Source organism: Mirounga leonina, unplaced genomic scaffold, assembly GCF_011800145.1.
Source record: "Mirounga leonina isolate KUSES-001 unplaced genomic scaffold, KU_Mleo_1.0 Mir_173, whole genome shotgun sequence".
NCBI lineage: Eukaryota > Metazoa > Chordata > Mammalia > Carnivora > Phocidae > Mirounga > Mirounga leonina.
Genome location: NW_023270447.1, coordinates 29,674,842 through 29,819,020, shown reverse-complemented (window position 1 = coordinate 29,819,020; position 144,179 = coordinate 29,674,842). Strand labels below are relative to the sequence as shown.

General features: G+C 38.2%; 2 protein-coding genes and 1 long non-coding RNA gene across 3 annotated transcripts in view; 2 read left to right on the top strand and 1 right to left on the bottom strand.

Moving 5' to 3' along the window:
* Nucleotides 1–34,527: 34,527 nt before the first annotated feature.
* On the bottom strand, nucleotides 34,528–48,445 carry LOC118019247. The gene is made up of 3 exons (XR_004681636.1): nucleotides 48,404–48,445; nucleotides 34,816–34,891; nucleotides 34,528–34,619 (listed from the first exon to the last, which is right to left on the bottom strand). It is a non-coding gene; the product is annotated as an uncharacterized LOC118019247 (long non-coding RNA).
* Nucleotides 48,446–50,083: 1,638 nt separating this feature from the next.
* PTGFR (prostaglandin F receptor) lies at nucleotides 50,084–95,253 on the top strand. The gene is made up of 3 exons (XM_035018223.1): nucleotides 50,084–50,411; nucleotides 51,844–52,723; nucleotides 91,351–95,253. The coding sequence occupies exons 2-3, from the start codon at nucleotides 51,926–51,928 to the stop codon at nucleotides 91,651–91,653; spliced, it is 1,101 nt and encodes a 366-aa protein (XP_034874114.1). The 5' UTR covers nucleotides 50,084–50,411; nucleotides 51,844–51,925; the 3' UTR covers nucleotides 91,654–95,253.
* Nucleotides 95,254–136,870: 41,617 nt separating this feature from the next.
* The window catches only part of IFI44L (interferon induced protein 44 like), a 27,898-nt gene continuing 20,589 nt past the window's right edge, over nucleotides 136,871–144,179 (top strand). The window contains exons 1-2 of the mRNA XM_035018181.1: nucleotides 136,871–137,099; nucleotides 143,949–144,058. The gene's annotated coding sequence lies outside the window, so the exon portion shown is untranslated. The remainder of the gene's footprint in view (nucleotides 137,100–143,948; nucleotides 144,059–144,179) is intronic.

Genomic DNA, 144,179 nt, shown 5'->3' with positions numbered 1-144,179 from the left:
AAAACCTGCAGAGAGAGGGAAAGCATGAGATGGTGCCCATGGATCGTGGAGCTCAGAAGGAAACCAGTACCCAGGACCTAAACTTTAGAGCAATGAGCAAGATAAGAGAAGAGAGTTGTTGCCTGGCTGTTTGTCCTAACATTCTGATTCTTTAGGGTTCTCCCTGGGCACATTTGTTTATGTTGTGAATCACTGACTAACAAATCAGTGACTAACAGTAAGAACAGCAACAATTAAATAACCCAAGGGATTTCCATTAGTGCTCTCTCAGCTCCTTTCAGAAAAGCTCCAGTCTGTTGGCCTGTATTGTCCTCTCCCTGGGGACTTTTTTTCTTTCAGATCCTAACCAATCAAACTATTGTATGTGTTTTCCTTCCCCTTAAAAAAAATGTAGTCACCCATCCTCTTTAATGCTTTCAACAAAATGAATAATAAAAGAATTCTTGGAGGGGGAGAAGAAAAGGAGAATTTATGAGAGACAAGCCCACCCACCTTTCTTTAAGAGAGATGACACTTTTTAGAATTGGCTCTTCTTTTTCTCTGAAGAGACCAAAAGAAAGAAAGGAATCTATGGGAATGTGAGAACTAAGCTCATCTGTCATTAGTCTTTACAATAAGCTTTGCTGGTTTGACTTGTGAAGGATAGAAAAAGTTTGTTTGAAGCAGATTAGAGACCTAGACTTCACAACCATTTCTTGGTGAAGCCAGAAATGATTGTAAACAGAATGAATGGAGTTTATTAAGACCAAGACAAGTATCAAATAACTAAACAGCTGTGTATACATTTTACTCTCCTTATGCATACAAGGGACTTTACGTACTCCACATAGTAGTGGAAGGGAACTAACTTACAGGTGTTTTTTATGTTCCACATACTGTGGTAGACATTTTATTTAAATTATTTCTTCAACTCTAAAATACCTATTAAATTATTATGGCACGTTACTTACTGAATTAGTATGGATTGTTGTAAGGATTAAATGAGATAAAATAAGTCATATCTGGTACATTAAATTCTCACAACAACCCTATAAATCTCAACAAGGTTAAAGTGACCCAGCCAAGGTCACATAGTTAGAATGCGGCTGAGATGGTGTTCTCATCCTCACTCCTACTAAGTAGTATATGACTACACAATAATGCATTTGCTGGATAATTGTCTACCATGCAGGTGATAGGAGAGATCTTGGGCCAGAAATTCCAAGCAAAAGTGTGTTATTGTTAAACAAAATCTATTCTGAGTAATAATTTGTAGTTACTGGGAAAAGCATTATTTTTATGCCTCTTCTACTCTTGAAGTACAAAGTTTTGCAAATTGCTTAATTTCCTCTTTGTAAACTGAGTGCTGCAGGCAAGCTATGTTTTCCTCCTGGCAAGCTATTTCTAAATCCATATGTGGAGAGTAAGTTTGAGGAAATTTGATATCCCAAACTTCGTGTAATGAAATGAATGTGATACTTATTTGGGAATTTTGTGTTCTCATGATGATTATTTAATGTTTCTAAGCCTTCATAGGTGGAATATTTTAAACCACTTATTTGTCTGATAGAATGGTATGCTATGCAGGCAGAAATGTGAGTAGAATTTAATTTTCATAGAGATGTTAGGGCTGTGGTTTTTAGTCCTAATATTATTTGTGTTATTTTTGATGCAAACATTAGGGAAGGTGCAGGAATATCAGGTGAAATTGTAAAGAGCTTAGGAATAAAATACTTATGATGACAAAAGTGATAGTTAGCCCATAGTTAATCCAGTATAATACAATTTTAAATGATCTAAATACTACGTATCCTTTCTGTCTAGTTAATTTATGATAACAACATATTCTGGAATATAAGCTTCAAAAGGACAAAGATTTTCATCAGTTTTGGTCACATCCGTATCTCTAGAACCTAGAAGAATACCTGGTATATAGTGAGTGTCCAGTAAACATTTTCAAAAAAATGAAATACTTAGGCAAAGGGATAGAAGGTTGAGGAATTGAACTCTAGGAATTTAGGAATAGAAAAAATATTTATCAGAAGAACAGAATATTAAAGGGATGATAAACTATTAATGTAGGGATGGAAATCATTATATAGAATTGAATCTTCAAATGAAATAGAAACATTTCATCATTGTTGAGAGTGCCTCCAAATGATCAAATATAGTTTGCATAATTCTTTCAGATTATTCAGCTTTGTAATATAATTTGAAGTCTGGCATTGTGTTGCCTCCAGCTTTGCTTTTCTTTTTCAAGGTTGCTTTGGCTATTTGGGGTCTTTTTGGGTTCCATACAAATTGTCAAATTGTTTGTTCTAGCTCTGTGAAAAATGCTGGTGGTATTTTGATAGGGATTGCATTAAATGTGTAGATTGCTTTGGGTAGTATAGAGCTCCCAGACTATTCACCAGATGAAAAGGATAGTACTAGGATGTGAAATGTTAAATTTTAAAGTGTGATTTTAAAAAATATGTGTGTATATTTGTGTTTGTGTGGTATGAGTGAGTGAGATGGGCTGATGAAAGAAAGAATGGAGTGGTAAAGAATGAATAAAAATGTTAATTAGCTCCTAGATTACATCTTATTTTACAGAACTAGCCATTGGCAACGACTTTTCATCAATTTTGCCTAGTGTCATTTTGGCTGTAGCATTATCTGTGATAATATGGTGTTACACAGTGATTTCTTCATTTAATTATTGTTTATTGCCTATGCCACTTAGACCTTAACCAAGTCGCCACTTTTTCTAGGAGCTTAAATTCTCTGCACTAAATTCTTCCATTAAATATACATAATATTTTTTTCACTAATGATGTGCAGAAAAAAATGAAATAAAAGGAAGCAAAGAGAGAGAGTTAGGAATTGGCAAGAAAATCTCAGTTTTCTACGTTCATTGTACTAGGAAAAGCATGGCACTTCCTTAATTTGTACTTGAAAACAAAAAATTGCTATCTTTTATATTTTAATTAGTTTGGGGACCTAAGGATGGGAGAATAAAAAATTTTAAGTAAATTCAAGGAAAAAAATTGCCCATTTCTAGGAAAAAACGTGTTAAAAGATTATTAAAATACTTTAGACAGTTGATAAGATGCCTCTGTGAACATTAAATAGTTCTTACAAAACAAAATTTTGGTTATTTATATATAAATAAATGAGAAACATATGAATTAAATTTCACACAAAATACACATGACTTAAAAAATTAAATGTAAAAAAATACTTGGCAAAACTTATTTGGAGTTTGGTAAAACATGAAACGTATTTTGGGTTTGGTAAAGCCACAGACATTTGAAAAATATCTTGAAATAATCACCAAACCCAAAGTGTTCCTAAGTTAACCCACTCTTTAGAAACTTTTTATTGTGATGATGTCTCTGATGATTGATCATTTATTTCTTTTACTGAAGAAAAAAATCCAATTATGAGAAATTCAGGGGAGATCAAATTTTCTTTTTCCAGTGAATTGCTAGAATTTGAAAACCCAATAATTTAACAGGCATGTTGTTGGCTTGTTTTTAAAAACCCTCTGTAGCACTATTATTACAGTTGGGCTATAATAGTCAAAAATTGGCTTCTCTCCATTCACAGCTCATGTTTCCTCTTGAAGTTTGAGGAGAACTTGAGTATATCTCATCCATCTCTTGATCTTTCTCCTTCTCCTCTTCCTTCTTTTTCTCCTCTTCTTGCTCTTTCTTCTTTTGTATTTCATTGTTTTCTTTGAGTGCATTTCAATAATAGTACCCCTGGTTGCATGTTGGAAATTGCAAAGTAGGCAAATGTCAACCCTAGTTCTCTACCAGTCTAGCAAAACTATTCCTTCTTTATATTCCTTAGCTTCTCTCTAGGTGCCAGTGTTCTGAGCTGGGCCTACTCTTTACAGTTTCAGCCACACAGACCTCCTTAAATATCAACCACTTGGGGAGTACCCAAACTATCTTCTCATCAAAGTTTACCTTATGGATAACCTGCAACACACTGGGAGAGAGGTGTTGGAAATATATTATCTAATTATAGTTGCTCACATTACTTTGTAGGAGAAGAAAAATGGCATTAGACTTTAGTTGGAAAATTTCTAATAAATGTCCCTATGACTCTTTTGGTGCTAGAAATAGAGTTTCATTTGAGCTAGGTTAAAGCAGAAATAGGATTCATGGCTATCTTCTAGCACATAAAGCTAGATCTAGAACCAGGTGCTGCAACACTATCAGGCTCTTTCTGTGTCTCATTAACTACCCTGGATGAGTCTGTAGCTTTTTTCTCTCCTGCAGACAGGCTTCTTCTACTTCTTTGGTTTACAGGGAAGAACATGGCTCATATAATTTCTGAGTTTACTTGTAACAAGTTCAGCACCAGAAGAAAGACTAAATTTTTCTTTTGTTCCAAATTCTCAATTTTAGAGGTAGAACTCTTACTGGCTGTAGGGAGCAAAATGGAGTCCCTCATGTCAAGCAGGGGCCTGGGTCAAGCAATGACACAAGCAGTTAAAGGTACTGCAGCTAGGAGATATCACAGGGACCAGCATCAGCAGACACCCCGGAACTGATAAAGAGCAGAACCAGAGGAGGTCTGTGGGAGCCCTAAACTGATTAAGTCCCTTTAAAAAGGGGAGGATTTTGGAAGCAAACTGTCAGACTCTTCAGACATGACCCCTGTAGGTCTGACCCCTTAAAAAAGGCAACTGCCCCCGAAGGCTCTGCCCGATGGATCTCTGAACAGAACCGAGATCCTTCACTGCTTGAACATAAGAAGCAGTAAGTGCCAAGAGCTGACCCTGACCAGATGGAGGTCTTCTCTCAACTGTGCACACACAGACTGACTTTGTGTTTGGTTGGTTAACTTCCTGCACCCTTCAGTTATCTTGTTTGTTGTGAGGTTTGTCTTATGCCCTGCTCTGTGTGACATGTAAGAAGTCAAGTTTAATCACTTGGTGAAATGTCACTGAATCCTGAACCTGCTTTATAATTATGATTTAACTTTGCTTTATGATTGAATAAAGTTGACATTGTGGAGAGACACAACTCATGTGTGCACCTTCATGGCGTGCTCATGACACTGGCCCAGCTTGTTAGTTACTTTCTTTTTTTTTTTATTTATTTGAGAGAGAGAGCAAGCACATGAGAGGGGGGAGGGTCAGAGGGAGAAGCAGACTCCCCACCGAGCAGGGAGCCCGATGCGAGACTCGATCCAGGGACTCCAGGATCATGACCTGAGCCGAAGGCAGTCGCTTAACCAACTGAGCCACCCAGGCGCCCGGTAGTTACTTTCATACTAGTCAGTTGTGGCCAGGAGATGGGAGTTATAGGTATAACCATGACTATTGGGAGCCATTCTTTTCACCATGTGAGTAGGGCCAGGTGGATGTAAGGAAGTATGGTACTCAGATAAAGAGGGGCTGGGAGACAATCCAAAAGATATACATGACAAATGTTGCTCACATTTAAGTGCTAATTTTCTTGTTAAAAAATTAAGATATTCCTATTTGTATTTTATTTACTTTGAAGAATGAAGCTCTAATTCAGATTTTATGAGGCATTACAACATGCTGGTAGAGATGCATAAAGAGAAAGGAAATCTATAACACTGCTTTTCTTTTTTAAAGATTTTATTTATTTATTTGAGAGAGAGAGAGAAAGAGAGCATGGGAAGGAGAGGGACAGAGAATCTGAAGCAGACACCACCCTGAGTGTAGAGCCTGATGTAGGGCTCTATTTGATGACCAGGAGATCATGACTGTGAGATCATGACCTGAGCCAAAACCAAGAGTCGGATGCTTAATTGACTGAGCCACCCAGGTGCCCCAAATACTACTTCTCATATCACACTTGTAGACAATTACACAGTCCACATAAAACATCTTTTGTTAAAATTTCATTCAATTTTTAATTTTCTGTGTTGGAAAAAAAGATTCAGGAATGTTTGATACTCTCATTAAAGGTAGGACATTGTCCATTCTGGTTCCTTGTAGTAACAGTTACTGAATACCTAGACAGTGTGTTAGGCAAGAACACAGAGATGTTTAAAGATAGTCTTTTCCCTGAAGAAGCCCATAGTTCATTAGGAAGACTAACATTAAAAATACTACACTACATTTTGCTAAGTAGGATGATAGAAGTACATACTAGGGACAATGGTGGTACAAAAGATGGAAAAGTGCAATGATTTTTTGTGGATCGGGGAAGCTACAGAGAAGAGAGAAGAAAGGGCACTTTAAGCAAAAGAAATATGATTATAGGCATGGATTTATGAGACAACGGTCTGTGAAGAGATCCCAAACAAGATCCTGATTATAAGGAGGTAGAAGTAGTTTATAAATAAATATATCCCTCCCTTTCTTTCTCCCTTCCCTTTCTCCCACCCTCTTACCTTAGCTGGAGGAGTATTACTTCCTTTATACCCTGCAGGCTGACTTTATTTGGAATCCTCAGTGCTGCTCAGCAATCACACCCTATTTCTCTAGTCTACTCTCTTTTGCTCTCCTAAACAATTATTTCATTACTTTTCCTTTTTCTTCAAACTTTGAACATTTTACTCCATCCTGAGCCTTAGGTAATGACCTTGATGTGGGAAACAAAGGCAGAAGGAAATGTAGATAAAATTAAATGTCCTTATAACCTGCAGCCCATTGACAAATATTTGAGGCAAGCAGAGTATACTGTTCCTCCAGGAAGCTCCCAGTTGCCTTCATGTTAATGCCTTGCTAGAGGGTAAAACAACCTTAGTTTGACAATAGGAAGGCCTTCAGTATCCTGTGAGTCTTCTTTAGCATATGAACATCCTTTTGGAACTTCCCTTCCCTTTACTTTTCCCAACCCCAAGGTATATAATCAGTTGTTCCTCATAATCCTTGGGCAGCTGGGAACAGCCTGCAGCAGCAGCTTTTTCTGTCCAGGGTCCTGTCCCCGTGCTTTAATAAAATAACCTTTTTTGCACCAAAGACATCTCAAGAATTCTTCCTTGGCGGTCAGCTTCGGACCTCACCAACATTCCAAAATGGACAACAGCCTTACTTTCTATACTATTAAGAAGATAGAAGAATTCTGCAGAGAACATCTCTGAGCTCCCACGTCACCCACCCACTGTGCATGTTTGCACACATAGATTCTGTGTCCCCTGTGTTACTACAGATAAAGTGTTCATGCTCCTATCTAAGGCTAATCTCCCCCCTCTTACATGAGTTTGCATCTCTTTCCACTGACTTAAGACATCACTGGTGCAATTTTCCCTTCTCTCTTTATTGGATTGTTCCCAAGAACACAGAAGTGGCCTGTTCTTAAAGAACAAAACAAAGCAAGAAATGTCAGGTCTCTTGATCCCACTTCCTCTTTGGCCATTGCCTCACTTCCTCATTCTCCTGTAGAATAAGAGTGCTTGAAATAGTTGTCTATACTTGTAGTCTCTGATGCCTATTGTCCTTTTCTTCTTTGAACCTACTCCAATCATACCATTACTCCCATCAGTCTACCCCTGCTGCTCTTGTCAAGGTTACCAGTGATCAGTGGTGTTGCTAACTCCAACAGACATTTCTTTTTTTTTTTTTTTAAGATTTTATTTATTTATTTGTCAGAGAGAGAGATTGAGAGAGAGAGGACACACAGGCAAGGGGAGTGGCAGGCAGAGGGAGAAGCAGACTCCATGCTGAGCAAGGAGCCCAATGCGGGACTCGATCCCAAGCCCTTGGGATTATGACCTGAGCCAAAGGCAGACACTTAACCAACTGGGCCACCCAGGTGTCCCTCAATAGACATTTCTTTTTCTTTCTTTCTTTCTTTCTTTTTTTTTTTTTAAAGATTTTATTTATGTATTTGGCAGAGAGAGAGAGCACAAGCAGGGGGAGCAGCAGGCAAAGAGAGAGGGAGAAGCAGGCTCCCTGCTGGGCAGGGAGCCGGATATGGGACTCGATCCCAGGACCCTGGGATCATGACCTGAGCCAATGCAGACACTTAACTGACTGAGCCACCCAGGCATCCCTCAATAGACATTTCTTAATGCTCATCTTTCTTGATTTATTAGGACTATTTGACATAGTTAATGACTCTCTCATCCTTGAAATACCTACTTGACTTAAATTCTAGGACATCACCCTCACCTGGTTTTCTTCCTTCCCTGGACTCTGTCAGTCTCCTTTGGCTTCTTCCTCCTCATCATCTCAATATCTTTGGAGTCATCCATGGCTCAGACCTTAGACCTCCTCTCTAACTGGACTTACTGTCTTGCTGATGTCATTTGGTTTCCTGGATTTAAACATCAGTTATACATCCTTACTTAAGGTGTGTCTCCTGTAGCCATCTTTTTTTTTTTTTTAATCTGGTTTGATAATCTTATTTGGAGTATTTTGGTACACTTAATGTAAAAATATATATAAAATCTTTAGTTCAGTCAACTTTTAATATGTTTTCTCTTGGTCCTACTTGTTTTATATTCTTTTCTCTCTCTTTTTTCTACTTTTTTGTATTAATTAAGCATTTTAAAAATTATTTCACTCCTCTCCAAATTACCTTGCTAGTCATCCATTGGTAATTCTAAACCATACATCCTTAATTTATTAAAGTGTAACGTTATTACTTATATCACTTTCTGGATCTTAGAACACTTTTACTTATATCACTTTCTGAATCTTAGAACACTTTAACACTTTAACTTACTCACTTCTTTCCTTTTGTACTACTATTATGATGCATTTTAATTCAATGTATTTTAACCCCATAAGAAATTATTGTTGTTTTATTTGTCCAAGGTTCTTTTAGATTTACCCACAGATGTACTCTTTTCACTTTTCATTATGGAAATACAAGGCTTCCAATTAGGATAATTTTTCTTTGTCCAAAGAATTTTTAGTATTTTCTTTAATGTGGGTAATGAAATATTTAGTGTGTTGGTGATGAACTCTCTTAGCTTTTTGCTTTTCTGAAAATATCTTTCATATTTATTTTCAAAGAACATTATTGCCAAGTACAGTCTTCTAGGTTGGCAGTTATTTTTTATTTTTGTATATATTATCCCATTGTTTGTTGAAGAGTCAGTGCTAAGCTCTGGTAGCTTTTTATGATTTTCTGTTTGTCTTTGATTTTCACAATTTTACAATACCTAGGTGCCTATGTGTGTTTCCCATTGTCTTTATTCTGCTTGTGGTTTGTAGAGATTCTTAAACCTATGGCTTGATGTATTTCATCAGTTTTGGAAATTATCGTCCATTGTCTTTCCAAATATAACCTCTGTTTTGTTCTTTCTCCTCTTCTCCTTCTTGAGCTTCAATTATATGTATGTTAGACATTTGTGCCCTGCCCATATGTCTTTCTTTGCATCAGTGTGGATATTTTCTTCTTCTTCTTCTTTTTTTTCTTTTTAAGATTTCATTTATTTGACAGAGAGAGACACAGTGAGAGAGGAACACAAGCAGGGGGAGTGGGAGAGGGAGAAGCAGGCTTCCCGCAGAGCAGGGAGCCCGATGCGGGGCTCGATCCCAGGACCCTGAGATCATGACCTGAGCCGAAGGCAGACGCTTAACGACTGAGCCACCCAGGCGCCCCTGGATATTTTCTTCTGATTAATCTTCCAGTCCACGAATATTCTCTTTGGCTGTGTCTCACGTACTTCTAAATTCATCTTAATTTCAATTATTGTATTTAAAACATTTTCAGAATGTCTATTCTTTATTTTTCATTCTTTTCATTTTCCTTAGGAGATTTCACATCTTTTCACTTAATTTCTGAACATGTTAGTAATAACAATCTCAGAATATGGTTTCTAATTCCAATATTTGGATCCCCATTGGTCTCTCCTGTGTTGTTTATTTCCATTTAATTTGTGGTAAGGTCCTTTTTCTTTTTTATTCTTTAAAAAAATTAACTTCTGGGCACTTGATTGAGTTTGCTAGAGTTATCATAACAAAATGCCGCAGACTGGGTGGCTTAAACAAAAGAAATTTATTTTCTCACAGTTCTGGAGGCCAGAAGTCTGAGATGAAGGTGTCAGCAGATTTGGGTTCTCCTGAGACCTCTTTCCTTGGCATGAAGATAGCTGCCTTCTCATTGTGTCCTCACATGGTCTTTCCTCCATGCATCCCTGGGTGTTTCTTGGTGTCTCAATCTCATCTTCTTATAAGGACACCAGTCAGGTTGGGTTAGGGCCTGCCCTAATGGCCTTATTTTAACTTGCTACTTTTTTAAAGGCCCTTTCTATAAATATGGTCACATTCTGAGGTACTGGGAGTGAGGCTTTAAATATATGAGTTTTGGAGGATACAATGCAGCCATAACAGCACTGTTTATAATTTGAGGCTCTGGATAATGTTGTTTTTCTTCTGAGAGAATTTACTTTTATCTCTGGGAAGTGGTTAGAAAGGAGGTAGATCTCTTTAGTTCAGTTAAGGATTGAGCTGAGTATCAGTTGGCCTTCAGTCTTGGTAAGGACTGATCAGTTCCACTTCACATCTACTTCTTAGATATATGCTTTCATGGGGCACCCCTGAAAGCTTTAACTGTTTTTTCAGGACCTCTCCTCATTGGTGAGCTTTGAATTTCAATTTTTGTCCCTCCAGACCCTCAGCTACAGGTTTTGAATCAACATAATAGACAGTGGAGACAGAACTCAAATCTAGGGACTCTGTTCTCAGGGCACCTGCTCTTAGTTCCCCACTATTCAGCCCTATTTCATGAACTCTGATTTTTTTTTGCATTTTGGGTGTTTAGACACTCTTTGTTCAGCCCTTTTCTAGGATACTAAACTTGCTTCTACAAAGGAAGAATATCTTCTTGTGTATTTAACATTGTTTTCTTAAGGATAAGCTAACTTCAAGGGCACCTGACTGGACTCAGTTGGTAGGGTGTTTGACTTTTGAGCTCAGGGTTGTGAGTTCAAGTCCCATGTTGGGTGTGGAGATTACTTAAAAATAAAATCTTAAAAAAAAAGATAAGTTAAATGTTCTGAACTCTTACATCGGTAAACTTTCTTTACATTCAACTCTTTCTATGCTATCCTTTTTTTTTTTTGAAATTGATCTTCTTGAAATTCTTTTTTTCCTTATTTCAATGATTTGTACTGACCTTTTCTTCACCATAAATTTACTATTGTACTAAAGTTCCCTTGCACCTTCAGTCTTTTGTAAACTCCTTTCTAATCTGTTGAAGGTAGAAAACAAATCCTCATAGTATATAGAGATTCCATTATCTTATATGCAATATTCTGAGTTCATAAGTGTGTTCCCCTTAGGCTATGAGTGCCTTGAGACAGTAGTTGTGTGTTATACAGCTGTCACTCCAATGTGGATCTTCCATCTAAAAACTTACTTAGGGCACCCGACTGGCTCAGTTGGTAGAGCATGTGACTTGATCTTAGGGTCATGAGTTTAAGCCCCACATTGGGGGTAGGGATTACTTTAAAAAAATAATTTGCTTGGGGCGCCTGGGTGGCTCAGCTGGTTAGGCGACTGCCTTCGGCTCAGGTCATGATCCTGGAGTCCCAGGATCGAGTCCCATATTGGGCTCCGTGCTCAGTAGGGGGTCTGCTTCTCCCTCTGACCCTCCCCCCTCTCATGTGTTCTCTCTCTCTCATTCTCTCTCTCAAATAAATAAATAAAAAATCTTAAAAAAAAAGAATTTGCTTGATATCTGATATGATAATGAATAGGAATGAACTGCTAAAGTAGGTTATGAATGCTTTTATTTTATGAACACTCATAGGTGATATTCTTGATTTTCTTACATGGAGCCAACATCATTCTAAACAATAGTTTATTCTCCTGATGTTTGGAATATATGACATTAAACCCTTGTTTAGACATATTATTGGTTGAGTATTATTATTTAGGCTCAGCATCACAATAAATTTGGTTAATTGAGTTTTTCATAACTCACAGAAAGATACAAATCCCAAACTGCAGGGATCACATTATCTTCTTCATAAAGGTCAGACACTATCATGAGCAACCCTGTTTATGGTAACTATATTTGTTTTTAAGACTGAAGAGTTAATTTTACCTGGCAGACAGGAGTTCATGATTATTTCATTGATCTTACATGACCATTGCTCAGCCCACATGTTCTACAGGTCAGTAATTTGATTTCAGTATTTCATCTGGCTTAGTTGGCTCATTCAGCTCTAGTAGTAGGCTCAATTTTCAAATAAGAAACCCATGAAATTCCCTTACTATTTTTGTTTCTCAAAACAACATGTAACTCAAGGTATGAGCTAACTTCTAAAGCTAATAAGGAGATAATGGCTGGATAGCTACTCTTTGGCTTTTGACAAAGAAATGCAGTTGGAATAAAAGTTGTATGTAAAAGCTGATTAGGAAAAGGACCATGGTATTTTATGTGCTGCCCTAGCTTGATGCTGCGAGGCTCAGTTTGGGTCCCATAGACCTTTATAACCCCTGAATGTCCCACAGAACCATTCAAATAGCTGCAAAAAGAGCCTTTTGTTAGGCCTGGAGGGCTGACCCATAGTCACAAATTAATCTACTGCTGTCTCCATGCTGCTTTTATCCTTTCAGAAAAACCATTCAAACCTTAAATTAATAAAACATTATTTTCTTTGATTTCTTCAAAGTACTTGGGGAAGTCTCTGACTATAATCTCTCTCTAGGTTATCTCATATTCATGGCTTTAAATACCATCTCTTACTGATGACTCATATATCATAACTGTTCCTTGATCTTCAAACTTGCATATCCAACTACCTTCAAGGTGATTCACTTGGATGTTTGTTGGAGTGAATGGATAGTTGGAGGTAAAGATCAATTCAAAATTGAACATGAGAAATGTGAAGTTTCTATTAGATATCAGGTTAAGATTGCAGAGGTAGAAAAGTGAAAAGGGCATAGGATGGAGCCCCAAGACTTCTAACATTTAGGGGTCAGTAGAGGAGGGGCCAACAAAGGAGACCACAAAGACACCCAGTGAAGAACACAAGGAATCGAGGCATCAAAAAACCAAGTGAGGATTGTGCTTTAAGAAGTTAGGAATAGTTTCTTCTCACTCTGCTGGGGGCCAGAGTAAGATGAAAACTATGGAAGTGATCATTGTACTTGACAGAGGGATAATATAATAATATTGACAAGCAGTTTCAGGGCCATGGTAGGACAGAAGCCAGATTGAAGTACATTCTGTCACAGATTGTCAAATTGGTAAATAAATAGCAAATACTTTATGGCATATAGTTTCCCTTTGTAAGAACAAACAACAACAATAACAACAAAATCCCTCTATACATGCATATATATTTATATACTTGGAAGAGGATGTGGATAAATACAGACCACATTATTAACATTGGTTACCTTCCATGAAACATCCTTATACCATTGCACTCCTTATCTAGGCACAATGAATAGTATTATTTACTCAATTAAAAATTAAAAATGTCAAAAAAAAGGGAATGGTGAGTAGAGCAGTGGCAACAGGGTATAGTAGGACTTTTTGTTAAGCTTTGCTGTGAAGTGGGGCAGGGATATGGGATGAGAGCTATGGGAAGTGTGGAGTCCAGGAAGGAAGATTTTAGAGCATGTCTGAATGCTTCAGGATGATTACGAGAAGGGGAGAGATTGACCATGAAGGACAGGGGGATTACTGCAGAAATAGTCTGGGGAAGATCCTGCGTTCGTAATCTCTCAGCTGGTAAATTGTCACAGGGAACTGAAGAAAACTTGGGTCATTGCTTTGTGAAGTCAGCTTCCCTTATACACCAACATAAAAGTCAAGGGATTCAGGTAGAGAGAGGACTATTACACTTTCTTCATTTTTCCTCCAATGGCTCTCACCCAACACTTCATGCAGAGATGTAACTGTGGTCATGTGTTTTCGCCTTTATCATATTTGAATGTTACCACATTTTCCTCAATCCTGTATTTCGATTTCCTACTTCTGTTTTCTTCTATCTACTTAATTTTATACTTTAAATCTCCTTATGAGTAAGTAGGTTTTATAAATCTGTGTGGATGATTTATCTACTTCTGTTTGCCCTTACTGGAGCTTTTTTTCTTTTTTTAAAAGATATCCAGTTACTAAGAATCTCTAAAATCTTGGACCCAGGAAAGATACCTTGTCAAAGGTCACACAGCTAATTATGAGCAGACTTATGTCTAATTGTATTATCCCCTATTCACATAGACTGATACAATTCTCCATGAATACAAAATTCAGAAGCAAGAAAAATGTGCTTTTCCTCCAAACATGATGTTATCCTTGAGATAAGATGAGGGAATTATTAACTGATTTGTGTATGTTCAATAATTTTTTTCTTCTCTTACCCTTATTTTTCACCTCTTCCTGACTACACATAAATCTGCCTGGACAAGTTGTGAGCTCATTGAGAGTAGAGACTAATTGATATGCATACTTATTTTGTATTTAATGACCTAAGTTATTGTCTCTTTAAGGTTTTAATTGACTTCCTTGATCTTGGATTTTCTATGTAGGCAATCATATCATTTATAAATAATATTTTTTCTTTCTTTCCAATATTTACCTCTTATTCTTTTCCTCTTATTGCATTGGCTAAGACATCTAGAATAATCAGTGAGTAGCTGCTGTCAGAGTGGGGCTCCTTATTTTGCTACTAATTTTAGTGCCATTGCCTTTAGTGCTATAGAGTAACCTCATCTAAGTGTGTAACTGTAGGCACTGGTTCCCAGAGGGGAGAACAAAGAGTTCAGGAGTCAAAAAATCTTGGGAAACAGCACATTAAATCCGGTCAGCCCCACACCCCTTGCAGGGGCATCACAGAACAAACACGTTAGCATATTTAGGCCCCTGAGAAGTCACCCAGGATAAAAGAAACCTGTTTAATTTGCTTAATAGCTAAACAAATGAACTTATTTGTTCTGGAGAAGACTTTTTCTCTAAACATACCTGTGGACATCTCCTCCCTTAATACCAGTTTGAGGATCTCTGCTTTCCTGTTTCATCCTTGAGTATGGTGTTTGCTGTTGGCTTCTGAGAAATACTTTTTTATCCTGTAAAGGAAGTTGAGTTTTCTCTTTTAACTCAGGAATTGGTATTGCATTTTACCAAAGACTTTTCTACTCTTATTGAAATGATCATACAATTTTTCTTCTTTATCTCTTAAAAATAATGTCCTGTTTTATTTATTTATTATTTTTTAAAAAAGATATATTTATTTATTTTAGAGAGAGGGAGTGTGTGTGAGTGTGCACAAGTGTGGAGGGGCCAGGGACAGAGGGAGAGGGAGAGAAGCAGACTCCCTGCTGAACATGGAGCCTGGACCGAGGCTATATCCCAGGACCCTGAGACCATGAGACCATGACCTGAGCCAAAACTGAGTCAGAGACTTAACTAACTGAGCCACCCAGGTGCCCCAATAATGCTCTCTTTTACTGTGAAATCAGTCTTGCATATAATATAGAGGTTAAGAAGTTAGACTTTGTGGTCTCTACAGTCTGTATTCCAATAGCAGGCCTGCCACTTGCCAGCTGTGTGAAAAGTTACAAGTAAGTTTCCTGTTTCTGGTTTATAAAAGAGAGTAAGGCAGTATTTAACTAAGTAATGTAAGTGCTCAGGACAGTGCCTGGCAAGTAGCAGTCACCCAATAAATGCTAGCTGCTAGCAATGCCTCTTGCTTATTACCGAATATTAATAGCTCTTAAATAATAGCTGTTAAAAGCCTGGTGACTTTTAGGATGGCACAAATTTGACAACTTTTTAATTTTACTTTTTAGGATTAGTCCTTTTAGGTCATTTACCTCTTCTTGTGCCAATTTTGATAATTTGTTTTTTTCTAGAATATCACATACTTTATCTAGATTTTCAATTTCATCTGTATCTGTGATTATATTGGCGTTCTTCTTCATAATTTTGCATATTATTTTTTCTTTCTCTCTCTCTTTTTTTTTAGGCTGGGGGGTGGGGAGGGGTGAAGGGAGAGGGAGACAGAGAATCTTAAGCAGGCTCCATGCCCAGTGTGGAGCTCTGCGTGGGATTCCATCTCATGACCCTGAGATCATGGCCTGAGCTGAAATCAAGAGTTGGACGCTTAACCGACTGAGCCACCCAGGTGCCTCTCTTTTTTGTTTTTGTTCAGACTTGGCTAGATATTTGTCTATCTTATTTGTACTAGAAAAGATTTCAATGCCATTTTGCAATTTCTATAAATGTTGCATTTCTACTTTATTAATTTCTGCTTCTATGTCTATGAACTCCTTCTTTTGACTTCTTTTTGGCTTCCTGCCTTATTTATTTAATAGTTCCTTTAGAGGAATGTTGAATTAACTTGAATTTGATATATCTTATTTTCTAATAAATACATTTGGGGTAATACTATTTTTACTGTACACCCCTTGACTTCATCTTACAGTTGGAATGTGTTATCATTGCCTTTCATTTTAAAATTCTATGACTTCAGCATAAATTTCCATTCAATCTAAATTACTTGGAGAAAGATTTTTAAAGTTTCAAGTGGTTAACTGGGTGGTGGGGATATGGAGGATGCTTGTTAATAATAACTGCCTTATGGCTATATAGTTGGTGAACCACACTGTATTATTTCTAGTTTTTGGCATTTATTATGATTGGTTTTATGGTTTACAATATCATTCCTGGTGTCTGAAAAAAAATGAGGATTTATGAGGTGCAAAATTCTACATATTAATAAATCAAGTTATTCTAATCCTCTGTTACCTTATTTAATTTTTCTCTGCTTAATCTGATAAATACTCCTGTGGTCACAGTTCTGTTTCTCAGAACTCTGTTTTTTTTAGTAACTGCTAAGGGATCTACTCTTTTTATTCTTATATTTAATAATATAGGGTAGAAGTCTAACACCTGTGTGATTCTCTTTCATTTGATGATAACCTTTTAAAAATTACTTTTGTTAAGTATGTAGTATTTTCTTTTAACTATGGAATTTTTTTTTTAAGATTTTATTTATTTATTTGAGAGAGAGAGAGAATGAGAGACAGAGAGCACGAGAGGGAAGAGGGCAGAGGGGGAAGCAGACCCCCTGGTGAGCAGGGAGCCCGATGTGGGACTCGATCCTGGGACTCCAGGATCATGACCTGAGCCGAAGGCAGTCGCTTAACCAACTGAGCCACCCAGGCGCCCCTTTTAACTATGGAATTTAAACATTTCACCAGAAAATATCTAGCTATCCTTCCTGACATTGAAGAATCAAACCCTTTTCAGGAAAAAGGTTTTCTCTTATGATTTTGAACCAGTAAAGGAAAGAGTATGTGTGCATGTCTTGAAGATTTTTTTTTAAAGATTTTATTTATTCATTTGAGACACAGAGATACAGAGAGAGAGAGAGCATGAGCAAGGGGAGAGGCAGAGGGAGAGGGAGAAGCAGACTCCCCGCTGAGTGAGGAGCCCAATGTGGGGCTCAATCCCAGGACCCTGGGATCATGACCTGAGCAGAAGGCAGATGCTTAACCATCTGAGCCACCCAGGTACCCCTGTCTTGAAGATTTTTGTGTATCTGGAAAAGCACAGTTGGGCTTATGTGCTTGGACATGACTGGGCTCAGGCAAGATTGGCAGAAGGTGAGGTTAGGGAGATAGGGCCTACATCATGCAGAATTTTGGGAGGAAACAGTTGCCTTTCCCGTGAAGCATATTGTGAAGTCATTGATGCATGTTAGGCAAGTCAGTGGCATTAATCAAATTTATATTATAAAAAACCATCTGGAAGTTGCATGGACCATTGGAGATAGATGAAAGTGGAAGCAGGGAGACTAATAGGAAGACTACTGTGGTGTTTCAGGTGAGAGTTATGGTATGACTTGGGCTGTGTTGTGGGGCAGAGAAGAAGAGAAGAATGGATGGGATTCAGGATTTATACCAAAAATGGAACCAAATAAATGTACCAATGGATTAGATAAAGGGGATGGGGGAAATAGAAAAACTAAGGAAACTGAGTGGCTATCAAAGTATTCAGGTGGTAGAAAGGAGACACAGAATTATAATGGAGTATTAGAGATACTGCTAACCATGTCTTACTCATTATTCTCATTCATTCCCAAACATTTGTGTGATAGTTTGTGTGTTAGGAACTAGGGAGGCAAAGATAATTAAGATCCCTTGCCAACTGTCAGTGGGGTCACAAATTATCCTTTACTTGGTGAGCATAATCTCAGGGGCATGGTGTTCACCAAATGATGTGACCATGACAGTGGAGCTATCTTAGAGACCTTGGTATGGGTGGACTCTCCAGCCTCAGTAGAAGCTCAGTTGCTATTCAACTGATTGATGAAGTCTGACAGCATCCCCCAGTCAAGGAAGATACCAAGGGCTGGCTGCTCAACAGGTACCATGTTCTCTGACACTTATTTGGAAATAACAAACATTCTTGGAAAATAATCCAAATATGGAATTGACAAGAGGTAAAATGTAAGTCAAAGTAGAATACAATTACTATATTCCACTAACAATATCTATTTCTTTTTTTTTTTTTAAAGATTTTATTTATTTATTTGACAGAGGAAGACAGCAAGAGAGGGAACACAACCAGGGGGAGTGGGAGAGGGAGAAGCAGGCTTCCCACCAAGCAGGAAGCCCGATGCGGGGCTCGATCCCAGGACCCTGGGATCATGACCTAAGCCGAAGGCAGACGCTTAATGACTGAGCCACCCAGGTGCCCCACAATATCTATTTCTATTAAAAACATAATCATATTTATTTAAAAAATTAATATATTTATTACTTATAATACCTAATTATATATAATACATATTGCTCATGGAGAATTTGAGAAGCAATGCAGTATAAAAACCAAGCATGAATCTTAGGAATTTGGCTGAAGTTAACTCATGGAAAAATCCTATGATAAATTAAAAGGCCTGAAAAACACTAGAGCAATGCAAGGAAGAATGTAAAAGTTTACAGATTTATTTAATAGAAGGAAATTTTATGATTTTGATTGATATAGAAAAAGGACAAATTATAGTGTGATAATCATTAGAACAATCCACTCCTGAAGGAAATTCTCAAGAATATAGGAAATAAAACACTCAGTTGTACCCCTCTTGAAGTCCAAATTGTACTGTCATGATGTAAGAATCATTGTACTCTTTTTTTTTTTAAAGATATTTATTTATTTGACAGAGAGAGACACAGCGAGAGAGGGAACACAAGCAGGGGGAGTGGGAGAGGGAGAAGCAGGCTTCCTGCTGAGCAGAGAGCTCAATGCGGGGCTCGATCCCAGAACCCTGGGATCATGACCTGAGCCGAAGGCAGATGCTTAACGACTGAGCCACCCAGGCATCCAGAATCATCGTACTCTTAATGATCTGGTACTACATAGTATTTCATATCCATATCTCATGTAAAGTTTGTGTATATAACCTAAGATATATGATTTTTGAAGCAATCTGATAATAAAAGAAAAATGGGTGAAGAGTGTTATAATATTAAACTTCCATAGTTTTAAAATTGCCTGGAAAATAAACTAGACTTGAGTATTTAAAATGAACTTAGAAAAGCCTTAAAATCTCTCTTTCCACCGTCCCACATAGAAAAATCAGCAAATACTATCTAGATTGTACACAAGCATCAATGGTTTGGTTCATCATTTTATCAATGTAGTAGCTAAATGGGCTCAGCAAATAGAAAACAGAGACAAGTCTTTTTTTAAAAAATTTTATTTATTTGATAGAGAGAGACACAACGAGAGAGGGACCACAAGCAAGGGGAGTGGGAGAGGGAGAAGCCGGCGTCCCACGGAGCAGGGACCCCCATGCGGGGCTCGATCCCAGGACCCTGGGATCATGACCTGAGTTGAAGACAGATGCTTAAAGACTGAGCCACCCAGATGCCCCGAGACAAGTCTTTTTTTTTTTTTTTAAGATTTTATTTATATTATTGAGAGAGAGAGACAGTGAGAGAGAAAGTATGAACAAAGAGGAACGGGGAGAGGGAGAAGCAGGCTTCCCGCAGAGCAGGGAGCCCGATGCAGGCTCGATCCCAGGACTCTGGGATCATGACCTGAGCCGAAGGCAGACGCTTAACAACTGAGCCACCCAGGTGTCCCTAAAATCAGAGACAAGCGGTATACGTGGTGCTATTTCACCACTGTGTTAAGTGCATAGGAAGTGACGAGTGCATTTTTGATGAATTAATTAACGTTTCAGTCCCCAATTACAAACACCTGTTTCGAACACCAAATAGTTTTTCAGGTTTTAAAATTGCTTCTGTTTTAGATAAACATCTCTGAATTTATTATCTAATTTAACTCCTGTACATTAAACAAATCAGTGAATACCAAAATCTGTACAGACAGTCCCCAACGTACGATGTTTGGCTTATGAGTATTTTTTTTTTAAGATTTTATTTATTTATTTGACAGAGAGAGAGAGAGATAGCAACAGCAGGAACACAAGCGGTGGGAGTGAAAGAGGGAGAAGCAGGCTTCCTGCTGAGCAGGGAGCCTGATGCGGGGCTCAATCCCAGGACCCTGGGATCATGACCTGAGCTGAAGGCAGACACTTAATGACTGAGCCACCCAGGCGCCCCTGGCTTATGAGTTTTTGACTTTGCAATTATGTGATAGCAATATGCATTCAGTAGAAACCATACTTTAAATTTTGAATTTTGATATTTCCCTGGGCTAGCAATATGCAATATACTCCTCTCTTGTGATGCTGGGCAGAAGCAGCAAGCTGGAGCTCCCAGCCAGCCAAGCAATCACCAGGGTAAACAGCTGATACACTTTCAACCATTCTGGTTTTCACTTTCAGTACAGTATTCAATAAATTACATGAGCTATTCAACACTTTATTATAAAATAGGCTTTGTGTTAGACAATTTTGCCCACTGTGGGGGCTAATGTAAGTGTTCTGAGAACATTTAAGCTAGACTGGACTAAGCTATGATGTTCAGTTGGTTAGGTTTATTAAAAGTATTTTTGATTTATGATATTTTCAACTCATGATGGGTTTATTGACACACAACCCCACTGTAAGTCAAAGAAGATCTGTACTTTATCTTGTGCTACATAGCTTGCTGTATTGAATAGTAGTCAAGAACATGGGCTTAGGAATTAGAGTGACCTGGGTTCAAATCCCAACTCTGGCACTTAATAGCTGTGTGACCTTGGGCAAATTACTTACCCTCTTTAAGCCTGAGTTTCTTCTATCTGTAAAATGAGGCTAATAAGCCTACCTGTTTCACAGGGCTGGTGAGAGAACAAAATGAATTAATGCATGTGAAACAACACTCTTTGAAAGACATTTTTACACATGTTGTTTCCTCTTCCTTATTCCATTCCCTCTTAAACCAACTCCCATATGGCTTCTAGACACATCACCTCCACTGAAGCTTCTCTTGTTGATTTCACCAACGACCTCTGTGTTATATTTGTGGTGATTTTTCTTTGTTTCTATCATGCTCAACATCTTAGTGGCCTTCCTTTCTTATTTACATTAATTTCTCCCAAGGTTATTTCTCTCTGACATATGTTTTTTTTCTTTTCTTTTTTTAATTTAAATTAAATTAGCCAACATATAATACATCATTAATTTCAGATGTAGAGTTCAGTTATTCATCAGTTGCATATAACACTCAGTGCTCATCACTCTCTGACATATGGTTTTAAATACTGTCTATATGTCAACAATATTCAAATGTGTGTCTCCGTATCAGGCTTCTCTTTTGACCTTCAGACTCAGATATCCAGCTGCCTATCTGGTATTTGAGTGTCTTCTCATAGACGTCTCAAACTTACCAAGCCCAGGACAGAGTTCTTTGATATTCTTGCGCCCAAGTCCATAACCTATGTTACCTATCCTAATGAATGGTACCATGCTATCTGCCCCATTATGAAATTTAGAAAGCTGCAAATTATTTTTTTCCTCTTCCTTTACCCATCTCCCATCCAATCCTGTCACTATCATATCCAAAATTTATTTTATATCTATCCATTCTTTTCTATCACATCTGCCATCACTTTAGTCAATCATCTCTCATCTGGAATTCTGCAGAGCTTGAATATCAGTAGATCTATGGGCCTTAGACAGAAATTAACAATGTGGCAGATTTCTTTCAATTTAGGAACAAACACTGTTTGCAATATAAGGATGTTATTGGAATGCAACAAGATATTTTAAAAGAATTTGTGGATTACCAGTGCTTTGGCAGGCCAGACCCTGAATGTCTGGTTTGTGTCCATAAGACCCAGCATGACATCTAGCTGGTCCCATAAAATCAAGGCTTTTTTGACATTATTTCTGGGACAGCCTGAGGCAACAAGATACCTATCTTGACCATGCTGCTTCTTTTGCACCTGCTAAGACTCTCTGAATCAATTGTTAGTCTTCCCTTGACCACATGAAGAAAGAATTTTTTGGGGAAACTCTAGGTTTATCCATTCTCCAACTCTGTGGGCTGCCCCATGCCCTCCTCTAGCCCCTCTCCTTCCTTGCTTACTGGTTCTAAGTGTACAGGAGGAAACATTAAGGCTGGCTTTTCATTTACTGCTCTCAGGAGTCTGAAATATGTATGTAAACTCTGGAGCAACTAGAGGAATAAACCTGTTCTTTGTTCCATCTTGAGAACTAGAAAATTATCCGTAATCAAATGAGCACATCATTTAGCTAGTTTCTCTGATTCCAGTGTTGCTCCTGCTCATTCATTTTTCACACAGCAGCCAGAAGCTGAGTTTTAATATATTTTAAAAATCGACATATACATCCTGAAGAACATAAATTCTAAGTATAGATTTTGATAAATTATGACAAAGTAATCGCTACCCAGTTCAAGAAACAGAATATTCTCTTGAGAGATGGTGTGATGAAGACTTGTAGACAAGCCAAATTTCAAAGACATGTAGTACATAGGAAGACAGCAAAAAGTTGGAGTCCAAAGACCTAGGTTTAAGACCTGACTCCATAACTACTTTCCAACTTTTCTCATAACATAGCTCAAGGAAAAAAACTATAGTATTTACTATATTTTTATTTAGCATTTAGTATATGGTATATAATATTTAATATAGTATTTAGTATGGTATCATCCAAGTCACCAGACATTTCCACTTTTTAAAACATCAATTCTCTCTCTTTTTTTTAATGTGGGGCTTGAACTCATGACCCCGAGATCAAGATCTGAGCTGAAATCAAGAGTCAGACGTTTAACCCACTGAGCCACCCAGATGCCCCTAAAACATCAATTCCTAGAACTATATTTGACCTATCAGTGACATTTGTCACAGTTGATCACTTTTTTGTCCTTTATACTTTCTTTACTTTTCCCCCCCAGAATATCACACTTGTCTGGTTTGCCTTCTACCTATCTGCTGCTTCTTAGTCTTTTTTTTGCTGTTCCCTCTTTATCAACCCAAACTCTTAATGTAAGAGCTCCTCCTCTTTTTTCCTACTTGCTCTCATAGGTTAAAATATCATCCATAGATGGACAATTCCCAAATTTACATCTCCAGTCTGATCTCCAGGCTTATCTATACAACTGCCTGATCAACATTCTGCATGCATTTCTGACAGGCATCTAAAACTTACCCTATGCCCCGCTGAATTCCTCTCTCCCTCACCAAACCTTCTTGTCTTACCCTTCTCAGCTAATAGAAACTCCATTCTTTGGTTGCTTTGGCCAGCATCTTTGGAGGCATCTTTTACTCTTCTCTTTTCACCTCATGGCCAATCCATCAGTAAATCTTCCTGGCTCCACTGCCCAAATGTGTTCAATCGCTTTTCACATTTCCACAATCTGGTCCAAGCCACCATCATATCCTTCCTTGACTCTGTGATTACCTCCTAATAGGAGGCCTGAAGTGTGAGAGGGAATCAACAGAGAACACGCTAAGAGCTGTTGTGATGGGGGGAATAGCTAGTGGAAGGGCCTGGGTCTCCTCGCATTAGAACACATGCTCGATGAGGGATTTTGGTCTGTTTTGTTCACTGCTATAGTCTGAGTGTTGTCCAGTGCCGTAGCAAGGTCTTAAAAATTATTTGTTAAGTAAATGATTTTTCACTTTTAATGATATTTCGTGACAGGAAACCTATGGGTTTATGGTATACTATTTTTTTATAAAATTATAAAATTTTGCAAATAATAATTTTTGCCACTCTTCTTTATGCCCTATCTTGTTCTTTTTTATTCCACCATTTAGTTATGCTTTATATTTCTAAGATCTTTCCACAAACTATTTTTCACTCCAAAAAAGGAAGGAGAGGGGAGGAGGAGAGTGGTATTTGTGATTTTTTTTTTTGAGAGAGAGAGTGTGTGTGTATAATTGTGCACGTGAGAAGGGCAGTGGGAGAGAGAGAGAGTCTTAAGCACACTCTCCCTCTAGCGCAGAGCCTCAAGGTGGGGCTTGATCTCATGACTCTGAGATCATGACCTGAGCCAAAATTAAGAGTCGCATGCTTAGCAGACTGAGCCACCCAGACACCCCATTTTGTGATCTATCTTTTTTTTTTTTTGGCAACTTGGTATTTTATTCTCTCTCTTTTTGGTATTTTATTCTTAAATGTGCATATTAAGATCTAAAATATTCATTTAAACATAACAGGGAAAATTATAAAAATTTATCTCCAGGAACATATATTTTCTCTGTGAACATTTATCTTGTCATTTCTTGGGAAATATTTTCAGTCTAATCATAATGTATTTCTTTATTTTGAAATTTTTTGAATTTCTACTCAAAAATAATTAAAAATATTGCTGTTAGTTTCAACTCCTACGTTTCCCTTAGCCATTGATAAACTGTTCTTTAAACAGCAAAAAGAAAGTTTAATTGGAATTATACATATTATCAGGTTTTCCTTTCATAAAGCAATGAAGAATGACTGTTTTTCAAATGGAAACTTGTTATCTCTTCCCTTTTTTTAATAAGGAAAAGGATAGTAAGACCCAAGCAAGCATTTATGTGGAATCTTCTGTCCAGCCAGTTCAAAGTAGTTTAATACTCACTTCTTCCCAAAGGCAGTGTGTGGGGAGAACAGGACTGCTCAATGCCAGACTTCTGCCCTGCCTGGCTGGCTGCCTGTGGCTGCTGGGAACAGCCTGAATTAGGGGTCCTCCCAAATACGGTGTTTGGACCTCTCCTGTCTATCCCTCTGAATCACTTGGTCTCCCTTCCTGGGTTTGACAGTGATGCTGGTGGATGACTAACATTATTTTTCATGTTACTCCTAACCCTCTCTATTCTGGCAGATGTTCAGAATCTAGGTTTCAGTTTTTATAAAATTATCTTGAATCTCATAAAAAATCCCAAAGATGAACTTTGAGTGCTATGAGTCACAAACCCTGTCTTCAGTGCTTGTACAGAGAAAATGCGGGTGGGTGAAGTACTAACACATTCACAGTTAAAATTGTGAATGCTTCAGTAATAAAAAATTTTTTTCTTAATTATTATTTGATTTAAAAGAAAGTGAACTCTTTTGAGCCATTGGTTGTGGCTTCTAATTCGCAGTTGGTTAATTTAGTTTGGGCCTCCCTCTTCCCCTCATTACACACATACACACACACACATATATTCAAAGTCTATTTTTGAACTTAGATCCCTGGGAATCACTAGGAAAAAGAAAAAGCTATCAGCTTAAAATGCAATTTTTCATGAGATTTTTTTAGAATAAAATATTTTTAAGGATTGATCTGTAGAATTCAAGTTTTTTGCTCAAATATTCAATCTAGTAATAATAATGAAAAGCCCAAACCCTTCTGGACTATTATTTTGAAACTTTGCTTTTATTTTCTAATGTTTTTAAAGACCTCCTACCATTTAATTAAGTTCACATTGGACTCCAGAAAACAAACATTTTAAAAAGGCCTTTGTTGTATTAGAAAAACCCATGTTTTACATCGGGAAAATATTGTAACTATATCCACATATAGCAGAATCACTTGTTATTGGATGTACTTAACCCCTTCACATTTGTCATTAAGAAAAGCAATTTGTTCTGTTTTTATTAATAAGCACACATATTTACAATTGAACTTTTTTCAGAGGGATTCTTTTTTTTTTTTTTTGGTTTTATTTATTTATTCATAAGAGACAGAGAGAGAGAGAGAGAGAGAGAGAGAGAGAGAGAGAGAGAGAGGCAGGCTCCCCGCTGAGCAGGGAGTCCGATGCGGGACTCGATCCCAGGACCCTGGGATCATGACCTGAGCCGAAGGCAGACGCTTAACCATCTGAGCCACCCAGGCACCCAAGAGGGATTCTTTTCACTGCTTGATGTTCACTAGTCTGAGAAGCACTTGCTTTGTCTTTCAAATAGCCTTAAGAATTGATGCTACATGATAACCAGGGAAATATGTAGGGGTAATGTTTTCAAGTGGTGCATGGGGTTGTTGCTGCATATTTCAATCAGAGTAATAATAAACATTCATTAATCATTTCCTATAATAAGTGTGAAATTTATTTGCTCAACAGCCCTATAGCTAGGCAAACTTTATATTCAAAGCATTTAGCAATGTGTAAGGCATGGGTTCTGGCCCATTGGAATGGATTTAGGACGTGGAACTAGAGCAGGGTGGCCAGCTTCTGCTATTCTAGGTGTTAGTTTTCAGTTTTTAAATTCAGTGTTAAGGGTATAGAGAAGGCAAACAAGGGGTGGGGCCTGGGTGGAGGCTGTGTGTGTATGGGCATTGGGGTGCTTGATTTGCCAGCTAGTTAGCTACTGACATGAAAGTATTTTAGTATTTTAAGAACAAAATCTCCCATATTGGTGCATGCTAGAATATTAGCACTAGTGGTGGTGGTGTTATTATCTCAATTTGCAGTTGAGAAAAATCAACATACAGAGAGATCAAGTAACTTGCTTAAGGTCACAACTAATATGTGATGAAGCTGGAGTTGAACCTGGAGTGTTGGTGCAAGGACCTGTGCTCTTAATCATTGTGTAATATAGCTTCATAGAGGTGTGCCTGCTTATTGCTACAATGAATGGTCTAGGGATTGAGCGGGAGACCAGTAGGCTCTGAAGTGAACATCTGGGCTGCTCGTTTCTTCATCCCTGATGACACATCTTAAAAAATTCAGTTGTGAAATGACCTTCAGAAACCATGAAGAAGAAAATTGCAATAGAATGTGTCTGGAATATAATTTCTTTAATTTGCAAAAGTATGGATAACTGTTTATATATATAATTACATGTTTTGTATGGAAGCAGGTTGATTTAAAAAGAAATGAGAAAAGATTAGAAAAGTGTTTAATGAGGGCACCTGGGTGGTTCAGTAGGTTAAGCATCTGCCTTTGCCTCAGGTCATGATCTCAGAGTCCTGGGATCGAGTCCCACATCAGGCTCCCTATTCAGTGGGGAGTCTGCTTCTCCCTCTCCCTCTGCCCCTCTGCCTGCTTGTCTTCTCTCTGTTGCTCTCTTTCTCTCAAATAAATAAATAGTATCTTTAAAAAAAGCATTTAATGAAATTGTAATGTGAGAAATGTTATGAATATGAAAGTATATAAAATGTAAATATGAATATGTATAAGTACATACTTTTATGTAAGAAATGCATAAAAATTATAATGTGAGAAGATGTTACAAATTCATAAAGTGTTGTATAGCATAGAATGGTTAACAACATGCAGTAATTGTGTCCTAAGTTTTGCCAGATCCTTTGATTCTTACTATTCCTACTATATATTACATCAACCTTGATCTCCTGTTGGTTTTATTAGAGAGAATAAGAGAATGGCTGCTATATGTGGGGTTAAGAACTGAGTGAGGGCCCAGCAGTGTCCTCAGTTGTGAGAGAACAAGACCATCTAGCTGATGGTTGCTCTATAAATATTTGTTCCAAGTACAAATGTTTGAAGATTTGAGATGAAGAGAGAGGAACATGAGCTAACCGTTTGGGGCACAGGGAATGTACAAATTCTCTAGTGAGAAGAGTTCCACACTTAAATATTGCGTTTCTCTTTTGAGCATTTCAGTTTTGTTAGAACAGAATGACAGTAATAATACATTCTATTTTCTTTTGACATCTTTGCTGTGGGGTCAGTCAATAGAATTTGATTAAGAATATGGGATCTGGATCATTACTGCCTGAGTTTGACTCTCAACCCACCACTTACTAACTTTGAAACCATGGACATGTTACTTACCCTTTCTGTGCCTCAGTTTTCTCATCTGCAAACTTGGGATAATATGAGTACCTGTCTATAATATGGTCCTGAGAATAAAATGTGTTAGTGAATTAATATATGTAAAGTATTTAAGAAAGTTCTTGGGTCCATTGAATGTGCTCAAAAATGTTGATTACTTTGGAAAGTCCAAGTATGCTGGTGATGAACTAATGTTTATTTATGAAAATAGGAAATGTCAAGAATTTTCAAAGTGTGCAATATTCCACAAGAACCATCATTAGATGTCTGGGAATGGTTGAGAGAAAGAAATAGGCTGCTCTCATTTAATGAGATCTTGTCATCTTGTTAATTACAAAATAGGAAATCAAGACAAAGTAGCAAAACAGAGGCCCATCTTACTGTGCTTCTGGTGATCAAGGGCTGTGCTTCATTACTGAGTTCCTGGGGAGAATAAGACATTGGCTCTGCATGAGGTGATCAAATGAGCTACTACAACAGAACTGTCAGATTCAGTCAAACATTAGTTTTAATGAATTCTTCTCATGGAATTGTTCTGAATGCAAGTGTATGCTCTAGCAGAGCAGTATTGGAACCATTCTAATCATAAATGTAAGTGTACCCATCAGCCATAGCTCTTTCAGCCATGGAGAGTTATTGGTGTCATCTTACCACTCTCCCCCTCAGAGAGGAGAGCTTTCCATCTTAGTTTTGCCATAATAACCTGAGGACCATGGCAAATCCCAGCCTCTTCTGAGCCTTGTTTCCCTATCTTTAAAATGAGGAGTTCCATTAGATGTTCTCAACTTGAACTTTCCCAAGCTGTAATTATTATGAGCTTGGGACATTAGTTCAATCAAATTTGGAGGGAACTAAAGTTATCAGGGACTTACTTGCTGGGCTTAGTTAGGCAAGCTACTTAGACTCTAGAAACTTCAGTGTTTTAATCTACATGTTGAAGAACAGAATACTATTTACCTTCTAGGGTTGTAGTGAGGAGAGTTACAGGGAACAATGGCTCAATGGTAGGCATTCAATAAATATTAGATATTATTGTGATTTATGATAAAGTTGGTAGTGTATTTTGGAAATCATCACATTAATTCCATCCCATTGTTATTTATACAAAACAGTACACTAGAGCTATGCATTTAACTTCAAGCTTCCAGTTAGGTTCCCATGTATAACATTTATTTTAGACATGAAATGCTAGTGAACATTAATAATAGTCAACACAGCTTGACTCTCTTGATGCCATGCCTGTTGCTGGGCCTGACAACGGTGCATTGCTTTGCATCCCATGCAGCACTTACTCTGTACAGCAACTCTTTAAGGTAGATGTTGCTATCCATGTTCAATTGCTTTATATATACCACATAATTTACTCTTTATAATAATATTAGGTAGGTATTTTTTATCCCTATTAACAGATGAGAAAATGGAGGCTTTCAGAGGTTTAGTAGTGGGGCTGGTTTTCAAACCCAGATGTTTATGACTCCAATGTTCTTAGTCACCATTGCATATTACATGTCATGTCATGTTATGCATATTCCAATATGGTATCTCTCACTCATGCTAGGAACAGTACCCCACCCCCACTGTTGCCCCCACAAAGAATTGGTATTTTCCCCTCCCTTCTTTGTCTACAACAATTATAGCACTGTTTCTTCCTTCATATGTTGTTTTACAAGGAAGATTAGGTCCAAATTGGTGGCTCAAATATAGTGATTTTATAACGCGGATAATTATGATAATGATATCTTGCTCTCTTATTTATATTTTGCCCAGTCTTCATTGTTATTTTTAAACTTGAATTTTTATTCAACCATCTGTTTATTAAAATAGCTCCCTTTAAGCCATAGTCAGGTCTTTTGTAGAACAAAACAAGTGAATGAATAAATAAAAAAAGCCTATTTTCATAGCTTGATAAATTGCTCGATAAGATGGATTAAGGACCTAACAGGTATTATTTGAGAGCAGCCATTGCTTCTGGTTGTTTCCTCAAGTTTTATAAGTCCCAAATAATTCAAGTGATAAAATATATATTTTTGAGAGTCAATATTGTGGATTACCTCTGTGAGGTAATAAACATCTTTAAGAATGGCCAAGTCTAGTATGCCATTCAATAACTGTTGACTGGCTAGCTAAATATTCTGAATTAATAACTTTCAATGTATGTATCCGGTGAAGCAGTCCTTCACAGGTATCTTATAGCATATAGATAAAACAGAAAGGTGGAAGGGCACCTGGGTGACTCAGTCGGTTAAGTGACTGGCTCTTGACTTTGGCTCAGGTCATGATCTCAGAGTCCTGAGATCTCTGCACTCAGTGAGGATTCTGCTTGAGATTCTCTCTCTCCCTCTTCCCCTGCCCTTACCCCCACTGTGTGCGCACACATGCTCTCTCTCTCTTTCTCAAATAAATAAATATAAAAACACCCCCAGGCTCCCCCAAAGCCCCAGAAAGGTGGATAATAACTTAGAAAATGGTAAACAAGGGGGAGGAGTCATATTTCAGTCTAATCATTCAGAGGAAATTCACTTTAATAGCAAATTCATTTCTTCCAGAGAAAGAAATATGCTAAGATGTGGCAGAGGTAATTATGTGAATAACACTAGGCAGTATGGGTTCTTTGAATGCCTTTACCAGATTGTAAAATTCCCTGTGAATGGTTCTTAAGATCAGATATGATACATTCAAACAGATTTTATTTATTTTTTAGAGAGTGGGAGAGAGAGAGTGTGCGGGGAGGGGCAGAAGGAGACGGGGAAAGAGAATCTTAAACAGGCTCTCCACCCAGTGCGGAGCCTGATGGGGGTCTCAATCTCACCACCCTGACATCATGACCTGAGCTGAAATCAAGAGTCAGACCCTTAACTGACTGAGCCACCCAGGCATCCCCAGATATGATGCATTCACATTCTGAACTATGTTTTAAACTACTTGTATGGTTCTAACTTATACAGCAGTTTAACTTTACTAATCCCACAGATATTTATTGATTCCCTACTGTGTTCCAGATTTGGGCTTGAGATACCTGGGGGAACAAAATGGACAAATATCCTATTCTTACTGATAGGCTGAACAGTGCCCACCAGAGATGTCTACATCTGAATCCCCGGAAACTGTGAATATGTTACTTTATGTGGCTAAAGGGACTTCGCTGGTATAATTAAGAATCTTGGGATGAGAGATTATCCAGGATTATCTCAGTGAGCCTGAATTGGAATTACAAATGTCTTCACGAGAAGGAGGCATGAGGGATTTCCTTCATAAGAGGAAAAGGCAATGTGATTATGTAAACAAAGACTGGGGTAATGTGATTTGAAGATGTAGGAAGGGCCACAAGCCAAGAAGAGTGGGTGAATGCTAGAAGTTGAAAAAGGGAAGGAAACAGATTCTCCCCTCAGGGCCTTCTGCTGACACCTTGACTTTGACCCAGTGAAACTGATTTTGGGCTTCTGACTTCCAGAACTCTAAGAGAACAGTTTTTTTTTTTAAAGGTTTTATTTATTTATTTGACCGAGAGAGAGAGAGACACAGTGAGAGAGGGAACACAAGCAGGGGGAGTGGAGAGGGAGAAGCAGGCTTCCCGCTGAGCAGGGAGCCTGATGCAGGGCTCGATCCCAGGACCCTGGGATCATGACCTGAGCTGAAGGCAGACGCTTAACGAGTGAGCCACCCAGGTGCCCTAAGAGAACAAATTTATGTTGTTTTAGCCACCAAGTCTGTCGTAATTTCTTATAGCAGCCATGGGAAACTAATGCATTCGTGGAAGTTTCATTCTAGAGGAGGAGATGGTAAATAATAATGACAGTAAACAAATCATATAGTATGTTAGAAGGTAATAAGTAATATGGAAAGGAGGGATGGTGGGGCAAGGTAAGAGGGATGGAGAGGGCCTGATCCATGCAGGGGTGCTGGTGAGCCATGGGGCGAGATTTACAGTATAAGAGGAGTCGGGAGAACAGACCTCATTGAGAAGGTGAAATGTGAGAAAAGACATGAGCTGGTAAAGGAGTTAGCTAAGTGGACATGTGTGAGAAATATTCCAGGTAGAGAGAGCAACAGTACAAGTACCCTAAGACAGGAGTCTGCCTGGTGTGTTTAAGGAAACAGGTGGGGTGATGAAAGTGGGAGGAAGAGGAGCAGGGAGAGCAGAGATGCATAGGTGCGGGCTGATGAGCTGAGCTCTGGTTGCCCCTGTAGAGCATAATGTTAGGAAGAGGAAGCCGTTCTACAGATTTATTAGAATTCTTTTCTAGAAGATAACACATAGCTGGTCAATTCAGTGAAATCGTTTTTGATTGAAAAGCAATTATTGATAGGATAAGCTAGACGAAGACCACAGACACAGGCATCTCCTCCATTAGTCTCAAAACACCGAACTGGATCGGAAGAATGAAATCAATCAACTGATTATGTGTGCGAGACAGAAGTTTTCCATTGCTTTTGAGTGTAAATATACAAGGACTCTCCTTGAAGCCAACTGCGTTTTAGCTGGTGTCACTGTCTGCTTTTTAGAAATTTTTGATTATTCTAAGGTCCAACTTTCATAATTTTGATGAAATATTTCTTAGTAAAAGAAATGGTTTTGGAATGACAGCATCCACTTTTGGTACAATCTGTATCTGGATTCAATATATTTGAAACCGTGGCAGATTCTATGTGTGAAGCAGGGGTGTCAAAGACTAGTGGCTAACGTTTAGTTGCATGGGTCAGTTGCATGGCAGAACGCCTGGACTGATTGCTTTGAGCAGATATCTTGGCAAGTTGAAGGCACCATGACATGATGATTGCCAGCCTAGTCCTGGCCCAGTGGTTCATTTACTATTCCAGGCACCTTTGGCCTTTCAGTGGCAGCAAGGTTCACCCAATGTGTTTTCCATTCCACACCCTGATGTGGTTAAATTCTAAAATCACCTTCAGATGTGGTGTGGTTATGAGCTCAATTTCTTTTCCTTCTTCACATATTATATTTGGATTATGTCTACCATGCCAGTTCTATCAAAGGCCTCTTGCCCACTTAAATCTTGGCTATATAACTTCATGGCAAACGCACTCCTGAAACAATCTAGAATCATTGCATCAGAATTTTGTTCAAGCTAAACAAATAAGTATTTATAGAAAAAAATGAATAAACCAATGTTTGAATTAGCAGGGAGTGTCTGTCCTTGCTTTCCCTGGCTACTTTTAACTTCTAAGTTTTTGCAGATTCCTGGGCCTGTTCTGATATTAGATGGAGTTGCATCATCAGACTCAGACCATCAGCCAAGGGGAACTGGAGCAGATCCTGCTCATGGGGTACCTGGGATGAGTCCCAGGCACTCGTATGCCCAGTGAGGTGAATCTTCCACTAATCCCACTACATTTAATCTTTATAAACAGGCTTCTCTCTTGGTTTCTTATTTTATGCTCTAGTTCCTTGTGTGATTGGTTCTCTGTGTAGAATGCTACTCCAACTGGCTGTTGACCAGACCACCTGCAGGTATATGGAGGGCCAGTTTCATTTAATGGGCCAAAGTATGATCAGGGGTTTGTATCCAGGTTCTCCAGAGAAACAGAGCTATTAGGATATATATAGGAACACCTGAATAGAACAAAAACACAGCCTTCTCCAAGGATATGATGTATATAATGTATGTATAATGTATGTATATATGTAATCCCTTTCTCTGTATGTATCTCTCTCTTTATATATATTTATGTACACACACACATACACACCTTAATGGTTTTTCTGAAGAACTTTGACCAATACAGAATCCTAAAGACCATTCTAACCTAGCATTTTCTCCTTTTTTTCTTTCCTTTACCTGTTGCTCTCCAGAGTGTAGATGGGGCATCCGAAACTTAGAGGGATCCAGTGACTTGTCTGAGATGATCAGCTGATTGGTGACTGAGCTGGCATGTTGAACTACTGTTGGAGTGGGGAGAGGGGTGGCCTCAGTGATGACTAAGACATTGACCCTCTGGATACTTGGGATTGTTTGAAGGAATAGAGATGCCAGGAGACTGTATGTATTTTGAGACAAAGTTTTACCCTCATTCAGTTGTGTTTAAACTGCCAGCTCTGGCAGAGACATGCAGAAGTGTTCAGTGTGCAGAAGAGGTGCTCTGGAAAGGGAGACATTTCTGTCCAATGATTATCCTATTAAGGATAAAGACTCAATTATGTGAAAGAACAAACTTCTAACATGTGTGAAAACAGCAAAGTTTCTATTTGTCAAGGACACAGTGTTCTGACAGCAGTTTTGTTCCTTCTGCTTAGTGAGGACTGGCTCTGACTGACACTCACGAGTGAGCTCCTCTTACAGTCAGACAAGTCAAACTCTGAAAGCCAGCACTTTTTTGAACTTTAAAAAAGAAATTCATGACCATGCAGGGATTTCAATTTGATATTTAAAAATTTTACAATAGATGAAACAATGTCAACCATGTGAGAGTACGTTATAATGGGCTCTTAGAAAACGAGATGTGAATCTTCAGCTCTGCCCGGACATGGAACATACTGGGGAAAATATGGGTAATTAGTTGCATGATTCAGCTGAGAATGACTTTTCCTCTTCATTTCTTTTTCTGCCTTGTGTGTTGGATAATTCGAGAGTATTTTTTAATTTACTCAGCCTATAATTTTTGTCCTCTTCATATTGTCTAGAGACAAGGGAAAAACACAAATGTATATATAATTATTCAATACACTTCAATGGACACCACCAAAGGAATTGTGCTAAGTTTTATGGAAGATACAAGAATACAGAGAACCCAGCCTCTTTTGTCAGTTTAGCAGGTAGAAAGATCTTAGTTCCATAAGGGAGAAATTGTTATAGGAATTTATTCACTCACTTACCAAATATTTACTCTTTGCATTAGGCACTATGACAGGGGCTGTATAGACGATTAAGATCCAGTGTTCAGTGTGGAAGCTGAGAAAGAAATGCCAAAAACAGGGAAAAAGTACGAGAATATAAAGCTTTTTCATTTCTTTCGTGTCTCTCTCAACTTCTCATGGTGGTGTTTATTTGCTAATTGATGTTCTAAGTAAATAAAACTCAAAATGTTAAATTATTAGCATGAATTTTATTGTTCATCTCTATATTGTGCAATGCCAACTCAAAAACAAATATCAGAACATTTCTTTTGTGTGGAGTCACCAAAATTACACAATTTGTATTTTGTGGCTTGTCCTTGGAAGGTGCCTCTAGCTGATCAGAGATAAACTTAAGACAGAATGAAGAAGGTAGGAAGGAAGAAGAGAAGATTCCTCAGGCATGGAGCTAACTGTGGGGGCGCTCAGGGCACAAGGATACTCATGGGGCTGGACAGACCATCACAGGCACTCAAGGGTCCTGCTCCATGATTTGGGGTGTGTGTGCATTTGCTTGGGCCTCATGGCTACTACTGAGTTCCTCTTCCCATCAGCCAAAAAACCTATAAGCAGCATCCCAGCAGGGGGCTGAGGCCATGGGAGTCAAGCCAGGGGTCCCTTATTTCCATAGGCCTACGACCCCAACCCCTGGTAGATGGACAGCCCCTAAAGATCTTAAACCTCTGTGCCAGGATATGGTTCAGTGCCTGGATGAGGTACAGAGGCTTGCCCCTATCCTGGCCAAGACAGATCTCACCTGGAATGGGAATGGCAGCAGCTAGGCCTAAGATGCCACAGGGTGTGTGCCTGACCCCAACCCTACCGAAGCTCATGGCAAGGCCCCTTTGTAGGTGAAGAGTGACAGCAGTTACAGATAGTGATAGAGTGGGGGAGGCTGGCTGGGGTGTGGGACAGGGGACTAGGTCATGGTGGACTGGTTCTAGGGAGGCCCATCCCAGGAAGATGTGATTGTGCAGGAGCCAGAGGTTCTAAGCCCCTTGTGCATGCTCCTTTGTACCATTGAACTTCACTTAAAAACACAAATTCAAACAAAAATGATTCAGAATTTCAAGGTGGCACTGGCTACATACCCAAGAAGCTAGTCCCTACTCTGGAGTTCGGCTTTTTGATACTGTTTCCACAGCTATGATGGCTCCATCTTTTATGGAAAGCGGTTCCCTCTTTGTGCTGACTTAGAGGAATAGCAAGCTATCAATATTCTCCCCTTCAAGCTCTCTTTACTTAAATTGCAGTTCAAGAGATGAGTTTTCAATTTTTTAAGGTATGATTTTCTTTATTTTTCCAAGGATGGTCTCATCATCCTTCATGGTAGTTGTAGATTTGCTTTGGATTTGGATACTGGTGTTTTGAAGCTTCATTAAAGTGAGGTTTCATGTAAAAGTGGTGGGCAAGTATTGAATGCAGTCAAGAAATCAAGATGACCCTGATAACCACTTGACCACAAAAGGAAGTTTCATGACAACTGCCAATACGTGGACAACCCTGTGTGTCCAACTGCAGTGTGCAGGGGGGTTATGGCTGCTGTTTATCATTTTCAGTGAGGCAGTATGGCCATCGATTAAGGTCAAGGGAGGCACTGAACAGATCTGACACTGAGTTTCTCCTCTACCGTTACATGATTTCACCCCTTAATTTTTCTGTGCCTCTGTTGCCTCATGTGCAAAATGAAGATCGCATAGAGTTCTTGTGAAAATTAGTTGAATCTACAAGTAAAGCATTTAGCATGGTACTTGAGACATAGTCAGTTCTCAATAGATGTAAATTCTATATCTTTTCATATACAAGCATGAACAAAAAACGTGAACAACACCGTGCTCCTTTTTGGTGCTTTGTGCTGGGGTCCCCATTGCCTTCAGGCGTTTCCATGATGCTGCATCTGGTCCACTCCCTTCCATGCAACAAACTCTTGCTTGTTACCTTTACTCTTGTCATACACTATATGTCTTGTGTCTCCCCTGCTCAGGTCCATTTTTTTTTTTTTTTAAAGATTTATTTATTTGAGAGAGAGGGGGGAGAGACAGTCCCAAGCAGACTGCACTGAGCACAGAGCCTGGCAGGGGCTTGATCTCAATACTCAGATCATGACCTGAGCCGAAACCAAGAGTTGGATGCTTTACTGACTGCACCACCCAGTAGCCACGTACTCAGGGGCATTAAAAAAAAAAGTTTACTAGGTAGATTAAATTTGTTTCTTAGTTGGATCCTAGATACCTATATCAAATATTGAAGTCAGATAAGTCAGGAGGAAAAGTTCCAAAGAGCAAATAGGAGCCTGGAAAATGATGAAGGTGAAATGGAAAGAAAAGTTAAAAAAAAAAAAAAAAAAAGAAAAAGAGAAGAGGTGTTAACAAGAACTAGCATGCCACTCTAGATTTTAAGTTTCTTGAGGGCAGAAACTGGAGCTACCTTAAATGTCCTTAGCACAAATGCCTTGCTCACTTTAAGATCCACCTAATTCTTAGAATAAATAGCAAATAGTGATAAGCACCCAGGGCTCTGAGGGGAGGAGCCGGGAGGAGAGTCCAGGCTGAAGGGACGTGTGGGAACAGACAGGAAGTTTAAGAGGGTCTGCACTGCCCCCTCTCCCTGAATGAAGCAGAGGGAATTGGGCACTTCAGGGTTTGGATTGTATCTCACTTTCAGCATAGCTGTGTGATCTTGGGCAAATAATTTATGCTCTCTGGGCTTTGGTTTCTCCATCTCTTCTCTGAATAATAAAGGTAAAAATAACTACCTGCTGGTGTTAATGTGTACATGGGAAGAGCCTGTCAGTGCTGGGTGGGAAATAAAATATTATTGTTTTATTTTGCCTCCTTCCAATCATTCCCTCCTTTTTACCTCACAGACTTTCTATTCTGACATATGAAGAACTCTTGTTAACATAAAGAGTTAACACAAACATTAGTGCTAAAAATGTGCCACCGTTGGGTCTTGGATATTGTGAAAGAATGTAGATGGATTATTGAAAAACTTTTTGCACTGAAAGAAAAGCAATACAGGCATCTGTCCTTCGGGTGGTAGGATTAGTGGAAACAAACCTTGTACATAAAGGACAGCACTTTATGTTTTATTAAACCTAGAGGCAATATGAAGAGTTGGTAAGAGTATGGGTTTTGTGGTCAGATAGCCTTGGTTTTGTCACATGCGCTTGCCATTCTAATCAGGCAAGTTATTTTTTTATGCTGAACCCTGAAGCCTGAATAGGAGACAGGCAACGCATGAGGGGTTGAAGGAAGATTCTTAAATATAGGGGGGAATGAAGGCCAAGAGACAGGGTTCGGGACCTGAGAATGTCAGTGGTGCTGAGGCATTGAGTTCTAGGGCTGAAGAATGAGAGTTAAGCATTGGGGAGAAGTAGCTGAATAGATTAGGAAGGGCCTTGAAAACCATGTTAAAGCATTCAGAGATCTTAAGAGTGACAATAGCACTTCCCAAACAGTACTTCCCACTGGGACCAGAGTCCAGAGGAACTGCTGAGCATTGTCCCTTCCAGAAGATTCACAATGCACATTAGTATCTGTTAATGTTCTTCAATAAACAATTCCATTTCACATTTGTTTAATAGCTTTCCCAAACCTAATTAATGTTTTTAAGAAATTAACCTCTTACGAACTGAGGCCCCAGAGAACCTGCTTGAGGGGAAATGATGATAAATGGAAAGCCATTTCAAGGTTGTAAGTTGGGGCCCAACATAACCATATTTGCAGTTTATAAATGTATGGTAATACCTACCACATATGGAGCACCAGCTACTCTTCAAAGCACTTACCTAATTTAACTTAATTTAATTCTTATAACAAGTCCATGAGGTAGGTATTGTTATTTTTTACATTGTTAAGATGAGAAAATCAAGGCATAAAAGAATTAGGTAATTTCCTAAGGTTATGGAGCTAGTTATAAACAGAGGGCCTTGAACATGAACTTGGCCAGTCTGGTCTTGGAACCCCTACTCAACAGATGAATCTGACTGCACAGGGTAATGGATTAGAGTCAAACAAGCCTGGAGACAATTAGGAGGAGGTTGCTGCCATAATGCAGATGAGAAATGATGGCTACTTGGACTTCCTACATTTGCTTAGAAGATTAAGTATTATAACATAATTAAAGTATCTACACTAGTTTTTACTATATGGTAGGCAGTCAACAAATAATAGTTTTCCCATGAATATATGGAAACTTGATATATGACAGATATAAATTCCAGAATAGTGATGAAGGGGGGCATACAAGTTTGCCCAGGTTGCCACAACAAAATACCACAAACTGGGTGGATTAAATACAAAAATTTATTGTCTTACAGTTCTGGAGGCTAGAAGTCTAAAATCAAGGTGTTAGCAAGGTTGGTTCTTTCTGAGGGTTGTGAGGAAAGATTCTGTTCTCTTTCCTTGGCTTGTAGTTGACCACCTTCATGTTCACCTTGTGTTCTCCCTGTATGTGTGTCTATCTCCAAATTTCCTTTTTTTATTAGGACATCAGTCATATTGGATTAGGGCCCACCCCAATGTCCTCATTTTAACTTTACTACCTCTGACCTTATCTCCAAAGAAGGTCACATTCTGAAGTACTGGGGTTTAGGACTTCACAATTCAATCCATAATAGAGGGATTATTTAGTAATAACATCATGAAAACCAGGTATCTATATGGAGAAACCCCCTGGATTCCTACGTCACATAATACTCAAAAATCATTATCTGAAAGATCGAAGACTTAAATATGAAAGGCAAGAATGTTAAAATGTTTAGAAAATATATAGTAGAATATCTTTATAATCTGGAAAAGCTTTTAAAATGTGATACAAGGGGTGAATTGCTGGGAAGATGGCAGAATTGGAGGACCCTAAGCTCACCTTGTCCCATGGATACAACTAGATAACACCCATATCACTGTAAATAACCCAGAAAACAACATGAAGACTGGCAGAACAAACCTTACAACTAAATGTGGAGAAAAGGCCACATCAGAGATGGTAGGAAGGGGAAGGTGAGGTGGGAAGGGACTTGTGGGCACAGAGAGGGGAGAGAAAGAGACTATCATACTGGGAAGCTTGCATAGGGCAGATGAATCCCTGTAACATTTGGTATTGAAAACCAGAGGGGCTGAATTTCATGAACTCTTACAACCAGCAGGACTTAAAACCTGGAATTTTAAAAGTCAGTGGACTTGGCTTTGGAAGAGGGGGGATGGCAAGAGAGAACTGAGGCCCTGCCCTTAAAGAGACAGTACAATAGTCCCTGGAGATAAAACATAGAAGCAGCAGTTTGAAAAATGCCTAGAGCATATGGGAAGCAGAGTTATTTACTAATCTCAGAGCATGTCCTAGAAGGACAGAGATCATTGGAAGGCTCCTTCAGGATCAAAGGAGCTGGCAGGTAACATTTCCCTCCCCTTGCCCAGCATAAACCTATAGCCACATAAGGGAACCACTGTGGCACTGACATTCCCTACCTAACTTGCTGACACCATGCCCCCCACCCCCTGCTGTGCTTCAACGGCTCTGTCCCCTCCAGCCAGGCCTGCCTTGGTCCCAGTGCTGTGGATCCCTTCTCTCAGAAGACCAGTGCAGACCTTTCTAACACATCTTCTGACATGTTCACTTTATGGATCTGCTTCTTCCAACCTGGCTGATTTCAGTCTTGGCAGTGGCAGTGGCAGGTCCCCTCTTACAGAGAACTGGCATGCAAACCTTTCTAAAACTGTGTGCCCTGTCCCCATGCATCTTTTGGATCCACCCCCTTTAACATGCTCTCGGCTGGAGCCCATCCAAACCAGGGCCACAAGCCTGGTAGTGTGCAAGCAGCCCTGACAGAGGTCAGTGCCACTCCAAAGTGACTCCTGCCCCAGGGAGAAGAAAGGATAACCACACACACCAGTCAGACTGAGGCCCCAGCAGTGGACTGGGGGAAGACAGCTGGTCTGATGGCAGGTCCCACCCACCAATGAATACTTCTTAGGGGACAACACAGGGAAAGCACTCTGCTGTTTGGTGTGACTACGTCTCTAGCAAATACCTGGTCTGACTCAACTTAAGCCCAAGGCAGCCCAGACTGGTCCATTAACACCACAAGGACAAAACACTGCCCACAAGAGGCAAAGAGAGCCACTGAGATGAATGGACTTGAAGGAAAAATTAGCTCAGCCACAACAGCAGGGCACATGCAACACACACAGAAGATACCTCTAAAGTGCCATGTTCTGGTCAACAGGGGACTTTGTACTGCAGGGCACTACAGGACATCTTTTTCATAAGGTCATTACTTTCAAGAGCAGGAGTCATAGCTGACTTTCCTAACACACAGAAACACAGAGAGTTATACAAAATGAGGACACAGAGGAATACGTCCCAAATGAAAGAACAGGATAAAATCACAACAAGAGACCTAAGCAAAATAGAGATATATAATATGCCTGATAGAAAATTTAAAGTAATGATCATAAAGATACTCACTGGACTTGAAAAGAGAGTGGAGGACATCAGTGAGACCCTTAACAAAGGGATGAAAAAGGACCAATCAGAGATAAAGAACACAATAAATGAAATTAAACATACAGATGAAATATATATGGAGTAAATAGCAGAGTAGAGGAAGCAGAAGAACAAATCAGTGACCTGGAGGACAGAGTAGTGGATAGCAATCACACTGAGCAGGTTAGAGAAAAAAAAAATTATGCAAAATGAGAATAGACATCATCAAGTGTAATAACATTCACATTATAGGAATCCCCAGAAGGAGAAGAGAGAGAAAAGAGGGCAGAAAATTTATTTGAAGAAATAATAGCTGAAAACTTCCCCGATCTAGGGAAGGAAACAAATATTCAGATCCAGGAGGCACAGAGAGCCCCCAACAAGATCAACCCAAGGAGGTCCACACCAAGATATGTAGTAATAAAAATGGCACAAAATCATGACAAAGAGAGAATTTTAAAAGCAGCAAGAGAAAAGAAAACAGTTACATACAAAAGAAACCCCATCAGGCTATCAGCAGACTTTGCAGCAGAAACTTTGCAGGCCAGAGGGAGTACCATGATATATTCAGTGCTGGAAGGAAAAAGAATCTGCAGTGAAGAATACTCTGTCCAGCAAGACTATCATTCAGGATAAAAGGACAGATAAAGAGTTTCCCAGACAAACAAAAGTTAAAGGAATTCATGACCACTAAGTCAGGCCTACAAGAAATGTTAAAGGAAATTCTTTGAGTGGAAAAAAAGATGATAGTAAGAGTAAGAAAAGTAGGAAGTACAAAAGTAGTTAAAATAAAGATATCTATAAAAATCAGTCAAGGGTCTCACAAAAGGTTGTAAAGTATGACATCATATGCTTAAAACATGGGGAAGGGGGTGGGAGGAGAGGAGTAAAGAATGGGTTCAGACTTATGTGATCATCTACTTCTTATAGACTGCTATATGCATAAGATGTTACATACAAACCTAATGGTAACCACAAATCAAAAACCAGTAATAGATATGCAAAAAATAGATAAATGAATCCAAGTACATCACTAAAGAAAGCCAGCTTATCATAAGAGAAGAGATAAAGAGAAGAAAGGAACAGAGAAGAACTACAAAAACAAGTAAGAAAATGCCAATAAGTACATACCTATCAATAATTACTTTGAATGTAAATGGACTAAATACTCTAATCAAAAGCCTTAGGGTGATGAAATGGATAAGAAAACAAGGCCCATCTATATACTGCCTACAAGAGACTCCCTTCAGACCTAAAGACACATGTAGATTGAAAGTGATGGGATGGAGAAACATTTATCATGCAAATGGATGTGGAAAGAAAGCTGGGATAGCAATACTTGTGCTGGGAAAAATAGACTTTAAAACAAAGATGGACACCATAAAATCATACAGGAGACAATCTAACAAGAAGATATAACAATTGCAAATATTTATGCACCCATACTTAAACAGTTAATAATAAATATAAAAGAAGTAATTGAGAATAGTAGAATAATAGTAGGGGACTTTAACCCCCCAGTTACATCAATGAGTAGATCATTCAAACAGAAAATCAATAAGGAAACAGAGGCTTTGAATGACACATTGGACCACATGGACTTAATAGATATATTCAGAACACTCCATCCTAAAACAGCAGAATACACATTCTTTTGAAGTGCACATGGAACGTTTTCCAGAATAGATCACATATTAGGCCACAAACAAATCTCAACAAATTTAAAAGATTGAAATCATACCATGCATCTTTTCTGACTATAATACTATAAAACTAGAAATCAACCACAAGGAAAAATCTGGAAAGAGCACAAATAAATGGAGGTTAAATAACATGCTATAAAACAATGAGTAGGTCAACCAAGAAATCAAGAGGAAATAAAAAAATACAAATGAAAATCAAAACAGAATGGTCCAAAATCTTTGGATGCAGTAAAAGTGGTTCCAAGAAGTTTATAGCATTACAGGCCTACCTCAAAAAGCAAGAAAAACCTCAAATAAACAACTTAACCTTACACCTAAAGGAGCTAGAAAAATAACATAAACCCCCCCCCAAATCCAAAAAAAAGGAAGGAAATAATAAAGATTAGAGCAGAAATAAATGAAATAGTAACTAAAAAAACAATAAAACAGATTGATGAGACCAGGAGCTGATTCTTTGAAAAGACCAACAAAATTGATAAATCTTTAGCCAGACTCATCAAGGAAAAAAAAAGAAGAGAAGACTCAAACAAAATCATAAATCAAAGAGGAGAAATAACAACTGATACCACAGAAATACAAAGGGTTATAAGAGAATGTTAGGAAAAATTACATGCCAACAAATTGGATGACCTAGAAGAAATGGGTAAATTCCTAGAAACATATAACCTCCCAAAACTGCATTAGGAAGAAATAGAAAATTTGAACAGACCAATTACCGGCAATGAAATTGAATCAGTAATCAAAAAAACTCCGAACGAACAAAAGTCCGGGGCCAGATGGCTTCACAGGTGAATTCAACCAAACATTTAAAGAAGAGTTAATACCTATTCTTCTCAAACTATTCCAAAAAATAAAAAAGGAATAAAAACTTCCATATTCATTCTATGAGGCCTATATTACCCTGATACCAAAACCAGATAAAGACACCACAAAAAAGAGAAAACTACAGGCTAATATCTCTGATGAACATAGATACAAAAATCCTCAACAAAATACTGGCAAATTGAATCCAACAATACATTAAAAAAATCATTCACCACCATCAAGTGGAATTTATTCCTAGGATGCATGGGTGGTTCAGTATTCACAAATCAATCAATGGGATACATCATATCAATAAGAGAAAGGATAAAAACCATAAGATCATTTCAATATATGTAGACAAAGCATTTGACAAAGTACAATATCCATTCATGATAAAAACCCTCAACAAAGTAGGTTTAGAGGGAACATACCTTGACATAATAAAGGTCTTTACATGAAAAACCACAGCTAGCATCATACTCAATGGGGAAAAACTGAGAGCTTTTCCCTTGAGGTCAGGAACAAGACAAATGTGTCCACTCTCACTACTGTTATTCAGCATAGTACTGGAAATCCTAGCTGTAGCAATCAGACATGAAAAAGGAATAAATAGCATCCAAATTTGTAAGGAAGAAGTAAAAGTTTCACTGTTTGCTGATGACATGAGACTACAGAGAGAAAACCCTAAAGACTCCACCAAAAAACTACTAGAACTAATAAATGAATTAGTGTTGGTGAGGACATGGAGAAAAAGGAACCCTCTTGTGCTTTTGGTCGGAATGCAAACTGGTGCAGCCTGTGGAAACAGGATGGAGATTTCTCAAAAAAAAAAAAAAAAAAATAGAAATACTCTGTGATCCAGTAATCATGGTACTGGGTATTTTCCCAAAGAATACGAAAACACTAATTTGAAAGGATATATGTACCCCTATGTTTGCTGCAGCATTATTTACAATGGAAGCAGCCCAAGTGTCCATCAATAGATGAATGGATAAAGAAGAGGTGGTACATTATTCAGCCATAAAAAAGAATGAAATCTTGCCATTTGTAACAACATAGATGGAGCTAGAGAGCATAGTGTTAAGAGAAATCAGTCAGAGGAAGAAAAATACTATATGATTTCAATTGTATGTGGAATTTAAGAAAAAAACAAAGGCAAAAAAAGAGACAACCCAAAAATCAGACTCTTAACTATAAACAAACAGAAGGTTATCAGTGGGGAGGTGAGTGGGGGGATGGATGAAAGAGGTGATGAGGATTAAGAGTAAACTCATCTTGAGCACTGAATCATGTATAGAATTATTGAATCACTATATTGTACACCTGACAATAATATGACACCATATGTTAACTATACTGGGATTAAAATTTTTAAAAAATTGACACAAAAATGCTAAAATACAACACAAGAGATAAAACTTAAAATATTTAAATTTGGTAACATGAAAATTAAAAACAGATTTGACAGTTATATAGTTTACAAAATGCTCACCAGGATAAGTATAGTTACCATCTGTCATTATATAACATTATTACAGTATTATTGATGATATTCCCTATGCTGTACTTCTCATCCCCATGACTTAATCTATTTTATAACTGGAAGTTTGTAGCTCCTAATCCCCTTCACCTATTTTGCCCCTCCCCTCTGGCAACCACTTGATTGTTATCTGTATTTCAGTCTGTTTCTCTTTTTTGTTGTTGCTGGTTTTTGTTTTATTTCTTAGAGTCCATGTATAAATAAAATCATATGTTTTTGTCTTTCTTTGTCTGACTTATTTCACTTAGCATAATATCCTCTAGGTCCATCCATGTTGTCGTGAATGGCAGATTTTATTCTTTGTTTATGGTGGAGTAATATTCCATTGTGTATATATACCACATCTTTTTTATCCATTCATCTAGTGATGGACATTTAGGTTGCTTTCATATCTTAGCTATTGTAAATAATGCTGCAATAAATGTAGTAGTGCATATATCTTTGAATTAGTGTTTTTATTTTCTTTAGGTAAATACACAGAGGTAAAATTCCTGAATTGTATGGTAATTCTATATTGTATGCCTGAAACTACTGTAATATTATATGTCACCTATACTTCAATTAAAAGTATGAAATACAAAATAAAAAATATGCAAAAACTGATCAGCTCATAAAAAATGATAGCATAAGAAAATGAAAAGGCAAGATGTGATTTGGAGAAAAAAAGATGTTTTCAAAACATTAACTGATAGGGGTTAGTATCTAGAACACAAAAGTATTAATGAGAAGAAGACAAACAACCCAATAAAAGAGACAAACAGGTATTTCACAGCAGAATAAATTAAATGAAAAGGGAAACGTAATTTAGGTCCACAATGTAATATCATTTTACCATCATCTGCTGGTAATAATTAAAAAGCTAGGCAATTCCAAGCCATTATCATGAATGTGGCTGATGAGGAATTCTTATGCACCATTTAAGGAGTGTGAATTGATACAAGATTTCAGCATTATCTTGTAAAGTCGAGTTGAACATTCTCATACCCTATGACCCAGTAATTTTATTCAAGGTACATATTCTAGAGAAACTCCTATATAAGGTGAAGGGCATGAGACCATACTCATAGCAGAATATTTCCTGAGAATAAAACATTGGAAATAACCCCGAGGTTATTGACAGAATAATTTAAAAATTTGGAGAGCCAAACACTGAGGTATTATAGAAGTTTGTTAAAGAATGAACGACTACTGCATACAATGATACGCACAAATCTTATAAATCTTGTATGAAAAAAGTTAAGGAATGTTAAATCATAAGATAAGGAAATTTAAATAATATGTTGGTTCATCTGCATATTTATGTGATAAAACAATGAAATTCAAGAGAATGATGACAACACACAATTCAGGATAGTGGTTATCTCTCTTATTTCTGACAGAGGGATACAGAGGATTGGAATGGAGGCAGAAATATGCAGATAGATGTAGCAATATTATTAATGTTCTAGCATAGTTCTTGTTATGGATTGAATTGCTCCCCCCCCCCAGAAAAAGATATATTGATGTCCTAACCCCCAGTATCTCAGACTGTGATTTTATTTGGAAATAGGGTTGTTGCAGATGTAATTAGTTAAGACCATGTCATACTGGAGTAGGGTGGACCCCTAACTCAATATGACTGGGGTCCTTAAAAGACCTCATATGAGATCAGAGACACAGGGATGATGGAATATGATGATGAAGGCAGAAATTGAAGTGATGCATCCACAAGCCAAGAAGCGCTAAAGAATACCAGCAAATCCCCAGAAGCAAGGCACGGGACATGGAGTAGATTCTCCCTTACAGCCCTTAGAAGGAACCAAAACTGCCAACACCTTGATTTTGGACTTCTAGCCTCCAGACTGTAAAAGACGATACATTTCTGTTGTTTAAGCCACTCACCTTGTGGTACTTTGTTACAGCGGCCCTAGGAAACTAATGTAGTCCTTATATTAGGTAGTAGGTGCACGGGTGTTTATTTTTTTATAATTCACAATTTTCAAATGTGTGACATATGCTACTTTTCATGTATCAAATAGTTATATAATAAAAATAAAAAGACAAAAGATGTTATTATTTTCATCACTACCAAATCAGGGCATGTTTCTACTATTAATCTCAATGGCAAATTCCAGAAAAGCTTTTCTAGACAGTTTTATTAAAACCATAAAATTCAACTTCCAACACTCCCTTTAACTTTTATGGAATTTTTATTGCAACCTCAGTGTCACTGAGTCCCTGTTTCTCTGACTTTAATTACAGTGTGCACGAGCAAAGTGTCCTGCATCTAATTCTGAGTGTAGGTGATTGCCAAGCACACACCTGTCATGGTATGTTAGCTCTGTGCAGACTGGCTGACGTCAGCTTTGCCTCCATTGAACACAAAGGGAATCCTGAACATCTAAAATCACTGCAAGGTCTCCAGCACATGTTCCCCCAAAGTAAGTGCCTTCCCTTAACGTAGAAGTCACACCAGAGGAGGGGCTTTGTAAGCTTTGTTCACACAGCTGTATCGCTGCCACTGAGAAACCGTGCCTGACACGAAGTAGGTGCTCAAAAAATTCGTTGAATGACTTTATCAATGAATAGTTTTGTGAGAGTGTCCACTTCTCAGGAGAAGTACCAATAGCAACTACCACATTTCAGAAGAGTTTATGAGCCATCACCCAGGCCCCACTAATTTTTTTTTTTGATCTGTTTATTTCTCTTATCTGTAGAATCACCAGCTCTTCTTCCTTATATAAGCAGCCAAAGGCCGCCTTTGGGAACTTTGAATAGAGGATCAGATTTGGGTCCCATAAGGCCAGAACCCCCCCAACACACACGTGTATAAATTTTTTTTTTTACCAATAGGTGTCTAATCTTCCATACCAATTAGTACTTGCTCTGCTACTAGTAACATATTCTATCTTGAGGAGAAGCGATGTCAGTGCTTTGGAATCTTTTATTGATCTTCAAGTGAAATGCGTCTGGATTAAGGAGTGGATTCTAAAAAAGAAACTCCAAGAATACATGCAAAGTAGATAATTTGTTTTAAAAAATGGAATTTATGGGGTACCTGGGTGGCTCAGTTGGTTAAGCCTCTGCCTTCAGTTCAGGTAATGATCTCGGATTCTGGGATCGAGCCCTGCATTGGGATCCCTGCTCAGCAGGGATTCTGCTTGTTCCTCTCCCTCTGCCCCCTCCCCTGCTTGTGCTCTCACTCTCTCTCTAAAAAAAAGAAAAAAGAAAGGATTTATGTAGTATTTTGAAAAACAAATTTCTATTGTTTTAAATATATTACATAATGCATGTTATGATTTGACATTATATTAATGAGATTTCTTTCTTTACTTTTTTTTTCCCCAGTAGACAGAGCAGCTGATGTTAGTGAGGTGCTCCAGTGAGAGATGAAGAGTTTTCAAGATCTCAAACTATAATACTGAAATACTGATTGTACCATTGATGAATTCAAACAGCATTTGGTAAGTGTCCAGGCACAGTCCTAGGTGAGGGTGGAGAGATGAATAAGACCTCTGCAGGAATTCATTTCAGTGAGAGAGACATAATCGCAGTGTAATGTGATTAAGTGTTCTTAATCATTGAGGGAAAGACTAGTGCTTTATGGCATTCACGTTTTCTGTGTAGTTTATCACAGAGTTGTTCTTTGGATACTGGCCATCTAGATATAATATTCCTTTACTAACCTTTGATTAGTCAAATTGTTCAATTCCCTGACCACCTGAGTAACAGTTTATTTTACAAGTTATGATCATATTATTAACAAAACCCTCAATATCTACCACAGGGGAAAACTGTGCAATCGTTCTTTTCTATAGTTAATGGCTAATTTATTTTATCTCACTTTAGCATTTTATGATCCTTTTCAATTTCCAGGAATTTAGAGGCCCCTTCTGACTTTAGAACAGAGTAAAGAGGGTTTATTTCCATGTGGCACTAATTTTTCACATAGGTGGTGGAACACTTTACTAAAATAAAAAGAACAGAGGTCACTAATAGATTCCTGTAAGTATTTAGCTGGAAAAATGAGACACAGTAGGTATGGATCAGAACAATATTGGCAAAAAGCAGTTCCAGTATTAAAATGACCCAAATCATAATTCCTAGTGAAGTAGTGGGTATTTCTTCACTTGATAATAAAATGATCTCCACAAAATTTAGATTCACAACTCTCTGGGTAAACATACCATTAGAAATACTGTCAACATTGGGCTTTAAAAAAATCATTAAAATGTTACTAATACCTTATCTGCAGGTGTCCTTCAAGAATACTTCTCATCCCTTTCCCTTCTCACATTCCTTAGAAAGTTAGAAACATAGTCCAGTCCTCCGACAGTGAACCCCAAGGCAGTGACTGTTTTCCTTTACAACACGTGGCTTAAATACTTGTTTTTAACTCCCTGGGGATATCGGCCACTAAGCCCTTTCCTCAAATACACCGTCTCTTTCTTTCTGCCTGATTTCTTGATCTTTTTCGAGCTGGATTTGGGATGGATTCACTCAGCAAACTACAATGTGACAGTCCAACACGCTGCCACGACAGCTGGCTTTCCTCGACTCTCCCGATTCCTATTTTGCAGCTTTAGAGATGGCGCCTTTAGATTGAACAGGAGTTTGAAACAAAACTTTTCCTTAAGTGGTGGGGCTGGGGCTCTGATGCTGGTGCATATGCCGTAGCATCTGAGCGCGGAGCCCTGGTCTCTCCGGGTCGGGCTCCCGGCTCCTGGCACAGGGGGCGGAGAGGAGAGAGGAGAGGAGGGGTGGGGGCGGCGGAGGTCACCCGCGCTCTCCATCCCGCCCAGGCTGCGAGCGCCGCTGGGTGCTGAGCGACCGGAGGAGCCCTGTGCGCCCGCAGGTTCCGCGCTGGGGGAGCGCGCGGAGGGACGCGCGACGCGGCCGAGCGGAGCCGGAGCCGGAGCCGGAGCCGAAGCCGGAGCCGGAGCGGGAGCGCGGGGCTGCGCGGGGGGAGCCCTCCTTGGCGGCGGAGCGGAGCCCGGCGCGCCATGGCACTCGGAGCGGGGCGCCCTTCTCCGCCGAGAGCCCTACCGGCGGCCCGGGATGCCAAGGTAACCACCCCTCCAGCGGCTGCATTCCCACGGGTCGACCTCCGGATGCTCCACCCCACCGAGGTGGAACCCTCACCCGGCGGTACTGGAGGGCACCTTAGTCTGAGCTTGGCAACAAGTTTGGACCAGATGCCCTGAGCTGGGGAGACCTTCAGAGAGAGGGGTATTCCGGCTGACCCGAACTGATTCTGAACTGCGGGTGCAAAGGGTCTCAGGGGAGGGAATAGGAGCAACGGAGAGATCTCCTTCCCGTCCGGTGGTTCCTGGCCGGCGACCCTTGGAGTCCCGCACCCGGGCCCGCGCAGGCCTTTGGCGCCCCCCAGGGAGGGAGGGAAACCGGCCCTGTGGCGTTTGAGCAATAGCAGAAAGTTTCAGCAAGTTAGGTTTGGGAAGGATGTTGCAAGCAGAGGCTTAGGGGCGCTGGGGTAGTCACGGCGAAAGTTGAGCTATAAGACCCGGAGCAGGCGGCAGTCCTCGGGCAGCCCGGGCGGCTCCACTCCCGTCCGGCCCAGGAAGGCTGGCTCGGTAATTCCCAGCCTCCCGGAAAGCTGCTCGGGGGAAACCTCAATCGAATTAGCTCGAGGCGTATGGTTGTGGTCATGGGTATGGAGGGTCTATGACTCAGGCCTCAACACACTACGGAAAGAACGATAAATGAATACAAATGAATACTTAGTATGAGACGTTGCTACCCTGAAGCTTGTAACTTGATCAACAGCATGTAGGCAGACGTTCTCACGGGGAGCACGACGAACTGCCTCCTTTCCTGTCGCGAGCCAGGATTTCTGCACAGGTGCTAGCTGGACCAGAAGAGCTTCTTAGAGATTCACCACTCGACCTTCCATGGGTCCCACATGTGTGTGGTTTGCTGTAATTTGATCTAAAGCTAACAATTTTAGAACGTATTGAGAGAAGCCCCATTTAACATCAGTGAGTTTGCAGGTCCACTCTGTCCCCTGCCAAAGTTTGAAGAAGACTGTTTTGTCTGCCTGACAAACACTTAAAGAATAATCTGCAGTTTGGGGACAAAGCCCATCCAAGAAAAAAGCAGAAACTTTAAATGTCACCTCGTTATTTAAATAGACGAGCATGCTTTAAAAAACTTTGTTGGGTTTAAATCTAATCTTGTTGGTGATGTTGTAAACTTCACAAGTTTTAGGGTGCCTATGAAGGTCAGGAGGAGATTTAGGAGGTACCCATTTGCAGAGGGGCCACAGAGTGCACCGAACGGAGTCTCAATCTTGGCAGCTTGATTACCTTGAAGATGCAATGTGGAAGGGGGGGCAGATATGTGCTGCTGTGGTATGATGCAGCCTTGCTTATGATAGGCCAGATACATCCGAGTCCCACCGCGGGGTGCTGGGCCGGTCAGTCTTAAATGTCAGATGAGCAGTTATCCAGTGCTCACCATTCCTCTGTCTTTATGCTACAGATGTCCGGACTGCAAGCCTGCACTGTGCTGAGAGGGAGATGACTTGAGTGGCCAGCTTTTTTTTTTTTTTATCTCCACAACAATGTCTATGAACAATTCCAAACAGCCAGTGTCTCCTGCAGCTGGGCTCCTTTCAAATACAACTTGCCAGACGGAAAACCGGTTTTCGGTATTTTTTTCAATCATCTTCATGACAGTGGGGATCTTATCAAACAGCCTTGCCATTGCTATTCTCATGAAGGCCTATCAGAGATTTAGACAGAAGTCCAAGGCATCGTTTCTGCTTTTGGCCAGTGCCCTGGTCATCACAGACTTCTTTGGCCACCTCATCAATGGAGCTATAGCGGTCTTTGTATATGCTTCTGATAAAGACTGGATCCGCTTTGACCAGTCGAACATCCTTTGCAGTATTTTTGGTATCTGCATGGTATTCTCTGGTCTGTGCCCACTTTTTCTAGGCAGTGTGATGGCCATTGAGCGATGTATTGGAGTCACCAAGCCAATATTTCATTCTACGAAAATTACATCCAAACATGTGAAAATGATGTTGAGTGGAGTGTGCTTGTTTGCTGTTTTCATAGCTTTGCTACCCATCCTTGGGCATCGAAACTATAAAATTCAAGCATCGAGGACCTGGTGTTTCTACAAAACAGAGCACATCAAAGACTGGGAAGATAGGTTTTATCTTCTTCTCTTTTCTTTTCTGGGGCTCTTAGCCCTTGGCGTTTCGTTCTTGTGCAATGCCATCACAGGAATTACACTTTTAAGAGTTAAATTTAAAAGTCAGCAGCACAGACAAGGCAGGTCTCATCATTTTGAAATGGTCATCCAGCTCCTGGCTATAATGTGTGTCTCCTGCATTTGCTGGAGTCCATTTCTGGTAAGAGCCTAACATTTTGACAATTTCTGCTTTCTTCCATTTTTCCCTGTTTAATACAAGGTTTGTTGTCTTTTTCCAGAGTTGTTGGTCTTGATGGGCATCAGTCTTTTAAATGCTGGAGTTTACTCCTATTCAAAACTTATTTCAGCACCCAGCTCTGGCTCAGTGGTCTGTGGGTGGCAAGTCTGGCTCAGGATTAAGCTATTTATGGTACACATGGTTATTTTCCCACAAGTCCTGAGTTGAAAGAAATGTCTTGCTAAACAATTCTAACTATACTGTAAACTGCTTGCAGAAGAGGATAAAATAATTTTAACAGAGCAACATAGTTTTAATATACTTAATAGGATTAGTTTCTAAAATGTGAAAAAAAATGACCAACTATATTGGTCATTTAAATTTTTTTTCATGATGTTCTGGGTTGGTCCTAGGAACCCAAGCCCAGGGAGGCTGGGTTGGGTCTGTGGGTGGCAAGTCAACATTTTGAGGCTTGCCTGTTGTCGTTTCAGGAGGCCTGAGGTGAAACCAAGCAGGGATTTGATCTGTGCTCATAGTCTAGTTATTTGAATCTGAATAGCAGAGAACAGTTCTATCAGTACTTGGAATCACTTCAGCGTTCATTCTTGAAATTTAATTTATGCCACTTGACAAGGGGAATTCCCTTAGGAGGATACTTCTTTTTTTCCCCTAAACTTTGAAATAGAGTAGCTTTTCAAAATAAAAAGTGAGTGTGAGTAGCACTGAAATGAATTGGGGATTGGAAAGAGAATGTGAAGAAGGTGAGAAAAGAGGTACCTTAAAATATTTAAAAAACATTTTAAATGAAGGTCATCGCCCCAGAGAGAACCAGCAAACAATGGAAGAGGGAGCTCAGGGAGAGACAGGTGGTCTGGACAACCGAGGTAATCACTTGTGCTTTGGTTTTTGTTTGTTCTCAGTCCCCTTAGTTCTGGCTTTTGACTGAGAAATAGGAGTGATTGATAGTTTGACTGCTATGAGACTGTGGGAGGTCGCAAGATTTCATGCTCATCATGGGTATTTTGAATTTATGTTTTTCTCTAATTTCTCTTCCTGAATTTTTGGTTTCCTTCACTGTTTATGAACTGTTTAGTTCATATTTTGAACATATTTCTACTGGGAACATAATTTTATTTTTGTGAAACATTTTCCGAGGTCTATGTTCTATTTACGAATTATCAACATACCTATGACACCAGTGGATCAATACTTCTAAAATGCTTTTTAGTGTGAGAATTATTTCTGTGTTAGACGCATAGTGGATATACCACAGATGTGTCTTGATGGATTGATATTTTATTTGAAGCATTCTTTGCATTCCAGGTTTCCCTTGTGGAGACTTGGGTTTTCATAGCAAATTCTGACTAAAAAATGTATAACTTCTGCGGTCTGGACACTTGTGCCTTTGGCATTAGGTTAAGGCCATCAGACCGCTCTAAATGGAACCCGAGTCAAAAATCTCAGGTTTGGGAATGCCAAGTAACACCCAGCACTTGAGTCTCCTTTGAAACATTTCCCTTTTTTTCCTTCAATGCTTAGGAAAAATTGCATAGGTGTTAATGACTGAGCCATCACTCTCTACCCTATATTATAAAAACTAAGAAGTTTTAAAAATGCCTTTGAAATCAAACTTCTGGATTCCCATAGTTGTCCTATAATGCTGACAGCTTCCCCCAGTGCCCTACTTTACATCATGTGCCTTCTTTCTACGATTGATGAGTATGATGTGTTGGATTTATAATCTGGATGAACATCTGCACCCACTTTTTGACCTGTTATCACTGTCATTTTAAGCCTCAAACTGGACCAAAGGTACAGGTGTACACGCTAAATGGAGCCGATGAGTAATACAGGTAATAGTGGTTGTGCTTGATAAGATTCGTTGTATCGGACCTTGTCAATAATGGCATAATTTCTAAAACTATTTAAATTTGTAGCTGATGACAAAGAGAATACTTGATTAATCTCGATGGTGGTGTTCAACCAATACAAAGGTAAGATGATCATGTTGTTTGAGTTTTCTCTTCCTCCTTCTATTTAATAGACTTTATTTTTTCTTGAGTAGTTTCAAGTTTACAGGGAAAGGAGTGGCAAGCACAGAGTTCACATTATACCCTCTCATGTTCCCACTGACCCCTTTGTTATCCTTATTATTAAGTATTGCTTTGGTGTGGTACATTTGTCACAATTCATGACCCATTCTTACTGACTAAAGTCTGTAATGTTTTGCCATAGTGTTGTACATTGTGTGAGCTTTGATAAATGAAGATTGACGTGTGTCCACCATTGTAGTATCCTACAGAATGATTTCATTGCCCTAAAAATCCCCTGTGGTTGTTTTTTTTAATTTTTAAAATTTAATGTGTTATTTTTCCGAAAGAGAAAATGTTTTCAGGAATTAAGATTTAGAAATGTAGCACAAAGATAATATTAGTTTAAGCTATAGCTCATTAAAATTTTAAAATTGAAACTTTTACAATATCTGGGTTTTATTGTTTTAAACATGGTGAACTCATATAAATTCATTTAATTATAATCCCAACTGAAAAATGCAGGAAACTACAAGGGGCACTTATTAGTTTACCATTTCATTTAACAACAAATTAATACAAAATTCTTTTTTTTTTTTTAAAGATTTATTTATTTATTTATTTGAGAGAGAGAGAGCAGGAGAGGGGGGAGGGTCAGAGGGAGAAACAGACTCCCTGCCGAGCAGGGAGCCCGATGCGGGACTCGATCCTGGGACTCCAGGATCATGATCTGAGCCGAAGGCAGTCGCTTAACCAACTGAGCCACACAGGCACCCAATACAAAAATTCTTTAAGAGTCATTGTCTTTTGTGTATCCTAGGTGAATCATGGTTCCTTAATAAATAAATCTTGAAGACATTCTTTTGATGTTTCTAGGGTGAGGGGGAAAAAAAAAAACATTTACCAGCCTTTCAAGTAACATTTTCTTAATATTATTTTTGTCTTTATACAAGTAATGATTCTTTTTAATGTTTCGTTCTAGAATACATGACCCTAAAAGGAACTTATTATTATTGCTATGCTTATTTCATCAGTTTGGCAGAGCAATAAATACTTGTTGACTGGTTGACTGTAACTTAAGTAATATGAATGTCCAAAGATTGCAAATGATTGACCAGAATGTGGATTCTCAATTTTGTAGGTAAGAGTTAATTAGGCAAATACTGAAACCAAATGGTAATTTTTAATCTGTTCCCTAAGTCAGCAACTCTAGACACTATTAAACTTCAGCAATCTTTTACTAGAAGGACATACATTTGTTCACTTTCTCTTCAGGGATAGAGGATAATTTTGATTTGGGAAAAGAAGAGTAAAACATATGAAAAGTAAATAGATTTCTTATATAGATGAGTTTACCCAAGAAATATGTTCTCTTGCATATATAAAGTTTGAACTTGATTTTTTAAAAGATTATTTACTCTTAATGCTAGTGTTTCTAGCCAGTGTAGTTAAACATTTAGTCACTAAGACGTTTGTCAGCAATAAATTAAAAAGTTGGGTAGCTGATTGAAGTTTGACTGAAATTACTATAGGTATTGGCATCATAATGAACAGATCTTAGAGGGCTTATAGCAAATGATGGGTGAGCCTTGCTCTCACAGGGAAATTACCCTCAGCCAAAGGAAGCTGCCTTGACCGTGGTGCCCCCCCTTCTTTTGTCACTCTGTGCACAGTGACGGGTGGATGCGGAGATATAAAACCCTGGCCCCCTTGCCTCATTTAGGACATTTCTGAAGGGTCATCCATGCTTCACAGCTTGCTGAGGTTTTCTTGCAACTGCACTGAGCTCTGCTTCTCCCTTTGCCAAATCCTGCTTCCCTGACGACCTCACACTCCCCCAGAACACTCCCTGCAGGCAGATCTCTGTCTCAAAGTCTCTTTCCTGCAGAGTCTGGCTTAGCACAGTCTCTCAGAAGTCCAGTTGTTCATACATTATCAAAACATAAAGTATATTACAGATAGGTTTACAGTGTGATTTGATTAACATATTGGGCTATGTAAAGACCTTTGGAGTTGAATTCCTTCAAGCTTATTATCTCACTCCATGAAAGTGTATGATGTAAGATTGGTCCAGCAAAGGTCAATCAATTAAAGAAGATATTGCTAAGTTGAGAATTTTCATAAAAGTCCGTTGCTTTAGATGTGTACAGTGGTGTGGAATACTTTTGGTATTTTAAGTTAATTTACTCTTGGCAAAACATGATTTCCTGTTTTTAAGGAGGAAGAGTTATAAAAATGCCCAAAGATACCATAGACATTGAGAGGGCACTTGAAAACATTGCTTGAATGATTCAAGAGTAAATGAATCAGAAACATGTGGATTAGATTTACACCCTCTTGGATATAAAAATCTTCTGGCTTAATGTGTCTTGGGGTTTTTATTAAGCTCCAAAACATTTAAAGAACAATTCAAGATGTTAATGTGCCCAGAATCTCTCTAGGTTGCCAGGTTTAACTTTGTTTAGTCTTTCTTATTTATTTATTTATTTATTTATTATTTATTTATTTATTTATTTATTTATTTATTTATTTATTTGACAGAGAGAGAGAGCACAAGCAGGGGGAGTGGCAGGCAGAGGGAGAAGCAGGCTTCCCACTGAGCAGGGAGCCCAATGTGGGGCTTGATCCCAGGACACCGGGATCATGACCGGAGCCAAAGGCAGACACTTAACCAACTGAGCCACCCAGGTGCCCCAACTTTGTTTAGTCTTATCCTTTCAGGAGGTGTATAAAATACCTTCCATTTATATCTGCTTGGGAAGGCATTTCTAGCCACACCAAATTTTACTTGGTGCATCAATGCCATTGTTCTATATTTAGAGAAGACTTCACCCAATAGGAGAAACCTATCTTTTGACATTTACAAGTATTACTTTTCAAAGCTTGTGTAACTGTCATTCTGTCCACCCTCTGTCCTGGGTGTAAGGATGGTAATGCCATAGAAGAGTGGATACAATTGTGGCTTCGTGCAGACAGGGAGGTGGTTTTTCTCACTCCTGCTGATGGCGGAACGCCAAAATGGAGTGGTTGTGGTGTGATGATGCAGGAGACAGAGACAACTGGATGACAGAAAAGGATTCATTTTAGCTTTTCGTGCACAGTTCCAAATCAAGCCTTCTTTTTAAGGTGCTGTTGTTATTCAAGTACAGGCAGGGAGGATAGGGTCCCATCCCTACCACCTCTCGGCTGTGACAGGGAGTCACTCTAAGCTGATTTTGTACATCTGTGAACGGATTATAATACTACGACTTACTTAAAAGTACTATCAGAAAAAATGATTTGACCTCCCTACATCTCATAAGACAGTGGGTGGCCTGTAGTAAATCGAAAATCCAAAAATCCTTGAAAAGTCTATTGCTTTTACCTCCACCCACCATCTCAATTAGAAAATTAATCATCTGTGTTTCGTTCAGGTGTTTTCCATGTTCTCTATTAAGAAGGTTTGGTAGCAGCGGAAAGGAGCGGAGGGGGCTCACAGCTTCTGAAAACTTTCCTTAGACCTTTCCACCTAAGTTTCGGGTTACCCTTCCTTATTTCACTGTCTCACCAGAAATAAAAACGTTGCCTGCTAATCTTTTGTATATTATTCGAATTCAAATACTCTAATATTTTATAATGATAATCATTTATAAGGTATTAATTTATAAATTACTGGGATCAAGTTAAAATTAGCCCCAAATTACTGAGACTGTTACGTATAAGGCACTATGCTCGGGTTGTGAGTAGTTCCAGGGAGTAAGAGATAAAGCTCTTTCCTCAAAGAGCTTGTAACTTAGTGGAAGTAAAAGACATACCCTGAGAGCTAAGAAGAGTCTTCTTTCTTCCACTTTCTGACTATGTGACCATAACCACTCTGTGCCTGTTTCCTCATATGTAAGATAGGTATTGTAATGCTTCATTGGGTTGTTGTGAGGACTAAATAAATTCATATGTGTAAGTTAAAATAGTGCCTGACATAGTATCGTATGCTGCAGTTATTATACTATTATCATTATTGTTGCTGTTACTATTAAATATTACTGCTGCCAGACAATGCCTTTGTCAATGAGACAATTGAAGGCACTTTTTAGTTATTAAATGAATAATGGATGCTCTAGTCGGTTGCTGTGCCTTCTGATTTGGTGGCCCACAAGTAATTATTTGTTTATAGGTTTGACAAATATTTATTGAGCATCCTACCATTGTGCAACGCAGTGTTTTAGATAACACAGTAACAATCTCAGTGATTGAATTGTCACAATATCTATGCTGTAAGCAACAATACTTGTAGAAGATGAGAAGAGAGGGCATGTGTAGGAAATTGAAGTATGAAGATATTTGATTATATTTTCTGTTATAAGAGAATAACAGGTATCCTTTTGTGAATATATATGGATGAGATGATTTTTGATAACATAAGAGTGAAAAATTTCTATAGTACATCATTTAGGAGGAAAAATTACTGGAAATAAATGTGATCCTAGGTGAAATCATGTAAATTATAAAAACCAAGGAGTGAAGAGTTAATAACATATATAATTCCTTGAGACATAAAAAATGTACAAATAAACAGTGTTTGGGACAGACTTTTACCATATCAGAACACAGCAGGTCGTGATAAATTAATATTAAAAGCTAGGAGAATTTTCAAGTAATGACACATGAGTAACAGAAAAAATAAATCAGATAATAACAATTTAATAATTCAAATCAGTATTTTATACTGTCTTTTGGTAAGAAAAGTGACTCAGAATATAGAAGAGAAATAAATGTGGGTGAAATGAAGCATTACAAAAACCACCAAGTTTTTCTAAGAATTTACGTTAAGAAAGTGTTGGAAAGGACTGAAAATAGAGAAAAACAGATTGCTGTGAACATTAGTAATAGAAATGAAGAAAATAAAAAATCATTTATGCTTTAATGTACTTCTTAATTTACTCATTGATTTGCTCATTTGGCAGACTTCTGCTTAGCGGAATGTTGGTTGTCTCTCTAGGTGAACAGTGAAGCAGAGACAGAGACTTGATCTGAGAAAATATTACTGAGGCACCCTCTAGGAATTATCTCTTTTAGCTTCTTCATTTTATTCATGGTCTTTGCACCCCTCTCCAACCTCTAATTCATACTTTTCCTTCTCTTTCCACTTTTATTTTTTAAATTTTAATTTTTTTAAATGTTTAATTTTTTTAGAGAGGGAGAGAGGGAGAGGAGGGGCAGAGGGAGAGGCAGAGAGAGAATCTTAAGTGGGCTCGACCTCACAACCCTGAGATCATAACCTGAGCCGAAATCAAGAGGGGACGATTAACTGACTGCGCCACCCAGGCGCCCCTCTCTTTCCACTTTTAATGTGGGATAAATATAACTGTTTGTATTTTTCTGGCCTTGTGTGGGAGCAGGGCAAAGGGTCAACTGCTGTATTAATTGCTTTAGTAAATAGTGGAGGAACGTCTGGGCCCAAAGGTGCATTAATAAGCATTCAATAAGAACACTGCTGTAGCCGCAGCGACAACAGTAGTTGATATTGTTATTATGATTACACATTCCTTTATTTTACTGCTTGCATTTATGTTCACGGCAGAGGACCAGAAAACAAGGAAAACAAAACCCACAGGAATGCCCAGGAAGGACTGGGAGACAGATGCAGGAGTGGGGGTGGGGTGGGGGGTACGAGCAGGGACAAGGCAAGGAAGGAGGCAGAAAGCCAGAAAGCCAGGTGTAGGAGTTACAAGTGAGTAGAGAGGCACTCCAGTGTCTTAGGAACTCCACTGGAAAGGAAAGGCCTCTCTTGATTTCCACAGGTATCTTTTCCTTATTAAGGAACATTAAATTTTGTGTATCATATCCTCTCAAGCTACTTTAAAAAATGCAATGTTTTCTCTAAGTAGAAAATTTTACTGTAAAAAAGATACAGTAAACTACACATTCAAATTAAGAAAAAAATTTTCCAATTCCCAATCTCTAGAGATTACCACTATTAGCATTCTGAGTGCATACTTTTACTCATCTGATAGGGAAAAGATATTGGTTTAATTTCTTTGATTAATAGAATGAACTTTCTTTTTCTTATGTAATTGGTCATTATCTTCTTTTTTGTGAATATGTAAGTTTCTGTAAATGATTTTCAAGAACTCTTTGGATAACAAAGAACAGATAATGCTAATATATAAAAATAATGATAAAATCAGTTTTTGTAAAAGCAATTGTTTTTCCATGTTCATTGTTAGCCTTTTAATTTAGTATTTTAATTTATAAAAGTAGAGAATGAATCAGTAAGTATTTTTGTGGTTACTGCTTTCATGTTCAGAAATACTTTTCTCAGGCTGAAATGATGTTGGTATTCATTTCTTTTTTTCCTAGCACTTTTGCTTTTTCATTTTTTGTATTTATGTTTTTAATACATTTATACTTTATTTTGTTTAGTTTGCAAATTAATAATATAAATTTTCTTTTGAATGGTTAACTAGCTAGCCCAAAATAGTTTATTGAATGATCTTTCTGTAACTCTTTAAAATTCTACCCTTATTATAATTATGAAATTGTTAAATGTGTTTGGCTCTTTCTGGACCTTTTATTTCACCCTACTGATCTGTCTTTAAGTACAACTACCATCTTCTTCACATTTTATTTAGACATGCATTCAGTTTAGCTGTTACAATGTAGAGTGTTCCCTTTCATGACCATGATCTCCCATAATTGAAATCATTTTCTGAGTAATAATTTATTTTTATTGTGACAAAGTTCACACAACATAAAATTCACGATTTTAACCATTTTAAAGGGTACAATTCCATGACGCTTTTTACATTCAAAATGTTGTGTAACCATCACCACTGTCTTGTCTAGAACATTTTCATCATCCTAAAAGGAAGCCCCACACCCATTAAGCCACATTCCCCATTCTCTGTTTCCCACTCCCTGAGGCCCCTGGCAACCACTAGTCTCTCTGTCTTTATGGATTTGCCTATGTTGGATATTCATGTAAATGGAATCTTAAAATATGTGACTTTTTGTGTTTGGCTTCTTTTACTTAACATAATGTTTTCAAGGTTCATGCATGTAGTGGCATGTATCCGTACATCATTCTTTTTTTTGTGGCCAAATAATGTTCATTTGTATGGATACACCACATTTTGTTTATCCATTCTTTAGCTGATGGACATTTGGGTTGTTTCCACCTTTGGCTATTGTGAATAGTGCTGCTGTGAACATTTGTATACAAGGTTTTGTTTGAACATTTGTTTTCAATTCTTGTGGGTATATTACTAGGGTGTTTGCTAGGTCATATGGTAATATTATGTTTAGCTTTTTGTGGTAACACCAAACTGATTTCCACAACGGCTGCACCATTATACCTTCCAATCAGCAATGTATGAGGGTTCCAATATCTCTACATTTTTGCCAACACTTGTTATTTTCTTTTGGAACATTTTTTTTATTATGGCTGTTTCAGTGGATATCCAGTGGTAGTTCATTATAGTTTTGGTTTGCATTTCCTTTCTGACTAATGATGTTGAGCATTTGTGTATTTTGGGGGAAAGTCTTCTGTGCATATTTTTGTGTTTAAAAAAGTTATATGGGTCTATAATTTCCTTCTTTTACTGTATTCTGCTTTTAATACTAGAATTATACTAGTTTAAAAAACAATAGGGAAATTCTATCTCTATGTACTGCAATAATTTAACTAACTTGGATGTTAGCTGTTTTGTGATGACTTGGCATCATTTCAATGTTTTTTGATAGAGTTTCAGAGTTTTTCTTTTTTTCTTTCTTTCAAGCTTTTATTTAAATTCAAGTTAGTTCACATATAGTGTAGCATTAGCTCCAGGGGTAAAATTTTATGATTCATCAGTTGCATATAACACCCAGTGTTCGTTCCATCAAGTGCCCTCCTTAATACCCATCACCCAATTACCCCATCCCCCCACCCACCTCCCCTCCAGCAACCCCCAGTTTGTTCCCTATATTTAAGAGTCTCTTATGGTTTGCCTCCCTCCCTGTCTTTATTTTTTCCTTCCCCTATTTTATTTTTTTAATTATTTTTTTATTTTTCCTTTCCCTATGTTCATCTGTTTTGTTTCTTAAATTCCACAAATGAGTGAAATCATATAGTGTTTGTCTTTCTCTGACTTATTTTGCTTAACATAATATATACTTTAGTTCCATTCATGTCATTGCAAATGGCAAGATTTCATTCTTTTAGATGGCTGAATAATATCCCACTATATATTCCATTATATATATGCACACCACATCTTCTTTATCCATTCATAAGTTGATGGGCATTTGGGCTCTTTCCATGTTTTGGCTATTGTGGATAGTGCTGCTATAAACAGTGTATGTGCCTCAGGGTTTTTTTCTGATTTTTGGTTTGAGTTTTCTATTTTGTCTTGAGCCAACATTGGTATTTTAGTATAATTTAACCAATTTTATTGAGAGTGTGAATTTACTAGTACATTTTTGTACTGAGAATTTTGTTATAATTGAAGATATTCTTATCTATTAATTTATGTTTATCATACATATAAAATTATGTATACATTTATATGTGTTTATTTTACCAATATTTTGTATAATATTTGTATTTTTTCTTTTTAAATTAGGCTTTTCAGATGGTTGTCTGGTTTAATAGTTTAAAAATTTCTTATACCAACTTGTAAATCCTATTGTTTTCAAATTAGTTAACTTCTTACTATAAGATTTTGTAAATGCTTCTTGGGCATTTGAAAAGAATCTATGTTCTTTTTTTTAAGTGATAAAGTTCAATATATAGGTACTAAATCAATATTATTTATAGAATCCTATTTTCTTATTTTTCTTAAGCAATTATTATTGCAATAATAGCAATAGACTTTTTGAATATTCTGGATTTCATTGTGCATTTACTATTATTGATACAGTCTAAGGAACTTTTAGTGCCATTCTTATGAATAGAATACAGCATCATCATAACATTCAAACAAAATGAGTAAAAATTTTTCCCCCTCTCTGTCATGCCCCTATATCTCTTGGTTGGACTCCAGAATACTGACATTGAAAAAAAAATAATGTGGAGAGTACATTTTCTTCTTTTATTCGGCTACCTGTATTCTGATAGCAGCTTTAGTTTTGCTGATTTAGGAAGTACAAAGTTAAATCAAAAGGAAGTCAATGAATGGAAGACCATGGTTAAATTTGCAGTTTAGAAAGCACACTGATTCTGATTAGTCCTAGGAATTTGCTCCTGACAACCCTGAATATCAGCACTTGTAATTGGCTTATCCTTCATCCAGTTCTGCTTGAGGGTTTTGTTTAGAATTTCCCAAGACCTATGCACTAGGAAGAAACTTCTGAGGCTATTCCTCCAGCCTAGCACGTTCTTTGGGCCTGTTGATATTACAAATGTGCTTTCTGGAGAAAAGCTGGAATAGAACTGCATATAGAAAGAACTGCGTGAATGCCTTCTTACTCCTCATTTCCTAATATAAAAGCTTATTTCCAAATTGCAACACAAAAGTAGCAACCGATATCTTTATCATTATGCTTGTGTTCCTTGCAGTGCATGGAGAATCAGTTTCTGATATAGTTTAATCTTCATGTGCTTCTATAACTACATATTTTTATGACTGACAGTTTCAATATTTCTCTTGTACATTATTTCTGAATCGAAAAACTATCTGACATACCAAAGAATTTTTTTAAAATTCCAGAGTCTTAATAAACTTTGATAGCATGAGGGGGTTTTGAAATGATTATAGGATGTGTGGTGATTCTTTTCTCTACTGAAAGTCCAAAGACAACTAAGGCAGACTGTTTCTTATTTTGAAGGAATATAAAGAATTGCTGAAAAAAAAAAAAGAAAAGAAAAAAAAAAAACATACCAAGCAGTTCTAAATGCATGGCAGTTAGAAGAGATCTTTGTTTTTTTAGTTCATCCCTTGAAGCTTATAGCAGGTTGATCTATGGATATGGATGCCGAAGCCAGTTTGCTAAATGCTCTCCTGGATGGTGGCAAATCCAGCAATCTGTCTAGGAACAGTTTCTGCTGTGTGCTATTGACCTTCTCCTAATTGCATGCTTTAGGTTTATCTGTATAAGCTAAATGGTAGTAATACAAAGTCATTCTGCTTATTTAGATAGTTTTAGACTGATGTGGATTTCCACATAGTCGATTTAGCTCACCATTTATATTTGGCCATGAAGATGAATGGATACCCTGTTTTACCTATATTGGCGCCCTTGCCTCTAATACCCCCCTTGTGTATGAATTGACATTAAGATGTAAGCCACAGTGTTGGTGCTATCCTTCCTTTGAATTTCTCGGTTTGTTTTATATGGTTGCCGAAATCTCAAGTTCAGATCAATTCAACTCACCCAGATATTATTTGTCTGCTAAACAGTATAAAGAGACAACCAAGTAATCAATTAAAAATCATGCATCACAGTGATTTCTGAGTGATGCCCTGTATATTCAAGTACTGAGCAAAATAACAGGACCCAAAGAGTCCTGAGGAATTTCTGTTACCCTTCCCTACCCTCTTCCCTAGTGAGGCCAAAACACTAAAAAATGTTTTAGCTTGAAAGATGGAGATCTCTATTTTGGAAATAACTTCATTTTCCCTGTCTACCGAAGGCCACTCTTAGTGGTGGGTAGAGGCAGAAACACAGCCTTAGGCCTTCCTTTCCAGTGACAGACCTACTATCCTGCCCAGCCTGAAGGGGGCAGGGAGGGATGAATATGCTGTGGCTTTAATAATATGTACATACTGTTCATTAAATAATGTTTTATAATTAAAGTCAGAATGCTCATATATAGGGGCACCTGGGTGGCTCAGTTGTTAAGCGTCTGCCTTCGGCTCAGGTCATGATCCCAGGGTCCTGGGATCAAGCCCCGCATCAGGCTCGCTGCTTGGCGGGGAGCCTGCTTCTCCCTCTCGCACTCCCCCTGCTTGTGTTCCCTCTCTCGCTGTGTCTGTCTCTGTCAAATAAATAAATAAAATCTTTTAAAAAAAAGAATGTTCATATATAAATGCTGATTGAGTAACTGAGCATTTGTCCTTTCAAACTGGCTTGAAGAAAGGCTGTTTCATAAATAAGATGCCAAAGTTACATAGTTTAGCATGAAGTGTAGTCAAGTGTGTATATGCCTGGTGGCTAAAAATCATCTCTGTAGGAATATGTTACTATAGCACATTACGCTGATTCGAGTCTGATTTTCCTTTTTTTTTTTTTTTAAAGATTTTATTTATTTATTTGAGAGAGAGACTGAGAGAGAGAGAGCATGAGGGTCGGGAGGGTCAGAGGGAGAAGCAGACTCCCTGCTGAGCAGGAAGCCTGATGCAGGACTCGATCCAGGGACTCCAGGATCATGACCTGAGCCGAAGGCAGTCGCCCAACCAACTGAGCCACCCAGGCACCCTGATTTTCCTTTTATTAGAAGAATTATAATTCTGAAATTCAGTGTTTTGTTTACATTTGTAATAATTTTCTCCATGAAACCTGTTCTGATTATTTTAGTCCACATTTATCTCTCTATGGATAAAATATAGCATCTAATTCTATATAATCTTAAAATTCACATTGTTTGGGGCGCCTGGGTGGCTCAGTTGGTTAAGCGACTGCCTTCGGCTCAGGTCATGATCCTGGAGTCCCTGGATGGAGTCCCGCATCGGGCTCCTTGCTTGGCAGGGAGTCTGCTTCTCCCTCTGACCCTCCCCCCTCTCATGTGCTCTCTCTCTCATTCTCTCTCTCGCAAATAAATAAATAAAAAAAAAAAATCTAAAAAAAAAAAAATTCACACTGTTTGTTTTGTGATTGTCTAATCTCTTAACTGGAAAGGGAGCTCTTTAGTGACAGAGTCAATGTCATGTTTCTGCTTTGTTTCCTGTGATGTCTGGTATATGTCTTGGAAAGGCTCAAGGAAAATGCAGCTCATCTTTAGAATTCTTTCATCACAAATGAAATTAGTGATGAAACATCTTTATAGCTATGTTTATTAAATACATATCAATGTCACATAGGATTTTATTTTTTAAATGTTATTTTTTGAAAAAAGAATACAGTTTTGGAAATATAACTATAAAGCTCTAATTGTGACAATCATTTTAAATATAAAGTTCATTCTTGTTTAGAAATTTTGTTTTGTATTGTAAGGATTAATTAATTTAAAAACTTCATCTATAACTCCAGACACAATGGAGACACAATGCTCTCAGCATTCTACTAATATTAACCCGTGCAATCCTTATTATATTTTCGCTTGTATATTTTCTCAGACATGACTCTGTGTGTGCAGTGGGTTCACCCAAAGGGTGTAGTCATAGAAGGCTTGATGTTACTTGCATTTAACATCAAGAGCAGTTACACAGCTACCTTGGTCATGCATTATAACTGAAATTTTAGTTAAAATCAAAATGTCTTCAGATTTAAGTCAGGATTCATGAGAAAGAGCTCTGATAGGAAGACAGTTCAAAGACATTGAGTTGATTATAATTTGTGGAGAAAGAGAAACATGATTAAAATGAGGATTATTTTTGTACTCTTATTGTTGTACTGACATAGGACTCATTTTAAAATAAATCTTTGAACAAATTTGCTAAAACAGCTGCCTTCAATAAATTAAAAAAAATATATTTTTTGCTTCTTTTCTCTCTTCTAGAGCATTGACAATGTCCTTAGTCTCCTACTTTCCCCTGTCCCCAACCTAAAGGGGTCCTAATTTATCTGTGTAAATTAAAAATTCCAATTAAAACAAATATGGCAGCTTTGTTAGTTGATATTGAGTATTAAAAATAACCCAGATTTTGGCAGAATTTTTTTACCCTTTGAGAAGTGTTCTTTTTCTTCTCTTCTGTCATTGAAAGGGTAAAGCCCCTTCCGGGAGAGAGAAGTCTTTGCTGAATGTTTGAGGGACCAGTGAGGCTTTGATTAAAACCAGAGGGTGCCATGAGGATTACAACAAAACAAACTTTTATGTTGAAAATATGTTCGTCTTTCACTGAACAGCCTGTTTATTCCAAATGTCTTGCAAAATCTGATGGTTTTGGTATCAGGACACTACTGTTTGCAATCATACCCAGGCGTGTTTGTAGCTGGAGGATGCCATAGTCCTTGATTTTTAGAGAGCCCAAGATATGGCCTTAGTGAGAATTTGCTATAAAAAAGCAATTAAAACACATCTATAAATATAATATGTTTAGAAATGCTCAGTCATTTATTCAATAAATATTTTTCTTAGTGCCTTCCAAGTGTCAGACACTGTTCTGGGTGTTAGGCTACGGTGCTGGACGAGACAGGCAATATCCCCTCTCTCATGAAGGTTACATTCTTTTGCAGTGGTGGTTGCCAAGGGCTAGGGGCTGTTTGGAGAGAGAGAGAGAGAGAGAGCGAGAGAGAGAGATAATAAGTAAATAAATTAATGGGATGATTTCAAATAGTGGTAAGTGCTGTCACTGAAGGTGGGGCTAGGACTCTTAGATTGGATGGTCAAGGAAGGCTTCACTATGAGGTTAGCCCTGGGTGACAAAAAGGAGCCAACTATGGGGAGATATGTGGGCACGGTGGTCAGGCAGAGGAAACAGCCAGCACAAAAACCCAATAGTGGGGTTGAACTGTTGTAATGAGGGGCAAAACAAAGGCCATTACCTGGAGCAAGGGAGTGCTGGTGAAGGTGGTAGGACTTGAGGATGGAGAGGAAGGCAGGGGTCAGATTGTCTTATGGGCCATGGTGGCTTTGGATTGAAATTCAGTGGGAAACCTTTGGAGAGTTTCTTAACAAGGGAAAGGTATGATCTGATCCATGGTTTAAAAAGATCACTTTGGCTGCCATATAAACGAATGGATTGCAAGAGAGAAGAACTATAGCAGAAAGTTGTTTGTTTGAAATTTCATTTGACACATGAGTAATGAATAAATTACTTTTCTAGAATTTATATCGGGAAGTAAAGAAAATAATAAACTACTATTAAATAAAGATTAGCTTGTGAATAACAAAGGAAATACTTTCAGAGTAATTCTCCTTAAGGCTTGAAGTATAGTTATAAAGGAAACATTTAATTATACCTTATCTATTATGCTTGATTAATAACTTCAATATATCTTCTCTGCTGGTTTAGCAAAGGGCACTTTGATGGGCATTAATTTGGCTGAGAATATGCAGTTATCCATCTGCATTTTGCTCTTGAGATGAAGTTATTTGGCCCACTTTTAATTCTTTTTATTATTATTAATTTTTTGGTTCTTGTTTTGCATAGCATTACACACACATGCACACAAAAATAGGTAACTTCATGTTTAGTTACAAATGGTTTTCTGTTTCTTAACTCTAGAGAAATCAGCTTTGAAATGCCCTAATAATTATTTTAATACCAAAGAGAAATGTTCAGTCATCACTGCATATGTTATTATAATATGAAGGACACACATGTACATGTATTTATAAGAAAATGTGTATTACATGCCAGATGGACCAGGAGTTTATATATCCCTTGTTTAGGGTTTATTTAGGGTTTGACTTTGGAATAAAAGTCATTTTTTTTTTTGCTATTGATTTTAATACCACAGTTCCCACCATTTAAACTGTATCAAATATGAACAAGCATATAATTTTATTTTGCAGAGCTTTTCTGTAGGGTCCTAAAATATTTTAAACCTTGAGTACCCTGCAAGTGAATCTTTCTGGGAAGAGAAAGACAGCTGGCCCCAAAATAACAAACTTTAGCAAATTCTGACTTGAGAAGAGGCTGTGCTTTCTGAGTCAAGGTGCTTAACTATTCTCTACCTTCTGTTATTGGGAAGGAAAGATCAGTATTCATTCCCCGTTGAATGGCATAATTAGGACCTCAGTAGGATTCACTAACTTGGAAAACCAGTTTCCAACTTCAGTGCAACATTCACCCATCAGATATTTAGCAGGTACCTATTATATGCAGAGGTATCTCAATTTGTGTTGTTTATACCAATGAGCATCTTCGTCAGCACTGACCCCACAACATATGACTCTACTGAATCTCTTTAGCCTACCCTTGAATCTCTACTTCTATTAGGTGAGCTCCTGTAGCCTATTGTAGTATGCACACATTTCTCACTACCTGAGTTTGGACAGACTAACCACATGTCCTTTGGAAATTACTAAGAATCATTGTGTGCCTCAGTTTTAACTTCTGTAAAATATGAATAATAATACTGGCTACATCACTGATTTAATCAAGTAACATGATTTTCTACATGATACCTGGTAAGCATCCAGTAAAAAGTTCTGTGTGATAGTTATTATTACTGTTATGACCATAATTCCACTTGGTTGCATAGTAAAACCCAGTGGCAATTTGAAAAACATTTACTGAGTGCCTAGCATGGGCATTTGCACATGTGCTACATGGGTGTATAAACATGACCAAAATGGGATCCTAACTTCCAAGGATTTTGTAGTTTATTTGGGGAGGCATGAGCAGAACCAGCTCTCTTACAAAAGAACTAGTGTGAGCAAGTGCCCATGGCCTCCCAAGGGGCAGCTTTGCTGAGAAGCTTTGTCTGTGTTCAGTCTCCACCAAGAGACGAAGAGTAGTGAGTTCTTGTCCAAAGCCCCCTTGAATTCAGGTTCATTGTGGTCTCTGGTAGTCTTTGGGTTTAGTGAAGTAGGCTCTTAACCACTAGTCGTGAGACTGAGTTCTCTCCCAGGAATGCATTTCTTGTCTTTGATTTAATTGTTGATTTATAAACTTTCTGTTTTCTTTTCTTCCTTGGGTTAAATGATGTCACCCTTTTCCTCACTGATTTCTTTTCCATAGACTTGTAGTAAATGCCATTTTAGGTTTATACCTCTACCTGATGTGCTTCTTAATATGAATGTGTTTAATAAGGTCAATTCTTCTCTAAGATGGGATCCGCTTTTGGGATTTTGGACCGTTATGCTCAGAGCTAGAGCAGTCTTGGCTCTTCTGTCTTTCACTGGTTAATCAAACCAGGGAAATCTGAAGGCTAGTTAAGCCCATTTTCTTTATCAAATCACTTACCTGAATGCAAAGCCCAATTTCTTGTTGATTCCATATTTTGTTACTTCTCATTTATTTCTGGGAAAAGTCATGTTCTTTTAAGTGAGGTCATTTTCATGGTATTATGTGGAAAACCTTATAAGAATACAATGTCTTCTATACAACCATGGAGGAAGGACTTGGCTTTCTGGTATTGCAAATAACGCACAGAACTTGGTAGTTTGATGGAAAAAATAATTTATACTGGAAAGAAGGGAGTGGAATTGGAGCGACAGTTTTATAGTATGCAAGGGAGAAGTTTTCTGAGCTTTTGCTGATGGTCTCCTAAGGGAAGGAGAACAGTGTTGGTGCTTTTGGTGGTCATTTTCAGACCAACTCCTAGGATTACTTAGATGTTTCTTAGTGATGTGTGTGAATCATTTGTACAGTTTGTGATGATTTGCCTTCAATGTGGGATTGATCATGGTTAAAGTATACAGAGGGTGTCTCCATTGCTTCCCTTGATTATGTTTATAAAGTGAAATTAATTTGACCTCTTAAGCTGTTTTTTTATATTAAATTTGCATAGTGCTCTGGTGGATTTTGTAAAGGTAGTTATTAAGTATGTTGTGCATTAATCATTATCTTTGGATTACCCCTGGGGTCTGAGAATCAAACTCCATGAGGGATTTTTAACCTTGTCATGTCATAACTTTGACATTTAATCTCCTCATTTCATAATTTGAAGGCAGGTGATGGCAAGGTCCCCAGCATTCTCATTCTTGAAACAACTGAGTTCATGCAGAGAGATAAAATCTGAGCTACACTCACTTTTTTGTTCTGTCTCCTCAGGCAGGATAGAATGGTCAGGCGCAGACCACAAGGGCTAATTCCCTTTTCTTTTCCATCCTCCAGCCTTAGAGACAAGTCCTTCTCCTTTCCATGCCAGCTCTGTTTTTTGCTGCCTGCAATCTTTTCAGTAAACCATCTTGCCTTCTTGATCTAATTGTGTTCTCTTCCCTTTCTTCTACTATAGGGAATATAATTAATTAAGAGAAAAACCTCAGAGAAGGTAGAAACCTAAAGTCTGTCTTCCCAGCCAATTCAGAGTGAGAAATATAATAATCACTTAACAATTATAGGGCACAAGGCTGAACTGCTTATTTATTGCCTGTGTCATTCTGATTGATTGGTGCCAATGTTCTACATATTTTGACTATCACCATTGATATGGTATATTTTTATTAGCAAAGTAGTAGATGTTTATTATATTAAATTGGAAAAATACAGAAAGAGACAAATTAAAAATGTAAGCCCCTTTAAAGGTCTTGTTTCTTTCTTTCTTTTTTTTTTTAAGGTTTTATTTATTTATTTGACACAGAGAGAGAGAGATCACAAGCGGGGTGGGAGGTGGGGGCAGAGGCAGAGGGAGAAGTAGGCTCCAGCTGAGCAGGGAGCCCGATGTGGGGCTCGATCTCAGGACCCTGGGATCATGACCTGAGCTGAAGGCAGACGCTTAACTGACTGAGCCACCCAGGCGCCCCAAGGTCTTGTTTATTTCTTAAGTAAATTCCTAGACCCTTTATAATTTCTATGCTATTTAGAATGGTATTTTTTATTACATTCTACTGTTGGTAATGTTAGTTAGAGAAGTGTCTGATTTATCTAAGTTGGTCATATATTCAGCAACTTGCTGAACTCTTTTATCAGTTTTTTTTTTTTTTAAGATTTTATTTATTTATTTGACAGAGAGAGACACAGCGAGAGAGGGAACACAAACAGGGGGAGTGGGAGAGGGAGAAACAGGCGTCCCACTGAGCAGGGAGCCGGATGTGGGACTCGATCTTAGGACCCCGGGATCATGACCTGAGCCAAAGACAGACGTTTAACCGACTGAGCCACCCAGGCACCCCTCTTTTATCAGTTTTAATCATTTATTGATTCTAATCATTTCTAGATAAAAAAAAGTTTATTTCTTTTCTTCTAATTCTTATATACCTCATTTCCTCCTCAAAGCATTAGCCGGGAATTGCTATACTGTGTTCAGCAGTGTTGGTAATAATGGGTATCCGTGTCTTGTTCCGGATCTTAAAATGTATCTATATTTTCTCCACTAAATGTAATGGCTGTTGTAGATTCCTGGATACAGATTTTGCTATTTCCTAATTTTAAGTCCTTCATAAGTACTGTATTAACTTTCTATTACTACATAACAAATTCTAACAAACTTAGCAGTGTGAAACAGCGCCTGCTTTAAAATATCATAGTTTTGGGGTGCCTGGGTGGCTCAGTCGTTAAGCGTCTGCCTTCGGCCAAGGTCATGGTCCCAGGGTCCTGGGATCGAGCCCTGCATGGGCTCCCTGCTCAGTGGGAAGCCTGCTTCTCCCTCTCCCACTCCCCCTGCTTGTGTTCCCTCTGTCTCTATGTCTCTGTCTGTCAAATAAATAAATAAAATCTTTAAAAAAAAAATCATAGTTTTGTAGGTCAGAAGTCTGGGCAGGTTCAGCTGGGGTTGGGGCATCTTTAGGAAGCCATTTTATTTATTTATTTATTTTTAAAGATTTTATTTATTTATTTGAGACAGAGAGAATGAGAGAGAGAGAGCACATGAGAGGGGGGAGGGCCAGAGGGAGAAGCAGGCTCCCCGCCGAGCAGGGAGCCCGATGCGGGACTCGATCCCGGGACTCCAGGATCATGACCTGAGCCGAAGGCAGTCGCCCAACCAACTGAGCCACCCAGGCGCCCTAGGAAGCCATTTTAGATTTTTTTTTTTTTTACACAAGTACATACCCAGCCTCTGTTAAGTACTGTTCCATTTTTGTTTATATACTTCCATGCTTTTCTCAAAGCATATACACATGTATTAGAGAGACTGTATTAAAAGTATGACTTTGGGAACCGGATTATCTTTACTAATGATTTGACCTTGGGCAAGTTAATCAACTTTCTTTTGTCTCTTTTTCTTTATCATCGAAATGGGAATATTGGTAGTACTTGTCTCAGAAGGCACATAGTAAGTTTTAGCTATTGTGATAATTATTATATTAGTCAAACTGAAATGCTATTATTTTGTCATCTTTATTTTCTAAACTATAACATAAATATTTTATCTGTAAGCATTCTTAGGCAACTTCATTTTAATAACTGCAAGCTATTCCATTGTGTAGGTATACTGTAACCAATTTTATTAGGGGCTGATTCTATTTTCCTACTTTATAAACAGCACTGAGATGAGCATCCTGTGGATTTTTGCACACTATTTCTATTTACTTGATGAGAATAGATTCATAGACTTAGAATTGGTATTCGTAGACATAGAATTGGTATTTTCAAGGGGAACTACCTGATGAAGACTTGTGATATATTTTACCACATTGCCCTGCAAAAAGATTGAACTCCCTCCCAGAAGTTTCACTTACTTTTTAAATTATGCAATAATACTGTTAGAGGGTGAGTCTTTTTTTTTTTTTTTTTAAAGATTTTATTTATTTATTTGAGAGAGAGAGAATGAGAGACAGAGCATGAGAGGGGGGAGGGTCAGAGGGAGAAGCAGACTTCCTGCCGAGCAGGGAGCCTGATGCGGGACTCGATCCAGGGACTTGATCCAGGGACTCCAGGATCATGACCTGAGCCGAAGGCAGTCGCCCAACCAACTGAACCACCCAGGCGCCCCTTAGAGGGTGAGTCTTAGGGGTAAGTCCCTTAGAGCAGTGGAAGGAGGAGAAATAGTTCGATTCAAAGCTCATGTGGAAGCGGTCGTGATTAGAAGTCTGATTTGGAGAACAGGTTTTGGGGGAAAGGAGAATGTGAAAGACAAGTATGAGTACCTTTGGACTAACAAGGAAATAGGTATTCCAGAAGTTGGAGCTCTGTATAGCATTCAGATGTGACATAAAATTCAATTTAGAAAACTTTTGATTATTAATATTGCAACAGAATTTTACTTCAGTTAATTTTTTTGTGTCAGTGGCACAATATTTTAAATTCGCTTACACAATAAGTAGACTCTACATTGTTACAGTGAGCTATAATCTGTGAGCTCTAAACGGTAACTTATAAATGAGTGATATTTCTAAAGTTTATGAGTTGGGGACTGTCTGCATGTCATTGTTTAAAAAAGAGATCCAGAGGGTTTTCATTCATTCATTCCATTTTTTTTTAAAGATTTTATTTATTTATCTGAGAGAGAGAGAGAAATCATGAGCAGGGGGGAGGGGTAGATGGAGAAGCCGACTCCCTGTTGAGCAAGGAACCTGATGCAGGACTCAGTCCCAGGACCCTGCAATCATGACCTGAGTCGAAGGCAGATGCTTAACGACTGAGCCTCCCATGCGCCCCATTCATTTCATTTATTTCATTCATGGTAATTCATTAGTTCACATATTGTCCTGGTACACTCCTAACTCTTGGGAACTGTATACCTAGGATATCTAAGAGTGGCATGCAATCCAGCAAAAGTATCAGCACCAGATTTCTGAAGAGAAAATCTCAGCAACACTTCTGGCACACAGAGATCTAGTTGTAACTGACAGCATATAAGCAGTGTATGCATTGCTTAGTGTTGGTGATGCCTTTCTGCTGCTATAAAATCACCTGCTCATTAATAGAGAATGATATAGCTTGATGAGGCTAGTAAGAATTTTTCTATCACTGTACTTGTCCCTTTCAACTCCCACCCGACTCACACCACACTCAGCAACTGCACACACGCAAGACTGGTTGATTTAGTTGGTCCCAGAACGCACTGGAGCAGGGTTACTCCACTCTAACAAAATGAAGAAAAGGATAAATACGTACTATCTACAGTAGTATTGGACTTTTATTAGTTCTTGAAGTGACTCCAGAACCAGGAAATCCTAATAATAACAATGATAGTAATGACAAGTATAATAATTATGGTCATGTTCATAAGCAAATACTTGATATAATTTTTTAGGAACTTATTATGTACCTGACACAATACTGAGGGTTTAAATACATTATTTTACTTAATCTTATTCACTTATAAAATTGTTTTAAATTCCCCTTTTACTGATGAGGAAACTAAGGCACAGCGAGATTAAGGAATTTGCTCAAGGTCACATTGCTAAAAAGTGGTAGAACCATGTTTTAAACCCAGGACTCTGACTCTAAAATCTATATTTCTTTTAAAAAAGTGTAAGGTTTAAAATTTTTAAAAAATAGTTTTAGATGTACTGAAGAGTTTGCAGAATTATTATGGAGAGTTCCCGCATATCCTTTACTCAGTTTCCTCTCATATTGACATTTTGCCTTACCGTAGTACAATTGTCAAAATGAAGAAAATCACATTAGTACAATGTAATTAACTTAAGTAAAGACTTTATTTGGATCAACAGCTTTTCTACTAATGTCTTCTTTCTGTTCCAGTGTCCAATTCAAGATCCAACATTATATTGTCATGATAGCATTCATTGTCATGTTCCCTTGGTCTTTCCTTGTCTGTCATGACCTTGACACTTTTGAAAAGTTCTCACATTATTTTGTAGGATACCCCTCAGTTTGGCTTTGTCTGATAATAAAACTGATATTCTCAACTGCCAGGCCTCTCAACAAAGATTTCTTGTATTTTCTAGATGAATATATTATTTTTGTATGATTAGTTTACATTTGTATGTTTTGATGGACTGTACCACTTTGAATCCTTGGAATCTTGAGAAGCAAAAATTTGTACAAGCAGCAACATTCCCTCTGCTGTTCCTTATAGAATTGGAGAGCTTCATGTTGGAAGGACTTCTGCAGCCAGAGTCTCTTACTTGCATTTCCCTTCAGACAGTGCCTTGGCCACTCAAGGGGCTGGAGGTGTGAGGGGTTGTCCTCGAACATGCTTACATCTCAGCTGTGGGTGCCTGATTCTCTCTATGTGGTTCAGGTTCCTTCATGCCCCTCACTTGAGCCAGGAATTATAGAATGGGGTTTTCATTGTTCAGACAAAGAATCAATTCTACATTCTTTGTCACAAGACTTCTGTAATAGAGGCTGAAGAATACAAAGTTAGAGAGGTGTAACTTCTTTACAGCTTTGGAAAAGCCACTGTTGGCACTGAGCCATATAGAGAGGAAAGCAACGAGATAAGCCTTCCTATCGAGAGCTTCAAGCAAGTTGGCAAGGTCATGTCCCATGTATGCAATAGGGAAGTTTGGTTTTCCTTTTGTTGCCTAAAATCTTTTAATGATCTGACATGTCTGCAGAATAAGGGCCAAATCCCTTAGTTAGTCAAAGAAGTCCCTTCCACAATACTCACAGCTTTCTTCACAGTGCTCCCTTGTGGTCTTGATTGCAGGACTTACACAGTTGCATTTATGTTTTTATGAAGGATGAAGGTCTTCCCATTAGAAAAGAGGGGCCCAATAATTCATCTTGACATCTCTAAATGCCTAGTACTGATTTATAATAGATGCTTTATAAATGCTTCTAGGATGATGAATATCTGCATAGGCTACCCCTTTTATTATGTTTTGTCAGCAGAAATGTAAAGAAGACATTAAAAGTGCTACTTTAATGATCAATAGAAGACAAGACATTTGATTATATTCTGCATGCCATTTTTTTTTAAAGATTTTATTTATTTATTTGAGAGAGAGAGTGAGAGAGAGAAAGAGCACAAGAAGGGGGAGCGGGAGAGGGAGAAGCAGACTCCCTGCTGAGCAGGGAGCCCGATGCGGGACTCGATCCCGGGACTCCAGGATCATGACCTGAGCCGAAGGCAGTCACTTAACCAACTGAGCCACCCAGGTGCCCTCTGCATGCTATTTTTTTCTGTCTCTCTCAGTGGCAAGACAATCTGACTAGGATTTATCTGCCTTAGTTCCTGAACAGTGTCTTACCACAAAGAGCATGAGAATCACAGTATGATTTTAGATATTGCAGATCTTCTCTTGTCCCAGCTTGGATGTTAAATAGCTATTGAGCAAATCACTGATCTCCTTGGCCTTGGTTGTTTTCTTCCCTGTGAAATGAACAAATTAGGCCACATGATTTTTAAGGTCCTTTCCAGTTCCAACCTTTAATCTTTTCTATAATAGAATATTTGTCTTAAATGTCAATCAGAGGGGGACTGTGTTATAACTCCATTCAAAATTCTGCTCTTTGAACAAAATGCTGAGAATTTTTTTACTACTAGTTATACCTGGGATAACCATCACAGCTTAATTGAAAAGTTCATGTATATCCTCCCAACATCTTCTTAATGGTATGAAAATGGTATCCAGTCCCAACATGCAAGATCAATATCAGGATGCCTAAACTGGAGCAATCCAGGGCTATTGCAATACTTCCAGTCTTACTTCACCTTTGTCACTCTGACATACTCAAAGTCGTAACAAGATACCTGCAATGCAATTCCGATTCTAACTGCCTGGAGTTATTTCAGATTTCACAGATTAGGGGCACTGTCTCCCTCAAGACTGCCCTCACTCCAGACACTAGCTGCAAGCCTGAAGATTCCCAGGCCCCTTGCTTTTCTGACCAACTGGCTACAAAATCAAGAGTTCCCACTACTTCTTCAGATTTATTAATTCTCTAGAATGACTCACAGAACTCAGGAAAATACTATACTCATGATTATAGCTTTATTGTAAAAGATACCCATCAGGCTAGCCAAAATAAGAGACCCATGGGGTGAGATCTGGGAGGATTCCCCAACACCAGGCTTCCATGTCTTCAGAATGTTTTCACCTTCCCAGTACATCAGTCTGTAGCAGCAACCAGGAAAGCTCACCTGAGCTTTGAATGTCCAGAGTTTTTACTGGGTTTCATTACCTAGGCAGGAATGATGGAATCATTGACCATGTCAATCTCCAGGAGGTCAGGCTGACATCTTGTGGCTCAAATCCCCAACCCATCACAGATTTTCCTTGACTTCATGATGGGATTATGTCCTGATAAACCCATTGTAAGTTGAGAATATTGTAAGTCAAAGATGCTTTTTATACACCTAACTTACTGACCATCATAGCTTGGTCTAACCTGTCTTAAACATGTTCAGAACACTTACATTAGCCTACATTTGGGTAGAATCATCTAACACATAGCCTGTTTTATAATAAAGTGTTCAATATTTCATGTAGTTTATTGAATACTGTACTGAAAGTGAAAAGCAGAACAGTTGTATGGGTAGTTATAAGTGTATCATTTGTTTACCTTGGTGATTGGGAGCTTTGGCTTGTTGCCACTTGGTGCCCAGCATCACAAGAGAGGAACATACTGCATATGGCTGGCCTGGGAAAAGATTAACATTCGAAATTTGAAGTATGGTTTCTGCTGAATGTGTACAGGTTTGTATTATCATAAAGTTGAAAAAATCCTAAGTTGAACCATCATAAGTTAGGGACCATCTGTAATTACATGAGTGGTCTTTCCACCATGGCCTGCCCCCATCCTGAAATTACCTAGGGGTTTACCAGGAATCACCTCATTAGCACAAACACCCATGATTTCAGGGGCCCACCATGAGTAATAAAGACACACCCATCATTTAGGAAATTCCAATGCTTTAGACGTTCCCTCCCAGGAATCAGGGACAATGGCCAGCCAAATTCTTTATTATACCACAACACTAAAAGTCATATAACAAAATTTTGTTTGTTGCTTTGAAATCTTAGAAACTCTTCCAATTCAATAGTTATAAATTGGGAGCAGTCTTTTGGAATTGGTAATATGCTTATATAATAATTTTTCACATAATGATTATACCAAGGAGAAATGTAGTTGACATTGGTTTGTTACTGAGACTATTATTTTTTTTTTTAAGGATAGAGAGAGAGAGGGGTGGGGTGGGTAGCACGGAACCTAGGGTGGGTAGCACGGAACCTAATGTGGGGCTTGATCTCACAACCCTGAGATCATGACCTGAGCCACAATCAAGAGTACAACGCTTGACCGACTGAGCCACCCAGGTGCCCCCTTACTAAGACTTGTTTATATCAGATGGACAATACGCCTTTAAAAAACAAAAATAAATGAATAAAAAAACCCCACCCAGGTCCTGCTCTGTACTGCAAGAACTAACAAGAACTATACACAATTTAATTTACTCATTGGAACTAAAAAATTATTGCTAGACCTTTATTTCAAAGTGATATCTTACTCAGTGACAAAAAATTGAAGACAACCGATACTTTTTTCTGAGAGGCTGCTGAAGTACAGGGTTAACGTGGCATCAAATTCAACACCATACTGAGATCCCAGGAGGCAGGAGCATTCCTGAATGTCCTCTATAGGCATGACTCATTTCTAGAGATAGTCTGACAGGAGATGAGTGAAGCCCACTAGGCATGTGCTGGTGCTTTTGCCTTTTGCTTTATTTGGTGTCATTTGTCAGCAGGAATGATTGACATGTGTGGTGTCGGTTGACACGTATAACTTATATAGCCCTAACACCCCGTTTGCTCCAGATATCCAGGGTTCCAAACAGTTTCACCTACAGATCTTCCTGAACATCAAGATGCAGGACAAAAACACCAGTGATTTTATTGGAATGAAGCCAGGCCACTGGCTTTTTATAATAGAGGTCCTCAAGATTGGACAAAGGAAAAGAACGGGATGACCACATACTGTTTAGCAAGCTACGAGTGAGGCAGTGAGCAATATCTCACTCAGGAGCATGACAAGGAAGTACTCCTGACCAACATCGTGATCTGTGAGAGCAATGGGAATAAGGTGCCTTCAGTGAAGCAAAAGTATGGGGTTAGTAGTGAATCAGAGGACATTTCATGGGTGGGTTACAGTAACTCATTAAAAGGGATGGAATGAACTTGTGTTCATTGTAGAAAATAACCACGACTTATCCATAAAATAGTTAGAGGACTCAGTCTGCTTCATGAAAGCCAGATATTGCAGGACCGTGAACCCCTTGTTAAGGGTAAATGATACTATGGCTGATGTATCCTTTCTAGTAGACCTCTTTGACACATTCTCAAAAGTTTTCTTAGGCTTTACTATAAGCCCTAGACTTCAGCAGATACAATTCATATTAGCAACTGTGAATTCTTAGGTAAAAGAAATCTGGCAATTAGTAATTTTTTTCAGAAAGAACATCAGCTCTACTTAATAACTATATATTCTGCATTGTAAAAATTTTCTTTTTATTTAAAAGTTGGATTTTTGTGATTTTCTAAAAAAAGCTGTGGGAATCTTTATTTAGAAATTTAGATGGCATAAGGTAGTAAGTTTTCATATTTTAATAAAATTGATTTTTAGACAGTGATTGGTGGTCTCAGTCTTAACTGTAACTAACAAAAGAATTTAGTACAATTTATTATTTTTAAAAAATTATTAGTATTGCTGATTACATGATTATTATTACATTGATTACAGCAGTACATGATTAACTTTTTGAAGCCTGAGGGAAGTAACGATTAATGGAATGCAAAAATGCCATCATAATTGCATCCCTAAAATCATACCAGAAAGATACATCAGTGACATGGTTACACTAAACTTTCAAGGCCCACGTTTACCACTTTAAATAACTTAGTCTCTTACCAAAAATAAGTAAGTAAATAAGTAAAATAAAATGAATTTAAAAAGATCCCCTCCTTACCCTGTTTAAGATCCCACAACCCATTAAATCTGTCTTCTATTGGATGTTGAACATAATGGTATCATAAACTTGATGAAAGCTATTCATTTATGATGGCCATGTGGCCATGGAAGTAAATTGGGATAGTTTTGTGCATTATAGAGAAGGTTGTATGCCAATTAATAGTGAGGCACCAACTATTAGCCCAGCACAGTATAAAATGATAGTCATGGTTTGTGGCCTCCATGGACCCTAAAATTTCTTCTTATTCATTTATTTCTTCAGTTGGTATTTATTGAGTACCTGTTATGTACCAAGTATGGAGTGTGGCACTGAGCATAAAGGAGTCCACAAGACAGACAAAGTCTTTTTCTTGATGGCGTTGATGGAGCTGTGGAATCTGCTGCTGAGACAGTTGAAAGATAGATCATGCTTATCTTTTTATTTTTAAAGGGACACTCATTTCATTAAAAATTCCCATTAACTAATGAATTATTGTCCTAGAACTTAGAGAATGCTTCAGAAATTCTGAACTTCTGTAATAATAAAGGAATTTTGCCAGTTGGAAATTTCTCTTTGGAAAAACATAATATGTTTCAGAGCAGATGTTTACTGAAACACCTTTCTCTACAGTCTGCTTTTGCTGTTGAAACAGTGTTGCCAATAGTCAAAGTAGTCTTTTGTTTCTGAAACAGGTGGCTCCCATAATATGACTAATTTCCGACTAGGTCTGTTCTAACTCACAGATGAGTTGCTAATAATTACTTTAGATATGACATGTTAGTTAAAAAGTTCTTGATTAGGATGAAAATGTCTTCTGTGTCTATCATTGCCAATGTTTAAAGCATAATCATGTTTGTTAGCTTAACTATGGGTTTGAGGTAGATAATTACAGCTAGAAAGAACCAGAGTTTACAGTGCTGTTAAAAGCATAGTTCAAAGTAAAATGCCTCAGGGGCGCCTGGGTGGCTCAGTCGTTAAGCGTCTGCCTTCGGCTCAGGTCATGATCCCAGGGTCCTGGGATCGAGCCCCGCATCGGGCTCCCTGCTCCGCGGGAAGCCTACTTCTCCCTCTCCCACTCCCCCTGCTTGTGTTCCCTCTCTCGCTGTCTCTCTCTGTCAAATAAATAAATAAAATCTTTTAAAAAAAATTATCAAAGTAAAATGCCTCAGACGACTTTTATAACAAGGCAGAACATAAAAACAAACACATATATTCTCATACACATGTTTTTCTTGTAAGATCTAAAAAATTTGCCTATTGATTTTTTATTTTCATCAGTGTCAAAGAACAGAAATGGTAGAATAAGGGTAACAATTACAAGTGTGGATTAAAAAATAAATAAATAAACGGGATCCCAAAGGACATCTGAAGACCAGTCAAATGATGAAAGAGGATACTAAAATGAAAATTATGCTGTTCATTGTGGAGTAGATATGAAGAAAAAAAAAGGATGCTGAGTTTTGTCTTATTGTCTGCATCACTTTATATCTATTAGTAAATTAAAAAAATCCTTCCCTTCCAGGACAGATAGGTTTCCTTTGCCCTTGCGTCTTTTTGACAATCATGCTTCTGGAGGACACCTCAGCTGAGTGGTACTGGACCCAACTGACCTACCTGTCACTTACATCTGTTGTTCTGGGCACGAGAGATTTGGAGCAACGTATTTAATAGCATACATTCCTGATTTTAACAAAAGACACTAGTGAAAGTGCATTAATAGAAATACTGGGTGAAAAAGTGCTAGAATCAGCTAGAAAGAACACCAGATATGGGCAGAAAGAAATAAAAACCTAGTGAGTTAAAAATGAGACCTACTAATGCCAAGGAGACAAATACACGCATCCTCACTCACCAGCTCCAGCTCTTCAAATCCTGACCCCATCACTTTTTAGTTCTACGACCTTGGGCAAATTACTTAACTTCTTTCTTCATGCTTCAGCTCTTTCATCTTGACGTAGGGATAATACTGCTTTCCTCAAAGAGTTGTTAACAGGATTAAATATGATAATAGTTGTAAAATATTAAAACAGTGTCTGGGGGCACCTGGATGGCTTAGTTGGTTAAGCGTTTGCCTTTGGCTCAGGTCATGATCGCGGGGTCCTGGGATTGAGCCCTGCATGGGACTCCCTGCTCAGCAGGGAATCTGTTTCTCCCTCTCCCTTTCCCCCTGTTTGTGCTCTCTCTGTCTGTCAAATAAATAAATAAAATCTCTAAAAAATAAATAAAACAGCGTCTGGAACATAGTAAGTACTCATAAATGTTTGTTATTATTTTCGGTTTATCATCTTGTTCATAAATATACAATTATTGGTCTCACTACTGGGAATGGTTTAGTAAAAGATCAGAAGCTTTGAAGCCAGGTAGATGGGTTTAAATCCTGCCTCTGCCACTTACCAGCAGTGGGAACTTGGGCAAGTTAATGTCTCTGTGATTTTGTTTTCTTACCTGCAGTATCAGAAAAATAGTAACTATCCCTGGGAATTTTGTGAGGATGAAATAGTTAAAGTATATAAATTGCCAACAGGACTTTTCCCTTCCCTTTCTTTCCTTTCTTGAAGACATGTTAGGGCAAAGGAATTCCATCGTTCCTACGGGGCCTAAGTCACCCTAGTGGACTGGTCTGGTCTTCCTGACTCTCCCCTGTGGCTGGAGCAGTCACACAGAGAGGAACAGTCAATGGCAGGCCAGAGCTTTTCTAGAGTTAAATCAATCTCACTGACTAATCAGTGTTAGCTGTTGAGTCTAACAACTTATTTTATGCAGGAGGTGCAGGGATGGCAGAAGCCCTTTAGCCCAGATTAGGACCTCTAAGACAGAGAACTCTCTGTTGTAGCATTTTGAATATATCCCCACCCCCCTTGCCCTTTCTAGGTCCTCAAAACCCTTTTGGGATCTGGCCAGGTAGGAATCTCTGCATCTGCGCCTCTGCTCTTTACCCTCCACAATGATTCTCAGTTTTGACCAGAGATTAGGGACCCTTCCCTAAACAATAAAATAAATGATTTATCACCTTAAAAAAATTAAAAATTTTAAACTAACTTTAATTGTAGCAGGTTCCTTTAATCTTAAGTACATAGGCACTCGGATAGGCTAGAGATGAATGGTCTCAGAGTCGGAGGCAGTCTTTGAAACACGAGTCCACGTAAGCTTTCATTTACTTCTCTTGTTTTTCACTGTAAATCCTTGACTTCTTGAATCTGAGGCTGCCTAGCCTGCTTTCTGCTTAATCCTCCAAAATTCTGCACTTGAAACTACCTGTTTCTTCTTGTCTTTCTCATCTCAACTGTGGGAGTCTTTTCCCAATTATCCTGTCAAAAGTAGAGGAGAAAGATTTGAAGAAGTTAAAGACATAAGGCACAATATAATCGAAGGACTATTATGCAGACATTTTCTCATTATAATACATTTTACACATGGTACTGATCTGGTGTCTATCAATGCCAATGGAATGGTGGCAAGTGTAAGGGGAGTGTAGAAGGAGTTTATGAGATATAGAGAGATCAGGGAAGGCTTCTTGGAGAAGTTGGGATTGGGAAGGGCGGAGGATTTAGACATGTCCTTCCTGGTGAGGGAAGGACAAGAAAATGATGTGTTGTGCCATTTATGAAATATTTGACAAATACAATGAACAAATTGAAATAAGTGAATAAGTAAATTGTGTCTGGAGGACCAGTTAGGAGCCCATAATAGAATGGTCTGGTTTTTAAGTGATAAAACAGCAAACTTGAGAGGGTTTGAGAGACATCATGTGAGTGGATCAAAGAGCATGTACAGGGCTCCTGCCCTGGGTTTGATATCTGAGGCTCCAGAATTCAATATTTATACTGCAAAGCAAATCCATTAAGACAGAGTCACAGGTACGGGACTGTAACTGTGCATATTTATGTCTAAATATTTATACACCCATACATATAAGTCTGAATAATTTGGAAATAAGCAGGGAAATATGAGGGTTGTCTTGTTCCACATATTCACTCGGAGTACATCTAATAAGTAAGAAGCTTATATCCTGTAATGCACTGGGAGCTAGGACCTATTCAAAGGAGAAACTAGCTGAGATAATCCTGGAGGCACAGATAGGAGTAGTTTGTCTGGATTTTAAGCAATGATTGTTTCACTGAGCTCTGTCCTTGTTTAACTATATAGAGAGCGTAAATTTTATTTCTGACCAGTGCATTTTTTAATTTTTTATTTTATTTATTTATTTATTTTTAAAGATTTTATTTATTTATTTGACACACAGAGAGAGAGACAGCAAGAGAGGGAACACAAGCAGGGGGAGTGGGAGAGGGAGAAGCAGGCTTCCAACTGAGCAGGGAGTCCGATGTGGGACTCGATCCTAGGACCCTGGGATCATGACCTGAGCCGAAGGCAGACGCTTAACGACTGAGGCACCCAGGCGCCCAGTGCATTTTTTTTTAAAGGAAGATCAAGAAACTAGTGTATAAGAGGGGGACAGCCAGGCATTTGCAAGCCATGTTGTATGAGGAGCAGTAGAAGAAATGGAGAAATAGAAGTTAATGTTATTAACGTATGTGAAAAGGTGACAGCATTTATTCCATGATGCTCTGGAGACAAAAACTAGAATATGTAAATTTCAACTCATGGTGATAGAGAATGTTCTACAACTCACAGTTTGTTTATTTATTTATTTATTTATTTATTTATTTATTTATTTATTTTAAGATTTTATTTATTTATTTGAGAGAGAGAGTGAGAGAGAGAAAGAGCACAAGAGGGGGGAGGGGGAGAGGGAGAAGCAGACTCCCCGCCGAGCAGGGAGCCCGATGCGGGACTCGATCCCGGGACTCCAGGATCATGACCTGAGCCGAAGGCAGTCGCTTAACCAACTGAGCCACCCAGGCGCCCTCACAGTTTATTTTTTAAATTATTTTTAGAGAGAGTGTGCACAAGCATGGATGGGGGGGCAGAGGAGAGGGGGAGAAAGAATCTTAAGCAGGCTCCATGCTCGGGCTCGATCTCATGACCCTGAGATCATGACCCTGAGATCCTGACCGGAGCCGAAATCAAAAGATGGGTGCTTAACTGATGCACCCATCAGTTAAGCACCCATCCAGTTAAGCACCCATCCATTATGCAGGTTGCACCCATCAGTTAAGCACTCCAGGTGCCCCAACAACTCATACAGTTTAAATGGAAGGGATTCTCCCATGAGTCATGCTGAGTCTTTTCCACCAGATACTTAAAGACATCTACAAGGAATTTCTGCTTTATAAAGAGGATGGGACTGGATGAAGGAAACTTTCTTGCTTTCTCTAAGATTTTGTGATTCTGTCTTCTCATGTGAGGTGATATAGAGTTCTGTGTGTTTATAAGTGAAGCATATTCTGTCTCCCTTTGTTCTTAGAATCTGTTCAGTTACATTCCTGCTTTACTTTCTGAAGTATGAACTTGTACCTTGGTGGTAGTGATCACATGAACACATAATTTTTTACTCTATATCATCTCTAGCTTTGCGCTAAGAAATTTGAACAGAATTCCCTGGATCCCTCTGACTAGGAGACATCAATCCTAAATCTTGTTTAGTTGCCCCTGTCTTGTCATCTTTGGCCTATTTTAGGGGCAAGGTGTGTGTATCTGTGTTAATCTGAAGAGAGAAAGAGAAAGGCTTCTTCAGGCATTTTTACGATGGGAACAGGGCCTCAATTCTGCACTGTTTTCTCCTTCCTCCCCAACACAGCCTCAGGGTGGGTGGGGATGTTAGCAGGAGAAGTGGCAGGAATAGGGCCAGGAAATGCCCTTTTCTTGATGCTGAAACCGATTCTAACAGTGTCCTTCCCTAGGTGTGCTTGCTGTGAGGTCTCTGTTCCTTCAGGCAAGTGCTTCCCATAGTGTCTCCCACTCCTCAGAAGGCTTTCTCTACTCTCTCTCTGGGTGACGTTTGGTAAGAAGATTGAGCAAGTACACTGTGGGGCCGTAGGCTGTCTAGTGGAGTCATTAGAAGGACAGGCCCTGGACAGGCTCTGATGCTTCCCATGGAGTGGTCCCTTATCTTGCTGAACCATACTTTCCTTATCGGTAAGATGCAGATAATGCAAATGTCACAGGGTTGTTAGGAAGATTATTTGACCTATATATAAAAAAGAGGCTTCCTAGCACAGGGAAATACTCAGCTCTAGTTTCTGTTGTTAGTATTCATGGCTATGTCTCTCACTCCTCCGTGGCACATTCTGGTTTACAGGAGACTTTCTACCTTTCCCATGATACAGGATCCCATAACTGCCAGAATGACCAGTTCTTCTGGACTCGTGCTGGCCTGTGTTTTCATAGTGGTCAGTTTCTATGAGGGGTCTGCCATTTGTCATAAGGATGTTCTCTTAACTGTATAGTTTGTTTTCATTCAGTTAGGAATAATTTATTTTTATTGTAACTTAGTACATTCTCTATTTGGTCTGTAGTGTATATCTTTTGATTGTACTTATTTTACATTTTGTGGAGGTTTTCTTAAAGAAGGGATCACATATGACATAACATATATACATTTTATTTATTTTACATTTTGTTATATTTGGTATTCTGGGATAAATGACTATATTTTATTCCCTTAAAAAGTGTCAGAAAAAGAAGTTAAAACATTATTTTGTAAGTACTAATAGCTGAGGACCATATGGACAATTATTCCTAGGAATTCTGACATAAATCTTTCCACCAAACAGACTCAAAAAAAAAAAAAAAAAAAAAAGCAGGCCTGGGAGAAGAGACTGGAATAGCAAATGAAAATGCATGGATTCTACAAATGAACTTTCTTGATTTTGATGAACTTTTTGATTTTTCAGGTATATATTTTTTCTTCTCTATGTACTGTTTAGTTTAAAATTTTTCCCATTATTCATTTTATACATCATTTCTTCAGCTGGTCTGAAGGAGCAAATATGCACATACAGTATGATGGTTGGGATTGTCCCATTCCAAAGGGGGCCGTATCTATACAGCATGCCCTGTTTTCTCATTTCTTTGCAACTTTGAGAGTCTTTCAGCAGAGGCGGGAATGTGCTGTCAACTGGGTCATTGGTTTATCTTCTATCAATACATACATCCAGTAGAAAATAAAAAGTTGCTAAGTACAAGTGTTTGTATTTTGCAGCACTGATCTATACTTTGGGGATGGGCAACATTATGCAGCTATTCTATGCTGGGGTATAAGAAATACCATATGCTCTTGTCCTCCCCCCATTGTAGTATTTTTGTCTTACTTATCTCTAAATCATCTACCATGCTCAAAATACTATTTTAAAAATTCTTGGGGTGCCTGGGTGGCTCAGTTGGTTAAGCGACTGCCTTCGGCTCAGGTCATGATCCTGGAGTCCCGGGATCGAGTCCCGCATCAGGCTCCCTGCTCAGCAGGGAGTCTGCTTCTCCCTCTGACTTTCCTCCCTCTCACGCTCTCTGTCTCTCATTCTCTCTCTCGCAGATAAATAAAATCTTAAAAAACAAACAAACAAACAAAAAAAAACCCCAAGAAAACCCCTCCTTGTTTAAAAAAAAAAATTCTTAATGAGTAGTCAGTAAATGGGAAATGACTGAAATATTGTTACCTTTTATATTTAATGGAGTAGACATTTATACAATTTAAGTATGGAAAAAAATCGTAGTTGTAAAGAAGTATCCTCTTAGAGCCTCTATATTTCAATTTTTTACAGTTTTTTTTAAACCTATATTTCTGGATTTGCGTAAGAGTAATTTTTTCCCCAGAAGTTTCTTGCAGTCACTATTGCAGAGATAAAGTATTCTATTTCATGAATGCTATATGGTTAAATCACCACAAATATATTTAATTCTAAAAGTCACCTGTTTAGTTGAGATGGATTCAGTAATTTACGTAAGGTTCCTTTTCCAAAACTGCCATTGCAATTCAATTAAAAAGAAATTTCTCAGGGCGCCTGGGTGGCTCAGTTGGTGAAGCGTCTGCCTTTTGCTCAGGTCATGATCTCACAGCCCTGGGATCGAGCCCCGCGTCGGGCTCCCTGATCAGCGGGGAGTCTGCTTCTTCTGCCTCTGCCTCCCCCCGACCCCCCGCTCATGCTCTCTCTCTCAAATGAATAAATAAAATCCTAAAAAAAAAAAAAGAAATTTCTCATTTGCAAATACTCATAGGTGCTGTGGTATTTAAAAATCCATCATTTGTACCTAGTTCTTTAGTCACCAGTCATCTAAATAACACAGAAGTTCAACTTCTCAAACATGGAGATGGAATGGAACAGTCCCTTGGCAAAGCTTCCGATGGGACTTTTCGCCATCCAATAAGGCTGGATTGTAACTTCATATTCACAACTAGTCCCTATCTTTGTGGTTATTTAAGTGTCAGACCCAAAGATCAGTGTTTGGATGATAATATTATAAGGGACAGTAACTTGCAGATCAGTGGATTGTACTTCTGTGTACCCTGTCATTCCCCAAAGTCACTGTCTCTGAACTAGTATTCTGTGTTGACAGAAAGGAGAAAAGGAATAGTCTGCTTCTTAGAATAAGGGAACTACGTGTGAAAACATCCACTTCAGTGACTAGATGAGAACCGTGTATAATTATTAGAGACATTGTTCATGTGCAAATATTTGTTGATAAAATTCTAGAAAATGGTTTGGTGTCTAAGAAGTTGGACATACCACCAGAAATAGTTTTGATTATGTATTTATTTAAATTTCCTTAAAAAATAGTGCCAAGGAAAATTCAGACAAACTACAGCAGAATCACTATAAATTCAAAATTAGTCAAGTCTGAATAATTGAAGTTTTGATACACTAGAAAAATTGCAAAAACTTAAAATTTTCCATAACCGCACCTGAGATCATGGGTCAGTAAATAGCCCTGCCTATGGCATCTTTTACGTGCCTGTGTTATGCTACAACATTTAACTATTTGTGTTCTTGTTGGGCTCTCCTCATAGGGACTTCATTCATTTAATTCATTCCCCAACAAATATTAACTGCCCTACTGTATACCAGGTGCTGGGGATACAACAGAGAACCAGAGAAAAATATAGGTTTTCAAGAAGATTCTATTTTAATATGAGAGACAGAAATAAAAACCAGATAAATAAGCAACATATATCATATGTTAGATGGGATTTCTCTAAATATTCACCTCTGCATCACTCATATCTAGCACAATACCTGGATATAGTAAACACTCAAAAGCTACTCACTGCTAGATTGATTTATGAGATAAAACTGACCTATAACATCATATTACTTTCAGGTGTACAACATAATGATTTGATATTTGTGTATATTGCAAAATGATCACCACAATAAGTCTAGTAATGTCACCACAAAATTCCCTCACCTGTGGCAAGCACCAATCTGTTCTCTGTATCTGTGAGTTTAGCTTGTTGTTGTTGTTTGTTTGTTATAGATTACACATATGAGTGAGATCTAGATTAATTTACTTTTATGATTACTCAGAGGAACAAAAACATAATTTTTAAAATTACCTTTGCTTTTAAATGTGAACAGCCACTGGAGTCCTGAAGTGGCCCACAGATACACATAGACTTGCGGTAGAGGCTGTATAGAATAACTTGCAGAATAAAACTGTTATCTATGAGTAAAGTAGCCTGGCAGATTTATTAATTGTGGTGACCTTAACAATGGGTATAATTGTATTACATGGCCCAAATGAATGGATATTTTATGTCACCATCTACCCATATCAGATGCTCTGAATTCATTCTAAAAACCTCTTATCTATAGTTTATCTGTACTTTAATTTATTTACATAAATAAACTTCAGGTTTTTTTTCATGGAAATATACACATGTGTGTTGGCTTTGAACTTCACTATTCCCAAAAGTAAGAAAAAGTCAGTACTTATATCAGTGTTTGTCCTCTCTTGGGTCGTTCTATTTGTGCACATTTGACTTGCCATATAAGTTATCATTTTTGTAGTTCTAAAGTCAGTTTGAACTCAAAGGATCCAGATGTCTACGTCAATGTTCCTGCTACTGTTCATTTCTTTTTGTCAATGTTTTGCAAAATAACATCACTTTGTGGAATGTGAAATGGATACCTTGCAGCTTAGCTAGTTAAGTTAAACAACTATAGGACTGAGAAAATATCTGTATCAATGGATTTTATTTTGCTTGTTTTGCAGGTGACAATGGCCAACATTGGAATAAATGGAGATCATTCTCTGGAGACCTGTGAAACAACACTTTTCGCTCTCCGAATGGCAACATGGAATCAAATCTTAGATCCCTGGGTGTACATTCTGCTGCGGAAGGCGGTCCTTAAGAACCTCTACAAACTGGCCAGACGCTGCTGTGGAGTGCATGTCATCAGCTTGCATGTGTGGGAGCTTAGCTCCATTAAAAATTCCTTAAAGGTTGCTGCTATTTCTGAGTCCCCAGTTGCAGAGAAAATAAATCAGCAAACGCCTGGTTTAATAGGACAGTAAGGCAGTGTAGATCTAGGGCAACTTTCAGGCAAGTTTTGTCAATATTTCAGTTAATTGGATAGAGATAGAAAGCCTAACTGGAAAATTCAGGCCTCAGCAGTTAGTTTGGGGGTACTTTTGTCAGATTCGGCTGTTGAAATTTGTTAAATTCACTGTACAATTGCATCTTTTCACTTGTTTTTGTCAACTGGAGGTAAACATGATGCGATGATGCCATGGGAGTCAAAATGAAAAAAAATTTGGCTTATTTGTGTTATTCACACTTTTGGAATGAGTGACTCTGTTGAAGCCTAAAGCATTTGCATGTCCTATTCGTCAAAGAGCATCTTTCTATTGACTTGCACAGGGAAATAGCTGTTTGGGTGTCATTGTTCTGCAGCTGTTCCTGATAAACGAGGCTGATGAAGTGGAGCATGCTCATTGTGGGGTCTGGTCTGTTATACCCCTCATTATGTAGCTTCAATCAATGTATGTACGCTCATGTCTCATGGGATCCACGGTGGCTTTTTGTAGTGACCTCCATGACACCAGGTGTGGCCATCAGGTTGCCTGACCTCGTGAGGCTCCTTAGAACGAGCCTATCCTTGTCATGTTGACAAATATGACTGCTTGCATGTATTATTGTGAAGGTAAATTGTTGCTTGAAGGTTTTTTTGTGTGAGTCATAGATTTGCCCAGTTTTCACATAATCTCCTTTTCCTCTGAAAGTTCTAGTGCACAGTAAATAATTTTTTGAGAAACAAAGGCTCTATCTCAGCACATATCTGGGTGATTTGCCTTATAGCAGTTCCTACAAAGCTCTGGCACAGATAATGCAAACAAACAGAACTTAAAACCCCGTGGATAGGTACAAAGCATGTTGGCAAAGAAGTTCTACTTTGAACTGCCATTTCTGTATTAGAGAACAAAAGAAACACAATCTATATATAATATTCAAAGACTATCTGCAGCTAGAGTGTTTGTGCTTTCTACACACACAGACAGCATATCAAAAATTTCTGTTGAAAGCTAGTTCATTAAATCTGTAAGATGGCATCTTCTAGAGCCTATGTTACCTATGTCAAGGGGAAAATTGGCAATTAGTCAGGCATTTGGTGATCATTATTATGGGTAACCAAGAGATCAGGGGATAATGATCTCTCTTCAAATTTCCCAGTAATACTTCAGACTTCTTTGCTTCTTTGTGTAATTCAACCCCCCAAATTTTAGTAATCATTGAAAATGTCTTGGGGCTAGCAGAACATAGGGTAGGGAGTTCTGCTTCACAGTAAGGAAATGTATTTCTGTAAAAGAATTATTGCTCTCATTACTTGTGGTCCATTTAAAAAATTAACCTTCTCTGTGAGACTGATTTCACGTTCTCCAGGAAATCTATGTGTCTCAGCTAGACTTAAATGATTATATTCACAAATTTTTGCTTTTGACTGGTAATATACATTGGAAGTTGTCAACTTTTGTGAATTTTGGTAAATTCTTATGAACAAATGAAAAGAAATTAAGCAAATAACCTCATTGAAGATTTAAAGGAAACCACTTTTTTGCAGTGAATTTAAAGAGGGGAAATACACACACACACACACACACTCACACAGGGGCACATGATATTCTTAATTTAAGACCAGTAAATGATGAATCACACAGAGTTAGGTTATTCTCATATATAGAATACATAGTAGTTGCTCATAAAATACTTGCCAAGTTGACTTACAGACAAGAGTTTTTCTGATGCAAAATGGGCATGGACTTGCAAAGTTTTTGTGCATTTTTACTTAAAATGACAATTACATATTGGTTATTTTGATATATATATATGTGTGTATATGTATATTTAAATATCCGGTGTATATACTTAAAAAAAAAAAGCCATTGCAATTTGTGATTGCTGTTACATTACAGGAATGTTCTCATGTGTTTCAAGAGCACTTAAGCCTAGAACACTGAGATGGCTTTAGAGGAGACATTTATTTCCCACAGCTCCTTAAGAGAGTGTTGGTGTCCTGGGAGCTGAGTCACAAGGAACCACAGCTTCATCCTTCCTCCTCTTGCTGGATAGGATGCTGTAGCAAACATTTCCATGTATTGTGACCCAGGAGATGCATGCAGAGAAACTCTTGTTCAGGGCTCCCGGTCTCTTCTCCTCAAGGCTTCTAAGTAAATGGCATCATGGTTGTTCTATTGCCATGATGTCACCCTGGCCACATGTATCTACAGTGAGGAGATACTGTGACATTACCATACATGGGAATGCATGGGCGTGTAAGGTGTTAGGGAATGACAGGGCAGTCACTCTGCATATCCTGGAAGGATTCTCTTTATTATCTGAGCACAGGCTTAGGGCAACTAAGTTGGTTTATAATGAGGTTAAACCCAAGAAGTAGACACCAAAAATTGAAAAAAAAAAAAAAGTAGTAAAAGAATATGCATTTACATTGTGTTAAGCCTTTTGTCCAAGGAAAATGAAATAAAGTGAACACAATATGCATATATCTGACTTCAGAATTTTATTTCTGTTATTATATATATTTCAGTGTAGTTCAGCATCTTATTGTGTGTTGAATAATAGAGTGTAGCATCCATCAACCACTTTCATAGAAATGTTCAAAGTGAAAATACACTTGTTCCGATTACTGGAAACAAATAGTACAAATAGTGTTCACCAGGTTAACCAATTTTGAAATTTTAAGCTCTGTTTTAAAATTTATTATTAGACTGTCAGAGCAACTGAATTGCCCTTCTCATTGGGTAAAGTAGTATCAAAGCCACTTCACTTACTATTTGATCATATTACTTCTGGGAAAATTTATTATTCTGGGCAAATGACTTGCAAATGCCAGGCTTTTTCTTCTGTTAGTGAATTTAAAAACAGACAAAAAAAGCCAATAGCATATGGGTTTTTATGATTATGAATACAAAGATAATGCTGACTCATAATTAGTTATAAGTGCATCCCAATGTATCACACTTTTTACTGAGGATTTAACTAAGTGTAGAAATATTCTACATTTTTTCCTAAAGGTTGAAAGTTCCTTTTAATTATTTGTATTGCTGAAGTGCAAAATACCTAAAAGTCAACTCATACACACACACACACGCACGGACACAGATGTATCTGTCTTATGCAATAAATGGTCTTGTTTGCTCATTTTCAGTCTTTAAAAGAAAAACCCACTTTAGTTTTGTGTCTAATCTGAATTTACATCCCAGATAAGAGCACTTGCTAAACACCTGGATGAACTTTTTGTGAAACTTGCTGTTAGCTTTGCCTGTGTCACCATCATTGCTCCAAATTAATAAACGAAGGTCAGAATATGAAAGGTGAGAATGCACATTTTCTTACTTCTTCATCTGGGTGTCAAATATTTTACCACGTGGTAAATAATGTTGGACTTCAACTTGTTACTGAGGTATTTTAACAGTAGATACAATGTGTTATGTGAATATATTTTGTGTTCTTCATACTTGCTGGACTGTATGAGATTAAACAGTGATATGTATATTTTGTGACTTGTATCAGTGTGCAACTCATGTAATTTTAGTGTTTTGATTAGTATAAAACTTCAAACAGATGATTTACAATAAACTTGGACTAGTGTTTATCAAGAGTGGCTATTTCTCGGAAGGTCATATAAAGCTTGGAACTCTTGAACCTAAACTTCCATTTTTATCTATTTGGTGGGAAGAACGCCGCCTGTTCCAACGAGCAGTTCAAACTCCCAGTCCAAACCCTCCCGCCGCCTGAGCCCTCCTCCTCCGAGGTGATCATCCTTTTGCTCATGGGAGTCCCCTCTTCGACAGACCCCCATTCTCAAAGAGAATCTTCATCTAGTCAGCCCTCTCCCTACCCTAACTCTCTCGCTGCTTGAACCCCTCTTCTGATGCTGGCACCAACAGAGCCCCCTGCCCATGCAAACAACGAGGACAACTGAATCCCCAGCCCCCCTGTCCTCTCTCCAAAAAAAAATAAAAATAAATAAATAAATAAAACAGCTTCAAAAACAAACCCCTTCGCTCCCAGCTGGAAGACCCCTCAGTGTCCGAGGTAGAATGGAACACGGCTTTTAAATACCCGAGGCCTGGGTTTGCAAGCTCTGCTACTGGTTAGAAGAATTTCAACTTGTTTTCTTTTATTACCTTTGGTATCTGTTTCCTGCCTCCTTTGTTGTTGTTGTTGTTGTTGTTGTTGTTGTTGTTGGGGTTCACCTGGGCAGGTCATAAATTTTGATGGGAATCTGATAATTTCCAAAACACACTGGCCTAGATGTGTCAGGATAGCAGAGAAATGTCTGTGATAACAAACCGCCGCCCAAGTCTTCGTGCCATGAACCTTCAAAGGTTTATATCTCACTCCTGGCTCCTGTCCACTCGGAAGGGGAGCTCTGCCCATTGTAATCACTCAGAGACCTTAGGTGACAAAGCAGCCACAGTCTTCTAGGTTGCTGTTTGCCGTGCTGCAGGGAAAAAAGCATGGTAAATCATGAACTGGCTCCTAGAGCTTCCACCTAGAGGTAAGACGTATTTTGCTCACACATCTCTGGCCAAAGCAGGTGATGGCCTACCTCCTTCAAGGAAGCAGGTTAGTGCAATACTATGATATGCCTTGGAGGCGAACTGAAAATAATTGGTGGACAGCACAAATGATTTACATATTCGGTCAAATATTTTCATTTTGCCCTTCTAATATAATTCAAACTAGAACTGTTTATTTTAAAGTTTTTTTTTAATTTAAGAAAGTCATGGAATGAAAGCATATAGGATTCATTCTTCTAAGTAGCTTGTAAAATATAAAGATAAGGCAGAATGAATGCCACATACGCTGTTTGCAATTAATAGGAATTTTAGAAGTTAAAAAGTCAATATAGAATGAGAAGTGAAAACACTTGTTTTTTTATTTTGTTTGTTTTTTAATTTGAGAGAGAGAGCGAGAGAGCATGCGCACACAAGAGCAGGGGGAGGGGCAAAGGGAGGGAATCCCAAGCAGAGCCCGGCACCGAGCCCGACATGGGGGCACTCAATCTCACAACTCTGAGATCATGACCTGAGCCGAAACTAAGAGTTGGATGCTTAACCGACTGTGCCACCCAGGTGCCCTGAAAATACCATTTTATATACATCCTTATTCATACCAAAGTAGAGGCAGAATTACTGAAATCTAGAGGAACTGTATTTTAGATTTAAAGTGTGCTTTACATTTTCACTTACACAAGCATATAAACTCTTAGAGTTTTGTATTTAATAACATGTGAGTTCTTTTTTAATATTTGATTGGTAAAACCTCAAATTAACAAAATGCCTTCTGTTGTAGTGCTAATTTTCCCATGTTCAATGAGGCAATCCTGTACTACTATACATCTAAATAATTTTAGTTTTAAAAAAATGAGATTCTACTAGACATACTGTTGTGTTGTAAAACTTTGGTTTTTCAATAACCCATGTTGGTACATGCAGAGTATTCTTTTTAACAACTTAATACTCTTACATAAGAGAAGTGTACTATAAATAACAATTTTCCTATTGAAGGAGAGCTGTTTTTGTTTTCAGTCATTTCCCTCTTTCCAATTACACTATTTCAATATGCACATCCTTATCCTTTCTTGTGTTCTGTGGGGTTGCTGGGTTAAGGGCACGCACATTTTCAATATCCATAGAAACCGCCCCATTGTAACGTGTGTACTCTCCTTCTCTTCCTAAGAAAAGGCCCTATTCCTGACACCACCTACTGTTTATTTCAGCAATCTTTTTATTGTCACCCATGTGATTGGCAAAAATAAATCATATTTAATATTAGCTTTGTTATGTTACTTATATTTCCCATTGCTAATGAAGCCTAGCATCTTTTCATACCTTTATTAGTCATTTCCACTTCCTCTGTAAATTTTCTGTTCCTGACCTTTATCTATTTTTAATGTTAATTTTTTTCTTACTGACTTTCAGGAAGACTGTGTATATTAAGGATATTGTCTTAGTCAGCTTGAGCTGCTATCACAAAATACCATGGAGTGGGTGCTTAAACAAGAGGAATTGATGCCTCAAAGTTCCAGAGGTTCAGAAGTCCAAGATCAAGGTGCCAGCCAATTAGACACCTGGTGAAAGCTCTCTTTGTAGCCATCTTCTTGCTGTTTCCTCACATGGTGGAGAGAGAGATAGGGGATGGGAGTGTAGGGGAGGGAGAGAAGATAGAAGGGAAAGGAGAGACTGAGAAAGAGAGAGAGAGAGAAAGAGAGAGAACCCTTGTCCCAAAGGCACAAATCCCATCATGAAGATCCCAGCCCTCATGATATCATTAAACCTAGTTACTTCCTAAAGGCCCCATCTTCAAATACCATCACACTGAGCATAGGGCTTAAACACATGAATTTTGAGGGGGGACACAATTCAGTCCATACTAGACTTTATTTTTTATGAATGTTAGCAAATACTTTTCTTCCAAGGCTGCCATTTTCTTCTGTGCTGAAGGCATCTTTCAGCATACTAGATGAGTTCTACATTTTTACTTAGGCAGAGCTAAACTTTCATGGGTTCTTTATTTTGTTTCTTATTTAGAAAAACTTTCTGTCCTCAAAGATTATAAATATATCTGCCTCTGTCATTTTCTACAGTTAGAGTTTTGTTTTTTATCTTTAGATATTGTAGTTTTCATGGAATTTATTTTTTTGTGCCATGTAAGATAGGGACCTTTTTTTTTTTTTTAATATATATATCAAATGTGTAACCAATAAACCCAACATCATAACAGCAATTTTAGAAAAAATATTTTTTTTGGTTATATTCTTGGAGTCTTATCTGGGGTACCCTTTTATTAGGCTTTTTGAAATATTGAACTTAGCTCACCTGGCCTCTATTACTAATTCAGGTTGAGAATACTAGTCTAGACCACACAATTGTAAAAGTAATACTACTCTTAGGATTCAACAATGACCCTAAGACCTATCACCAGTAGGAAACGGGCTTTGAATTGCTTTTTTTCAGTAAAGAAATGTTATGTGTATGCCACATAATTTTATGTAATGCTATTTTGTTTTTGCCAGATGTCTGTGTGACCAACAGTTTCCAGATGGTTAAGTGGGTTCATTACGAGCTGTATTAGTCTGCTAGGGCTGCCATAACAAAGTACTACAGACTGGGTGGCTTAAACAACAGAGATTTATTTCCTCACGATTCTGGAGGCTGGAAGCCTGAAATCAAGATGTTGGTAAGACTGATTTCTTCTGAGGCCTGTCTCCCTGTCTTGTAGGTGGCTGTCCTCTCTCTGGGTCTTCACAAGGCCTTTCATCAGTATCTAATCTCCTCTTTTTATAACGACACCAGTCCTATTGGATGAGGGCCCACTCTAGTGACCTCCTTTAACCTTACTTGCCCTTTTGAAGACCTTATCTCTAAATCCAGCGGCCTTCAGTGGAACTGGGGAATTAGGACTTGAACATATTAATTTTGAAGGGACACAATTCAGCCCTAACAAGAGTATAGTCTGCAATCCTGAGATAAAGTTACAGTAACTGACCTACACAGGGATTGAGCTTGTTATCACAAGTTTATTATCCAGTGGTTCTCAAATATTGGCATACATCTGTTTTACATAAAAGACTTGCTAAATGAGATTGCTGGGCCCCACCCCAGTGACTGATTCAGTCTTAAGAAGGGCCAGAAAACTTATATTTCTTTTTTTTTTTTAAAGATTTTATTTATTTATTTGACAGAGAGAGACACAGCGAGAGAGGGAACACAGGCAGGGGGAGTGGGAAGGGGAGAAGCAGGCTTCCCGCTGAGCAGGGAGCCCGATGTGGGGCTCGATGTGGGGCTCGATCCCAGGACCCTGAGGTCATGACCTGAGCCGAAGGCAGTCGCTTAACCAACTGAGCCACCTAGGCACCCCGAAAATTTATATTTCTAACAAGGTCCCAGGGAAGGTCCCAGGCACTGCTGATCTGAGGAACACACTTTGAGAACCACTGGCTTAATCAACTGTGCTAACCAGCCACAGATGGCATGATATGAAACATAAAAAGAAAAGTGAAACTTTTAGACAATGCAAAATTGTACTACTATTTTGGTACTGGCAATTTAATTCCTTTCCTAAGAACTGTTTTTCTCTAACCTGAAACAAATTGCCTGAAAAATGTCAGAGTTATGCAAGGAGCTAGAAGAATGCAGGATGCTATAGATTGACAGTAAGAGTCACATACAAAAAGACAAAGCAGATGTAAGTGAGGCTATGGTTTAGATGGTCACATGTCTCTTACTGGTGTCAAAAAGACTTTCGTTGTCATATAGACAGACAAAATTCCCATAGTAGTCTGGAAATATTGCCTATGTTTTATCACTAACCAAAAACCTCTTTTTTTTTTAAAAAAAAGGAAAAAGAACAGTGCTATTTGGATTATCTTTACATTTTTCTCCCTTATGCTTCCAATGTTTATAATCTTCTTTGATCCTTACGTTTTCCACTCTTATTTGAGTCCAGTTAGTCTTAAAATAATTTCCTACTTCAGTAAAATAAATCCTGAGTCAGTTGTTGGCTTCCAAGGGGAGGAGGGAGTACTGAAACTTTTTCAGTTTCCAAATAAAATATAACACTAATACTTTTGGGACAAGTAAATTATTATAGTGGATTTTATTCAGAACAATTAGAATGACAGTAGAGAATAAATGGACCCAAACTAAATAAAAATACTTGAATTCAAAATCTCATTCTAAAGACATTAAAAATACAGCATCTTTTGTATAAATCCAAGTAAGTGGCATTTCTAAGGTCAGGAAAAAAAAAAAAAAAATACAGAAGAAAAAGCCCAGGCTGAAGTTTTTCAAGACATGGTTCCACTCAGGAAAATTCTTTTCTCTCTTAAGAAGAGTATGTCGTTGGTCTCTGGGAGACTTACAAAGAATATCAAACATAAACACAGACAAAAATGTTTTAAGTAGTCATTTAGTTTTTTAATATTTTATTTATTTATTTGAGAGAGAGTGAGTGAGAGCGAGCATGAGAGGGGGTTGGGTCAGAAAGAGAATCAGACTCCCCACTGAGCATGGAGCCCTAAGAGGGGCTCTATCCTGGGACTCCAGGATCTTGACCTGAGCTGAAGAAGAAGCTTAACCGACTAAGCCACCCAGGCACCCAAGTAGTCAATTATTTAAATATATCATTCTACAATCTCAGAGTAAAGTATACCAACTTGTAAAATTTCAACTATTAGAAGAGTTGAAAACAGCAACAGGATATGGTTTCCTGTTGATTGTCACATTTGTCATCACTTACGATTATGGTTTTATAAGATTAGTGATTTCCTCAGAGCAATACTCATAAGAAAATGCAAAACAGAGAGCTCAAAAATGTTCTGAGAATTAAAGAAGCTAAAATTAGAAGTACTACATAGCTAAATTGTGGTTAGGCAGATATTAAAATTGTCCTGTTGTGATGCTTTTAGTGATACCTTAGAAAATAATGGCATTTCCCATGAGGTAGAATTCTCCAGAAGATCTAGCTATAGCCCTTTGGATTTTACCCTTTGTATGATTTGTGGTACACACCTCCTAAGCCTTTATTAACTGCACTAATCAGCAACTTGTAATCACCAGGAAGAATTTTCTAAGAAGAACCCCATGTGCCAAGGTCTTGAGGTGAAAAGGAGCTTGAATTTTTGTGGTGGCTGTGGTTTTGTGCTAAATAAACAGGTGTCAACTGATTTCTGTCTCCTACATTCCCTAAACATGTTAGCCCATCCTTCAGGCCTGCGAAGATAGGTTGTTGGTCCCCTACTGATTTAAGCCCATTACTGCTTATGTCCAACTAAAATATAAATGTATTTTGGACCAGCTTGCCTTCACATGTGAAGAGAATCTATTGTGAATTGTGATTCAATCCAGAATGGAGGTAGCAGTTCATTCTGACCTAATGAAGCATTATCAAGACTTAGCCTATGGCCTGGCATTTCTGTTATTCACTTGTATTTGTATTTAGGAACTCTCCACATTTCTGATCTGTGAAGAATAATCATGGAGTGGGATTAAGAGGGAGATGATTTTAATATCTCTAGCCTCAGAAGAAAAATCTCTGCAGATTTCAAGAATGGAAGATGATCTACCATCACATTACAACATTGCTCTTGGAAATACTTCAACTCTCATAAGTATTACCAGTAATTCTTTACAAAATTATAACCACCCTCTGAAATTTCACATTTCAACTGGAATTCTGAGTAAGTTTTGCAAGTAGATAAGAGTGTCATTATTAAATTTGTAACTCTTACTACCATCTGAGCAAAAGCTTGTGGTTTAACCTTCACTTGCCTAATGACACTTTTTTTTTTATTTTATGGAATAGAAGTCATTCTTTGCTCTGATGATTAAGAGATGGTACATGGCTGATGAGTCCCAACATGTAAGCTTCTTGATTTTGCTCTTCATTGCAATTGCCACTGCGGGTCAAGCATCATCCTGGTTTTCCTGATGTCTAGCTGCCTTTCTTTTTCACCACTTTGTTTCCCAAGAGTCACCATTTTGTCTCTTCATATTGAATTTGTAATTTTTTCCCTAAAAAATAGTTATGACTACTTTACCTACCTGCTTTCAAATTATTCCTTTCCTCATTGCCTTCAAAATCAGGTCCAAACTATTTAGCATGACAAACAGTTCTTCATTGTCTTGTCTGTAGTGGATCTTTTCTCTAGAGTCTGAGCAGCCTTCTATCCTCCCTTCTCTGAGATTTCTAAATCTCATTCTATCATTATCAGGGGTACTTACCAATAACTATGCTTGTACCTTAAGACTAACTGGATTTCACCATGAGTAGGCCTCTTTATCAAGTTGTGAAACTCAGATACTCTTGAGTGGAATTTTTAGACTCATGTAGCTTATCAATTACCTAATTTGATCCTTACTGTGATATTATTATTCTGTTCTATTATTATATTATTTTAAATAGACACAATCTAGAGCTTGAAGAAGTTATTTGCTTTAAAGCACAAAAAGAGGATTAAAACATCAGTCTCTTAAAATCCAGGTTACATTGCTGTCATGAAAAAATTTTTAAATGTGGTTGTATAATTAAAATTCCACATGGATTACCTGATTTGTAAGACTGGACATTAGAATCATTAGCAAGAATTCCATTTGTCTAATGTTATTTAACAGTGATTAAAGGAAATTGAACAGACATTTCTCCAAAGAAGACATCCAGATGGCCAATAGACACATGAAAAGATGCTCAACATCACTCATCATCAGGGAAATGCAAATCAAATCACAATGAGATATCACTTCACCCCTGTCAGAACGGTTAAAATAAAAAATGGTTAAAATAAAAAATGCAAGAAACAACAAGTATTGGTGAGGATGTGGAGAAAAAGGAACCCTCCTACGTTGTTGGTGGGTATACAAACTGGTGTAGCCACTGAAGAACTAGTATGGAGCTTCCTCAAAATGTTAAAAATAGATCTACTCTATGATCCAGCAATTGTACTACTACCCAAAGAATACAAAATCACTAATTCTAAGGGATACATGCACCCCAATGTTTATAGCAGCATTATTTACAGAAGCCAAGATATGGAGGCAGTCCAAATATCCACTGATTGTGAATGGATAAAGAAGATATGGTATATATATATATATATATATATATATATATATATATATATATATATACACACACACACACACACACACAATGGAATATTACTTAGCCATAGAAAGAATAAAATCTTGCCATTTTAAATGACACGGATGGAGCCAGAGAGTATAATGCTAAGTGAAATAAGTCAATCAGAGAAAGAAAAATACCATATGATTTCACTCATAGGTGTAATTTAAGAAACAAAACCAATGAGCAAAGGGTAAAAAAAAGAGAGAGAGAGACAAACCAAGAGACAAACCCTGAACTATAGAGAACAAACTGATGGTTATGAGAGGGGAGTGGGGTGGGGGGATGTATAGAATAGGTGATGGGGATTAAGGAGGGCACTTGCTGTGATGAGCACCGGGTGTTGTATGGAAGTGTTGAGTCACTATATTGTACACCTGAAACTAATATAACACTGTATGTGAACTAACGAATTAAAACAAAAACTTAAAGAAATTTAAAAAATAGTAAAAAAATTTCTATGTTTAGTATATCTACCCCAAATACTACTCATTAAATTTTTTGTTTTGGGGCACCTGGGTGGCTCAGTAGGTTGGGTGTCCAGACTCTTGGTTTTGGCTCAGGTCATGATCTGAGGGTCGTGAGATCAAGCCCTGTGTTGGGTTCCATACTCAGTGGGGAGTCCGCTTGAGGATTCTCTCTCTCCCTCTCCCTTTGCCCCTTCCCCTGCTCATGCACGCATGCACAGGCTCTCTCCCTCTCTCTAAATAAATAAATACATAAATCTTTTAAAAAATAAATTTTTTGTTTTTCCAGAATTACAGCTAGCCATTTTTAATCTTAATTAGAAGTATATTGAATGAATGAATAATCAGGATGAATGTAAATTTTTAAAAGAAATATTTATTTCCAGTTGATAATTGGCTTTAAAAAATTGGAGGGCAGTCATCTGACATTTCTGATGCTCATATATTTCTACACCAGATGCAAAAGGCCAGCTGGGAAAGGAGGAATAGACGTGTGAATAGGTAAGAAAGGGGGAGATACGTTTTTTGAGTATGCTCCATCCCAGTCATTGTAGCTGATACACGTTTCTGAATCTTCATGAAACCCCATGAGGCATGTATTATTATCATTATTTAACAATGAAGCCAAAGAAAAAGCACTTTGTAGATTTCTGAAAGACTTTGTGTATTTATCACATCACAACCATACTATTAAATATTAAATGTTGTAGAGGATTATGTTAGAAAAAAAACACACCAAAATCTAAAAAAAAACCTTTAAGACAATTGTACTGATAGGGTGTTGGTTGGCAGGACAAGAGAAAAGCTAAGACAGTCAATCTCTCCAGTGAGATCTGTTTAATTTTTGTCATGGGAATGACTTTACTCTGGAGAACTGCCGAACTGTGGCAGGCAAATGTGATGCTAGAAGTTTCTAAATCCTCAGTTTTAAAAATTATCTGTATCACTTTCTTTCACTGGTGTAGATAAAGAAGGTCATTTAAAGAAAAATCACAAAGAATGGATTATTTCAGCACTGGGGGCAGACAGCAGAAGACACAGTTGTAGGAAATCACTATACATTTGATTGGTACGCTAGAAAGGATGCAATGTTTATGTTTTCTCTTTGACTTTGGTATTTTGTCCCTTCAGGATTTCCGTATTCTTTCAAAACTGTAATGCATAAAAGATAAACTGTTAATTGATGTTGCTTAAAGTTTTCCTTGGTCAAATGTATTTGAGAAAAATATTCTAAATCTTTTCCAAGGCATGCCAAAATCTGCAATAGGATTAAAAACCTATTTAATTTGTTTAAAATTTTGTTTGAAAATGCATTAGCTAGGGCAAAAACTGCATGGAGTACTTACTGGAATCCCTTAAAACCATTTTGGAAAGCACAGTTCTTGATAAGAACATAGTTTCTTGCTATTCTTAGCTGTACTTTGTGATATTTCTTTGAGTACTTATCTTAGATATTAATTTCTTAAGGAAAATTCTAGAGCAGAAAGCCATACAATAATAAAAATTTCAAGAATCATCAATACTGCTATGTATTCTTTTTTTTTTTAAAGATTTATTTATTTATTTTTAGAGAGAGCATGAGTGTGTGAGCAGGGGGAGGGGCAGAGAGAGAGGGAGAGGAGGATTCTCAAGCAGAGAGCACAGAGCCCGACGCAGGGCTCAATCTCACGATCCTGAGATCATGACCTGAGTCGAAATCAGGAGTTGGAAGCTTAACGGACTGTACCACCCAGGTGCCCCACCACTATGCATTCTTGATCTTTGAAAGAATAAATCAGATGTCTTACTGACTCCTGAACATTCAAATTTACCGTAAGGGAGGACAACTAGAAAGGATCAAATATAGTCACTTGGGGACTCGATGAAGTAATGCTTACATTGTTGCTTTATTTTCCAGTGTTTACTTGCTTGTTCCTAAGTAGAGATATTTCTGCTCTCACATTCCAAAGCAATGTTTGATGTGGTTTCATCCTTTAATGTCTGAGACAGTTATTAACTAAGTGTGAAGGTGTTAAATGGAAGTTAGCTGAGAAGGAAAAGTTTGACATGGATTTAAGAAATATCTTCTGCCCTGCAGAACACTTTTATCCAGTACCAAATTTATGCTATCCATGATTGACTCTTAGCCATCCCTAATTCTTCCAGTCTTATTCTTACAGCAAGGTAAGTAAATGGAAGCATTAGTTAATAGTGAGAAATGTAGGATTAATCTATGAAATCAGGTTCCTAGGATTAGTCATAACCAAGGATAGCCCAGTGGAAAGGTGTAGTGTATTCAATGTGTCTTTAACCAGTAAAATAGCAAGTAGAACAAAGGAAATGGGGAGAGTATTTTGGGTGTAATATGTTTTTCTCGGTCTAAATAGTTGGTTTCTCTTATATGCCTATTTGGTTTCTTTTAGGATAGAAACCCATAGAGATATTGCAGATTAAATTTCACAGGATGTTGGAAATGTGTGAAAATAATCTAGAGCAGACAAAATAAAATCTCCCTCTTGATTGTAATTGGCCATGTTACTGTCAGTTACTTGGAGCAGTAGAATGACTGTTTTGAGCCTGTTACATCACTTGAGGTTTTGGAAGGAAGTTCTGCACTGTTTCCTAGAAATGGTTATTGCTGGGGCACCTGCGTGGCTCAGTCGTTAAGCGTCTGCCTTCGGCTCAGGTCATGATCCCAGGGTCCTGGGATCGAGCCCCGCATCGGGCTCCCTGCTCCGTGGGGAGCCTGCTTCTCCCTCTCCCACTCCCCTTGCTTGTGTTCCCTCTCTCACTGTGTCTCTCTCTCTCTGTCAAATAAATAAATAAATCCTTAAAAAAAAAAGAAATGGTTATTGCTCTTTCTGACTTTCATTGACTCTTCTCCGTGAGGCTGAAGCAGAAAGAGAAAGTGGGAATGGACATAGTGTTGTCATCACACTGATGGGTAAACCGATGGGACTGAGAGTTTCAGAAGTGGGTCACTTGTCCAATGACTACTGAAGATGAAGAAAAATTTTCCCTAGCCAGTGGGAAATCTCTGTCAGCTTTTGGAGTAGGTTTCTTTGTGACTGAAAGAAATGGCATTTGTCTTTGCAGTTGTGATGCATCTACCAATAATTCCACAATACCTCACACTGTTATTGCTCAATACATGAATCACAGAGGAGTTTTGAAGGAATAGTGAATTTATTGACTCATGACAGAACATTTTAAAACACAACTTAACCCGTATTTCAAACAAAGATTTAAACTAGCTTCATGTCTGGTTAGTAGGGTGCAGGATGACTATAGCAGTAATTTGGCATTGTGGTATTAGTCACGTGAATTTGCAAGGGAGAAACTGCAGGGGCAAAGTGTCTTTGCTAAAACACAAGATAGGCCTCCATGGAATGAAAGATTCTGAGTTAAGATTTCAGAATTCTCCTGGAAATGCGATTAGGGATCATATTGTTCCCATGCATCCCACAAAGTATAAAACAAAGCATCTGTATGGATATCAAGGCACCAGGTATCTGGGCAAAGATATTTACCAGAAGATTAAATAGTATCAATAAACTAGTCGTTTTTTTCTTTTTCTAGAAAGAATATGGACAAACGCATTTACTAAAAAATAAATTCACAGTAATCAAATATATCATTTAAAAGATATTCATAGTTTTAGGAAAAAAACCTGATACTTGTCAGAGATACTGGAAAAAACAGTGAAGTAGAAGGGTTGATGGAATATCAAGTGAAGTAAAAACTAAGGATGAGAAAAATTTCAGGTTCGCAAGCTTCCTGGATTGAAGTCAGACTGCAGCGAGAATGTTGCTTTCGGCCTGACCTATTTGACCTGCTCGGTGAGGGGCCCTGTCCCGATGACCTTGGTCTGCCTGTTACCTATTTCCATCTTTCCAGCCTTTCTGCTTTCTTTACCCCCTCCTTCTTTAGAAGAAAAACAAAAGTGCCTCCTTGTTCTCTTTTTGCATCTTTCTTTTTTTTCACCCTCCCTCTTCATTTTCCTTGAAATGCCTTCTTTGATCTTGGTTCAATTTTCAGATAATGTATGTTACTAGAAGAAAAAAAAAAGTGAATTGTGTGGCTAACCATGTTATTTCTTCTACTCTTACAGCTTATTTATCCTGCAAGTAATAGTTGAAGAAGATCTGCTTTGGACTTACAGTTTTTATCATTAGCTTGTAAAGCAATTGACTTTATTAAATGCTTTTGGCAAACAAAGGATTTTTTTTCTCCCTTATATCCTGGACTTGGCTAAATAAAACCTGGCATGGAAGATCTTTTGTTAAAGATTTTTAATCATTGGCCACTCATCTCTTAAATGCTTCAGTAATATACTCTTGGAATCATAGTTGTTGATATTTTTGAGATATTGACTACGCTTGTGATTCTTTTTTTAAGAATTTTTTTATTATTATGTTATGTTAATCCCCATAATCCCCATACATCATTAGTTTTTGATGTAGTGTTCCATGATTCATTGTTTGCGTGTAACACCCAGTGCTCCATGCAGAACGTGCCCTCTTTAATACCCATCACCAGGCTAACCCATCCTCCCACCCCCCTCCCCTCTAGAATCCTCAGTTTGTTTTTCAGAGTCCATCATCTCTCATGGTTCATCTCCCGCTCCGATTTCCCCCCCTTCATTTTCCCCTCCTGCTATCTTCTTCTTCTTCTTCTTTTTTTTAACATATAATGTATTATTTGTTTCAGAGTGCTTGTGATGTTTTAAAGAAGTTTTAAAAATACCAGGGTCGCAGCAGGCCTATGCTTTACAGAGTAACCAAGTACATTAATCAGTAATAAAATGAACCCAGTCTTGTTGGTGTGTACCTCCTCAATATCAATTAATCATCGCAGTGCATTCTGGAACTCACTAGGTGAAAAATATTATACTGAGAACTTTAGATATCAATGTGGAAAATCTTAAAAGTGGGATTAAATGCAAGAAATTTATTTGAAATGTGCTTTTTATTTACAAACTGGCAGTCTTGTGCATTGATAAAATAAATAAAAATTAAAGAATAATTATTTAACAGATTAGGCCAGGGATGCTGTTGCAGTTGGGAGAAACTCAAGGGGCTTCGATAAACGTAAATGTTTATTAAATCTTAAATTATGGTTTAGAATCCTGTGTCTGCAAAGCTAGAACTGGAGCTATTTCTGAAATGAACACAGAAATTTATCAAATTCAAGTATGTGGAAGATGCCATAAATCCGACAGATTAAAGAATTCAACCTATCTGTTCTCTGGGGGGACAGTCTGGGCCCCAGCAAGAGTGATGAGGACACTCCCCTCAGCATGAATTAAGGCAGGCAAGAGAAATAGGACTTGAAGCCGAAAAGGAGAAGGCCTTACCTCAACCAGAGTTGGGGATTGTGTTAACCCAGGGGTTTTCACCAAGTTTGATGGTGTTTAAGACTCCAGTGAAAGGCAGGAGTGAGCAAAATGTAAACCAAGTCCAGGATTGTTCCTTATGTCTTGAAGTGCTTATTGTCAAATGGGGAGAAAGCTCAGAGACTTGGCAAACGATGGCACAGAGTCTGATAGCATGACGATAATAACATGAAGGGCTGGCTCATCAGGGGCTGGTTAGTTTCAGAAGTCAGCACATGTGGCAATGAGGGAGAATTATTCTTGACAGTGTTACATCATCTCTGAAGCACAGTATTTGAGGTTTTGTGTATACAACAGTATGGTGTAATATGTATATACAATGAATATAGAACTATAGAATAAAGAATATTAATATGCAGAACAATCCTCATCACTATTTACACCCTTTTTCTCACTTTTTCCTTTTTTCACCAAGCAGGCAGTTCAACCTCAGGTTAACTGTGCAAATGATGTGACTCCAATGAAATAATATTTTATCTATCTATCTATCATCTATCTATTTATTTATTTATTGGGGAGAGCAAGAGGGAAAGAGAGAATCTTAAGCAGGCTTCACGCCCAGCGGGGGTGCGATCTCACAACCCTGAGATCATGACCTGAGCTGAAATCAAAAGTCAGCCCCACTGACTGAGCCACACAGGTGCTCCCACTGAAATAATATTAATAATGATTTCAGTGTAGGTTCCATTTAATGAGTGGCTTCATCTTCACCAGAACTTTGCTGATGGTTTTAGATATTTTATTTCATTTACTACTTATAGCAACATGGTGAGATGGGGATTGTTGAGCAGTTTACATATTATGAATCTGACACTGAGAAAAGTTAATAATCAGGCAGCCAGGATTTGAGGACAGGTCAGTCTGATGCTGAACTTAACACATTGTCCATATAACATGGGTGCACATATACACTATGATAGATGATAGATAGATAGATAGATAGATAGATAGATAGATGATAGATAGATAGATAGATGATAGATACACGCACATCCATGGCACACAGATATATATATGGTGCCACTGCATTTTTCTCTCAATTGTGTGACTTCAGAGAAATTGATAAAATATTATGATTAGATTCAAACTGTTCTAGTTCTTACTTTCTGAATTGCTGACTGATGTCTTGTGGACCTCAAAGAAGAGTAATGAGGAATGCTGATAGCTTTTATAACCCACACTTTACAGAACCTATTGGCTAGAGAGAGATACTAAAAATTTAAGTACCTAATGTTTCATGGGGTTTAATTATGAATCAGGCACTTTCTATACATTGCTATGAGTTGAATTTTATCTCCTCAAAATCCATATGTTGAAGTTCTAAACCTCAGTACCTCAAGCTGTGACCTTACTTAGAGATAGGGTCATTGCAGATGTAATTAGTTAAGATGAGGTCATACGGGAATAGGAGGGTCCCCTAACCCAATATGACTGGCGTCCTTCTAAAAAGAATGCCACGTGGACAGGCAAAGACATCTATAGAAAGAGGATAATGTGAAGACAGCCATCTATAAAGCCACAGAGAAGGGCCTGGAACAGACCCTTCCCTCACAGCCTTCAGAAGGAACCAACCCTGATTCTGTACTTTTAGGGCCTAGAACTGTGAGACAATCAATTTCTATTGTTTAAGCCCCCAGTCTGTGGTCCTTTGTTTTTGTACTGCTAGCAAATTATTACATTTATTATCTCATTAAATCTTCCCAGCAAACCTATGAGGTCGGTGTTCTTATTGTCTTCAGTTCACCAATGAGGAGAAGTTAAGTAGCAGTGAGCAAGGGGCCCTCTGCACTGTGACGCCAGGTCCCACTTCTATCACCCATATGCTATCTTGCCTCCACCCAGGAGAAGAGATAGCTGTTTCCCTCGATACTAAAGAGAATGCAAAACACCCAGAAAATTCACTGGTGTGAATTAAAGAGATCGACGGTAGTTTGCCTTCTAAGGTCTTAAAAGAGTTAATCATGTGCTTTCCTGGGGTAGTGAGGAGAGAGTGAACCAGCTTCTCATGCGCCAACAGGGTAACATTCCTGCCTGTCCCGATCATGAACATGGGAATGCACACACGCATTCCCGATCTGGTGTTTATAGTATAAGAAGAAAGCATATCTGGGAAACTTCTTTCCCACTATCTCTCTAAGAGCCCTACATTCACTGGGCTTCTTGGTGCAGGTACTGGGTGAGTGGTCACTGGAACTCCAGGAGGGTGAAATAAGTACCCGGGCCAGAAATTAGGGCTCCTCTCAAGATGTGGTACCTCGTAGCTGCATTACATCCAAATCCACCAGTCCTTTTATGAATGACAACTGAAGGATGGATGGCTAATGCCGCCAGGAAAACGGACCATTATTTCCTCAGATTGTTGTGAGTATTTCGTGATGATTTATCTTTCCCTTTTATTGTTTTGTCTGTACCTTCGGTTTTAGAGAACAGATTTAACCCAGAGTGTTCGTTTTTCATTTCTAAAATAGCATGAGTTTAGCTCTGAAGTAACCTCATAAGGAATGCTTCGTTTCTGTTGTGGTAAATGACCTTTCAACTTTAAAAAAGGAACAAAACAAAAAGTCACATACATTGCATCCTCTTTCCTACTTTGTGTATATTTATGGTTAGAGGCTGTTAGGAGGAAAACATGCTTTTGTAAATAAAGTAAGAGGTTTGGAATCAAAATGGGTTTGAATCCTGTTTCACTATTTTGTGTTGTCATATTTTTATCTAACAATTTGAGTCTCTGTTTCTTCCCCTAAAAGATAGAGATAAAAATCAGTAACTTTTTATGGATTTTAAGTTTTAAGTGAGTGATGGATAAGACAAGTTCATTGTAGAGTGCCTGGCACATAGTAGGCGCCATTATTTCCAGTTTCTGTAGCTTGGGAATTGGTGATTTGCAAACACTATTAAGATACATTTGTATATCCCCAGCAAGAGGTGGTGAGCTAGAACCTTATACCTACTAAAACAACAAAAATAAAAAGTTAATAATACCAAGTAGAGGCAAAAATATGGGGGAACTGAGAACTCTGAACTGCTAATGTGTAAACAAATTTTTAAAAAATATCTGGAGACAATGAGAAGGTGTTTAAAAAAACTAAGCAAGTTCACATCCTAAAGACCCAGAAATTCTATTACTGGGCACATTGCCAGAGAAATTCTTTCTCATAAGCTTAAAGAAGCACGCATAGGAATATTCACTGTGGCTTTTTTTTTGAAATAAGGAAGACTTAGAAACAACTATTCTAATGACTAGACTAGGGAATGGATGAATGAACTGTTCATGTTGTGACATACAATGCAATGTCAAAGGGATGAATTAGATCTAAATACACCAAAACTGATAGATATCAACATTTCAAAAGCACAATTTTTGAGGGAAAGGGAAAATGCACTACACTGGATGGGCGTGAGAGGTGGTAGAGAGGAAGACAAGTGAAGTTAGGGAGATAAAGGAGATCAAAGATGAGGGACCGGGTCTGGAACAATTGAGAAATGTGCTGTGAACTGAGGACAGGTTATATCAATCTCATTTTCCTGACCTAAGAGTCATACAATGACAATGACACAGAATAATAAAAGTAGACATGTTACATACTTTTATTCCTCAAAATAATTGCATTGAGAGCTAATGGAAACAATTTGGGGCCATTAAAAAACAACATTTAAGCAAGACTTCTTTTTTTCTGAGGGTTTTCCCCCCCTCCAATTCTGAATACGGTTTTACACGGGCTCACTCTCGTGTGGCCTTCATCTGGTCCCCATGAACAAGTACTTATGCAAGCTTTGCCTCTGACAACTCCCAACCATTGCCAATGACCCACTTTTCCTTTGAATTTTCTACCAGGTTTTAGTCAGCATGCCTTTTCTCTTAAAATTTTAAGACATCAGGCATCACTCCCTTATACCTCCTAATTGCCAGAGAAACAAATTAATTCCCAGAGGAGACTCTGAAAACTGTCACAGCTTGAGCTATAATAACAAAATACCAAATGGACTAAACAACAGATATTTATTTCTCATAGTCCTGGAGGCTGGGAAGTCCAAGATCAAGGTGCCTGCAAATTCAGTTCTTGGTGAGTGCCATCTTCCTGGCTTGTAGAGGTCCCCTTTCTCAATGTATCCTCACATGATGGGGGGAAGGAGGTGAGAGGAGCCGGGGGAGAAGGGAAAGAGGGAGAGGGAAGGTGGAGGGAGAGAAAGAGGGAGGGAGAAGGGGAATCTGGTGTCTCCTTCCCTTCTTATAAAGGCACTAATCCATCAGGGGGCTCCACCATCATGACTTCATCTAAACCTAATTACCTCTCAAAGGTCCCACCCTCTAATACCATATAACAGCTCCTAATACATAACATCATGTTGGGGGTTAGGGCTTCAACATATGAATTTTATAGGGATACACACTTTCAGACCATAATAAAAACCATGTCACTAGGCTTGAAGTAAGAAGAAAGTGCTGCCTTTTGGAGAGATAGGACACATAGCAGAGCTCTATCCAATGAAATCTCTTCATAACCTCCCTTTCTATAATCTTTAGCAACCCTGTAATTTTGTACTCTTAAGGTGGGAAGGTTTTAAGATTTAGAATTGTTCCCCCTCTGTATGACACCTTCTTTGCCATCTGTACTCTGCCCTAAGGTCCTATTACATTTATTCTCTGCTCTTAGAGGACAAGGACACTTTTTTTTTCATTTTAAAATCTTCACACTTGCATGCACACTGTCTATCATATAGTAGGTACTTAATAGCTGCTTTTAAACTCACCTGGAGGGGCGCCTGGGTGACTCAGTCGGTTAAGCATCTGGCTCTTGGTTTTGGCTCAGGTTATGAGCTCATGGGTTGTGGGATGGAGCCCACCTCGGGCTCCTCGCTTGGTGGCTTGGCGGGGAGTCTGCATGAATGGTTTTCTCTCTCTGCCCCTCCCCTGGTGCTCTCTCTCAAAATAAATAAATAAATCTTTAAAAAAATAAACTCACCTGGAATAGTACAATAGTACCCTAACTGTCCCTCTGCTTCTACTCTCGTCATTCCCACCATCATTCATTTTCCCACATAGTAAACAAAATGAGTCTTTAAAACAGTACATCTGAAAAGTCACTTAGCAGCCCTAAACCCTTCAATGAGCACCTACTTAGTGAACAAACCCCAGTCTTTCCTGTGGTCTACAAGGCTCTGCCTGACTCCGGCCCTGGCTATTTCTTCCCCCTCATCTGAGCTTCCCTCACTCCTCACCAGGTACACAGCTTTCTTTGCTGTTCAGTCATTGTCTATGCAAGATGCTGCCCCAGGACTTCTGGACTTGATGTTTCTTTGGCTTCATAGATTCTTCCCTTAGGTATTTTCACAGCTTGCTTTCACATCTCTGTTCAAATGTCACCTCATCTAAGATACCTTCCAAAACCACTTAACCCAAAATAGCAGCTCACCTCAACACTTCCAGCTCCTTATGTGGCTTTAGTTTTCTTCATTGCACTACCTGGCATTGTATACTTTTCTCTGCCTTTTCGAATGGGAGCTCCACAAGGACAGAGATTTTGGTGGTTTTGTTCACTGTTGTATCCCCAATATCCAGAACCGTCTTTGGCATATAGTAGGTATTGCCTGACTGATAGAGGATTAACGGCTTCTTCCGTCCGAAGAGATTGGTTGATTGAGCCCTTCTGGCAGAAACGCCTCAATATGCCACTCAAGGCTATGCAGGATCTGGCCCCAACTTCCCTTCCTTTCCTTTTTGCTTTAATTTATCCTCAATTGCCCTTGCTTTCTTTTCTTTTCTTTCTTTTTTAAGATTTTATTTATTTATTTGACAGAGAGAGACACAGCGAGAGAGGGAACACAAGCAGGGGGAGTGGGAGAGGGAGAAGCAGGCCTCCCGTGGAGCAGGGAGCCCGATGTGGGGCTCGATCCCAGGACCCTGGGATCATGACCTGAGCCGAAGGCAGACGCTTAACGACTGAGCCACCCAGGCACCCCTCTTTTCTTTTCTTTTTTCTTTTTTTAAAGATTTTATTTATTTATTTGAGAGAGAGAGAGGAAGAGAGAAGCAGACCCCCCGCTGAGCAGGGAGCCCAATGGGGGACTCCATTCCAGGACCCTGGGATCATGACCTGAGCCGAAGGCAGATGCTTAACTGACTGAGCCACCCAGGCGCCCCAGGTTCATTTTTATTTTTTTGTAAAAGCCATAAGTATTTTTCATGTTGGAAAAAACTTACCAGCCAAAAATGCTGCAGTACCAACTAATGGATTGTACTACTTTTAGTAGTTTGTAAACTTCCGTTTTCACTTGAAGATTTTTGCTGTATTTGTTTTCCACCTCGACTATTTTACTTACCATATTTTAAACACTATTTATTCTTCTTGTTGCCAGAGTAACATGAGCTTTTTACATTTTGAGATGCCACTTAAAAAGTGATGGTAGCAACTTCCCCCAGCCAGGTTTCTTCACAGTCACATCAAGATTTAGATCATAACATCATAGCAAGATAGTAGAGGCTCTGAAAAGACACTATTGTAATAACAATGCTACGTGTTCATTACATTTATTTCATTTTGTCCTGGCCATTAAGGGAAAACTAGATTTTTCAACCATGTGCAGTTAGGAGTGGAAACTATGTTCTGGCCAATGGAATAAATGAAATGTAGCTGGAAGCTCTGTATACCCTTACAGGGCTGGCTCCTAAAACCTCTTGCATCATCCTATATGTCTTTCTTTCTTAAGAGCTGGGAGGATGTCATTACTAAGGTCAACCTTAGGAGGCATGTTCTGAAGATGGTGGAGGCTTGGTCAGCTTGGGTGCCTGCATGACTGTTTAGTAGAGGGACACTCTCCCTCCAGCTCCCTGCTACCATGTATTGAACTGTTACATGAGCCAAGAATAAACTTCTCTTGGTTTAACCATTGAGATTCAGAGGGATGCTTTTGTAGTAGTCATTTACCAGAATTAACCGAAGCTTTTCATGAACATATTGCTAACAAATGAAGTAGTTTCAATTCATTAGCAGAGAAGAAATTATTTCAAGTATATAAAACATTTAGATGATTTTATGAATTGTTTTAATCCCAAATTTAAAAACAGAAAGTTTTCTGTAAATTGGGTCCTGATAAAAGAAATTGGTGTTTTAGTGCAGACTCCCAAGAGGTAAAGCAATGTATACTATTCTGTACATTTTTAGAGATCAGTAAACTGAGGCCCGGAGAGCCTCATACAAGTTTCCACGGTTGGTAAGGAGGTAGTGTGGCTGCAGAAGTCGTGCTTGTCACCCTTATGCTGTATTGGTTCTTATTGCTAGAAGGCACTGTTCAGCAGTTGGGGAGATCATAGAGCTGTTGACAAATCAACAACTATATTCTTGTGGCTGTTAAAACATCAATGCATCCTTTGCAAGAAGAGCAAATGATAATAACTTGAGTCTCATGATAAATCATTTTGTGCAAACCACTCCACCTTCCAATTGCTTTTCAATGATTCATTATGCACGAAGAACTCTAGTGTAAAGTTTGAGTTTCAACACTTACAGACACTTTCCTCTGGATTCATCTGGAGAAACTGAGTTTTCTTTTCCTGCAGATTGCTCTAGAGCTGCTAGCTCAGCATGGCTCTCTAGTCTTAGTGCACATTCAAAACAAATAGGCATTTTGGAATCGTCATACCAAGACTGATTAGCAAAACTTAGCATATGGAATGCAGTGCAGAGATCCAGAGATATGTCCATCATAAACATTTTTTCAGTTCATGTTAAAATCTTGAATGGGAATTTCTCTCTAATTTGTATACAAGTAACTAATCTAATTTGAATATAAGTAACCCCTTGTAGCAGAGTACCCTGTCAACTTGCATTTATTCATCAAATATTTTTTATGCACCCATTCTGTAGTAAGGCACTGTTTTAGGTATTTGGGGTTTATTTCTCAAAAAACAAAGATTCTAGGCTTCATAGAGCAAATTGTGGATGCTTTCCTCAGGGAACAATCCATTAAAATGCCACTGGGAGAACCTGGAGCACATTGGCTTTCCATTTTTTCTGCAAGAATTCCAAGCACATGGCATTTGCATGTAATGGGAAGTCTTAGGGAACATTACACTGCTGTGCTCCATTTTGGCTCCAGTCAGTGACACTCCTGGTAACCCTCTTGTTGCCTTTGGGAATATAAATCCCTTCTGAGTCACAAAAGATATTTTCCCCTGAGGAGGAGACGTGTCAAAGGTTTGTGTCTTCCTTGGAGGTAATCAAGATTTACTCTTCAGAAAGTTGAAACAATGGAGGGCATGGATGAATCACCCTTTTATGTGTGGATAAAAATGAGATCTTACCAGGAGGCTGTTCTCTCACCAAGAAAAATATAAATAGATCGTGTGTATCACATAGTGTGCATATCATGAATAACATATCACAGGTATGGGCGCCTGGGTGGCTCAGTCAGTTAAACATCTGCCTTTGGCTCAGGTCATGATCCCGGTGTCCTGGGATCGAGCCCCACGTCGGGCTCTCTGCTCAGTCTGCTTCTCCCTCTCCCTCTGCCTGGCACTCCCCTGCTTGTGCGCACACACTCTCTCTCAAATAAATAAATTAAAAAACACAAACAGGGCGCCTGGGTGGCTCAGATGGTTGAGTGTCTGCCTTCGGCTCAGGTCATGATCTCAGGGTCCTGGGATCGAGTCCCGCATCAGGTTCCCTGCTCAGTGCAGAGCCTGCTTCTCCCTCTCCCTCTGCCACTCCTCTGCTTGTGCTCTTCTGTCTATCTCTCTGTCAAATAAATAAATAAAATCTTAAAAAAAAAAAAACACAAACAAAAAAAAATACATACCACAAGTAACTAGATCAGTAATTTTCCATTGCTTGATAGTTAGACTTCCCATATTCCAAACCTTCCAGAACATGGCCACAGAGCCAAAAAGATAAGAAAATATTCTTTTTAAAAGGATAATTACAGTCCTAACAAGGCCCGCCTGATGTATCCCCTGACCTCAGCTCACCATGTTGAGCTGCACTGGGCTTCTTTCTGTCCCTTAAACAAGCCAGACTTGTTAGCTCCAGTGGATTGGCTGTCTCCTGGAAGGACCCCTTCCCAGATCTGTAAGTGATGGTTGGTTCAATTTTCTTAATCAGATCTCTGATTAAATGCCCCCTTCTCAGACAGGTCTTCCTTGATCAGTCTGACTGAAATACTGTTTTCCACCCACTCTTATGCCTCTATGCAATCAGATATCTTGTTTAGCGTTCCCATGGAACTTATTCCTCTGCCATCTTGTTTATTAGTTTGTTTGCTTTTTCCACATCGCTTCACCACTCTAAAAGTTAGGTCCCATTAGAACAGGAACTTTGTCTGTTCTGTTGTATCCCTGGCATCCAGAACACACCTGGCCCCTAGAAGGGGTTCATGAATATTTGCTGAATGAATGGATATAAGTTACGTTTCATAGAAACAGGCCTGAAGCCACCGAAAAACTGTATTTTGCTTGAGTTTAAAGTTATTTTGTTTATAAACTTGTTATTTAAACAGAAAATCATGTCAGACTACCATTATCCAATTGATATTGCTGGAAGTATTTCGATATTTTGGCCAGAATTTAACCTAAGACATAATTTATTCCCACCTTAGTATATGTGAGTATACTAATACATCTAGTTAGAGGAATACAAACACACAGTGAATTCAGCTGGAAAGAGTCAGCAATAGAGGCAGCCTGTGGTTAATAAGCCATGACCTTGAACCAATTCCGTCAAGGAGTGATTGTTGGACGAAAAGTAGCACTTTCATAGAGAAATGGCAGCAGGAGGAGAATTTAGACAACCACATGGCCGCTTAACGACTGAGCCACCCAGGCGCCCCTAGGCAAGTACAGTTTTATCACAAATGTTCTTCTATAAAGTTCTGAACATCTGGGCATAGAGCTCAATTCCTTCGTGATGCAGAACAGATTAATGGGCAGCAGACATTTACTGCATTGACTTCTGCGAGCTAATCTCTTTATCTGTGAGGTAGATAGACTAATTCTTGCCACTTCAGATTTTTGTGAAACTGAAACAAAACTACATACGTGGCATTGAATGTGCCCAAAACACAGTAGGTACTTTGTAAATATTCACATATTCGTTGATCCATTCAAAAAGATTGTGCTTGGTATAATTATAGAGTTAATATCAGCTGTTTTTAAAAAACTATCTTCTGGCACTCAACAGACTTTTTTTAAAAAAAGATTTATTTATTTATTTTTAGAGAGAGAGTGCAAGGAGGGAGAGGGGCAGAGCTAAGCATGGAGCCTGGCGTGGGCGTGATCGCCCGACCCTGAGATCTTGACCTGAGCCGAAACCAAGAGTTGGACGCTTAACCGACTGAGCCATCCAGGTGCCCTGGCACTCAACAGCCTTACTGATTCTTACTATTCAACTATTCTAAGTAGTCACTGTGTATGTTTGCACACATGCTCATGGACAAACGTGTGCTAGGGATGAGTGAGGAGCACAGTAAGCAGTGGAATGAGAGAAAGAAGTAAAATGGGATATGGTAAGTTAGAATGCATGGGAAGTGATTTTCAGTTTTGTACGTTAGAAGTACTGGATGGTTATGTGGGATTATTATTAACCAGAGGCCATGCAGCAGCTTGTTCAACTAACTGACATTCTTTTTTTTGATTTTTTTTTATTCTTATGTTAATCCCCATACATTACATCATTAGTTTTAGATGTAGTGTTCCATGATTCATTGTGCATAACACCCAGTGCTCCATGCAGAATGTGCCCTCTTTAATACACATCACCAGGCTAACCCATCCTCCCACCCCCCTCCCCTCTAGAACCCTCAGTTTGTTTTTCAGAGTCCATCGTCTCTCATGGTTCGTCTACCCCTCTGATTTCCCTGGCTTCATTCTTCCCCTCCCACTACCTTCTTCTTCTTTTTTTTTTCTTAACATATATTGCATTATTTCTAACTGACATTCTTAAGACTTGTAAATCTGTGTTATTTAGGGCACTTGACCACTGGAAAACCACAGTAAATGTTTGGAGGATGTGTTTATTTAACTTTTGCTTGCTTCACAACTAATATTCTAATAAACGCTATTCAAATTTTTATATTCCAGTAGAATAAAAGACATCTAATCTTTATTCTTATCCTAAAAGCTTTTATAAATAATATTGATCTCAATGTTAAAAGTGATGTGTATATATAATCCCATTAAACTGGCCTAGATGTCATATTAAAAACTGCTAACTACCATGAACTATGAGGGGCTACATCTAAATACTTCTGATATATCAGGTGTATTTCAAATCTGCAGGAAGAGAGTGAGTTTCAAAGCCTACTTCTGGATAAATATTTGCTCTACTGAAAATTTTGGAAAGGTGATATAATAGCTTTCCATGATAATAGCTATTATTAATAGCTACATGTTATATGCTTTCATTATATTTAATCCTCCTGTATCAGTGAGAGTCTTGATGGAAAACAGAATTCCACATAGATAATTCTACTGAAAAGACTTTAACAAGGGTGGGGACAGGGTTAAGGGAACCAATGAATGGCGCTGAGGAGGCTAGCGGCCCAGCAACAATGGCAAATGGTTATGAGTTGAGGAGGCTAGAAGGGAAAAGGAGAGTGTCCCCAGAGTCCAAGAAGCGCTGGAGCCATAAAGGAAGATGCAACTGGCAGAAGGTGAAGTCCTGAGAGAGTTGGCCACTGCCTGAACTTCCTAATACAAGTGGAGGAGGGATAGGGGGGAAATACTCCAGCTTCTCTGTTTTCCTGCCCTCCAATCTTCTATTGTTAGGCTACAGTACCTGGGGAGTCTATGGATGCAGACCATTGATGTCAGCCTACTGAGGCATAGATTAGGACAGAGAAAGATGGAAAAGGATTAATCACCTCCAGGGGTAAAAGCTATGTCATAAACATGAAGACACTAAGCCTGCCAAACTACACAGATTATAAATAATAAGGTCAGAACCTGAACTCATACTCTTTCCATGATAGCATTAGGATTAATCGACTCAGGATGAAAAAGAATGGGTCTAGACTAGCATGCAATCAAGAGGGACAATAGTGGATAGATTAGACAGAATGACAAAAAGAAGGGAAGGAGGGTTAAGGGTGAATTCCAGAAAAGAGACAAGGTAAATAAAAGGTAGTCTCTGAGACAAAGTCAGAATCATTACATCAGATCAATAATAATAATCAATAATAATCCCACCATGATTGAAAGAGCGGTAAACAGAATTTGTAAGCAACTGGGATCATATAATAAATCAAAGTTTAAATGTATGGTAGGTGTTTAATAAATACTTGTAGAATGAATGAAGACAAATATATTAGTAGTTAAGGTCATGAGGTCTGGAGAAAAAATGACTAGATGGGACCCAGGCTCTACAATTTAGGTAATCAGGAACAAGGGCCTCATTTTCCTTGTCTGTAAAATTAGACTAATATGGTAACTACCATATGGTAGTTACCAAATATTGTAACTATTGTAGGTAACTATTGTACGGTAACAAATATAGTAACTACCCCAGAGGGTTGTATACATTGAATAAATATAAATTGAATAGATATAAGTATATGTATACACACATATGCACACATGCATTGCTTGGTAAAATGCCTAGCACACAGTGGTGTATAATTGTTATCTATTTTATATTCTAACTAGCTCAGTGTTAACCCCAACCATTATAGAAACATCATTCGTAATCATATGTACTACTTTTGAGCAGACTGCACTGAGATGTTCAGAATCTTCTCAGCACAAAAATAAACCTATAAAACTACTTTGTATATTTTAATTGTCTTGAGCACTATGCCCTAAATGCCTTCAGTCATATCAAAATACACATTGACACCACAATAGCTGTAAGTCACCAGGTGCTCTGATTTATTACTGAGCACTCATTAACTACATTAGAAGACAGAAATGATTTACTATTTTTTTAAATGTGAAAGGAAAGGTGTTTTGTGATTTATCCTCCTCGCCTTCAATAATCTGAACACCAGTGTTTCCAAGAGGACTAACTTGATGAATGCTTGTCTTCATTCGGGGCACCCAACTTCTGCTGGGCTTCCTGGCACATTTTAAAACAAATTTACTGTCTGTAAAATATTCTAATGCTGGGCAATGTTTCATTTAATTCATCACTCTATTTTATAGCAATATCACATATTTTATTTGCATTTTAAAAAGCAGTGGAATTTCAGTCTTTTTCCTGGGACATTAACTTTTATAACTTGCATATTTTTGTACTACAGTTGTAGCTGTCATTATGGTTTATTTCATAATGGAGTCTTTTTTTTTTTTTAAAGATTTTATTTATTTATTTGACAGAGTGAGAGACAGCGAGAGAGGGAACACAAGCAGTGGGGGAGTGGGAGAGGGAGAAGCAGGCTTCCCGCCGAGCAGGGAGCCCGATGCGGGGCTCGATCCCAGGAGCTTGGGATCATGACCTGAGCTGAAGGCAGACGCTTAACGACTGAGCCACCCAGGCGCCCCATAATGGAGTCATAAGTTGTATTTTTTTGACACAGATACTTTATTCAAACATGCGTTCCATTTGGTTTTTATCTTTATTTTCCCACTTTGACAAAGAAATGCCTTGGGAGACGCCGTTGTGTCTCCAGCCACATCCTCTCTGCCTACCTTTGATTTTGGCTGTGACCTGGTGGATACTTCCTTGCTTCCCACTTCCAGCACCATCTGTATCTCTTAGCTTTTCTACCTCAAGGCTTTACCTGAAGCCCTGGGAGCCTGGGATTCTGCCTTAGAGCTGGGAGGTGGGGGTGGGACAGAAGTGTCCCTAGGTACAACCCCCAACTAATGTGGATAAATACATCAGCTTTTCAAAAAGAATAGTCATGTTTGTCACTTCTACTCAGCCTTAGTTTGGCAATAAAAGGACTAGTGGAGATGAAAGTAACTTGGAAAGGGTATTCTCTATGCAAAGGAGACAGAGCAACTTAACCACAGCCAGTTGGTAACTCAAAACTAAGAGAACAGGCCAGATCTCTTAATTTTTCAAAAGAAGTTAGAAATATCGCTAATTAAAGTTTTTGAAATGAAAAAAAATTTCAAAATAAAATATCTTGCTTTTAGTCTGGATTCAGCCTTTGGATTACCAGCTACAAAATAAAATTACAATGTCAGTAGCTGGCTTTCCTGTATGATAGCCAAACCAGTTAGTATCAAGTATCTAGGATAAAATGTAATGAAAACAAGCAGGATCTAAAGGAAAAACACAGAGTCTTATTGAGAGATATAAAAGAATATTTGAAAATTATAAAGATGCAAATTGTTCCTAAATTAACTGCTAAAATTGGCATAATACTAATGAAAATTGCATTTTTTTGGAGACTGAAAGAAGTATTATAAAGTCCATTTGGAAAAACAACTAAACAAAAATAGTTTCTAAAGAAAAACTGGAAGAGATACTTGCTAAAGCAGATATTAAATGTATTACAAGATTACAGTAATTGAAACCCTGTCGAACCACAATGAGATATCATTCACACCCACTAAGGCGGCAATAATAATAATAATAATAAAACAGGAAATAACAAATATTGGTGAAGATGTGAAGAAACTGGAGGCTTTGCACATTGCTGATGGGAATGTAAGTTGGTGAGGCCACTGTGGAAAACAGTTTGGAGGTTCCTCAAAAAGTTAAACAGAATTACCATATGACTCAGCAAGTCCCTTTCTAGCAATATATGGAGAAGAATGGGGAAGAATTGAAACAGATATTTACACAAAACCTCGTGCACCAACGTGTTGACAAAAGGTGGAAACAACCCAAATGTCCATCAGGCATCAGTTTGAACCAATAGTTACAGAATTGTGAGAGGAAATTTTTGATCAAAGAAAATTATATCCACTCAAATTATAGTTCATATATGATGCTAATGAAAAGTTAAATTCAGATACACAATAGTGCAGAAAATGTAACTCCAAAAATTTGCTTCTTGAGAAATATGTCCAAGCATGCACAAGTCAACAGAGAAATAAATGTTCATAATCCAAAAACGAGGAGTCTGTGGTATTAAAGGAATGGGTTGAGTATAGGAAACATTTCAATACAAAATAAGTAACCAGCAATTATGTTAAATATTGCTTTAAAACATTGTAAATGTTGAAAGTAATTCTTAAAAGAAAAAACATGTAATACTGAAAATAATAATTTGATGTGACTAACATATATTGAACTCCCCAGATTATATTTACTGATGTAGGATGAGGAGAAGGAAAACTAAGTAAATTCCCATTTTACATAGAGTGGGGTAAGGCAAATTCACTATTGATTTTGGTAATCAGAAAATTATAGTATTTTTATTTTTTAATCTTAATGTGACAAGCAGTATATATTAAAGTTGTATATACCTCTGTGAAATCACTGGAATAGATAAAAGCTAAGAATAGTTAGACTATGCAACAAAACACAAAAAATTAACAGTATATTTTCTTAAAAGAGGAAGTATGAAATAAGAGAACAGTTATTTTAGTTGTCAGAATAGACACAAATGGGTTAATCTCTCCTATTACATAGCAACATTCTCATATTGATTTAAAAGGATATTTCAGATTAAATTGTGTGTAAAGGTTCATCTAAAGTAGTGACGCAGGTGATTAAAAAATGAAGGGATGATGAAAGTTGTAAGGCAAGTAGAAACGAAGAGCAAAAGAAACAATGTTAAATTCCAAAGAAAGGATAATTCAAAGCAAATTATTAAACAGGATAATTTTATATCAATAAGTATGGTTCACAATGATGATATAATAGTCATGAACCATTTTAGCAGAATATGTATCTTTGAAATATTTCATGTAAAAAGGTGTTAGAAGTATACAGAGAACTTGATAAAAACAATTGTGGAATATAATGAAACATGCAACTAAAGAAACAAATTATATCCAAAGGCCAGATATTTCAATAACAAAGTCAATCATTTAAAAATTTGTATACACTAAAAAAAAAATAAATTATTATGTACAACCACCTAAATTATTACTAGATACAAAATAAAATCCAAACTCAACTTTACACTATTTAGAGAAAGTAAAGTGAGATTATTTCATATCAAAACATGACATGTATCCAAAGAGCTACTCCACAGCAAATTCAAAACCTTAAACATTTAATAGCTAAAGCAGATGAAATTTAAAAATAGTTGAATTAAACATCTAACCAATGAAATTTGAAAATGAGCAGCAAAAGAGTTATTGAAAATTGGGGCGCCTGAGTGGCTCAGTCGTTAAGCGTCTGCCTTCCGCTCAGGTCATGATCCCAGGGTCCTGGGATCGAGCCTCGCATCGGGCTCCCTGATCAGCGGGAAGCCTGCTTCTCCCTCTCCCACTCCCCCTGCTTGTGTTCCCTCTCTCGCTGTCTCTCTCTCTCTGTCAATTAAATAAATAAATAAAATCTTTAAAAAAAAGAAGAGTTATTGAAAGCATAATGGACTGAAGGGAAAATTCTGTAAGAAAGGTAAAAGTAATTTCATTCCAGAAGTCAGAGGAAGAGCACAATGCCAAAAATGGTACAGAGTATAGAGCAAAAAAGGAACCAAGAACTTGGAAAATAGTTAAAACAAGAGAAATGATAAAATCTAAAAAATTGTTACTTGTCTGAAGGAAACTCAATAATCCAATGTTCTTGAAAAGCCTAGCAAACATAACTGGGTTAAAGAAGAAACTACTAAAATCAATAATGAGAAGCTAGATATAGTAGCACATGTCTAAATTACTTTCTTAAATTAAGAAAATATTATACACAATTCTGTGCTATATATGAAATAAACTGGGTAAAGTTGATTATTTCTATTCATTCCAATTCTCCTACATGACACTCATTGTAAACAATGAAGAGTGTTTACAGTGCAAGAAACCATGTTGTTAACTAAAGATACTATGTTGTAGAGCAGATCTTTAATCCTTGTTCATTTTGCACAGAAACTCTGCATTTCCTCAAATTCATCAAGAGTTTGCATACATTAAATGTGTGCAATACTTTTGTGTATTAGTTATATCTCAATAAGGCTAAAAATGTGAGCAGTATTTAACTAGTCTTTTATAACGACACAAACTGAGTTAGACTTCAGAATCTAGACACTATTACTGTTTACTTTGGTCAAAACATTGTTTGATCTATTATTTAACTGTTTTGTCTCCACTCTAATAATAATTTTGCATGCTATATCTCTATCTATCTACCTATATGATAATTTATCATGTGTCTCTACTTTCATCTTTCATAGAGTGTTGTTCATATAAGCCATCCAATATTTGCAAAAGTCTTCTAAGTTTCCTTGAAGCAGTTTGCTGGTTCCTAAGGTGGAGATCATTTGGAGTGTCTTTGTAAACACCAAAATATACACTTGTGCTGGTAAGATACCAAAGCATGAGCATAAATTTATTCAGTCTTACAGCTTCCCCTAAATGCATTATGCCTCAGTGGTCTTAGCTGGAAATTTGGGTTAAAATAAATGACCTCAGTGTGAAGTCCGTGCTTCGTTTGTTATCAGCTTTCCTAAGGCCATAAATAATGAAAGACAAATTTTAACTTCTTAGTATTTCCAGTGACGTCATCAGGCATAAAAGCATGGCAGTGAAACAGAGCATTAGGAAATGAGCGGGCACTTTGTACATCAATAGAAACATCTGTTGGATCCTGATCTCTGCAGTCTGTGTTCTTCAACACAGGTACTTAATTTTCCGGTGCTAATAAGTCTGTGTAAATTGAAATATTATATCATCTTCATGGGAAGTACTGATTCTTCCTTCCCTCGAAACAAATATTTGTTAAACTCTTTCAATATCTCCTAATTTCAAAAGCCTTGTATTAAAACTACATTATTAATCATTAAGCTCATGGCAACTGAGTGGCCAGTGTTACTTTTATAAGAATAGAAAGCACAATGAGAATTTGAAACTTATATTGGGTATTATTAACTTAATAGCACCTGGCAGTTGTAAGCACAAAAGAATTTGTACTTGGTTTCTCTTTAAAAAAAAATTTTTATTATTGAAGTACAATTGACATACAATGTTATATTAGTTTCAGGTGTACAACTTAGTGATTTGACAATTCTGCACATTATGCAATGTTCTCCATGATAAGTGTAGTTACCATCTGTTCTTACAATATTATTGACTACATTCTCTATGTTGTACTTTTCATCTCTGTAACCTATTCATTTATTTTATAACTGGAAGTTTGTACCTCTTAAGCCCCTTCACCTATTTCACCCATCTCCTTACTCTTTACCCCTCTGGGTAAAAAACAAACTAGTTTGTTTTCTGTATTTATGAGTCTGTATCTGTTTGTTTGGTCATTTGTTTTGTATTTTTGATTCCACATATAAATAAAATCATATGGTAATTATCTTTCTCTGTCTGACTTATTTCACTTTGCATAATACTGTCTAGGTCCATCCATGTTGTCATGAGTGGCAAGATCTCATTCTTTTTTATGGCTGAGTAATATTCCACTGGGCCTATATGCCACATCTTCTTTATCCGTTCCATCTATTGATGGACACTTAGGCTACTTCCATATCTTGGCTATTGTAAATAATGCTGCAATAAACAGGGGGTGCATCTATCTTTTCAAATTGGTGTTTTCATTTTCTTTTGGTAAATACTCAAGAGTGAAATTATTGGATCATATAGCATTTCTATTTTCCATTTTTTGAGGAACCTCCATATTGTTTTCCATGGTGGCTGCAACAATTTACATTCTCACCGACAGTGTATGAGGTTTCTTTTTTCTCTACATCCTGATCAATATTTGTTATGTCTTGTCTTTTTGATACTAGCCATTTCGACTGGTGTGAGGTGATATATCATCATCGTTTTGATTTGCATCTCCCTGATGATGAGTGATGTTGAGCATCATTTCATGTGTCTGTTGGTCATCTGTATGTCTTCTTTGGAGAAATGACTATTCATGTCCTCTATGCTAATCAGATTATTTGTGCTTTTGGTGTTGAGTTGTATAAGATCTTTGTATATTTTGGATATAACCCTTTATTGGATACATCATTTGCAAATACCTACTCCCATTCAATAGGTCATCTTTTGTTTTGTGGATGGTTTCCTTCACTGTGCAAAAGCTTAATTTTAGTTTGATGTAGTCCTAATAGTTTATTTTTGCTTTTGTTTCCTTTGTCTGAGGAGACACATTCAGAAAAATGTTACTAAGGTCGATGTCTCAGAGATTACTGCCTATGTTTTCTTTTAGGAGTTTCATGGCTTCAGTTAGGTCTTTAATCCATTTTGGGTTTATTTTTGTGTATGGTGTAAGAGAGTGGTCTAGTTTCATTCTTTTGCATGGAGCTGTTTTCCCAACATCATTTATTGAAGGGACTGTCTTTTCCCCATTGGATATTCTTGCCTCCTTTGTTGTAGGTTAATTGACCATATAAGTGTGGGTTTATTTCTAAGCTCTCTTGTTCCACTGATCTATGTGTCTATTTTTGTGCCAGTACCATACTGTTTTGATTACTATATCTTTGTAGTATATCTTGAACCCTGAGATTGGTTGCCAGAGGTGAAATGGACATGGTAGCTGAGCACGTTGGTAGCTGAAGACTACCATGGGAGGGACTCCCACTGTGGTAGGGTGACAAGTGGACCAGATTTTTAGAGCTGCCCTGGTGCTGTGAGGGCCAACAGTACTGTAGTAACTTTTCTTCTTGTAGGGATGGAGTGCTTGGCTTTTCCTGAATTCTCTTGACAACTAACCAGTGCCTATGATTCCTACTTCTCTCATTTCCCTGTGCAGCCAACCAACTACTACCTCATTAACTGAAATAACTTGAGTAAAACTATATTTTGCAAAAAGCCTAAAGTGCATGTGTGGGGACACACACACACACACACACACACAATTCCTTAAACATTCTTCCTAGATTCTAACCAATGATTTAAAATGACACCAAACATTTATGAAATCATGAGAGCAGTAACTCTAAATTTGAGACAAGTAATGACATGGAAACCATTCTGAAAGTTAGTGAATTGAATGATTCTCACCAAGGTTAGTTATCTTGTATAAGAGGCAAAAAAGGATAGTATTCATATTTAAAAAAAATAATAGTAAGAGCTGTGGAGTATACAAAAGTTAAGTTCTAGATACTTCGACATTTTAAATGAAGTCAATGTCAAATATACTCAAACACATTTAATATTATATTAGCAAAGATATTAAGAAACTGGAGAGTATAACTGCCTATAAAATAGAATTATAAAGGACCTTCAGCTTTCAAAACTTGTAAGTTACCTGTTAGTTGGAAACAATAAACATAATGTTTACACAGTATTGAATATATGGCCTCCACACAAAGTTGAATTTTCCGGAATAAATTCTGTCAGATTATACTTCATCAATCATAGATATAGGATTGTATGGTGAGTTAGGAATCATCTTAGTGAATTGAATTTGAGAAGCCTAAAGAGATTGAAAGCAAAAGATACCCAGATGCAATGTTCTTACTGCACATTTAAAAAAAAATTTTATTATGTTATGTTAATCACCATACATTACATCATTAGTTTTTGATGTAGTGTTCCATGATTCATTGTTTGCATATAACACCCAGTGCTCCATTCAGTACGTGCCCTCTTTAATACCCATCACCAGGCTAACCCATCCCCCCACCCCCCTCCCCTCTAGAACCCTCAGTTTGTTTCTCAGAGTCCATAGTCTCTCATGGTTCGTCTCCCCCTCCAATTCCCCCCTTCAAGATATACTATCTTTTTTTTTTTTTAACATATAATGTATTATTTGTTTCAGAGGTACAGGTCTGTGATTCAACAGTCTTACACGATTCACAGCACTCACCGTAACATATACCCCCCCAAGTGTCTATCACCCAGCCACCCCATCCCTCCCACCCCCCATCACTCCAGCAACCCTCAGGTTGTTTCCTGAGATTAAGAATTCCTCATATCAGTGAGATCATATGATACATGTCTTTCTCTGATTGACTTATTTCGCTCAGCATAATACCCTCCAGTTCCATCCACATCATTGCAAATGGCAAGATCCCATTCCTTTTGATGGCTGCATAATATTCCATTGTATATATATACCACATCTTCTTTATCCATTCATCTGTCGATGGACATCTTGGCTCTTTCCACAGTTTGGCAATTGTGGACACTGCTGCTATAAACATTGGGGAGCACGTACCCCTTCGGATCCCTACATTTGTGTCTTTGGGGTAAATACCCAGTAGTGCAATTGCTGGATCATATGGTAGCTCTATTTTCAGCTTTTGGAGGAACCTCCATACTGTTTTCCAGGATGGCTGCACCAGCTTGCATTCCCACCAACAGTGTAGGAGGCTTCCCCTTTCTCCGTATCCCCGCCAACATCTGTCGTTTCCTGACTTGTTAATTTTAGCCATTCTGACTGGTGTGAGGTGGTATCTCACTGAGGTTTTGATTTGGATTTCCCTGATGCTGACCGATGTTGAGCACTTTTTCACATATTTTTTAAGTGCCAAATATTTGAGAGAAAACCAGAAAACAAATTTCCAAGCTATACCCCAAAGCCACTGGCTAGTATGTGGTCTGAAGTCACAACAATCCAATGATTAGAACAATGTTGTTCCTCATCTCTCCCTATTCATAGGTATGTGTGCTTTCATCCCATTGTATCTGAGCTTGTAAATTTTCCATCCAGTTGTATTCAAACCTACTCTTATGGAACTGTTTGATGCAAACATTTAAAAAATAATTTTGTTTGGTGAAGGAAAAAGGTTGGAGATTTAAATGGTTATGACTACTCTCTGTAACTTACAGATATTTGTGTGAATACTTTCCAAGGTCTGTATCCTGCACTACATGGAAAGCTCTGTGAGGACAAGGACCATATTTATTCTGCAAACCACTTTCTCCTCAGTACTTAACTTAGGAACAAGGGACATACAAGATGACCAATAAAGATTAGGTAAATTAATGATAATGGAAAATAGTTTTAAAATTTCTCTGTCCAATCCTCCAACCCTGCCATTGCTTATCAGTTGTTAATTCTTTATTTCTTGACCCTTATTGGTATAGTGTAGATAGATATACTGGAATCTAAAGCAAGATAGTAGGGGCTATGAATAATACAAATAAAGAGGTGCTTTAAAATTTGACTTTCTAGAACAGCAAAAAGGAAAGCTTGATCAATATAATTCTCTCAATATTTTATTCAATTTTCTTGGAAGATTTTCAATGATGATTTGCTGCAGTAGACATACAAGATAGGATTATTTGTTGATTGGACCTAAATGGAACCAAAGATTCCAATGAGGTCCTACCAGCTGCAACAAATTATTTTCAATATACCATGGTATTTTCCACAACACACTATTTATCACTGAATTGAAAATCAGACTTCAAATGATAAGAGAAGCTTTTACTTATATACATATATTTTCTAGTATCATTCTTTAGCTTTCTTCTTTTTTTTTTTTTTTTTAGGGGAAGAGAAAGCATGAGTGGGTGGGCGGGGAAGGGTAGGAGGAGGGGTGGCAGAGGCAGAGAGAGAGAGAGAATCCCAAGCAGGCTCTACACTCATCCAGGAGCCAGACATGGAGCGTGATCCCACGACCCCGAGATCATGACCTGAGCAGAAACCAAGAATCAGACGCTTATCTGACTGAGTAACCCAGGTGCCCCCCTCTTTCAATTTTTGATTTCTTACAGGGAGCAATGTTTGCTGATGTGGTGGAATCTGGAATGCTTGTCTTTAATTTCAAGAACTAAATATATTTATGATCACTTTATAAAAGGAAAAGAGAGTTTTATTTATAATTCTTTTAATATTTGTTATTTTGTAGATAATTTCCATGCTAAGAAAATACATTTGTGCCCATGACACTGTCATTATTAATATATCCTTTTCTTATTTTGACTAAATATTTTTAACAAGATTTCATTTATTTATTTGAGAGAGAGAGAGAGAAGCAGACTACCCTGCTGAGCAGGAAACCTGCTGTGGGGCTCGATCCCAGGACCTGGAGATCATGACCTGAGCTGAAGGCAGACGCTTAACTAACTGAGCCACCCAGGCGCCCCAACTAAATATTGTTTTTATATTTTACTGAACAAACTGTAAAACTGAAGATTTTATTTATAGTACCTTTAAGATATAAAATCTTTAACTACCAACAGACCTAAATATTTACAAACAAACCATTATATTTCTCTGTAATCTGTTTCTTCCCTTTTCTCCCTGTCCCTTTCTGTCCATCTGTCTGTCTCTGTCACTCCCTCCCACTCTCTCCTAGACTTCTCATTATTCTACGTTCTGACTAAAATTAAAACATGAATTTTTACAAATAGCTTTCTTTACAGCAGAAGGTGAAGTCATTTGGTGAGACCACTCCTGAAGTGGTGTCCAAACCCACTTAGGTAAATCTCCATCTATTTTGCCAAACAGGTTTGGCTGCTAGGATTGACTTCACTTATCAGGTTACTGGAGAAAACAAACCTAAGTCAGGCAAACAACGTTTTATGTGGCTTATAAAAACATTGTCAAAGTTTGGGTCTTTGAGCTGGCTTAAAAGTGTTTTTAAAATGGTAATATTTTGTTTACATAATCTCTGTTTAATTAATGTGTTTTATATAAATATCATCATTGGCTCAAGTAATACAAAAATGGACAAAAAAAACATCCAGTTCCTGATTACCGACAACGAGAAATGGTTCCTGATTCCTGCAACTTTTTACTCTCTGGGGAGGGGAAGGAGATAAATATATAGTATATAAGGTAGATTAAACTGTACTCTCTGTTTTAAATAATGGCTGTTTGGGGACATGTTAGGCTGTAAGAGCCGAGGTATGAATCATTGACAACATTATCTAAATAAAACCTGGGATGTGACTTCTCCTGGAATTTCCAAAAATCAGCTCACAGAGGGAGAGAGAGGAGGGGAAGGCAAGGGGCTGAACAAATCATAAAGTGACGAGTGCACTTAAGGAGCCCCTCAATGCTCTCATGTCTAACAGCCATGAAACACCATGTGGATGTTTACCATCTAGCCTTGTCCATTGGAATGGAACTTTTGGATCTGGGTGCCAGATCCGATCTTTCCTCAGTTTCCTTTTGGTTCAGAAAATGACACCTCTATACAGTCAATTGCCTAAGCCAAACATTTAGGAGTTGTTCTTTGTTTCTCTCCTTCTGTCAGTCCCGTATACAATCCATCAGCAAAGTCTCCTGGCTTTACCTCCAAAGTATTTTCCCTATCTTTTCATTTATTTTTATCCTGACCATTACCACCCTATACCAATCCATCATAACCACTTGGATAATAACCCAATTTTGCCAACTTCCCTTGCAATCCATCTTCTTCTTCCCAGCATTCATAATGCTGCTTTTAATTCATCAAACAGATAATTTCTTTCACTGGAAATCTTCAGTGGCTCCCTAATGCACTTGGAATTAAACATAAGCTCTCCGACATGGCTAACATATGACATGCATAACACATATGGAAAAGTATATAAATCACCAGTGTATAGCTCAATGAATTATCAGGTCTCAACTCAAATGATCTTTTTTTATTGTTATGTTAATCCCCATACATTACATCATTAGTTTTTGATGTAGTGTTCCATGATTCATTGTTTGTGCATAACACCCAGTGCTCCATGCAGAACGTGCCCTCCTCAATACCCATCACCAGGCTCACCCATCCTCCCACCCCCCTCCCCTCTAGAACCCTCAGTTTGTTTTTCAGAGTCCATCATCTCTCATAGTTCGTCTACCCCTCCAATTTCCCCCCCTTCATTCTTCCCCTCCTGCTATCTTCTTCTTCTTTTTTTTTCCTTAACATATTCAAATGATCTTTTTTCAAAGAGGTCTTCCCTGACCACCCTATCGAAAGTGTCTTTTCTCCCTGTACTCTCTACTGCCCCAAGCTTGGTTTTATTAGCTTATCAGAACATATTGCAATGTGATATTAACTTACTAATTTATTTGTTCGCTTATTTATTTTCCATTTTTATCCCACTGAAAATAAGGGTCTTTGAAGGTAGGAACGATATCATATTCAAGGTCCCCATCCTCAGCTTCTGAAAAGTGCCTAGCCCCTTGCAGGCACGCCATATATGTTTGGTGAATGAATGATTGAATGACTGAATGAACAAACTCATAAAGGAAGCACAATTATCATCAGGTACCACCATAAATTAGTCAAAAACAGGTCCTAATTCTTTTTGTGAAGTAAGTTTGCTAGATCCAAAGACCTGGGTCATGCTGCAGATGTGGGATAGACGGATTTCAGAAAAAAAAAGAAAAAGGATAAATATTTTAAAATATATGTGGACAAGATAGAGAAATATAAATTCACTTTACAATTATTTGGATTCAAATTGCTCTGTTCTTAAGTATATTATTTCATCAAATTGATGAATATTATTGAGCTATTACTTTATGCTAGACACATTACGGGATCTGAGGCATTCAGTACATTTATGTCTAACATAAGATTTGTGGAATTTAGTTTGATAACTGAATTAGAATGAAAATATTGTAATAGGCTGAAATAATTGTCTACACTTAACAAAGCAAATAGGATTAAGGTAGGAATTAGCAGAGTCCTACAATGTGGATTGTACAAATGGTTTAAACATGACAACACTCAGAAAAAAAGCCATCTGTGGGTGTTACTTAGCTGTCAGTTTAAGAGCAATTAGAGACAGGATGAAGCTGATAAAAATACCTCAGTTACCTTCGTAGAAGTTTATACTGTGTCCAAAACCAGAGATTTTTGGTTGTAAGAAGCAGAGCAAGAACAGAGGTTAGAAATAACAAGGAGTAGGTTTAAATATTAAATTTGGATACATTTTTCTAGTGATCAGATAATAGTTTTTGGAGAAACATGTTCTAGTACTTGTTGGATGACTATTTTCAGAGTAATTGTGGAGAAACTTCATGCTGTATATTGTATTCTGTACATTTACAGATTTTTAGAAAAGCATGTGCCATGTTGAGCCCTTTAAAGATAAATAGGTAAAATGCATTAGAACACCAACAGAATCCAGAAAACATGAGCTATCATAAATAAAGGAGTGTAGCAAGAGAACCCCCTTGTGGCCAGAGAATATTTATTCCAAATGAAGACTAGAGCTAGTTAGATTTTTCTTATCATAGACCCAGCACACTTAAATCGTGAGTTCATTGTATCCCATTCACTAATTTGATGTCATCATGTTTTTCTGGTTTTGTTTGCTTTTCTTTTCTCTTTTAAAAGCAATTTGATGCATAACACATATGGAAAAGTATATAAATCACCAGTGTATAACTCAATGAATTATCAGAAATTGAACACGCATATGTAACCGCACCCAGATCCAGAATAAGAATATTACTAGCACCCAGAATACTCCCCTTGTCCCTGCTTCTAACCATTATCCCTGCAAGGGCAGCCATTATTCTGATACTTAACACCACAAGTAGGTTTTGATTATGCTTGAACTTTGGTAAATCACACCATATGTATTCTTTTTCCATCTGGCTTCTTTCACTTACCGTTATGTCTGTGGGATTCATGTATGTATACTGTGTTGTCGATATGGTTCTTTTGTTCTCAGTGCTGGTCAGTCTTCCATTTTGTGCATATACCCTAATCTACTTGTTCTATTGTTAATGGGCATTTAAGTAGTTTTCAGTCTGGGAAATCGTAAACAATGCTGCTAGGAACATTCTTGTGCATGTTGTCTGATGAATATGCTGATGAGAACACAGAGATGCTAGAATTGCTGGGTAATGAGCTATGCATATGCTCAGCTTTCACTGATACTGTCTCGGGGGATTTTTAAAGTCGTCATACCCATTTCTAGCTCCACAACCCAAGTTGCCATTGTGCCACATTCTAGCTAACATGTGGTGGGTCTTTTTCGTTTTAGGTGAATAGTGGTATCTCATTGTGGTTTTACATTTTCATTTTCTTGATGACTGATGAAGTTGAGTACTTTTGCATATGCCTACTGGCCATTCAGGAAATGCCCATCTTTCAATAGAAAATCACTGTATATGATTTGTGGGTGTTGAAATATTCTGTAGATGAGTTCTCTGTTGAATATAAGAATTGAAAACCTCCTCTCCAAATTTGTGGGATGTATTTTCATTCCCAATGATGTGTCATTTGATAAGAAATCCTCCACTTTAATATTTTTCACTTTATCAGATTTTATGGTTAGCACTTTTTGCGTCTTATTGAAGAATGCTTCATCTACTCCGAAGTCTGGAAATGTTCTCATATAATTTTCTTCTAAAAGCATGATTGTTCTATCTTTCACATTCAGATTTACAATTCATCTGGAAATTTTTGAGTATGGATCGAAATTAATGTCTTTTCTGTGAGGCTATCTGGTTAACTCAGAACCATTTATTGAATAAAGCACCATTTCTTATCTGTACCTCAGTGTGTGTTTGTCACTCATCAGGTGACTATGTATGTGTGGGTCTGTCTCTGGACTCTATTCCGTTCAATTGGTCAGTTTGTCTCTCTTTCATCAATAACCCATTGTCATGTTTATGATGGTTTTACAATAGTTTTGTAGTAGTGAGTCCCCAAGTTTTGTTGTTCTTCTTCTGTTCCAGTTATCAGTTTATTGCCTCTTAGTTCCAAATTTATCCTTTATTGCGGAGTTTCTGAAATGGAAACGGTCCCTTTAAATGTTTTTTCCTTGCCTGCTGGCTCAAAATTCAGTTTTGCCAGTAGAGGGCACTGGAGAGACATTGCAAGAGAGGCGTTCTGCTTCCTGGTTCTGCAAGTTCTGAGAAGTGGGGCTTCTTCAGGGTCCCGCTCCTGCCGCACGCACAGCCGTTTCAATGCCGGGCCCCTTTGGTGCATGGTGGCCTGCAGCACCCAGCAGCCCGCCGCGTTCCCCCGTATTACCCCTTGAGCGGTTTTGCAGCCGAGGGACTCCAGTGAGACAACTCTGAGCAGCTTCCCTAGCACCCGAGGGGGTGAATTTCCAGCCATTTTTACAGCTGCACCAGAGGTACTTCTTTGCCATTTAGTGAGCCAAGGCCATAACCAGGTCTTGCTCGTACACCTGCTGGGACATCTTCCTGTGTGTCCTATTTCACCCTAGGCGTAAGATTATTCCTGACATCTCTCTACTATAGTTTTTAGTTTTTTACTTCTAGCTAATCCCTCATCACTACCATACACTGTTACTGTAAATAGTTCTTTCAATTACACTTTCCCAGATCTTACTGTGTGGTTTCTTTCTCCTGATTGTATCCAGGCTGATATAACGTCTTTATAATAATGTCTTCCAATATGTGAACATGGTATGTTTTTCTGTTAGTTCTATTCTTGTAAATCATATGATACATTTATTCCTAATTTTTTCATGTATCTTTTGTATTTTATTATTAATTTTGCTGTTGTCCTTATATAGGAATCTAGTAGATTTCTGGCAATTTACCTTTTATCCACTGAGCTTGCTAAATTTACATATGAAAGCTAATAGTGTGTCTGTATATTCTTTCTTATTTTTCACATACACAATCATGCTTATGTAAATAACTGGGTTTATTTTTTCCTTTCTAATCCTTATACTTTCTATTTCTATATCTTGACTTACTGCATATCTAGATTTGAGACCTTCGGTACAATATTGACTAGAACTGGTAATAACAAATAGTCTTGCTTTTGGAAAAATGTTTCAGTTTTACACCATTAAATATGATGCATGCTGTATTTGTTTGTTTATTACCAGCCACTCTATTGGATTAAGGAAAGTTCATTCTATTCCAAGTTAAGGTTTTTAAAAATTAAAAAACTTTTTTTTAAAAAGAGCGTGAGTGCGGGGTGGAGGGGCAGAGGGAGTGGGAGAGAGAGACTCTTAAGCAGGTTACATGCTTCGCGCAGAGCCTGCCGGGCAGGGGCCCTGGAGGCTCAATCTGACGACCCTGAGATCATGACCCGAGCTGAAATCAAGAGTCGGACACTCAACCAACCAAGCCACTTGGGTGCCCCTAAGGTTTTTTTAGGTTTGGTTAATTCTTTTTTTTTTTTTAAATTTTATTTTATTATGTGAGTGGGTGTCAGAGTTTAAGTCCTTTACCTTTGAATCGATGTTATTATATTATTTTTATCTTTTTTTATTAATATGCCAAATTACATTGCTTTTTCAATGTAAAAACACCCTGTATTATGGCAATGAACGTGTTGTTCTTCCTGAGACTAAGTCTGAGTTTAAATCAGTTCACTTTTCATCTCTAATACAGAATAATATGAAATCAATAAATGATAAAGTAAATGTTTAATCATAAAGAAAGGGAATCATTTAATCATAAGGAAACCATTCATTTTTATTATTTTTATTTTCTCAAAGAGACACTTTTCTTTAAATATGTTCTCCCTCCCTTTAGAAAAGTAGATTGTGTCTAAATGGCTATTACTAGGTTCTTCTTTAATCTTTGGGGCTTCTAAGTTGTCATTCATCTATTTCATTTAATTCATTTTTAATGTATATCAAGCAGCTAGAGTATGGCAAGCAGAGATGGAGGAAAACTACAGAGGAAGAAGGAGAAGGCCAAGGAAGGAAACATGTTGAGAAGGCAGAATAAAATAAGAAGGAACTATGAGATGGGAAGCCAAGGGGATGGAAGGAAAATGAAATCTTCGAGGCAAGACAGTACTGGGAAATAAATGACCCCAAGTCTGTAGCAGGAAGAGGCTGCAGAAGAAGAACGGGGAGAGCCATGAAGGAGAGGGAAGGCAGAACCATACTTTGATTTCCCTCAGGTGAGGTAGCCCTGGCTCCCCGGTATTCCCGACTGGCCACACGAAGTGGGTGATGCTCCCTGCTTTGAGAGGGGGTTCCCTTATCCAGCTCCAGGAATATCTCAAGTGACAAAAACAAACAAACCAACAAAACTTTGGCCATTTCAGTCTTTGAGGCCTGGAGTGTAGGATTTAGGGCTTTACTCCAGGGAGACCCAGGAATGATTTCAACCACTCATTATTGCCACCAACCTAGGACTTGGGAGATGGAAATATCCTCTCTTCATATTTCTCCATCTTCCATTTCTTTCTCTTTAAACAGCCTCTGTATACCTTTTAAGAAGATTTATTCCCTTATCAATAAATGACATTCTCAAAACTTTATGAAAATATCAATATATTTTTATATATGTGGTTTTTTAAAAATATATTTTTAACTGATGAAAGGTATATACAGCAGATCTTGTAAGTATGCTAGTAACTCAAAAAAGATGGCTGTTTACCTCCTAATCCAGCAAAGGTGACATTAATTCATTCTGTGGTTTTTCTGTGCAGGTAGCTTTCTCATATTCTATTGCCCATGGTCTATTAACTAAAAATATTTTAAAAAGAACCAGAAGATTATTATGTGTTTGCTTTAAATTCTTTCCACAAATAAGTGAAACCATATGATAATTGACTTTCTCTTCTTGACTTATTTCACTTAGCATAATCTCCTCCAGTCCCATCCATGTTGATGCAAAAGTTGGGTATTCATCCTTTCTGATGGCCGAGTAATATTCCATTGTATATATGGACCACATCTTCTTTATCCATTCATCTGTTGAAGGGCATCTCGGCTCTTTCCACAGTTTGGCTATTGCGGACATTGCTGCTATGAACATTGGGGTGCATATGGCCCTTCTTTTCACTACATCTGTGTCTTTGGGGTAAATACCCAGTAGTGTGCTGGGTCATAGGGTAGCTCTATTTTTAATTTTTTGAGGAACCTCCACACTGTTTTCCAAAGTGACTGTACCAACTTGCATTCCCACCAACAGTGTAAAAAGGTTCCCCTTTCTATCTATCTATCTATCTATCTATCTATCTATCTATCTATCTATCTATCTATGTTATGTTAATCACCATACATTACATCATTAGTTTTTGATGTAGTGTTCCATGATTCATTGTTTGCATATAACACCCTGTGCTCCATGCAGAATGTGCCCTCCTCAATACCCATCACCAGGCTAACCCATCCTCCCAACCCCCTCCCCTCTAGAACCCTCAGTTTGTTTTTCAGAGTCCATAGTCTCTCATGGTTTGTCTCCCCTTCCAATTTCCCCCCCTTCATTCTTCCTCTCCTGCTATCTTCTTCTTTTTTTTATTAACATATAATGTATTATTTGCTTCAGAGGTACAGATCTGTGATTCAGCAGTCTTGCACACTTCACAGTGCTCACCATAGCACATACCCTCCCCAATGTCTATCACCCAGCCACCCCATCCCTCCCACCCCCGACTACTCCAGCAACCCTCAGTTTGTTTGAGGAATTCTTAATCTCAGGAAACAAACTGACGGTTCCCCTTTCTCCACAACCTCTCCAACATTTGTTGTTTCTTGCCTTTTCAATTTTTGCCATTCTAACTGGTGTAAGGTGTTATCTCAGTGTGGTTTTGATTTGAAATTCCCTGATGGCTAATGATGATGAACATTTTTTCATGTGTCTGTTAGCCATTTGTATGTCTTCTTTTGAGAAGTGTCTATTCGTCTTCTGACCATTTTTTGACTTGATTATTTGTTTTTTGGGTGTTGAGTTTGAGAAGTTCTTTATAGATCTTGGATACCAGCCCTTTATCTGTAGTGCCATTTGCAAATATCTTCTCCCATTCTGTGGGCTGCCTCCTTGTTTTGTTGACTGTCTCCTTTGCTGTGCAGAAGCTTTTTATCTTGATGAAGTCCCAAAAGTTCATTTTTGCTTTTGTTTCCCTTGCCTTTGGAGATGAATCTTGAAAGAAGTTGCTGTGGCCGATGTCGAAGAGGTTACTGGCTATGCCTAGGATTTTGATGGATTCCTGTCTCACACTAAGCTCTTTCATCCATTTTGAGTTTATCTGTGTAAGAGAATGGTCGAGTTTCATTCTTCTGTATATAGCTGTACCAATTTTCCCAGCACCATTTATTGAAGAGACTGTCTTTTTTCCATTGCATATTTTTTCCTGCTTTGTTGAAGATTATTTGACCATAGAGTTGAGGGTCCATATCCGGGTTCTCTATTCTGTTCCATTGGTCTATATGTCTGTTTTTGTGCCAGTACCATGCTGTCTTGGTGATCACAGCTTTGTAATATAGCTTAAAATCAGGCAACGGGATGCCCCCAGCTTTTTTTTCAATATTTCCTTGGTGATTCAAGGTCTTTTCTGATTCCATACAAATTTTAGGATTGTTTGCTCCAGCACTTTGAAAAATGCCATTGGTGTTTGCTTAAATTCTTTATTGCACCTAATCTTATTCTTAGGTTGATGCATTGCCTCACCTGATCTCGTTCTGTGTGTGGTTTTTTTTTTTAAGATTTTACTTATTTATTTGACAGAATAGCGAGAGCAGGAACACAAGCAGGGGGAGTGGGAGAGGGAGAAGCAGGCTTCCTGCCAAGCAGGGAGCCCAATGTGGGACTCGATCCCAGGACCCTGGGATCATGACCTGAGCCGAAGGCAGACGCTTAATGACTGAGCCACCCAGGTGCCCCTGTGTTGGTTTTATGAGCATAGAATCTATGTCTGTTTATGTTGCCAGGGTTTAACACAGAGTGTGTTATATTGGTGCTCAATATATTTTTTATTAAAAGAAGAAAGAATGGATGGGTGAATGGATGAATGAATGAATAAGTAAATGCAAAAGGCTAAAAACTAGTCTCTTTGATTCTGGTCTTGTCCTTTGTTATAGTCAGAAATCTATAATGGCCCCCCAATGGCCTACCTCCTTGTACAACTCCCTCCCCTTGAGTGCGGCAGAGATCTGAAGATGATGGGATATCACTTCCATGATTCATTTATTGTCTTTAAGAAAGAGATTATCTTCAGTGGCCTTGAAAAAATTAGGTGAGCCATTAAAAGAAAGGGACTCTTTCTGAAGGCAGAGACTCAAGGCATGAAGGAGATTTGATACAGGGAAGATTCTGCTGCTGACCTTGGAGGATTCTGTTGCTGCCATGTTGTATAAGATGAGTGCAAAGGCTGTTGTCAACAAACTGAGAGCAACGACTAGGAGCTGAGAGTAGCCTCAGGCTGGCAATCAGCAAAGAAAAGGGGACCTCAGTCTTACACTTACAAAGAACTAAATTCTGCCAGTAACCTAAGTGAGCTTTGCATCAGATTCTTTCCCAGAGAAAGATGGGACCACAGTTGGCCAATGCCTTGAGTGAGGCACCCTGAGCAAAAAATTCATTTGAACCATGCTGGGTTTCTTGATCCATGGAAACTGTGCCATAATGAATGTGAGTTGTTTTAAAGCCTCTAGGTTTATGATATTTGTTACAAAGCAAGAAAAAACTAACTCTTCTTCCTAAGACTTTGAATTTTGATCCTGCCATTCTTCTGCCTTTAGAATCTTCATATTGTCTTCATGCTAAAATCCAACTTAAATAAAGACTTTTAAAGCCTAATCACTTCCCTAGCCTCATTGCTTGCCAGTTTGATGCAGTCAGTCCATTCCAGGCAGGCTAAAATCCTTGGAGGTCCCTGATGACACTGTGCTCTCTCTTGCTTCACTTCTTCCTTGTGCTTTGTAGGGGCCCAAGGTGGGCTGCCCCCAAATGTGCCACAATGACATATTGATTATTTTGAATTGAAGCTACTTGGGAAACAGTTGGTGCAAGGACACTTAGACCTTCTCTGACCCCAGAAAGCAGGACATAAATCTCTTACATGAATAATATCCTCCCTGTACTAAGAAGTAAAAAGACATCCTTATCACCAAAGAGAGGGACTTTAAAGCCAAGAAAGCAGTAGAAATAAACCTCAGTGTGTGTGTTTGTATGTGTGTATATGTGTGTATGTACCAATCTATAGATCTATAGCTACCTCAGCCCAAATTCCACTTAGAGTTCCTTACTAATGAAAGTTCCCAAACATCTCTTTTCTTTATTCTGCCAAGTTCTCACGAATTTATTGTCTCTTTGTCTAAATTGTATAAAAACTGCCTGCCTTTGTCATTTCTTCGGGTCTCAATTTTATTATTGGGCCTCCATGTACATATCCTAAAACTTTGTTTTTTCCTTTTGTTAATCTGTCTCATGTCAGTTTAATTCCTAAACCAGCTGGAAAAACCTTGGAGGGAAGAAGAAAATTTCTTCCTGCCCTACAACTTCGTGTCTCAGTCTAAACTTTGATTTGCTAGCTTTTACTAGTGCCCTAAGACTGGGTGAGTCCACTGTCATCCTGGTACCCAGGGGATCTGGTTTTTACCCCTTTTGTAGCCATAGGACATGAATATAACTATCTGTGTACCTGACGGTCTCCCTGAGCACACAGCATGCGATGTGAGGGCAGTGTTTTATCTTACTCAGCGTTATCCTTCCCCAGGGTCTAAGCCCGTGTTGAATGACTGAATGTGTAAATGGGAAACGAAGCTGTGCACTGTCTTATAAATGAATTCAGGAAAAGTCAAATCCTCATCTGTTTGTTCCCATGCAGAAAGACTTGGTTTTAAATACCAGCCAGTGCCACCCCTCTGCTCGTAGAATTAGTTTGGCCAAAGTCACCTAATGTCCTTAAGTTTCATTTGCATACTTTGAGAAATAAACATACTAAGAGTGATTACTGTATGAGATTGTTTCCAGAAGAAATGAGGAAAATGCATACAGTTGCACAGTGCCAAGTCCATAGTTAAATGTAAAGAAATGTTAGCTATTAGTTTTAGTGCAGTTTTTTATTAATTGCCATTTCATGCATGCCTACATATGGGCTACAGAGGGGACCAAAGATCTTTCTCATGGCAGAAATTTGGCAGAAATCTTTTTTTTTCCTTTTCGTTTTCTCTCTTTGTTTCTAGCAAGGTAAAAGAAAATGACAGGCCGCATGCTGCGTGCTGATTACTGCTTTGAGTTTCACTTCCCTTTCTTTCAAACAGGAAGCCACAAATCTCAGGAGAACCTTCCAGTCTCCAAACTGGGGCTGCTCGATACATGAAACAGAACAGCTAACACCACATGTAAGCTCAATCCAACTCTTAAAAAACAGGTAAGTGACTTTTTGCCATCCAATGTTTCCTAGCTGTGTGTAAAGAAAATTGCTTGTTTGCCTTTCTTTGAAAAAGAATTTCAGAGGAAACTTGCTGCTAATGATCATAATTTCCCCTTGA

Excerpts from the sequence above, each read along its gene's own strand:
- PTGFR (XM_035018223.1), top strand. The coding sequence starts at position 51,926 with ATGTCTATGAACAATTCCAAACAGCCAGTGTCTCCTGCAGCTGGGCTC. Across the intron at positions 52,724-91,350 it reads TTTGCTGGAGTCCATTTCTG|GTGACAATGGCCAACATTGG; the intron begins GTAAGAGCCTAA and ends CTTGTTTTGCAG.